Source organism: Pezoporus wallicus, unplaced genomic scaffold (assembly GCF_028554395.1).
Source record: "Pezoporus wallicus isolate ANWC-B61680 ecotype Strahan unplaced genomic scaffold, APGP_CSIRO_Pwel_v1 contig_3820, whole genome shotgun sequence".
NCBI classification, from domain to species: Eukaryota; Metazoa; Chordata; class Aves; order Psittaciformes; family Psittacidae; genus Pezoporus; species Pezoporus wallicus.
Window position 1 is genome coordinate 292,357 of NW_026643060.1, and position 138,009 is coordinate 430,365.

The 138,009-nt window shown below is 40.4% G+C and overlaps 5 protein-coding genes across 8 annotated transcripts; 1 reads left to right on the plus strand and 4 right to left on the minus strand.

Annotated features, from left to right (window-relative positions):
• Positions 1-11,677: 11,677 nt before the first annotated feature.
• Positions 11,678-26,964, minus strand: CMTM3 (CKLF like MARVEL transmembrane domain containing 3). The gene is made up of 6 exons (XM_057396612.1): positions 26,844-26,964; positions 26,561-26,739; positions 17,268-17,423; positions 15,340-15,435; positions 13,950-14,067; positions 11,678-12,286 (listed from the first exon to the last, which is right to left on the minus strand). The coding sequence occupies exons 2-6, from the start codon at positions 26,663-26,665 to the stop codon at positions 12,258-12,260; spliced, it is 504 nt and encodes a 167-aa protein (XP_057252595.1). The 5' UTR covers positions 26,666-26,739; positions 26,844-26,964; the 3' UTR covers positions 11,678-12,257.
• Positions 26,965-27,283: 319 nt separating this feature from the next.
• On the minus strand, positions 27,284-30,291 carry LOC130592348 (chemokine-like factor). Its single transcript, XM_057396598.1, has 4 exons — positions 30,201-30,291; positions 29,868-30,026; positions 28,830-28,925; positions 27,284-27,422 (listed from the first exon to the last, which is right to left on the minus strand). Exons 1-4 carry the CDS (start codon positions 30,267-30,269, stop codon positions 27,321-27,323), a joined length of 426 nt encoding a protein of 141 aa, XP_057252581.1. The 5' UTR covers positions 30,270-30,291; the 3' UTR covers positions 27,284-27,320.
• A 136-nt stretch (positions 30,292-30,427) lies between these two features.
• On the plus strand, positions 30,428-40,690 carry TK2 (thymidine kinase 2). Of its 2 annotated transcripts, XM_057396595.1 has the most exons (10): positions 30,428-30,593; positions 31,453-31,490; positions 31,945-32,019; positions 33,357-33,410; positions 34,944-35,033; positions 36,455-36,528; positions 38,296-38,384; positions 38,687-38,766; positions 40,016-40,096; positions 40,487-40,690. In XM_057396595.1, exons 1-10 carry the CDS (start codon positions 30,428-30,430, stop codon positions 40,583-40,585), a joined length of 846 nt encoding a protein of 281 aa, XP_057252578.1. In that variant the 3' UTR covers positions 40,586-40,690. The 2 variants fall into 2 exon arrangements, with proteins under 2 accessions (XP_057252578.1, XP_057252579.1); XM_057396596.1 differs by lacking the exon at positions 34,944-35,033.
• A 5,687-nt stretch (positions 40,691-46,377) lies between these two features.
• On the minus strand, positions 46,378-50,857 carry LOC130592352 (uncharacterized). The gene is made up of 2 exons (XM_057396608.1): positions 50,522-50,857; positions 46,378-48,292 (listed from the first exon to the last, which is right to left on the minus strand). Exons 1-2 carry the CDS (start codon positions 50,834-50,836, stop codon positions 46,787-46,789), a joined length of 1,821 nt encoding a protein of 606 aa, XP_057252591.1. The 5' UTR covers positions 50,837-50,857; the 3' UTR covers positions 46,378-46,786.
• A 6,497-nt stretch (positions 50,858-57,354) lies between these two features.
• On the minus strand, positions 57,355-110,834 carry BEAN1 (brain expressed associated with NEDD4 1). Of its 3 annotated transcripts, XM_057396607.1 has the most exons (7): positions 110,737-110,831; positions 109,706-109,779; positions 99,250-99,387; positions 86,456-86,548; positions 73,971-74,177; positions 71,305-71,449; positions 57,355-58,176 (listed from the first exon to the last, which is right to left on the minus strand). In XM_057396607.1, exons 3-7 carry the CDS (start codon positions 99,272-99,274, stop codon positions 57,837-57,839), a joined length of 810 nt encoding a protein of 269 aa, XP_057252590.1. In that variant the 5' UTR covers positions 99,275-99,387; positions 109,706-109,779; positions 110,737-110,831; the 3' UTR covers positions 57,355-57,836. The 3 variants fall into 3 exon arrangements, with proteins under 3 accessions (XP_057252590.1, XP_057252587.1, XP_057252588.1); XM_057396604.1 differs by lacking the exon at positions 109,706-109,779 and having other exon boundaries at positions 110,737-110,834; XM_057396605.1 differs by lacking the exons at positions 86,456-86,548; positions 109,706-109,779 and having other exon boundaries at positions 110,737-110,834.
• Between the last annotated feature and the right edge of the window lie 27,175 nt (positions 110,835-138,009).

Sequence of the window (138,009 nt, forward strand, 5' to 3'; positions counted from 1 at the left end):
TTGGGTATTTCTCCAATTCTTTTTCCTAATATTTCTTTGGAAAATGAGTTAATTGACGGATAATACAGTTGTATTGGCTTGTTCAGAAATAGTTTTACTTAACTGTAAGTTTCTTGTTAGTTGTACTTCCAGTGAAGAGAATGATATTTTGTCTACTCAGAACTGAAGTTGTGCAGGAGTTGGTCAGACAAAATCATGACTTTATTAGGAAGATGTCCCTTGATATTTTTCTGGGCTTTATTTGATTGGTGTTTTTTATCGATGTAATGCATTATTTGGCATATGCATGCAGGCGTGTTACAGGAGGAATATATGTGGTAGAGAAGATCGCTATAGAGCTGAATTCCTTCCTGGTATAAGCTGCTGAAATCTCTCAAAATTAGCAGAACTGTGTCCCCTGTCTGCCTGAATCCATCTCATGTTTGGCCTGGACACTTTTTGCATTGTATTCTTGTGTAGACGTTTTCTTAAGTGATTGAATAGACAAGAGCAAACAGCAGTACATGGCAAATAGGTCACTTACAAATGTGAAAACCAGGTTATACTTAACAGTAGGTCAGTAGAAGTTTCTGGGCTTTTTTAATACCAGAGGGAATGGAGAGTAACAGCTATGAACTTAATGCTGCAATGTTTGAATCAAGCAACAGAGAATTTGATGTGTGAAAAACCGGTGACAAAACCGATGTCTTCTTGTTTTCATTTTACTAATGTCTGCAGTGCATTTCACCTTAGTGGCTAAGGTAGGGATCAGACTTCAGAAATAATTAGTAATGAGGTAAAAGAAACTTTGCATTTTCTTAAGGACTAACGGTTCACCAGTTACTACAGACACATTTTATTGTGCTTCTTGAAAGTTAATGCCAAAGGGAACACCAGTGTAAAAAGAAAAAAAGATGGAATGGTAAAAGCCAACCTCTGGTGTTGAGTTTAGAATAGAGACATTTTACTGAGATGTCTTACCAGGATTACTGTGTGTTTCAGAGAAGTAAATGACAGCTGCATGTTCAGTGTGGTATGAAATAACAAAGTTTGTTATTGCCAGTGCAGATGTTACAGCCCTGCTGTTTATCAGCACTCTGACTAATATTGGCAAAGGTTGCAATGAGAGTTCATGGGCAGTGTCAGTGACTTACGAGAACCTTTCAGAACATTGTCCTCCAACAGATCCACGCTTTTAGCGTGGAATCCTCATCTGAAATCAAGAAACATAAGTGATGCATAGCAAAGGCTTTTCATTAGGAGCATATCCTGTTGATGGTTAACAAGGACTGAAATGGTGTGTACATAAGAAGCCACCCTGTTCCCTTCCTGTACTCCCTGTGCTGATTCTGGCTTTTTCCAGAGGTGTAGGAAGTCTCATGCATCTATAAGCTTATGTATGTGGTCTCTTCCAAATCCTTGCACCTATCCTTGGCAACATCACCCAGCTTTTTCTGATCATGAGATCTTGAAAAGCTTTGGTTACCTTTTAGCTGGAATGACAAATGCAGAGTGATACAGTGATACACTTCTAATACAGTGTAGTGTGGTGCATCTGAATGACCTTGAGTGCTTTTGCATGTGAAATGTTTCCTTGAGCTGAGAACAGAAGGCTGTTATTTATCACTTACATATTACTTACTTGAGCTTAGCACAGCTTTTGGGTAGAATTCAGAGAGAATATTAATTTTAAAAATGCTATCTGATACACTTTGTAAAACAAAAACAAATGTAAATTTGTAATTTCCGTATTTTTGGGACCAAAGATGGTTTTAGTGTTGTACAGTATATACTTTCTAAAAATCTTAAACATTTATTACTCTATGGAGACATTGTTTACTATTTGGATTATAGAGAAGGGAAAATTAAATAGTTGTGAAAGACAGCTGAATTTGAAACATTAAGATCATTTATATATATATTCAGTTGATTTTGATTTCCCCAGACCTGATTTTACATGGTGTATTGAAGAGGTAATATTTTAAAACTGCAGTCATCATAAAAAAAAAACTCTGAAGGAAGAAAACAGTGTAGATATTTTTTTTAATTTGAAGCTTGCTTAGAAAAGTGACATTAAATTGCTTCTCACAGCCAGTTAGTCTGGTAGTTCCTGAGCACATAGAGATAATTCCTTTCGGTCCTTAAGAGTGCTGTTTAGTTCCATAAAGGGACTCAAAACCCACTGTTAATAAAAATCAAACAGTTGAGACTTGTAGGAACAGGATGCTCAAAACTGTAATGGTTCTGATTTGTCCTCTTTTTTCAAACTAAGCTCTCAGATATGCAATCTCCATGTATTTGTGTGTGCAGAAGAAACTATAAATTGTGCAACCAATGCACAGACATCAAAGGACTAAACGGTAAGATATGATCGGAGCAACAGCATAATAGTTACTGTATAGAGTTGTTAATAAGATGTTTTCCTCTTTATGCTGTGTGGGATCAGTTTTGTCAGCCTTGGTTCAAATCCGTCATAGGATCATGTAATGAAGTGGAAAGTGCCTACAATAGGATTTTCTAAACCCTGTAATTAAGAACTGATTTGAGTGTTTAATTGCTTCTTTGTAAAGTTGATTCCTTCTTTCTCTCTCTACTTTTTCCTTGCATTTTGTTTATTTATGCCTCATCTATCTTATGTTTTAATTTTTTTAAGCCTTCTTCATTGATCTGTGTTGTGTCTGCTTCAACAGAGGGAAGATAAGAATACTGTGTCCTTTTTTTTATAGTACTGTTTTATGATAGCTTATGATGTTTGGGATGGATGTGTTGGGGGAAATGTTATTCTTTCCCCTGGGACTTTGGAAGCTAGCTGGCATATGGCATGTGCTTCTGTGTGAGCTTTTCTGTAGGAGCCTCATGTTTAGAGGATGAGAGATCATCTACCTCTGCCTTCTCTGAAAGACAAGGTACAGACTCCAGAGATTTGATGCCTATGTTTCACTCTGTGCTTTTCATCATAGTTTTTGTGTTCAGAAGCACAGCATGAGCAATGAGCTGTGCCTTGGAAGCAATTTCTCATCTTTTGCTTACGTCTCTTACATGTGCACTTAAATCAGTAACGTGGGGTGCTTCTTCATAGGCTTCAGCATATCTGCATCTCATGATCTAGAATTGTTTCATTGTTGATTCTAGAAAGAAGAGGGGAAAACTGGGGACATTTTTTCAGTCTTCCTCAGAGAAACCTTATTTTAACTTGCCTTCCCTGTGAATTATTTTGTACAATATGATGATCACCTTCTTCTGATGCATCAGACTTACTGCTTCTTAAGGTGCTGTGGAACACAGCAGGAGATTTGACCTGCTACACGCTGCATGTGGACTGTTACGAGTGAATTAACCACTAGTTTTCCATTAACTTCAAGGTCCCTAAACAAATCTACTAATTGTCACCTTTTTTACATTTTGGGGATGTGCAGGTACAGCAAATGCTTACCTAATATGTGATTTTATTAATATGATTCTTCCCCCCGCCCCCTCACTTCTTCTTAGTCGTTGTTCTGTGTCATTTTCTTCTCTCATGACAACTTTGTAAACATTCCTACTTGTTCTTTTTGTTATGGGGGGAGGGAACCAAACTGACATAAGTAGGAATAATGGTTTTGGGGCATAATAATAAAAATAAAGAAAAAAGAAACCAAAACAAAACAAACAACCCCAAAACAAAACAAAAAACCCAAACAAAAAACCCACAACAATTCAAGTAGTGTAGAAAATAACATATGCTCTCCTACTCAGATGGGATACTACACAGCATGTAAATTGAAACATGTACATGTAAATCAGAGCACAAAGAACAGGGTTTATGCTGAAAGCTCTGGATTCAAGCATCTGCAGGTATTTCAGATAACTAGAAAGTCAGGCACAATCTCATAAATTTTGAGATGTGATAAAAAGGTGAGGAGAGAAACGCAAGCTTTATTGTTAGTAAGTGCTTTCATAATTATATGTGAACATAAATAATCCCCAACTGCAGAAGGAGAGATTGCTTCTGCACTTTGTAGAGACACTCAATCAGTAGTAAAAGTACTTAAGTCTGGCTGTGTAATACAGTTGGAGAGATTCTACACCAGTGTTGCTAATGGTGGATCTTAAAGCTGAGGTATATTGACAAATCAGCGTGATTATCAAATAACTTCTGCTAAGCTGAAGTGTGGTAGTTGGTTCACAGAGATGTGCAGGACATAGGTACTGCACCAGACAGGCTCTCTGTGTCTAGAAGAAAGGATAGTTTCAGATTATTTTCTGCTCAGTCCCACTGAAGTGAGTAGAGCCATCAGACAGCATTTTCTGAAAACTGGGTACGTAGTTCTTGCTGTTTAGGGCATAAAATAATGGGTGGTTTGGAGGGCCAGCAAAGCTCAGATTGCCTGTGCGGGTGGAGATCTTGTGTGTATGAATGTTAAATGCAACAAAAGTAAGAATTTAAAAACAAAACTGAAATAGGTACAACAAAATGCTTGAAAATGCTTTGTTCAAATTAACGCCATATTCCTCTTTCTGTTTTAACAGTGGGAGTTGATTAAAGATGAATTTATACAAATATTCAGGAACTCTCTGAATGACATTTAGAGTCTTTCGTGGCATGTTTTCCCTGTTAGCCACTTGGCCACCTGGATAGATCTGTTTGGCAGAGTGTGGTGTTGTCCAGCCTCAAAGTGTTCCTTTGTTGTTTTGGTCTTATTTTTGCATAGTCTTTTAAAATCTGTCTGTAACTTAAACATTCTAAAAATAATCTTTAAAAAAAATCTGCTTACACTGTGATTTATGATAGCCTTTAATTTAGATTATACAACACAATCTTCATTTTCTTTTGGGATATGTAGCTTTCAAAAGTGTTCTTATATATGCCCAGAAAGGAAAGTTGTCTATTTATCATGAGAATGTGATTAGATGAAGTTACCTATCCAGAATCCCGGTGCAGCTCTTTCAGATGTCCTGGATGGATGAGTTAGTGAAATTGCCTTTTAATCTCTATGGGTTAGTAAATATTTTTTTATAACTAGCCACAGATATTCCTTTTTAAATTATACTTGGCAAACAGAAAATATTTAATTTTATATACAATATACATAGTTACCTTGATTGACATATTTATAACATAGAGCTTTGTGTTTACTATGAAGGTTTTATCTGTATACCATGGACTTCATGGGTAAAATTTTAAGAAGCCAGTTAGCATATATGGAAGGGTATGGAAACTATCTTCATGAATTCAGAATGAGGACTTAGAAGCATTTAAAAAAGCAATAGCCAGGTTGCATTAACAGTGTATCTGGTTTTTTTCTTACTTTTTTGATTGGGGCTGGTCCCTACAGTTATTTTAATAACATCTGGATGTGAGTAACAGAATGAAGTATGACCATCTGCCTCTTCTGACTGTCACAGACTGTTGTCTAGAATAGGTGAGATTTCAGGGTATTGTATTTGTTTTGCTTTGGACAAATGTCTCGATTGACAATTAATTAAAACCTTCATATGTTTGAAAGAAAATACCCTCTCTTAACTAGGCTGATTTATCACTTCTGGTGACCGTTTAATCCCCAAAGTACTATTGTCTAAATACTTGTGGTAATGTTACATTTATCCTGATGTCTACAGGTTAAAGTGAATCTGGCTAGCACCCTTTTATTACAGTTGCTACCTTCATTTTTCTACTGTTTATACTTTAATCTTGAATGTTTACCAGTTTCTACTTGTTGGGTATTGTGGAGGGAGAGTGTATCTTAGCACTACAGTTCATCCAGCTTTAACTCATGCATCATGGTTCTGGAGTAATAAAATATTCTGATTTATATATTGTGGCCAATTTATTGCATTTTAAAATGATTTCTATACTTAAGACACAACATTTATGACATCCTATAACGAATGACTTAGCTAATCATTATAATATCTGTCTAGACTTACTCTCTAATGTGTTAGTGTCATTTTGAAACTATTTGTATATGTTGAAGTTTGTGAGGGTTCAGGAACCCACAATAAAATAGTAAAGTATGTATTTATTTCTCATAATAATGCTTAATTTTGATTTGAAAATTGACACTTTGGATGTCTTTTCACAGAATTGTAAACAAATACCGAGAAAACTGCTTCACCTAGGGTGCCTTCATGTGTGGTACAAACACTTGTCATTCACAAAAAGAGAGATGTAAATTTATTAAACCAGTAAACGCTATTTTTGTAATGTGAGTCACTAATGCATCTCTGGCTTTGTTGTGCTTTGTTTATGGCTACTGTAGTCATTGACTTCCCTTTGTGCACTAAATAGTAAATCTAATCTCATGGCCAATCAAAAGGTTGTATCGCTTTTACTCTGCTCTTCCTTCAGCTGCTACTGAAAGATGGAGACAAAGCACACCACTGATGTGAGCTAGAAGTTACCCAACATTTCTTTCCTTGAGACTTGAGTAAAGAGATGCTTAGTGTGGGGTATCTGTATCCTCAGTGCTGATTCTGGGTCCTCCAGAAAAAAATGTAGCAGATGTAACCTAAACATTCTGATACTAGCTCATCATTTATGATGCCTGGGGAAGGAGTATCCAGACCTGACTGAAAGACCTGATCCCTTGGGATATAGGTCCAACATGGTCAGATTGTAACTGAACAGCTCAGAAGTAGTGGGTTAGAGTTCCACCTCAGGCTGAGCAAAGGGGATGTAATTTTTCTCATATCATTTGAGCACAAGTCTGCTGTGTAATACCCTTGGTATTTTGCTTCTGAAGTAAGAAAAATTGTAATGTCTTGCCAAGGAAAATCTTACAAGCATTCTCTGTGTGTGCAGAACCTGACTCTGTTGTCCTCACTCAGGCAAAATTCCCCATTGACTTAGGGGACTGCAGATCAGGTACCCATTTATCACCAAATCCTGATCAGGGATTTAAAGACTATCATGAGTTAGCAAATACTGATATAGAGACCATTTACAGCCTTGAAGCAATTTCACATTATTTTGGTAAGTGTTCTTGAGGTTCTCAAACTGCATACAAGGCCAGCTGATAAAATAGATGCTTTTCTGTAGTGGTACCTGCCAGCTGTGATCACTGTCATCTGGGGGTTGACAGCTGGAACTTACATGTGTGTGTAGCATCTTCCAGCTCTGTATGTGCAAGTTGTGCCATTAATGCTTGACCAATTCCATGGGCAAGGTAACTCTACAAGAAAGTGTAACCCCAACCTGGTTTCGCACCAGTAACAATTTGTTAGTGTGCGTGTGCTTCTTCTCTATTGGTGTTTATGCTAAACAAAAGCCACGAGCTGAAGAATCGTCATGTCTGGCAATACAGAAAGCATTTTCTGCTTTTAAAATCCATACTGTTACAGCATAATTTAAGTGGTGTATTTATCAGTTTTAAATGTCATTTTGCTTTTCCAGTCTTTTGTATATGGGCACAATACTTTTTGTAAATTTTTTTATTTTGTCTTCCTCTTTTTTTTTTGTTTCTGAGCTCTCAAATTTTCATGATACTTTCTGATCATGTCTTCATAGTGGTAAAAGTCTGTATTTTTGTATGTAGGGAAATTGGTAGTTTTCTAACACTTACCTTGATCAATATAGTATGGAATCATTTGTGAAGGACTTCCTGTTTAATAAATGGACATAATAAAGTACTAAAACATTGTCTTCATCTGTAAAGGCAACATATAAACTTGAGTATACCAGAGGTGGTGGTGGGGTGGTCAGTTAGTTGATAATCCAGCAAGTGCGATTGCTAAATGCACTTCCTATGCAAGACAACAGCGCTTCGGGGTTAGACATCAAACCAGCCAACCCTGAGTTGTGACTGGCAAGCCAAACTTTGTAGATACAGGAGTTAATGAAAAACCATGTGTAAGCAGTCCTTGAGAGGTTATATGTAACACAAAGCACATGGTACTGCTTTATTGCTGAAGGGGATTGCTCTTGTGTAAGCTTCCCCCTCTGGTATGCTGTTAACAGGCTGAAATGCTGTGTCATGTGGTTCGCAGCATCACATTCTGGACTGAAAAGGAATTCTGGGGTTGAAATGCCAGAATGAGCGGGTAGTACTCTTCCCCTCGTGGGCGGTGGGATCCAAATCCTACCTTGATTCAGTTGGGATTTTTGGTATCCAGGTGCTTTAGGTGGAAGGTGAAAGCACTGAGTAAGGGTAAGAGCTGCAGGAACTCGTGGATGGTTGAGTGAGTGTGTGTTGTGGAAAGATTTGGGAATATGGATGATGCTCTTGAAACACTCCTTAGGGATAATGTGCGGGAGGTGGGGAGGTGGATAAAGGTGGTGGTGCAGTTGAGCTTCTAGAAGGATTAACAAAGGAACTCATGTGCTCATACAGCTTTTCTACTACAAGATGGGCCCAGTCATTCTGCCTGTGTGGGGCTGTTGGCAATGTTGGCTGTTGTCATCTGTTGTGGTATTGCATCTGTTGGACCAACTTAAAGATCAGACCTTAATGCAGTTGATGCTAACTCTCTGGGTAGCCTTCTGACCTACAAGTTTTACAGAAAACAGTGTACTGTGAATTCTTCCAGTAAAGGAGGAATCTGTGTGGCGGGGGTGGGGTGGGGTGGGGGGGTGTTTGGTGCAGTCCTGTTTACTTAGAAATAAAATGAAAGAGATGGTGTCTCCATCCTGTTTTTCTTGAACCAATACTCCCTGCTATAAAAGGTGTCTCAAGCATTTATAACAAGAAAATCTAAATTTTTTCTGCTTCTTTGATGTGTTCTCTCTCGTTCTCTCTCCATGCTAAAAAACAGATTAAAGGAGGGCTAGGTGGAGCTGCTGCTTGTATTTTTACATATGCATGGTAATATGTATCTTGCTCTTTGGGGGCAGTTTGTATCCTGGGCTTTGGAATGAATCTCTATTACTTTCAGTCTCTGGTGAGGTTGGTTGCAAGCTGCCTGCTATGAGGTTTATCTCAGCCTAGCAGCAATGTGTGTTTCCTCATTATTTCTGCACTTTAGCAGTGCGGGTGTTAGCAACACACACTGTCAGTGTTTGGTTACAAGTACATGCTCGCTTAATGGTACAGGCTGCTGGCCTCCTAGCAGGGGAAGGTGCAGCTATAAAATTCAAGCTTAGAAATTTGCACAACGAATGCTTACCAGAAGCATAATGAATAAAAAACATCTGCTTGCTATGCAAAGCATTAAATTGCCTTCTGCCTCCCAGCACACCAGGCTGGTGGAAACATTCTTCACATCACAGGCTGAGATACACGGTGCTTCACTTGTAATTCCTTTGTCAGTTGGAAATGTAAGACTTACAGAACTTCAAACAGTGTCAGGTGAAAAGCAAAATTAAGTGGAGTAATGGACAGAGGCAAGGGCAGCTGAGCCTCTTATTTCAGTCAGAATCTAAAAAGGCTGCTTGGAAAGGTCTTGAGAATTCCTTCACATCACCTGACCACAATCACTGCACAAGACTGGAGCAATCTTCCATAGGGACGTATGTATGACAGCCTTTTGATAGGCGAAGGCAGGAGGGAGACCCTTGAACAGCATGAGAGCTGTGTGAAGTATTCACCTGCGATGCCAGCTGATCCATTTTCCTTCCTGTTAATGACTTTGATTCACAGTGGCTAGATTCTGAGAGTTCTTGTGTTGTTTCTACACAGATTTGTTTCACGTTGGAAACTCACCGCTTCCTAGGTTTGTCTGCTGCTGAGTGCTGTTCAGCAAGCACTGGAATTAAAAAGGAGAATGGCTGTGTGCTGCAGGCGTGCAGCTTGTGCCGCGAATCTTGAATCTCGGCTATTTTGGTCTTGTTAGTTGAGGAAAAACAACCAACAAGCTAAAAAATAAGTGGACTCTCCCTCTCCCTACACCAGACTCTGAGCTTGGTGCAGTATTGCTGGCAGGAGATGAATGAAAGACTGAGCCAATTCCCCACAAATCAGAATTGGGTTTAAAGTAGTTATTTTTAATTGAATTTTCTATTCTGAAATGATGCTCATAAAACACTGAAGTGTATTTTATTTCAGTCATGGGAACAGATCTTTTTAAATAAAATGCTGGAATCTTACACAAGGGCTTGACCCTGGGAGGCAGACTGCTTAGAAATAAATAGAATCATCAAATACTTGAATGCTGGTAACAAAATTCTCTGGACAGGCAATTAATTGCCTGCCTGCCAGAGTAGTCCTGAGGCAGCTGATGAGCAATTTTGTTTGCCTCTTCTGTGGATTTTAGGTAGAGCACTAGAGACTGAAAAGTCCTTGATGGGGCTAAGCATTACTTAGCAACAACTAAAAACATCAGTGTATTATCAGCATTGTCCTAAGACTAAAGCCAAAATGCAGCCCTGCACCAGCTACTAAGGAGAAAAATGACTGCTACACCTGAACCCAGGACAAAAGCCTTAGCAGGTTCTGGGTTCTAACATGTCTGTGACAGGTGCACCCCAAGGGGATTGCTGGTTACAGTGGTGTCAGCTGCCAAGTAGGAGCACGGTATCTCCAATGTCTACTGAATACGCTAAAACTGATTCTTGGTTAAGTTCTGTCATGTTATGTGCTAAAGATGAAGTTTCTTCTTGCCAGCTGGGTGAACGTTGAGTCTTCAGTGCTGGCTCTGGGCTACTGGCCACCTCCCCAGCACACGGAATCCGCATTATGGAGTTCCTTGAAACACCATTAATCCCACTGGGCAGAGGCAAGGCATTAAAACCAGGTCTTAAATTTAAGTAAAGACAGCCAATGCTTCTATTACAAGAGGTTTTAATCCAGCGCAGTTTCTAAATATTAACCATGTACTAGTATCCAGCTGTAACATGCAGTACAATTTTTTTAATTAAAAAAGAGAAATACAAAATAATGGACTATAAAAAATGAGCCCAGGTCCCCTGACGTCACAGTACATGCCAGTAAAATAATGACAAAAAAGAAAAGAACTATGGGATCTCATGCAGGAAGAGGTCCAAAGAGCTTTCTCATAATAGCAAAGATGATTTGTTACAGTTAGAAGCAACCCTTTGCTTTTGCTTCTGTTCCCTTAGTGGTCTGGAGATGAGATGTGGAGCTGCCCAATGGACAGCTCTTGTGTCTGACAGCACCTTCCCAGGCCCCTGCTTGCTGTTGGGTACCGAATTCTACTCGTCAGCAGCCAGCTGCTAACAGGGAATTGGAACCTGAGTGGTGATCTTGTTCTAAAGGAAATCTGCTTTTACTGGTTTATCCCCATTTTCCATTTACTCTGTCAGTACCATCTGTTCTCATTTTAATTACTTCTTCTGAAGGCCACCTGTTCTGGTACTGTATGAATTATTAAAAATTTACACAGGTTCTTTGAAACAGACCCGTCTGATGCTGTATGTAGGAAGCACACCGTGCTTTTTCCAGGCAGTGTGTGGTAGACACCAAGTACGCCAAGATCAGTTGTTTTGGCCTTTCACAGTGGGGAGGATGCACTGCCCTCCTGGGGCGCAGGGATCCTGAGTAATACAGAGAGAGCTGTCTGTTTTGCACACCCAGCAGACCAAGTCCAGCACTGCTCCTCCTGGGAGGATGGACGTTTGCAACACAGGGCATGAGGTCAGACAGTGGTTGAGATCCTGCACAGATATTTACAGGCTTCAACAGGCAGCTGTTGGATGGTACTTGACAACCCTTCCTTACCTGCATGTGCAAACACATACAAGGGCTTCCACACAAGTGGCAGAGAGGAGGTTGGTAAGATGATACCTCATCTGTTCTACCTTGTATCTGTGGTGACATTGTCCAGTTGTCACTTTTTCTTGTCGCAGATAGGCAGTAAATATAAATGTGTTGAAATCAACCTGTCAGCTATAACCTATGCCTTCAGTGCTTGAGATGGTGGAATATTCAGACTTCAGATAAAGAAATAGTGTTAGTTAATCAAGAAAAAATACAAATAAAGTAGAGGCATTCCAAGCCTCTCTTCTTTGGCACAGCAAGAAGTATAAAAGGTATAAGTGTTACAGATTTGGAATTAATAAAGCATATTAAAAGCTCCACTTACATGATTAAAATATTATGATCCTGTTTACTCAGTACATCGTAGTGCTGAGGAAGGATGGGCAATGGAGAATTGAGATGTGTTGTCTGGATACAGACCTCTGGGAGAGGTTGAACTACCGTAAAACACGTAGTTCTGAAGGATTGTCTAATGGCATTGGGAATAGTCTCCTCTTCCACATCACTGCCCTGTTTGTGCTTTCATGCTTCTGTAAACAGTGAGGTGGAAAGAGAATACCAAGGCTGAAATAAGGGAGATATTTCAATCAGCAGTGCATTTGGCAAAGTGGAAAGTGCCTGATGATCTTCCCTTCACACTTCAGTTCTTCAGTCCGAGTCAGAATTGGAGTCCTCATCTGAAATGTAAGACAAGAACCAATAGTGAAAATGAAAACTGGCCACCTCTGCATCGGCTTCAGCTCCTGCTGGGAGAGGTACACTGCTCTTCAGCAGGCATGTGCTTCAAAGGATGTGGCACATTTAGGAAAAGGCTTGTAACATGACCGTTCTTTCTGATATGATGGAGCTTTAAGTGGTGTCTCAAAGGACTTGAGAAATGCTGCTCAGAAGCAGTCAGACCACTGCAATGGTCTTCAGACAGAAGAAGCTGCAGACGTATTACTGTTAGTGTGACCACCAAGAGGAAGTCTGCTGAAGACCTGCTACCTGTACTAGAACATTGCTGGGGGTCACGGTTACGCACTGCCAGTTAAACCTATCTGAAAGCTTTAAGATGTTAAGAAATCCCAATAAGTACAGAGGGGTACATCTTGCCCAAGCTTGAGACTCTGCTTGCAAGGAAGCACAGGATTTCTGACCTCAGCAGATAAGATCTCCAATGTGAACACAAGTTTGGTGCTGGAGAAGCAGTGCTGCAGGGCAAAGCTTTTCTTGCACAGTCAAATCTTCAACACAAAGCTACACAACTGTGCATTTGTAAGTTTATAAATTTGTCCCTCCATCTCCAGGGAAATCTGATCTAACCTTTAGCCTAAATTTGTACCCCAGTCATCTGATTTTCTTTTGAGGTGTGTGGGGATGAACAGTTTTTAGTCTTGTTTATTTCCTGTGATGTGTTCTTTAATTCTTCATTTGTTTCTCTTCTTGGCCTAAAGCCTGCAAAACATTTTACAGTCTACTAGAATACCTAGAAAATACTATTAGCATTACTTTAGACCTTCAGTGATTCTGTACACATCTGGGGTGTTCATTTTTGAGAGGTTTTGGGGGGTGAGATCTTTTGGTCTGTTTTTAGGTGTGGAGCAGTCTTTCTCATCTGTGTGGGTGCGATGAATAGTACTGGGGCGTGATGCCTGATTTGAACTCCTGAGTACTGCAAAATAGCTACCTGTGTCCTGGCTTGACTTGAAATGAGTTTCAACTTCCAACAGCAGGTCCCTCTTTTTATCTTTGAGTGGATCTGTCTAACCTGAGGTAAACTGCACCTCCCATACTAAAAGAAATTTGATAACAATCCTGTTAATTTTATGCCTTGTGGTCCTCGAATTTCAAGGTCATTTGCCCATAGATGGTTAAAGCTTGACCCTGAATAAGAGGTAATCATGATAAAGAGATGGTAAAAAGGAAGTAACACACAAAACTGTGGACTAATGGATGCTAAGTTATAAAAAATATTTTTCGTTATAAAAATTAAGTGAATTATTAAGTTATTAAAAAGGGTAGATGTTTGTCTTTGAAGTAAGACACTTTGGGAAGAAAAAGGCCTGTTCTGCACAATAATTTCTATAATGGGATCTGGGGCCTTTCAAAGTTACATGGTGTAAAACTCTTGAGAAACTTTATATCCATGGCTTGCTAGTTCTCTTTATAAATCACTTAAATTCCAGACGTATTTTAAGACTAAGCAGCTTCATAATTCCATATAGGTGTGGCATACAAACCCAAGGTAGCCAAGAATAGAAACTGTTCTGAGTGCTCTTGCTTCCCTGTGAAGGGTGAAATGGAGAAGAAAATCTCATGTTACATGCTCATATAACCAAAACAGGGAATTTTACCTACCCTCTGACTTGTGCCCTTCAGGGGTATCAGAACTGCCTTGCTTGAGAAAAGTAACCAGGTCATTGAAGGTTATGTAGAAATCAATGGCATACACTATCGTGGCTATAAATCCAAACACCTAAAATGGCAAAATAATAGTTTTTAAAGACAGGTCACATCCCAGACAAATGAAAATAAGCCTAACCAACACAACGATTCTTAGAGAAGACTGAGGCTTATTTTTTTTGGCCTGTGCCTTCCTAAAAAGACAGGGAAGGGAAATGCGTTGTGACCCACTGGCATCAATTAAATTACAGCTAATTTGGAAGCCTGGGTAGCAATGTCTGTCATTGCTCTGTCAGATGCATCCTTAACTGTTCCCCAAGCTATATCCCTCCCTGGCTCTGGGCACACCCTGAGCATGAGCATCAGCACTGCCCTGTGGTTGGAGCTAACAGAGATTGTAGCCTGCTCCTCCCCCCTCCCAAGGCTTCTCTTTGCCACCAAGAAATCACCTCAATTCCTCTGGAAATACTTTTTAGAGGTTTGCGAAGAGACATGTCTATTGCAGAGTGAACTAGACTGAGATGAAATGATTCCGCAGTAACCCGTTTAGCGTCAAAGAAGTGGCACCGTGGCAAGAACAGGCTGGCTTTCACTCTGAGAAGCTAGGGTAAATGCTGGGTGGGTTGCACCATGTCTAAATGGGTTGACAAAGATTGGAACAAGGTCTTTGTTTTGAAATCGTGTATTACTTGGGATGGTTTGTTAAGGGCTGATGGGTAACACTGCTGGGTATTGTTCTTCCCTATCTTTTAAAGTTATTATGCAAATTTTATTAATGTTGCATACATTATTGATGCTTAGAGTCAAGTTGCAGGTGGAGAGGCTGTATCTTATTTCTGAACACAAAATGTTGATGAAGACTCTCTCGGGGGCAGCCCATACACTGGAAAGTAAAATGACACTGCTGTTTCAACTCATCCAAGTAAAAAGAAGCACTAGAGGCAGGAGGTTGAGATTACTTAATTTAGGCTGTCCTTAGTAGTCACATGTTTATTTTTTCATTATTATTATTATTCCCTCCATTCAAGGAACTTGATGTTCTTTGCAGCAACAGAAAAGTCTTCCCTGTACAGCTGGTGAAATTAAAAAGCAGAATAGGCATCTTCCCTAAGTAGTACAGTTAACACTGAGCAGCACTGTCAGGATGAAAAAGCTATTCACTGATCCAAAACTTGTTTTTCTAAGTAACTGACAATTTCTTCCTTGCCTTAGGCAAATCTAAATCTCAGTTAGTTAATGGAAGAAATGTATAATACTTGCAATGGGGTCAAAATTGAATTGTTTCTGAAGTACATCCATACTCATTTCTCCAAAATACTCAAGTAGAAAGCTCATGTCTACTTACTCCTGCTGCTTTAGATGCTCCATCGGTATATTTTGAGACAGCAGCAATTGAAATGGCAAAGTAAATAATGGCAGCAGTGACACACCGCAAGAAATCCTGTAAAATAGGCAATGTTGCATTCTCAGATTAGTCATGAATTCCAATACAGAAGATCCTGTAAAAAAGATTTCAGAAATGGCCACTAAAACCCTCTGTTGTTGCATCAGTGGACTGGCCTGATGCTGCAGCATGACTGCAGACTGCTGTTTTGTAGCAGATGAATTGCTCATCTGGGAAATATTTTTAAATGAGAGATGACCAGAATCTTGGCATAAGCTTCTGCTCTTACAGATGCGGGTATAAATCCTACTTTTACCAGGCTTATGACAGGCAGACCTTTCTTCAGGCAAAGAAGGGCTAGATTTCTGTGAGGCTAAACCTGGAGCACAGTACTGTCTGCTGTAATGGAAGAATCATTTGAAATACCTAAAGAAATCTCATCTTTATGCAGAACTCCTGCAGTACTGGAGGCTCTGGAGGAGCAAACCAGTTCCTATGGTGAACTGGGGTGTACCTGTTTCTGTATAGAAGCAAGCCTGTCTGTAGGAACTGTAGCAGCTAGGAACGAAATACTTTTAATATTTAAAGCTATGATTTATACTTAGTATGTACACTTGTAATTCCACAGGCTAGCCTAAGTGAATGTACCTGTTGCTGTCACAGACATACGTGCTTCTGTGGCTGAGACTGCAGCTCAGCAGGGCAGGGGCCATGCGCTGTAACACAAGCAGTGGTGTGCTGGGGAAACTGTGTCTCTGAACTGTGTATTAAATAAGGAGCTGTGATTCCCAGGGCACGTGTAAATCATGTGAGCTGGAATACTGGTATCCTGACCTCTGGTCACAATTAGATCTTCTGCCTTTTCAGAAGGCAGATGGATAAGTAAGATACTGTCTCAGAACACAAATCTTACAAGAAACTCGACTCTTCTGAAGTCAGGACAAGGTCAGTTATCTACATTTGGCAGCTGGAGTATATTATGGTAATGGACATAATAAACATGTGAAAGCTTTTTTTCATCTTAGTTCTGGAATCAGAGGCGTGTAAAAAACAGGAAAATGATGGGACTGAGATTACCAGCTGGAAACCACGCACAGTCACAATCAAAGTCACTGCTATTTTCTATCCACCAGTGGACTTGCTAATGTTATTTTCATACATTGAGAGCTCTAATTCAAATTCTCACTTATGATGAACTATAGCTAAACTGTACCAAAAGAATACAGATTGATTGAATTACTGTTCTTTTTTGAAGTATTTGTACTGGTAAGCAAATGCTCTCTTTAGAACGTAGATCTGACGCAACAGAGACATCCAGTGGCCAGTGTGCAGTAACCACCTGCAACTACAAACCTGGAAACTGCCCAAGGAGTAGCCAGACAGTGTTTCCTTTGTGTGAATGGCATCTGCTGGCAAGAGTTGCAGGGCTTCCCCCTTAATGAAACAGCTGTCAGCTGGTTTGCACGTGAGTACAACTGCACCTCAACAGCACTTAGAATTTAAAAACACTAGTGAAGTATATGCATTGCTATAGAGCCTGCCCTGGCTTCCCCATTTTTAAGGGTGGCTATATTAAGGAGGCCTGAGAAGTGGTTAGACTTAGGCTGGTGCTGCCTGCTTCTGAAAATCCAGCCCTAAGCCATTTGCCTGGAATAGGGCATAAGTTCCATGCTTTAATACAACCATGCTTTGTGTCAGCACCAAGAAAGCTATAGTATGTAATACAGCATAGTTTAAAGAGTGCTCTGGGTCTTTTGAAGAGGAGGCAATGCAGACAAGTTTCTAATAAGAAGGAGAAGTTATTAACCGTCAGCCTAAATTCCCACATAGTCCCTTTTACTCATGTTACACTGTACAGTGATATCTTTGAAACTGCACATTTCACTTACCATCAAAGGCCAGTAGAGTCCTTTAAACTTCTCATTAAGTTTGGAAGCGTAGGCAAAAAAAAGAAACAGTGCCAGCAGAAACTCAAGGAGAGGTGCCATCATGAAAGAGGTAGCTTGAGACGCAATATAGCAGATAAAGATGATAAATGACAGCACCTAGAGTGAAGAGCAAACTAGTTATTCTCTTGGAATAGCAGAGCCTCAGGCAGCTGAACTGCTTTGAAGCACTGTTCTGTCAGTGCTGCTGGTGATGGCATTATCTTGCTTCTTTTTTTTCTTTTTTTCCTTAGGCCAAATGAGTTTTCTTGTTTAGCGTGGAATAAATCTAAGGTAATGGCATTTATTTCAACGTGTATGAAGTTGACTTTCTGGAGCACACGGTGGATTTGCACCTCTCAGAGTCAGTAATTTGCTCTGGATTGTGAACACTGCTGACAGTATAATTCTGAAAACAGAGCGGGGCATTGCCAAGCAAAGAGAGCTTTCAGCTTTCAGCTGTGACTGTTCTCATTTAAAACCGAAATCATTGCTCAGATAGCCCAAAGTAACTCAGCACTGATAATCTTCTTAGAGCTGAAAGAAAAAGTCTGCTGTTGATGGACAGAAAAGAGCTGAGAAGTAATTATTCTGTGATTTCTGGAAGTCTTAGGGTCTAGTTTTCCAGTGTTGACAGCTGGTTTAGAGACTAATTGGATAGGTAATTCCCATACGTTTGTTTTATCTCCACGATAATTTATAATTACAAAGTAATAAGAAATAGCATTTGTTTTCCCATTCAATTAAAAGACCTTCAGAATACAGTTTATGGCTTAAACCAGAGTTTCACAATGGAAAAATGGTTAAAGAGAATGCACTTTCACCTAAACCACAGCACTGAAGTGCTTCTGGACTTTCAGCTGCTGTATTTGTGAAAGTGGGAGGTGAGGAAACCATGGAGAAACATAACAAAATTTTCAAATGATATGCTGTGAGCTGGTCACCTCTGGGCAGAGGCTCCAGCCCTGCTGCTCTACTGCCCTGCATGGGAACTGGTTGCTGTTTTCTTCAAATTAGCTCAAAATAATACTAATAAAATGCAGCTAGCATGCTGAGTAAAACACCTCCCGCAAGTATATTATGTGCTAGTTTACACCTGAGCTGCTCTGTTCAGGCTTTCTTCTTGGAGACAAATCTCTGCCTAAGCAATGCCCAGAGATGCTTTTGGTCAACACAGGTGCTGTTTCAGTGTTAGATTACAAGGAATTTCAGAACTGAACTTTTAAATGCTAAACTGTGACACTGACATTCTCACTCATATAATATTGAAAATAGATGTTTTATTTTTCCTCAGATGGCACACACAAAGGCAGATGTGGCTTCCTGAAAAGCATAAATGTTGGCACTGTGATGACCAATGCATTTGCTTCATTCAGTTTCACATCTATGGATTTATTTGCTGCTACCACATGTTCCTGGGAACCAACTGTACCTCAACACCCCCCCCCCCCATCATTATCATATGTAAATGAAAAGGCTCATAGAATTAATTAATAAATATTCTTAAGAGCAGTCAGCCAACCTTCAAATACATATCTCAATAGAGCCCATTTAGGTTTAGGGCCAACTACAGTTCAAGCCTGTTGAAATAATTTCTTAATTAAAAAGCCTTTATTCTAAGCCTGGGTTTTGGGGAAAGCTGTCAGTTCTTTACCAGGATGATAATAGCTGAGTATATTGTTTAGATCCATTAGGACTGGGTGGTGAAGTCTGAGAGGATGTGACATTTTTAGTAAGATACTATATTTATCTTAATGTCTACGCATTGTTCTCGTTTCACTGGGTTGTATGAACTGATCTGGTGTAATACACAGAGTTCACTTTTACATCTAGGCCGTTATCCTATTTTGTTATTTATTATTATTTGCTTATTGCTTCCATAGCCTTTTTGCGGCTTTTTCCAGGGTTTTCATATAGTGTTCACTGTATCTTAACCTGAACATGGTATTATTTCTGAAAAGTAGTGAGTTCTGTTTGAAAAGAAGTGGATATAATAGAACTTGCAAAACTACTAAGAGGAAAGAGAGGACTTCCTCCTTCCTATCACAACCCCTATTCCCTTCCCACCCCTAAGGAATTAAGCCAGAAAGACTGGACTTTAACTTTGGCAATCTGCTTCACTTGCATTTGTGGAACATAATTTAGACATGGTTTCATGTTTTCTCCATTTAAAAAGAAATCATCACATAGCTAGGATTTTTTTTCTTTCATTCTGATATTTAAAAGGAAATCTCTTTCTTTTTCTGGCTAAAGGCAAGTGTGCTAGCTGAGATGTATAGACAGAGAAGTATGCAGGGACAAACAGCAGCAGGGAGGAGAGGACTTCAGGATAGGTCCCACCTACCAACCCCCTTTCAGTAGCTGAGCATTAGACCTGAACTGAACTTGTTAGATCACTTATGAAATGATTAAATGCAGTGTTAAATAATACATCATACTACAGCAGCAAGGGGAGGCAGAGAGGCAAATTTCAGATACGTAAGTTGATGACGAGGAGGGAGATCACTTTGATCTCGATTCTGTTCAATACAGTAACTCCTGTGCTCTGCCGGCCTTTATACAGAGCAAAAAGTTTTCCTGTCAAAAGCCTTAACTATTAGGTGAAACGAAGAGCCTTTTAACATCAGCTTTACAGTAGTTAGTGCAACTTAAGGTTCCTGCTGTCTTTCCTTCACCCTGATGGTCCTGGGCTGGTCTATGTGGTTTGAAATGCAGCGCAGTGCCCAAGACCCTGCTGTTAATGGGGCTCAGGATGCAACAGAAACTTGTTTTGTGATGAGCACACTGAGGGGCTCTTGCTCTGGTGTGCTGCCGGGATCCCTGGTTCGGTGCAAGGTAAGTTGCTGAAGAGACAAAAGCATCAGTCTGAGCATTTCAGCTTTCTAATTTGGCCTGATCCAGAGAACCTGGCATCTGGGGAAATACTGGTTGTCCATTTAAAAATCCAGTTAACAGGACAGTTATTTGCTCCAACAAATTCTCAGTTACTGATAGGATTGCATCAGTCTCCTGCTGCCTGTTCCTTGGCCCTGATGAACAGTACCAATACTCCTGCCATCACTACCACGAGTGGGGGAGCTTGAGTTCCAGCCCATCACAGCTCCCTGGTCCTCACCTCTACTTATCAGCACCCCACTGTTGTGCTGGTGAAGTGCACATTAAAGCCACATTAAAAATACCCAACACCCTTGATTTGCAAGAATTCCCTTGATTTCAATGGATTCCTGATGATAACTGTAAAAGGGAAAGAATCTGACATGAAGTGTGATTACTGCTCTCGTTCTGCAGGCATTCAGAGACTGAAAAGGCCTAAGGAAGATTTTGTGAAATACACACCTATAAAATAATGGACCAGATTTTCAGAATAAAGGTTAAGAGATAGTATTTTAGATGCTACAGCCTTCATTGAGGCAAGGCTGGAAGGGCAGGCAGGCATTAGAAAGAGCAAGAGAAACAAAAGGAAGGAGGTGCCTGATGGCTCTGTAGGGCTTGTTTTTTTTTTTCTTTGGTCTCCCTGGTGGCAGTGTCACAGCCCTGATGTGGATTTTGATGTCAGATCTACCAGGCAACCCGGGGACAGCCCTGTGTAATAGGAGAGCCCCAAAGCTGCTGCCTTTCGATAATGTTTCTCGTTTCTTCATTTACAGATCATTTCCTCTTCTGGTAAGTGGAGTGCAGGGACTCCCTGAGCAATAGTGGGTATTACCTATTACTGCCTTTTCTGAATTACAGAAGCGAGTAGGTATCTTATCTTGTCTGACCATTGAACTGCAGTGCCATTAACTGCAGCACCTGATGTCATCTAAAAATCTGGTAATTTAAAAAACACACCTCTCCCCCCCACCATACACTGATCTGTCTGTACCCAGAACTCATGAACACCTATTTGCTTTTCCAGACTTCAAGTCTTTGAGACAAACATCTGGCAAACCAAAAACTGCTCAAAACTGACAAACTCTAAAGCAATGCTCAGAACATAGCCTGACCCTTCTAAAGACCGTCAGATGATCAAAGCGTATCAAACTTGTTCTGCACCTTTTTACTGCAGCTACATATTTAAAAATGATTTCAGAGAAGGCCAAGCAATGGGATCTTGTAATTTTTCAACAGCTCTGTATCTAGGCTAAAAAAGAAAACAAGCCAAAACCAAAACCCAACAGCTAGAGAGGAAGTTCGGCTCAATGCATTTGCAAGTTCATTTCTAGTACTTTCAGACTCAGAAAGCACTGCTGTTTCTGGGCGAAAAAAAAGTGTAGTGTTTTATTAGTTTTGTCCATTTGCATATACAAAGGGGAGGTCTTTGTCCCTTGGGATTATATCCTCAGCACTGATAGCAGCTATTGAAAGTTTATCGTGATTGCCAGCTCCACTGTGGAATAATATGTGGATGCAGAAAGCTGTAGCTCAGTGAAGCACAGAAGAGGATCCTTTCATAGTCTGGAAGTGGTAAGACTATAAAAAATCCTGGCAAAAAAAGAAGCCCGATTTGTTCACTGAGCACCTTTTGTTTTTGGTGTGTGGGGATGGGACTGTACATAAAAGAGAAAGAACTATTAAATATTACTTTTTCTTTTTTAAAGGAACTTCTCTGGTATTGTGTTTCAAAATAGATTTTCTCCCACATAGTTCTCACTCAATACTGTTGCTGGGCTTCTTCAGCTGGCCAGGCATTATGAAGTTATACTGCATCATGTCACTAGCTTCCACTGGAAGGTATAAAAAATAATGAGTTACAATGGTTAGAGAGCACTGGGCTCCTTAAGGGTGGGAGGACTGCTGAAGTGCTGAGGTCAGGGCAGATCGAGAAGGCGTTAGCTCCGTGCAGGGAGAACAGAGCCACTGCAGCCCACTGGGGACAAAGACGCTGGGAAGCAGCTGACATCATTGCACACTACTACACACACCCCAGTGCCCTCCGCTCCACACCATCAAATGCATCAAATGCTCCTCATGTGCCCTCCTTGGAAAAGAACAAGTTTGCTTAACTTGTTGTTTGCTTAACAGTTTTAAAAGTGGCTTGTGGTGATCTCTTCTGGGCAAAAGTGCATTTGTTATTGCTTATTGATAGAGAGTGAAAGTAGGTCACAGAACGGTTTGGGTTGGAAGGGGCCTCAGAGCTTGTCCAGTTCCAAGCCCCTGCCATGGGCAGGGACACCCTCCACTAGAGCAGGTTGCTTCAAGCCTCGTCCAACCTGGCCTTGAATGCTGCCAGGGATGGGGCAACCACAGCTTGTCTGGGCAACCAGTGCCAGCGCCTCAGCACCCTCACAGGGAAGAACTTCTGCCTAATGTCTAATGTAAATCTTCTGTTAGTTTCAAGACATTGCCCCTGTCCTATCCCTGCATGCCCCTCTCCACATTTCTTGTTGTCCCCTTTAGGCACTGAAAGCTGCTCTAAGGCTGAACAAGCTCAATACTCTCAGCCTGTCTCCATAAAAGAGGTGCTCACTCAGTGGTCTCTGCTATTTTACTTCTTCATCATACTTGTCACGAAGCTCTCGGTTCCCCCAGAGTTAGCTGCAAGAGTTGCCTTCTGGCTACAGACCCAGTCAAAGGCACAGGATTGTCTTCAAAGGAGGCTTTACACAGAGCAGTTTCATTTATGAAGGTCAGTCCAGAGGAGACTGAAAAGACAGAAGAGAGACAGGAAAAGAGAAGAAAAACAGGCACAATGATTTCTACATTCTTTGTGTGACCACAAAGGTGACACAACCTTATATAGGACAACCTTATATAGTCATACCACATTTCTATTAAAAAACTCCATAATGCGACTGTGTACTGGCTTCAGGGGACTAAGGAGATGACAATTACAGTAGTCACCAGGACAAGCACAAAAGCTTGACTGAAACAGCCAGGACGAGCAGCAGGACACATAAATGTGAATCTTGCCTGGACAAGCTCTGGTGGCAGGTATGAGAATGTCTGTTAAATGGTTTCAACATGGAATAAAGGGAACTGAAAAATGCATCTCTTAAGGAGGGAAAAGAGCATGGGTGAGAAGCTGACCTTCAAGACAGCAACTTCAGTACTCAGAAAAAATAAGTAGCTTAAAAGGAGTGTTACAATATATGGAAGAAATAATGGTATGGGGAGGGGACAGAAAGGGAAAAAAATCAACTTGGGAGATTAAAAATGGTGATTAGAAAGTGGAGGTGCAAGACAGTGAAAATAAATAGGCTCAGGAGAGACAGCAAAGCTTATACATGTATTTGATGTTACTGCTTTGTGGCTGTGCAGCTATCCCAGGTGGAATAAAAAATTAATGAGGCAGGAAGATGAAAAGGAACAGACGGATGGGGGGAACTTCCTTCTCTGAATAAAATTTGAGATTCTAATTAAGCTTCTTCCTGTAATCGGCTTCATCACCAGCCTAACTTGTTCTAGAGGAAGCACCAGAATGCCCAGACCTGACAGACCCCAGAGCAGTCTGCACACCGACATGAAACTTGTACCTGAACACTATGAAGGTCCATACTCACTTCATGTGAAAATGTGTAAAAATGTATGAAAATGTTACTTTTGACAGCAAGTGGCTATAAGTTTCCTTCATCTGAACAAAGCAATCCTCGCTGGAGGGAATCTGCTGAAGCTGACTTCTGTTCCCTTTCTGCCATACCCAGAAAAGCAGAAGTGTGACCATCTACCCCAGTAAAGACAAGTCTGCAAGTCGCTGCTTTGCTTCGGTGGTAGTATATTTTTCAATATGTGGTGGTTTGTATTTTACATGTTGAAAAAGCTGACTTGGCATTTCCTGCAGTGGAACAGAAAGCCTCTGATCTACCTGCAGACATGCCAGTATTTGCATGACTTTAAACACTGAGAAATAAAGCACATCCCTTGGGACTTGCCAAGCTGCCGAATAATAATAATGTGAGAGAGGTATTTGATAATAATGAGAACCCCATTTTCTTCCTAAACAAAGGACACTATTCAAAATCTGTATCCCATGAATTATTATTTACATATGTTTATGCAGAACACAACCCCGCCCCACATCAGTGCTGTGTCAAAGAGGGACAAATCACACATTTGAGAGGAGAAATACAAAGCTAAAGATGAAACACAGATATAAACTGTGATAGATTTAACTTGGACTCATCTTCAATTATTTGGCACTGAATTTCTCTTAATTGTACACAGACTGGATTTGTTCTGGGGCCTGTGTTGCCTTCAAGGGTTTCTTCTAGTAAAGCTGAGACAACAGGAGAGAAACTACCACTGCCTCCCTCTGTCAGGAAATGACACCCTTGGCACGTGGGCTGGCCCACAGAGAGCAAGAGAAAGCTTTGCAGCAGCCTCTTTTAGTGCTGCATCCAGCCAGCCAAACCCTCGGGAAGCCCCAAGTGGTCTCACACAGGACAAGCCTCTCTTTTGTCAAAACAGAGCAGTTTTTATTACTCCAAGGAGGCATAATCAGTACTTCTCTATGACAACAAAAGGGTGAGTCTGATCCCATGACCAAAACAGTACTCCTCAAATCATCATCATTTGGAGATGTTAAAAAGCCAGCCTGTCTGAAAGTCATCATCTACCGGCTGTAGGCTTCTATAGGAAATTCCAGTATATATTATAGAACATAACAAAATTGAATGCCACAGGAGGGAAGTTAGTTGATTTGGTATCTTCTAAACATGTGTTTTTGCAAACTGCAGATGCTGTATGAGTGATGGGAATACATGGGGTTTTCACAGCACTTCTGCTGGAGCTGATGCTGCATGTGGCCTCTGCTCCCCAGCCCAAGGTCTGTGCTCCCCACTGCAGAAGTCATCCTCATCTCCTGGATGAATGGGCTTTCTTCTCAAATCCAGCTGTGCATCTCCTGTCTGTTACCAAGTTTCACAAACTCACAGGGCTGGTCTGGGAGTCTAACGGCACTGCCCCTTCTGCCCATACCTCCCCCTTCTCCTGCCTGAATTTCCCCGTTTCCTTCTCTGAGCTAGCACAGCGGACAGACAGAGACACCTTACAGATCTGAACAGTGCTCCATGTTTAGTTTAGCCCCATGACTGCTAGTTTGAGCTGTCCTAATACTTGACTACTTGCTGTCAAAAACTTACAGAGAAGTTAGTGTTTAAATCTTTTGTTATTTCTAGTATAAATGATGTTGAAGGTATAATTTCAGACAACTAAATTCCTCTTAAAATTTAACTTTTTATTTGAAATACCCACTGCCCATGGGGGTAGATTTTCTTAAAAACCACCAGTACCTTAAAGGGGGCTGCAAAAAATTTGGAGACGGACTTCTTACAAAGGCATGTAGCGTCTGTCAGAGGGGAGACTTATAGGAAGAAACCTTCCATGTGAGGGTGGTGAAGCCCTGGCACAGGGTGCCCAGAGAAGCTGTGGCTGCCCCATTCCTGGCAGTGTTCAAGGCCAGGCTGGATGAGGCTTGGAGCAACCTGCTCTAGTGGAAGGTGCCCCTGCCCATGGCAAGGGGTTGGAGCTGCAAGAGCTCTAAGGCTGCTTCCAACCCAAACCAGCCTGTGATTCTCTTTCCCTACCACGCACGTACTCTTTCATTAGTCAGGCTTTAAGCCTTTACAAGCAAAATACCAGAAAGTGTTACGCTAAAAATCACCAGCCCTGATCTCAGTACTTGGCCCTAGAGCAACAAATGTGGTGTAGTTCTGGGGGAGCAGTGTTTCCTGTTATTGCTGCCCCTGATTGTTTGGTCTTTTCACAGTAAGTGAACTGTCCCCACAGCGTGTCTCTCTCCGAGGTCAGGGCAAACACGGCTTTTGGTGCACTCAGGACCAAAGCTGGTAGATAATTATGCCCTATGTAATGCCGCACACCATCAGGGGGTGAGTAAGGACCTTCCTGATGTACTGAGGACATACCCATACCAAGGTATACCCTCCCCCATGGCACTAGGAGATAAACCAGAACCGGTCAGCTGTGGTCACTGTATCCACGCCGCGGGTAGGTTAAAACGAAATCAAAGCCGTTTTTACATGAAGAGCTCTCCTGCTAACGAGGAACACGGCGGCGGCACCGGGGGCTTAACGTGACCGCTCAGTCGGTTTCCGAAACGCGCCGGCCAGGACAGGCTCAGCGCCGCTGCACCCCGAGCTCTCCCCTCGCCGGAGCGGGTGCTCGCGGGCTGCCCTCGGCCGCGCCTGCCTCCGCCACCACCGCGCTGCGGCCGGGCCGGGCCGAGCTAACTGCCGCGTGCGCGCCCGGAGCCCCCTCCGCGGGTGGGGGCTGCGATCCGGCCCCGGCGGTTCCCCCCCTTGCCCCGCTCCCGCCCTTACCGACTCGGCGAGCAGGAGCCGCCCCTTGCGGGAGCGCAGCAGCTCCGCCGGCAGCAGCAGCGGGCGCGGCCCGGGCGGCGGCTCGGCGGCCCCCGGCTCCTCCATGGCGGTGAGCGGCGGCCGCGGGGCGCGGACGGGTGCGGGGTGTTTTTTGAAGGAGGGAAGCGGAAATCGTGACCCTGCGGAAACGTGAAAAAAAGTTTCAGCATCCCCAAATCTGGGGGGTGGCGGCCGCGCCGCGCGCACGGGACGTGCCCTGCGACACCCGTTTGACCGTACCCACCCTCCTCACGGCGCTGGGGAGACGCTGAGGGAGTTTTCGGAGCTATCCTGAACGCGAACGTTAAAGCCGAGGGATCAAAACGCCTCGGCAAGGAAGCGTTCGCACGGGCTTAAGCAGCCGTCGGGAGGGAGGCGAGGAGCGCAGCAAGGGGCGGGGGGTAAATCTGTTCCCAACACTGCTTACTGGTACATTAAATATTTCCTTTAAGTTCGCTTAATAAATAAATGTTAAATAATGCACGTAAGCCCATGTGTATGTTCTTTTTATTACAGAAAGACAAGTGTAAAATTAATCTTCATTCAGGTAAAAGTTAACCTTCATACACGTAAGAATGTAATTAAGCTTACAAAACAGGAGAATTTTCTGTGAAGTTTATACTTGTGAACAAAGGTGAACACATGAAAATACAGATTCTTTAAAAAATAACAGTAAACCAGTCATCAGTGGAGAAATCGTTCTTTTACTAAAATGTTACTATTATTTGGCAGGAGCATTCCTTTCTCTTCGTCCACCAAAGCTGATCTTCCAGAAAACAACTGCATCCACAACACAGAGAATAAGCAATATAAACCCAAACACCTATAAAAATAATAATAATGTTAGTTTCCAGATGGAATCTCTTTCACTGTAGTGACTCATCTACCATTCCTCAAAGCAGCAGTAGATATATCTTCCTAACCTGGTTCTGGTATAATTTAAATATATATGCGATTCCAGACAGCTGTAAAGTAACATCTGTATTTAAACCCCATCAGCCTTTCATACAGCAGTTCACAGCCTGGCTTTGCCCAAAGTCTATGTGAAGCCCTGGAGATTGAGTTCTCTTTGAAAACTCTGAGATGCCAGATGGTGCTTTCATCCAAAATGAAAACTTTTCTGTCTCTTCAAGGATGCCTAATTAATGGTATTGGCCTGGAGAAAATACAGCATTTGTAGAAACAAGCCTTTTGGGGAAAAAAAATAGCACTCCTCCCCTCTGAAGCTCTGAATGGGAAACATTCCGAATTGAAAATATACACATATTTTAAAAATACACAGGGAAGATGTCAGATGTTCTCCCCAAACTTTTTTTCCAAGCTACTTGCTCAGTCTCCTGCCTCCAACTTAACTTCACAACTGACAATATAAATTATACCTTAGCACTTATCAGGAAATCTCCTTTCTGCTCAGGATGGCATGGTCAGCAAGAACATCTGTCTTCCCTCTCACCAAGTCTCTTAAGCTGACTTTGAAAAACTCCTGAGGCAAGTTCTGGGTTTCTGACGGTGGCTTGTCACATTTGAGCTCTTCTTGTACTTCAGAAGACTTACGTATTTTCAAAAATGAGGGCCTCCCCCTTTTTGTTTCTTAATTATGTATGTTTTCATTTGAATTAAAAATTACAGTTGCTTATTAAACTGATTTGATCTTAAGTACACAAAAATCTTAGAGTCTGAAAAAAAAAACAAACCCCTTTTCAACTTCCAAGATTTCTCAGTTTGTGTCAGAAAAAAATAATAACACATGTCAGGAGGGAGGTACCAGCATGTCTATTAAAAAAGTTTCCACCCTTTTTTAACAGGAGTGTAGGAATTTCTTCTGAGATAGTGTAACCAAATGGGATAGTCCTAAAAGAGCTACAGGTTCTTCCACTGAGGATTGATGGAAGATTTATTCCATATTGCAAGATATGGAAGCAAGTATCAGTTACTCCAATTAGTTAGACTCTAGGAGTTTTCAGTGTTAGTACTTCTCAATAGCAACTCCCAAGTCTAGTAATATCTTTAAATTATGTCTGATTTGAAGATTATTTTTTTGGTGAGATTCAATTTAGTGAGATTTAGTGAGATTAAAATTTTTAGTAAGATTGAACATGTCTTCACTTTTGTTTTAGTATGTTCTTCCACAACCATTATTTTCATGGTCTTACCACAACAGAAGGAAACCAAGAGGTTCAAATCCTGTCCACTTTAAGAACTGAAATGCCTTAACAATGTTGCTACTTACTCCTCCTGCCAGTGTCGCCTTGTTGGTCTTGCCTACTACTGCAAACAAGCACACAACGAGGAGGAACAACGCTGCAATCATCGAGTTAAAAATATCCTGAAACAGCCAGCAGAAGCAAAATATTTATTCTGAAATACACACCTGAAGAACATGAACAGCGCCCAGTTTTTTTACAAATTATCAAAAATCGCTGAATTGCTCCAACAGTGGAATTACAGATACCCATGTAAGATCGATAGTGACACCCAGTGGTTTGATGTCAGAAGGAACGTTTGCGATGAAATTTCCTCATTTTACCTTTTTTTTTTTTTCAGTCAAATTTATGCAACTTGGCTACACTTGATGGACTAAAGTAGCAAATAAATATTTCAATTAAAGTGTATGGTTAATTTGTGGAGTGAAAGATGAAAATACAGTATCACAAAGCTAAGCGAATGATGCTAACTGCAAGAGGGACTGCTAGCAGACAGAAGTCAACTGCTGAGAAATCAATGTGAAAGACTCTCTAAGAAAAACTGGATCAACAACAATGGAACTCAGGTTTGCTCCAACTTTATGGCAATGGTGCCTGAGATAGCTGACTACAACCCTCAGAATGAGGCTGAGCGCTGGGGTTGTTCAGAAGGCTCCAGGGAGACCTTAATGTGGCTTCCAGTGCCTAAATGGGACAAGAAATGTGGAGAGGGGCTTTTGACAAGGGCATATAGGGCCAGGACAAGGTGGAATGGCTTTAAACTGACAGCAGGAAGATTCAGATTAGACATTAGGCAGAAGTTCTTCCCTGTGAGGGTGCTGAGGCGCTGACTCCGGTTGTTCAGAGCAGCTGTGGCTGCCCCATCCCTGGCAGCATTCAAGGCCAGGTTGGACACAGGGGCTTGCAGCAACCTTGTCTAGGGGACGGTGTCCCTGCTGCGGCAAGGGCGTTGGAACTAGGGAGAGTTTTAAGGCCCCTTCCAACTGAAAGCGTTCTATGATTCTGTGCACAGGCCACCACCGGGTGGGTGAGATCCCTTCATTTCGGGGCCCGCCAGTACTCACGGCCAGTGGCCAGAACAGCCAGGTCATCTTTTTATCGAGCTTCAGCAAGTACAGGAGGAAGAACAGCGTCGTGATCACCACCTCCATGCCGGCCAGCGACGTGTACATCCCGCCGGACCTGGCGCCCAAGAAGCAGAAGAACATCCCCCACGCCAACAGCTGCGGGCACACAGGAGGACTAACGTGTCTGTGTCTGTGTGCGTGTGCTACCGCTGCGCCGATAACCGCCCGCACGCCCGCGCCGTCCCCGCCCTCTCGGGAGCGCAGGACCCCGCGGATAGGCCCGCACGGCCCCTCCGCGCTCCGCTCCGCTCCGCTCCCCTCAGCGCTTACCATGCGGGCGATGTTAATGGAGCCCCGCAGGGAGCGGGGGAAGGCCCTGTCCACCTCCACCAGCGCCATGACTGCCGCGCCCCACAGCACCCGCACCCCTCCGCTGGGGACGGGGATACGGCCAGAGCCGGCTCCGCCCCGGCGCTCCCCTGGCGGCGGAAGTGAGCGCGCACCGGCCGGAAGCGGTTGTGCTGGGGCAGTGCCGGGGCCGGCAAGAGGCATGGGCGATGTGGCGTTTGGGCGCGGCCTGGGCGCGGCCCGGTGCGCTGCGCGGGGCCCGGGCCCGGGGTAGTGGCGCGGCAGGGGCTGCCTGTGGGGGCGGAGCGGCTGCGGGCTCTCCGACCGGCGGCCTGGCGTTGCGCTCCCGGCCCGGCCCGAGCGGCGCTGGCGGCTGTAAGTCCGCGTGCGGGGGGCCGGGCCCGCGGTGGGACCCTGCTAAACAGGGAGGTGCGAGAGCGGCCTGTGAGTGCGGTAGGCGACAGCCTCTCCCCGCACAACGACCCGGGCCATGGCCACCCGAACGACAGCCTGTGGTGGCGGCGGCCGCGGAGGGGATGGAGAGAGGGTTCAGAGCTCAGCTCTCTTTAAATCCGTCAGCAGCGGTGACACGGGTGTGAGGAGCCACAGCATCTCGTAAGAGGGTGGAGCAAGATCCCCCCCTCTACCTTTTTGCAGCCTGTTCAAACCTCTTTCCGGCTTCTTGCGCGTCGTGGCCCTGATAGGCTTTGTGGGCCCTCACTGGCAGTGTTGGGGAGCCAAACCCACCTTTGTAGTCTGTTAAGGTCAGCTTGTGTATGCCTTATATAGGCAGTTTTGGGATGTAAGGCATCTAAATTACATGTGTTGGAGGTGTGTTTGCATTTTCATGCTCGCCCAGTGTTGTAGCCGGGCCTCCGAAGCACTACAGCTGGTATTTCCAAAATTCATTTTTTTTCCTGCCAGTGTAAACTAACTGAGGAGCAGTAAGTGTAAGAGAACTCTGAAGGAGCATAGGCACTCTCCATTTGACTCCTTGTAGTGTTAAGGACAACAGAAAACTTAAGGTAAACCCTTGTCCGTGTATGCTTAATGTGTCAATTGCATGACCCAGTGATTACCCAAACCCTTAAAGATTGGTAATTTGGCAAAAATTTGTATTAAGCAATAGGGAACCTAAAAAGCTCATGGAGGGTCTGACATTAAGAGGCTCAGTATAGCTTTAAGTTACAAAGAGCTTATTCTTATTTGTAACTGCTGTTTATTTCCAATCTAGATAAACACCTGATAAAAGAAGATGGTAGGAAGACAGTTGTGAGTATTTGTTTTACTTGGGGTGTTCAGGTGGTGGGTCTGATGCTGGATCTTAACCTGGCACAAGGCTATGCTTGCTGTGTTCTGTGAACTGCAGTATAGTCATGAGGGATTTGTGTCAGTGCATGCTGTTGTGTAGGGACAGGTGTCGACTGAAAATAGATAATGTACCTTACACATTAAGTTGTCTGTTTAAAGGATGCTGAAATTACAGCTTCAGTTGGCACTTATTTTAAGTTGAACGAAGTTGAACGCAAAGTGTTGCAGTCTCAGAGGCGAGTTGTGGAAGACAGTGTGGGATAGCGGCAGACAGCCGATGATCCTCTGAAGCTCTTTGGGGGCTGGGAAGACCAAATGTTTTTGTATGAAGTAATTAAATTGCATTGTAGGGAAATAGTATGCTTGATGTGGGAATAATAACACATTTTTTAACAATGATACTCTTTTTCATCAGGTATGTGTTGAGGGGAACATTGCGAGTGGAAAAACAACGTGCCTGGATTATTTTGCACAAACTACTAACATTGAGGTAGTGGGTGTGCATTTCATTGTCTTTATGTACATCATTAAGCAGCTGCTTTTCTTGACAAAATTGACAGAAGTGTTTTCCTTTGGTGGGCTAATGGAGCAGTAGACTGTAAGCCAGTGTACAGACTGGTGCCTGCCCTGCAACTACAAAGAGTCAAACTGTAGAAAAGAAATTCATATCATTGTACTTTAGAGTACAAGATGCCCAGGTATCAGTAAAACCAGTGGATTAGAGGTTGTACCTCTATAAAGTAACAGCAGCCCATGTTTGTTGTTCACATTTGGGTGTGCTTGTTTGCTCTTTCATCTCACAGATATATCATGTAATAAGCAAAGAAGTAATGATGTAAAAATTTGATGTCATGTAATGGAGATCCCAGTAAATGGATGGCTTTTGAAAAATGAAAAATCTAGTTCTGGAGATTTCTTAGACTGGTATGGTATTTGATTTTTTATGCTTAGAGCAAGATTAGGGGAAGGGCAGTTTCCCTGTATTTTAGACAAAATCAAGATCAGACCTTAATGAGGTATTGCTTTTGTGGATATCAGGTAGATATTCCCTGGCATGCCTGGGAACCCACTGATAAAAAGTTATAGGCTTCCTCATAGAAATGCTGGGTTGCCCGATGTTACTTGTTAATTGAACAGGAATGATCCTTACGGGTAAGGATAAACCCAAAACGTAGCAAAGTTTAAATTGCATATAGTGCAACATTTTTTAAAAAGCCAGTGAACTCCCCAGGCTTACCAGCTTCTCTTAGGCCTGGCTCTGCAGTGTTATTGGAGTTTGAACCACATCAGTCTGTTGTGATTTTACCTATTCAAGGTAGAAGCTTTTCTGATCAATTTCATAAAAGTTTTGAGTACATTTTGTTTGTTAGATCACAAAAATAAAATGAGAAGTAGTATGATAGCATTCTCATCCTCTTTGCTGATTTTTCTCTGAGAAATTAATTTGTGAGGAAATGAACCAGGCATTGAAGTGCGTTCAGGACTCAGCTAAGTCATTCCTTCCCTTACATGGGACTGATTTTGAAAAAGTGAAATTACATCCAGGCTCATTAGGTAATTAATCCAGTGTTTTATTTTGGCTGTTTAAAAATGCTAAAAAGAAATTGTATATTGATATTTCTCTATTTTTAAACAGTGTTCATTATTACTTTTTGTATTAGGGGATTCAGTGCTGTTTTCTGAAGAGGAATAACCTTTCTAATACAAGTCCTGAATACTGTGACTTACTGAACGAATATTCATTAAAAATAGTTGTAGGTCTGTAGGGTCAAATTAAGTATTTTGAATCTAAACCATGTTTAATATGGAGTAATTATTTTCAACAAGGTTTTGACAGAACCGGTGGCAAAGTGGAGGAATGTTCGTGGTCATAATATCCTGGTAAGTCACAGGAGTTGTTTCTACAATTATAATTACTGTTCTTTTAGAAAGACATGCATGAGGACTTCTTATTGATCAGTAGAACTGTTAGGAAAGGTGTGGTCGTAAACTCATACAACAGAAGATCTGTTTCAGTGATTAAGATGTGCATCTAATAGAAATATTGCATATAAAATGTGTTTTCATCAAGGACTGGGTCTTTTATTTTGTATGAGCTGAAGAAATTCACAGAAAGGTAAGTCCTGAGTGTGACAGTTGTTTCTGAATCTCATTGTGCCTGTTCCAGAGAAGGGAAGAACGTCACTTGGAAAATGAGAGGTGAATCTGATAGGTTGATACTGTTTGACTGCTGAAGATAAGGAAGATTGAGTCCTGTGAGGTGTCGGGAGCTTCTGATGTCTTGTGGGTGGTCATTGTTTCTTGGAACTGTTCCCCACAGCTATGTCCTTGTGTCACAGCTGTGCTTGGGGACAGCTGTCAGAGCTCTGGATACATCTGCAGATCTGCTTTTGCTGGGGTGGTAGAAGTGGTTTCCAATGTCAGTCTTTGCTGCTTGTGTGGTCATCTCTGTTGCAAAAATTTTATTGCTGGCTGAGATGGGTGTCTGTGCTCAAGCTTATGTGGAATTTGCTGTCAATGCAATTGTGTAGATACACCCTGAACCACACATGCCCAAACATGTATTTGATACGTAGCATAGGTCCTCCAGAAAAGTAAGTTCTCCCTACTAGAAGCTGCTGATGTTTTACTCTCTTATTATCAGTAAAGGGATGGGGCATGCTTATCTGTGCTTATCACAGCAATCTGCACACTTCAGAATGTTCTCTCATTCTGATCTGGGGTAGGGAGAAAAGGAGGAGGTCAGGTCTATGGACTGAAGCCATGCTCCTGACTTAAAGCTGGTCACCTCAGCAAAACAGACAATGAATGATGCTTTATTTTATTTTGAGTCAGATTTTTTTTCTCTGCTTTGCAGGATAGACTGTTGCTTGTAAATGTATGTGTGTGTGGAATTGCAGTAATCAGAAAGTGGAGGATAAAAGAATTGCTTTGAGGATGATTTGGGAAGAACAGTTGTCTGTGTTAAAAGACACCTTTTCTGAGGCCCAGACCATACTGGAACCACATATACATTTCTGGATGGCCTTGGTATTCTGGGAGTCTGTCAGCGCGCAAGAACAGAGTAGCAGATATGTTTGGTTTTTTTTAATTACTGAACATATTTGAACTGTCTCAAATGAGCTCTGCCTTGGTCCTGGCCATTCCAGGTGCAGAAACTAATTCCTGTCGACTTCAGAGAGCATTCCAAACACCCCACTTAGGCATTCTAAGGACCAGGACTGAAACTCTTGCATCAGTACTGTGGAGAGCAATTGATCATTTAATTCTTGTCAAACCTGGTGTCAGGTGTTTCAGTGAACTTCTTTTAGCAATTCTGTTGTAGAGCAAAAGCTAACTAAATACTGAACTTCACTTTTTTTGCTGTTTGACCTAACAAAATTGCCTGCCTCTCGCTTCCATCTCTAACCCCAGGGCTTAATGTACCAAGATGCATCAAGATGGGGGATAACATTACAGACTTACATACAGCTTACGATGTTGGAGCAGCATACCAAACCAATGGTAAATAAACTTATTTTTATTTAAAAAAGCAATTAGGTGTGATTATGAGTAATAAATATTTTTAACCTTGTATCCAAAAGTCAACATGCTGTTTGTGTTCTTTCCTTATTCCTGCAGACAGTATGAATTTTTATAGTGCAAAGACATTGTTGATACACTCAACTTGTGCTCCAGGGGTGAAACATCTGCCTCCTGCCTGCTTAGAGCTTTTACTTGCCCAAACAAATACTGCTTTTTTAGTACCAGCCCTACGAGCTAGACTTGCACAGATGCCTTCCGTCATTACGCATCAGTGACTTGTCTGTAATTGGCATCTATGTAAATTGAGCTCAGATCTTTGGGAAACATTAGGTAATCTTAAAGATAGTGGTGGTATTCATTCTGCTGCTCTCTGCTGTCTACCACAAATTTAGTCATAGTGCCTTGTGTTTAGCCAAAACACTTCCATTAAATTTTATACTTTTTTTTTCCCCCCAAACAGTTTCCATCTTTTTTTTTTCTTGTATTTTTTTTTTTTTAGTTACTCTGTATCTATTTTCACATGCTACCTTTTTTATCAAGATCATTTCATTTCTCTTTCCTTCAAACATCTTTTGTTACATTCTGTGCTAAATCTTCCATTCCCTGATTACAAGATCTGATTTTAGGTGGCATGCTTATATCTCGGTGATTGTTCTTGCATTATTTTTCTGAGTTTATGTCAGGGCAAACTTTCAAAAGTACCACATGATAGTGATACTGCATGTATAATCATTAACTTTTTGGAAGAGGTGTTTTTCCAAGACAGATGTCATTCTGTTAGAGAAGAAGTTCATTCAGATATTCCTGAGGATTGCCCTGTGTTTCAATCTGAGCTTTGCTGTCCTTTGTCACTTGAACTTTGCTGGAGTAGTGTTGCTTCCATGATCATTAACGTGCAGAATACCTGATTGGAAGGAGCTGTGCCAGGGTTACCTTGCTCTGCAGGGGCTAGAGAGTGTCAGAGAAATCTCTCTTCTCCATATGAATCACTGTTTGAACGCATGCAAGACTGACTAAGGCCAGTGCTTTGTCAGATGCAATTACTTCCATAGAAAGTTCTGTTTCTTGGTACAGTTATCCTGATGTTAGGGCTGTGCTGTTGACACAGGAGCACTCTTGAAGGTGGCAGTGATTCAGGTAGCAGTCATTCCTGATGCTCTGCAAATTCTAAATGGATTGCTGCTTTTTTATGTACTCCTAGTTAACCTCAGCTGAAACTTACCTTTGAAACTCGCATGTGAGTAACAGATTAGTTTTGTAGGTGGTTAATAATGCAGTGACCCTAAGTAAGACTAAGAAAACCTGAATAATTTCATAATGTAAAGGACATGATGTGCAGTATAAGTCTGAAAAGAAACAAACATGCTGAAAAATGCAGATTGTCAAGTTTTATTTCCTAGATATCCCCCATAAGAATGATGGAGCGATCAATTCACAGCGCAAGATATATTTTTGTAGAAAATTTATATCGAAGGTACAGTATATAGTCTTATACTTTACTTTCTTGAATTAATTAAATATATGTATAATCGACTGATGATGTCTTTGGTAATCTAAGTGGAGTGTGAGATCTGTCAGTTCTGTGTTGGAGTGGCAGTGTGTTCTGTACAGCATGTGCTACCCACTGGTAGAATAAATGGGCCAGGCGAGAGCCTTTTTCAGAAGAGCTCCTGTGTACAGAGAACATCTTGCTATTCAGAACACCATTTCTTGAAACTATCTGTTCTCCAGCTGAACACAAAAATCTTGCTTAAATCAGAGACACATAATGAATAGGAAAAAAACATGAGAATACATAGAACAGCACTGTAGGAGGAGATAACTACACAGCGTTATCCAACCTAGCATCCAGGACTGGGATTTCTTGCAAGCAGGAACTTGAGTGACAAGCAGGAAATTGAGTCCCATGCTGTTGCTCAGAATCAGGATTCTTAGGCTCAAAATAAACTGCAAACCTCATAGGCCAGTGAGTAAAGAAAGCACAAGAATTGTTTGTCTCTAAATGTTGCCTCCTGAATTGGGTCCTTGCCTCCAGGTGTGCTTGGGCCAGAGCAGAGCAATCAGGCCTAACTGTGAGAGAAGACTGTGGCCTGAAATAGATAAAGCATTTATTACCTGTCTGATGTATAAATCGCCCATCCCATACTAACTAAAATAGTGCAGTAATCAGTAGTGCTAGCTTGTTTTTTTTTTTTGTTTTTTTTTTTTTTTTTTTTTTTTTGTTGTTTTTTTTGTTTAGAATGCTGAGCTTCTTTTGAGAAGTGCATATAACAGACTTGTTTTAATGGATTTTTCAGGGGTTTTCAGGGACAAAACCAGTTTCTTGCCCCCCAGGGAGAATGGCTGCGTGCCACAAGGTGGCATCCATGCTACATAAGCTGCTAGTGTGTTACTGGAACTGCTTTGAAAGTTCAGAGAAACACTGTGAGATGCGAGGCAAACTTTAGAGACAACATTTATCCCAGTCTTTATGCAGTGGAAGTGTACAGGAATCTCATTCTCATTTTTAATTACCGATTCTTAATACATCCTCTATAGACTCCCTTTTACCTAAGTTGGGTGTTTTATTATTCTTACCGAGATAACTCTGTGACAGTTGTCTTCAATATTGTCTATGCTATGTGAATACTGAGTTCACATTAAGCATGTTGAATATTTCACTACTCTTTCCACAAGTATTTTTTACAGTTGGAGTAAATTTTATTTACCTGATGTCATTATTTTTTACTGCTCTTTACTGTGGCTCCTGCAATGAACTGTCAGTGCTGCTCTGTAAATCAAGCCTTTCTGGTTTTGTGACACGCACTCCAGTAGCTCAGATCTGTTTGAAATGATCCTCATGTAAAGAACTCGAGCAGTAAATACCATTGACACTAATTTGTTGTTATTGTATAAATGTCAGTGTGGTTGATGTTTTTCTTCTCAGTCACCAGATAATAATTTCTTAACTGTTAATGAAAATAATGTTTGTAACTGTTAATAATAGAAACATTGTGTTAGTGAGGTTTTTTTGTTTCGTGCTTTTTGTTTGTTTTTGTTTAAGCAAGAAGATTTGGTCTTTTTATTGTATAAACTATGATTTATGAAGCTTTCAGTTTGGGCAGGCGTAATATTGCTCATGTTTTCATTTCACATATGGTGGAGTGAATTCGGAGTAATTCTAATCAGGTGAAAAAAAAAAAAAGTTTAGGTTTGATCTGTGCATGCTATTCAGTGAGTGGTGGCTTTTATGTTTTTTCAGCGGAAAAATGCCAGAGGTGGATTATGTTGTCCTAAGTGAATGGTTTGACTGGATCCAGAACAACACTGATGTTTCGGTTGATTTGATAGGTAAAATTCTGATGAGATCTGGAGGAGCATGTTTGTGGATGGGTTTCCTTCCTGGGAGAAAAAATAAATCTTGTTTTTTGGTTCATAAATAATCACATTATTCAATATAATGGTGCTTGCAGTGTGTAGCATCACGACAGCATGAATTAGTGGATGGTTCATAGATTGATTAACAGTAATGCCAAAGGGGAGATTCAGTGGTGGTACCCAAGTCAGGATTCTTCCCTTCTGTATTTTGTGAAGTAAGTCTCTTTCTTTTAAAGCTGATGACGTGAACATAACTATATTTTTTGTCATGACAGTTTATTTGCAGACTTCTCCTGAAGTTTGTTATGAGAGGTTAAAGAGAAGATGCAGAGAAGAGGAAAAGCTCATTCCTCTGGTAAGGAGTTCCTTCAATATATGTGGTTACAATGAGCATTAGAACCATAATTATTCCAATCTAAATACTAAAATCATATCCTGAGTGTATTGCCAAAATGTGGTGCAGCTGTTTCCACTGCAAACTAAAACTTCGGTATTTATTAAAAAAAGAAATCATGCAAACTGACTTTCCCAGGTTTTATGTTTTAGTAATGTGTACCATAGCTGACTGTTTAGGTGCAGTATTAATCAACTGTTAATCTTCTCTAAGATGTAAAAAAGCAGTTGCTTTAGTATCATTAAATGGCATAAAAGCACCCAGCTGAAGCACAGATACCTGTGCATGGAGATACTGAAGATCTGTGTGGGCAGTTTCTGTTGTCTGCTGTTACCAGGATGTTTATGGATGAAAAGAGTCTCTGCTTGTGTCTTTAAAGAAGAAATTTCTTGAAAATTGTTAGTGTGGGAATCTTCTTTAAAATAAACTGGTAACTGAATGATCACTTTTGGTGTCACAGTTTACAGAATGTCCCTTCATTAAACAAGAAGCCTAACCAGAAATAAATGTAGTTATCTTTGCAGTCCACAGTATGTCTTCTGTATCTCCAGTGTCAGGTAGTTCAGTAGAAGCAATTGTCAGCTGAAGATACATGCAAAGAGCTAAATTTTGGGCCATGTGAAATTTTGCATTGGAGGATAATCCTTGCTGTAATGGATTTGAAGAGACATTGTGTTACTTTGCAGCTCTACTGAGGAGTGTGGGGGAAAAATTACTAATAAAAATGTTAATTGGTCTCCTTTAAAAAAACCCAGACTAATAGTTGATGAAAGGCAGAAGTGGTTTTAGAGGAAATTAGAGTCAGTTAGGAAGAAGTGATTGGGGATTTTAAGGAAATAACATTGATACAGAAAGTGCCTTCAGTACACATTCTTTGCAGTCTTGCCCTTTTTGTCCTTCTCTTTGTTGTACATTTCTCTGTAAAATCTTGACCCACACTATACCTCTTGGAGAGAAATGTTTCTTGATCTTAAAAGGAGTTGAGAGCTCTGTACTCCTGTAAGCTGTCTCTTTGAGGTTCTTCATGGTGTGAAACCTTACACTGGAAGTTAATTTTTCTCAGAAACCTTATGATGCTTTTTATTTTCGCTAGTGGAAATATCTGATACAGGCTTTTATATATTGTTCTTAACTACTTACCAAATGCATAAAAATTGCAATGTGTGTTTCTTCCCTGGGCTTATGTGTTATTTGAATGCCTCCTTTTTAGGAGTATTTCGAAGCTATTCATCAGCTCTATGAAGAGTGGCTCATTAAACATACACTATTTGAAGTTTCCTGCCCAGTGCTTGTGAGTATTATTTAAGTTATAAACAGTTATGCATATGGAAGATTGTACTCTTCAAATATCAAGTGTTACTTAGTGGCAAAAGTAACTAAATCTGCTTTACTAATAACCTTTGGAGAATGAAAACCTCAGAAAAAATGTTTATAGCTATCAATAATGTATAGCATGGAAGTCTGGTCTTCAATCTCTTTGGAATTTAAGGGTCTGTTCACTGTGATTATTTGCAGGATCAGTGTAGCTTTTTAATGAATGCCCAATTCTGAGCAGAATGCTAACCAGACAGATTTCTAGGAGTATATCTCTTTGGCATCAGTTGTAGTCCTGTTCTGTTTTGCTCAAAACTAATCATGTTTTATGGTGTCAAATATTTCTAATGCTTATGTTCTTTTCAAGGTTATTGGAGCTGATCATGACATGCAGAAAATGATAGAGAAGTATGAAGAAAACAGGGACCAGATACTAAACCCATCTAATATGCAACACCATTTATAGAAGTCTGCAGTTGCTGTATTTTATAAAACATGTTTATGAAGTCTGCTTTAAGGGCAATTTTGAATATTATAAATATTTCTAAATATAATGGGGCTTGCTTTTGAATTACACTTTGTGGACTGTTCAGTGGGCTTAGTGCTATGAAATGTTCAGATACAAGTCATAAACAGAATGTAAGTTAATTCCCTTTCATGTTTTTAGGTTCTCCATCAGCTTTACTGTGTCAATTTTACTCAGCTAAAATGTCAGTCTTCTCTCATTTCCCACTTCATTGCTGCTTCCTATAAGTAACCAAATTTTCTTCCTTTTTGATCCCCAAAGACAACCCTATTTTTATAATTTGAAAGAAATAGTTCCACACAGGAAGTGGGATGTCCTTTTTTATTATTAGTGGAAGCAAATGAAGTTTCAAGTTAAAGCATCAAGTTAAAGTAGCTTTGTTAAATAGGTCTTTTCAGGTTGAAATAGGGGGTCTTACTCTAATCCTACCTATGCTAGTGCAGTTCCATTGAATTCTGTAAATTTCTTCCACTTTGCATGAAATCGCAACATAGCTGTTCTGAAGATAACAATGCAGTAGTATAGTCCCACTGAATTCAGTGGCAAAAAAAGCTTAACAGTTTTCAGAAGTGATTGCAGAGTGGCTCTGAGGCTTTTTTTTTTAAAAAAGGCTAATTTCTCTCTGGTGCTCATGAAATCACTGGCCCTGCTATGGCTTAGTTAAGACTAGCTAAAATACAGGGTGCACAGAAGTGTATTTGTTGTTCTTTTCAAATGGTTATAAAAATCCTAGAGTTAATTGATCTCTTAACTATTTTGTATTCTTCAGTTCTTTTTTTTTTTTTCACAAAGAAAAATACAGATGGCTGTCTGGGTTGATATATCTTGATCAGTTTATTGTGACTTACAGGTACTTGGACAGCAGAGAAAAACAGTGGGGATTTCATTGTTAGCTGAAGTGTTGAGTTGCCCTTAATTTCTGTTTGACCTCAGTGTTGTTTTCAAGATAATCCTTTTAATGCAGTAGTTCTATTTTCATGTTACTTTTTCCGTTTGAGGGGAACGATTCCTGAAGTACAGTGTGTGTATATACAGATTTATTTTTTTTTCTGTAATAGTTTTGGTTGGTTTAATTGTAGCAAGCATGGCTAGCAGTGCTTAAAAACACTTACACAGTTGAGCATTTGTCATGCCTTTGTAGTGAATGCTTCTGAAAATGGCTAACATCCAGGACTTAAGTGATCAAAAGGCTGACTGCAGACATTTGTCTGTAACTTGTTGGAGAATACAAATTTTCAGTTATATGGCTTTTCCCTGTTCCACATGATTTTGAACAATATCTGATGGTGTCACTTTCAGAAATCACTTCACTGCTTTCACTTTAGTTTTGTGAGGGCTGTTTCTGTGGTATGCCTAAAAAGCATCGTATTGAAGTGATTGCTTTCCAAGTCAGGAAATGCAGTTCTTGTCTTGTTATTGCCACATTTCCATTTCCCCCTCTCCTCCCCCTCCCCTGCCAAATCTGTACAACTTAATGACTACTGCACTGAGAGAGCATTTCCTAGTGAAGTACTAAATTAGTATACTAAAGCTTGTGAACCAAGTGCTGCCATTCTGTTGTTCTGTTGTAAATATTAAGAATTCTAGCTTAAACATAAGATTGTGTGTTAAGCAATTATCTTATTGAAGCTTATTTGTTAGGGGATTGTAATCATTCTTTAAATGATTAAACGTTCATCATTTTTTCTTCTGTAAGTGACCAAAAGAACTATTTCTTTGGAAATAGTTTTATAAGAAGTTCAGTCACCTGCAGTTTGTTCTTGATTGTAATTTCATTATGGGTTGTATTAGCCTAGGATGTGTATTTTGCAAGCAGTTCAATTGTTTTGTACAGATTATCTTATAGTACAAAGAATGTCACTGTTTATGAGTTTTGGTTAGATCCCCCATTCCCTTTTCTATATCAAACCAATAGTGTGGATGGAGGTTACTGATATTCACAGCTATAATGGAATATAGATGGATCATTTATGTAACTTATTAAAAAAAACAGATGCGATGGCTACAGATAGCATGTTTACTTTGTTTTGCTGTCTAGTATTTTTGTGTATAGATTTTCATATTCAGGAAGGTTGGGGTTATTTAATGAAAACTGGGAACAAAAAACAAACAGGTTTCCTGTTACGTCATAAATTTAAAATGTTTGCTGTCTGCTATAGATGTATAGATAAAAATACTTCAGTAATCATAAGTAACTGTTCTAAAGCCTGGAATCTGGAATTTATTTGCTTTTCTGCCTTGAAATCTCTCGATCGATGACAAAAGGGAAAAAAGGGTTATCAGCATTAGCCTGATACGTATTTTGTTTCTTTTGTAACTAAGAAGCAGTGATGAGGTAGCATGTTGCAAAAGTACTCCTTTCTGTAGGCAGACTGACCTTCATTACCAGTGGAATGGATCACAGAATATAACAACCTGATACTGCTCTTGGCTTTTAAAATTTACTCTGTAGTTTGGATATAGCCTGTGCTTGTGAACTGAGCCACACATAGCTGCTTTTTTGGCTATTCCAGGGTATACTGTCAGAATACTTGAGTAAAAATTATGGGTTTTAATTACTTTTGTCACAGTAAGTTCCACATCTAAGTGTGAAAAGTGGTTCTCTCCTCCTGTATTGCCTTTTCTTTATTACATACTTTAGTCTGAAGAGATGCTGTTTTCTCCAGACTTTGTCCCGGTCAGGGTGTCTTAGCAGACGAGTAACATCTGGGAGCAGTATATAAGCTGATTTCAAGTAAGACAGACTGGCAGAAATAATAGTATTTAACATTTGCACTGTCTTAGCATGGCCTTTTGTGTCCTTTCTTCCAGCACAAGAAGCAGGCTCAGGAGATCTTCGTTGTTTGATTAAACTTTTCAGAACTGACTGTTCAAAACCATAGGCTGTGAGAAACCTCAAAAATTGCCTTCACCAGTGTAATTACCACACAGACCACCAACGCAAGGGAACAATCCAGCATCTCTCTTCATTGCACCTCCTCCTGCACAGTATAAGAAGTGTCGGGTATTCTGATGTCAGTTGTTTTCAAGATTCAGACCTAAGCTCTTGTTACTCTCCTGAATAATGGCTGTCCTAGCAAGTTACTGTCCCAGTCCTTCCTGTAATGTGTGGAAGTTTAAGTAAACATTGTGCATTTCTGAAGCAGTAAGAAGTTGGGTCAGAATTACGGTGGTGTTTTTTCCACCCCCAGCATTTGAGGGGGCTGAAAGTTACGTGCCTTTTTGAAAAGTTTAGTTTTAGAGCAAAACCTAGCAGTTACTACATTAGTTCCTACTAATTGAGTGGCATTACTAAAGAGAAATAGTCTTAAGTCTTTTTCCATCTTTTTTTTTCCTCTTCTGTCTTAACACTGAAATTTGGTTTTCATTCTTGGCTTAAAAAACAACAAAGTTTGTTCTAAAACCAGCTTTGCTCCTTAAGCACCCTAAGGACAAGTCCAGACAGGCGAAGGTCTATGTGTGATATGAATGTTAAGGGGAAGAAAAATGACTATTGCAAGAGATCCAGAAGGGAGAGGCTGTGAATGACTATAACCCACCTACCAGGTATGCTGCCTGAGCTCTGTATCTATGCTCATTGAAAGAGAATTATTCTAATTCAGTGCTTGGGAGATCTGAGCCATTCAGAGTAGTTATGTGTAGTGTACACATTTGGAACAGAATTGGCCTAGAGTCTCTGTGATGGAAAGACATCCAATCAGTCAGTAAATCCCCATTCAATTCAGACTATCAGGACCAGCTGCGGCACAACTGAAGTTGACAGCTCACCAGAGGATAGGTATTTTAGAAACACAAACCACCTTTCTTTAGGAAGGGCCCCAGGCAGCCCTCTTGCTGTCTAGCAGCACTGCCTAAGCAGTTGCCCTTACTTCACTTACTAGCCGAGGAGAGGTGCAGTGGTTACTACCAATAGGGGCAGGAGGGCACTGGCTAGTCAGAAATCTTATTTTACCTTACCAGAAATCTTAAGTTTACCCTTTTACCTGTCCCTCTTCTCAGGTCTGACTGTATTTACAACTAGGATTCATGTGGAAGCAGCTGCACAAAGGACTGCTGCCTATTAAATATGACTTATCTTTGTTTCAGCTGGTTTTCAAATCCCTTCACTCTTCAGCTTTAACTGTAAATCAGTTGCAAATGCAACATTAGTTTAGTACAAGACCTTAAAATTCTACCATTTGTACAAAAGAAGTTAAAGGTGTTCTAGCAGCAAGGAAGAAATTCTTTACTGTGAGGATAGTAAGGCACTGGTTGCCCCATCCCTGTGTTCAAGGTCAGGCTGGAGACGGCTTGAGTGTGTGAGGCATCCCTGCCCATGGCAGGGGCGTTGGAACTAGATGATCTTAAAGTCTGTTCCAACCCAAACCATTCTGTGATTCTGTGAATAACAAACTCACATAAAAATATCCAGAAGACTTAGCGCATAGTGGCTCTTCCTATGAAGGTAGACAATTAAAACACATAATAATCCCCACAGGAAGAAAATACAGTTTTATAAAGCCAAAATAGAAAGGATAGGTTCTTGAAAGAAGAGCTAGGAGGCTGCTTGCTCCCCCCCAGCAGCAGGGGAGACTAGGAAGAGCAAAATCAAGAGAGCGTTTTGGTTGAGACAGAGGTTTAAGAACCAAAGGAAGGGGGTGGGGGGGAACCCAAGTGATGCAATGGCAGTAACTTACCACCTCCCACAAGCAGACTAGTGCCTTGCAAGTCTCTGAGCAATGGCCACCTTGGTAGACAAAACCCCCACCTTCTTCTGCCACTCCAGTTTTATTGCCAAGCATGATGTTACATGTTATGGTATAGCCCTTTGGCCAGTTCAGCTCAGCTGGGTCCCCTTCCCAGTTACTCATCACAGGGCATAGTTAGAAGAAGAGAAGGCTGTGACACTGCAAGAACTCCTCAGCAATAGCCAAAACACTGGTGTATTGTGTATTATCAACAGTTTAGCCACAAATTCTGAATGTACCACTCCAGGAGCTGCTGTGAAGAAAGCTATCTGAATCCTAGCCAGACCCAGCACAGAAATACTAATTTGTATGTTCGTGTTAATAATACCTGTTTCTCCCAACCCCACCCAAAGCTGAAGGCAGTCCTGTCACTTGATGTTACTTTGGTCAAAATTTTATTCCTCCTCCACTGCTGGAATCAAGTGGTGAGGGGACCTCAACAATTAGTTGTTCAAAAAACAGAGCTTTACTTTTTTGCTCTTGAGGCTTTTGTAGTGTAACCCGCGTGCTCCTCTTTGAATTTCTGGGGGATGAAAGTCAATTATAAACAATTTCAGCTAATTATACATGAAACAAAACGTTGAAGTGCTACTGGAAGTTACTTCAAGCAGTATTAAACTGTCTTCCTAGGACTCCAGCTTACAGCTGATCTAACACTCCTGTCTCCTTTCCTTTTCAGCACAATGCTTTTCACACAGCACTCCCACCTAAGAATAGCCCTTTTCCCAGCACTAATACTCACTGGGACCCTTCTCTGATTTAATTTTTTTCCTGCTACGAGAATGGCAGTTTTCCCCCTTCATTTAAGCAAAATGAACTGGCTCACAGAAAAGTCCAGTTACAGAGAAATAAAATCCAGAGCTGGTGCAGAACAAAGTGGCAGGAACAGGGGTGAAGGAAGTGACAGCAATAGCTGGATCTCCCTCTTCCAGTAGCAGTGAACAACTACGATGCTCACTGCTTCTGACATTTGTGGTGGTAGCCACAAAAAATTTTGTAGAGTGGAGACGGGTATAAAGAACCTGCAAAACAGGTTACTGCCTCTAGAAAACTGGAAGGGTTCACAAGGCTGTTTCCTTTGTTAAACCTAAAGGAATGTTAAAGAACTTTATGAGCTTATTTTCAACTGAAAACAGGAATATAATCAGCTCAGAGCACAGCTTCACAGGAGTGTAATGAGTTAACAAAAGTGCACTCCAGTACAGCATTTGTAAAGCTATAAAGTGGGTCTTGCAACTTAGAAACACTTAGCTGTTCCTATTTCTATCATTGTACAGCATGCTATACTTGAAGAATACTTCAGAAATAGGTCTGTAATACTGTTTTCACAAAGCTAATTACCTCCTTGAAAACATGAAGGCCACAAGTGAGAGGAAAAAACCCAGGCAGATTACAAATAGAAGCACTGGTAGACTCAAGTGTGATGGCATAACATTCCTTGGTCAGTTTTGTCAATAATGACATAAGGCTCCTGGATTTCATTTACTTGTGAATTACAGTTCTCCAGCTTTATTTCACTGGATTTGGGAGAGTCACATTCAGGCTGCAAGAGGCTCCTTCTGCCCTCTGTGCTGGTCCTTCTTATACGCGAAGACTGAACATCAATGCTTTGTGGTGGAATGTAGGTGAGGTTAGGGGGCTCTCTAATGTGTCTGAAGCACGCAGAAGCTGTATGTGCATAAGGAGTATCCATTAATAGTCTTTTGCTATCAGAACCAGTAGTGGAGTCCTCCACATTCCCAGTAGAACAGCATAGATCTGAAGACAGCTCAGTATGTGCAGCTGCTCTGTTTTGAATCTGAGCATTAGTCAGAAATGTATGGTTTATTTTGGAGTGATTAAATTCTCCTACATGCCTGTCACTTGTACTTGCATAAGATACTGACTCAGGTTGTCCAGTTTCCTCTACTGGATACGTAAGGTCTTTCTGAGTGTCTTTGATTTGTAGTTTTGTGAAGGTTAAAGACAGCTCACAGATTTCCTCTTCCCTAGGGACACTGCAGTTTTTGACAGATGCAATGTCCTTGTATGGCAGAGACTTCAGCTCATTGGGTTCATCTGCAGGGTCCGGGTCTACGCAATTTATGGCATCGTTAATTTCTGCTTCAACTGATCCTTCAGGGACTTCTTCAGCTTGGTACTCCAAAGTGGTTCTACTGTCACAAGAGCTGTCAGCAAATATTGCAAAGGCTGGTGGACCACTTGCTCCTGGTGAGAGTGGCACAGGCCTGATCTCATTTGCAGCTGATACTGCAGTGACTGCCAAAACACATTCTTCACTTAGACTGGCTCTTGGCTTTTTTTCAAAAGGTTCTGGAGAAAGATTCTCACTGAAAATAGGTGTTTGTCTTATCACAATGTCACTATATTTGATAAAGAAGTCTTCACTGTCTGAGCATTTGCCTGGCAAATGTACAGTGTTAATGATTTGTCTTTGGTGCTTCTGAAGCCTGTTAGTGGACTGAGCAACTGCTAACTGAGGCACGTAATCTTTGATCTTCAGATCCCCAGCAGCTTCAAAGGATCTATCACTAGTAGATGAAGATTTCTGTTGAGTAGCAAGGCACAAAGATGTCTCACTGTTTTCTTTACTTTCTAGATTTTCAGTGTCTTCTCTCTGGGGTGTCTGATCTTCTTTGTCTTTATTTCGATGATGCTGGTGCATTTGTGTTCTCTTCTGTAAGGTCTCCTCCAAATTGCCACATTTTTCTTCATTTGTCATTTCGAGGATGGTTTCACACTCAATTCTTGCCAGGAATATTTCAAATGCAGTCTGCTTCGTTTCTTCATTGTTCCTCTTTTTGACAAGTGAAAACTCTGTTGCTGTTGTTGCAATGTAACCTATTTTCTCCAGTACTGTTTTTACAATGTCATCTGGGAGCACAGATTGAATATAGTAGACAAAATTACCGGTGAATGTCTGAAACAGAATGCAACATGGAAAAAACAGATGAACACTGGGGGAGTGTGGAGTGGAGAGAAGCATGAAAGATTTCCTAAAAATCAAAAGTACTTCAAAAATTACTTAAATCTTTAAAAAGGCTATGTTCCTTAAAGTCTGAATTTTGAATCAAAGTGAGCTGAGCTTTTCTAACAGCACTATTTTGTCAGATTCTCAAGCATTATAGCTTTGCTATATATAGCACATTAACTTCAGAGAAGGTACACCAGTTTAAAGCTGCTGAGATACTGGCTAAGACCATCAAGATTCAAAAAGGAATAGACTAAGAAAATCATTTTAGTCAAACCAGAGAAACTCAGAAATAAGTCTTATGCGCTCTAGGGAAGAATTAAAGATTTTTAATCAAAAAGCCATAGAATAAATCCCTGAGATCTAATCTTTTCCTAAAGAAAGACACAATGCACTCACTGTTCACTGTATTTCTCAACTGATGAGAAGACTATAACTTATTTTTTTTGCATGATTCAGACTCCTGCTCTAACTTTACTACCCTCAGATTAAGTTGCCATTTCTTTGAAAGCACTTTTTGGAAGGAAGACTATTCCAGCAGAAATACTGCCAGAACACAGTCTCTTTGCACAAACTGTCTGCAAAACATGACTTGAATAAAATGCTGCTGCTGTGTAACAATTTAAAAAAAACTGTTCAACACCTGCTTGGTTTTGGAGCTACCCCAGGCACAAGGCGTGGTTTGTAAAGTAGAAGTGGTTTTTGGTTTTGTCTGAAACACTACAACAGGAGAGACTATGCTGACCTAAGCATGACCAACTCCAGGCAGATTAGAACAGAACTGAGGAAGGCAGGCATGTCAAGACTTCCAGAATCAGGGTACCTTGTTTTCAGGCTACCCAGCTTCAGACTGACTTATCTACTTCCTAGACTAAGACCTAAGCATTGGTCTCATAGGCACAAGCTTGAGGGAGAAAAAAACTGATCCCCCCAAAGGCCATACTATAATGTAGGACTACACCTCAGTCCATTCTCAGATAGATTTGTCAACAGTGCCTTTCACACCCCAGCTCCTATTCTTTCTTGAGGGAAAGTATGGAGCAGGTACTACTCTGTGTGGGGTGTGGCATCCGAGCAGGTGAGATACTGGAAATGTGAACTAGTATCCTACATATGACCAGCAACTTTTTATCAGACCTGAATGTACAGAAGATACTGGCTATTCTCCAACTTGTGCCTTGCAGTAGAATTATTTCAGGCCTTCAGCAGGCCATCCTGCACTCTGGATTACGCCCAGTGGTCATCAAAGTTAGATTTTTCAATGAAGCCTGGGATCCTGGTGTTACGAAAGCTGAGCCCACGAGCTGTAGACCTACCTTATGCTTTGCCCTGTTTTAGGGACATGAATGAGTATAACAGCATTTTAAAGCTGTCTGAATGTGCAGATTGGACCTAATGGGCAACAAGAAGGAAAGAGGTAGCCTTTCCTTATCAACACCTGTGGCTGTAGGAAGGGAAATAAGTTTGCTTCTTGGGTCTTCAGGGATTTTGTCTAAATACAGTAGATTTTGCATGTGTTTAAGACTACTGCCTTTTCTGGGCAATGAGATGTGTTCAGTGTACTAGGGAAGCAGGATGACCTAGACCACCCTGCTGCCAAAACCAGCGGCATTTCCTCTTTCAAAGGGGGTTTTCCTATCCACTTGACCAGCTGCAGTCACCAGAGGTAGGGCAGTTGGTAAAATCTCTGGATCAAAGAGACACTGGCTCATCTGGCCTTTGGCATCAAACTATAATTTTAGTATATTAGTAACTAATACTAAAAAGCATCCTCTCCTTATAAGGAAATTAAGGTTTACGCTCAGACTGTTGAGAGTTTAAGCCCTTCATGGCATCTTTACTTCTCCACCGTGACACAATAAAATAAGGTCTATGCAAGACCCTGCACGGCCCAGCGCTTCCGGGAAGGCCCCCGAAGGCCCGGCTTTAGCGTGGACAAGACTGCAAAGAAAACGAACACCGTGCAGGTCCCTCACTGCGCTCAGGGCGCTCCTAACCCGTTCTAAATGGGCTCCTTAAAGGCTGTCCCTGGCTCCCGGAGCGCGGGCGCTGCGGCCGTGCCTTCTGCGCCACAGGCCCGGGGAGGCCTCGGAAGGCCGCGGCCGCCAGAACCCGAGTCCGGAGCAGCCGCCCGGGGGATGGCTGCGCCCATGCCCGAGTCCTACAGCGCTCCCCTACCTTCAGCGACCTGATCTCTTTCCGCCACGGGGAGAGCAGCAGGTTGACACACAGCAGCTCCAGCACCTCCAGCGCCTTCCGCAGGTCGCTGAGGACGCTGCCGGCCCGATCGCCGCGGGCCCCCCGGCACCGCTCCGCCATGCAGCGAACGTCCAGGGCGCCGCGCCGCCGCGGTCCCAGCAGCCGTCGCGCCCTCGCCTTCAGGGAGGCTTCATCGCACACCACCAGCTCCCCCTCCGCCCCTCGAGCCGTGTAGTACGCCAAATAGTCCCGCAACACTTCCCCATCCTCCTCGCTCACCGCCACCTCCCTCATGACAGTGCCAGACCGGCAGGGGCACCCCTCGGCTCGCCACTGGCAGCTGCTCCGCGGCGCCGCGCGGTCAGTGGTGCCCCGCAGTGTCAGTCAGGGCGGCGGGCGGGCGCCACAGCGACCCCAAAGCGAAAGGCGGGAGGGCAGCGCCGCGTGGGGTGGGTTTTGGCGCTGGGCGGGCGGGGGATGCCCTGGGGTAAGTTCAGTGTTTCCGGACCCCAGGGTTCCGAGGGCGCCGTGGTGAAGCGGAATCTCGGCTTACCTGGCCGCGGTCGTATTTCTTTTCCTCGTGAAAGCGGCTCTATGGTGTTGCAAGCGAACTGCTTTTCTCTCTGGCTTGCCCGGGACGAAGACTTTCCGAAAACATATGCTTTTGATCGTCATTCCAAGTGAAATGCCATTAGGAAATACTTATTTAGAATTTGTGTATGGGAAATTGCTATATAAAAATTGCTGATCTAGCCAAGAGGGAAGGGGAGTCAGATCCCCATGCTAGCACCGCATGTTCAAATGAGGCCATCTGCTGCAATGCCTTGAGTTTTCTCCCCTGCCATGTGTGCCTGCACACGCAGGCAGGGTTGGCTGTGCTCTTAGCAGGGTGCCTGCAGGCGGCTGCGCTCTCTTCTCGCCATTTCCAAAACTTTACTGACCCAAACGAGACGGGTGCATTTTATGTTTTTGCTCACACCCTCCCACAGGGGCGGGATTGGATCCTTTCAACTCTGCAGTTTTTGTTAACATACAGAATAGCTAGCTGTGTTTTGTTGCAGCCTGGTGCAGTACTGCCGAATGATGTAAGGAATCTTGCTTTGTTGCTGGTTCTTTTGTTTTGCTTCTCAGTCAAGTGTATTTACATAAACAGCAAATACTGAGTTGTCTTATCTGTCTAGCTATTTATTTATTGTTATTCTCTGAATTAGATCCCTAGTACAGCTTCCAAGGGTGGAATTTTTCTGTGTTTTGAAGGTCCTAATACTAAAAGCTTGCTTTCTGAAAGAGAAGCTTAATCAATTCCTTGGCATGCGTGTGTATGTGGTACTAATCCCCTCACTGTCAGTGAGGCAGGGTATTTGCCCATGAGCCAGGTCCCCGAAAGTCCCGTGGCAGTACCCTTGAGCTATGAGGTTTTCCATCTTCCTCCTTCCTTCTTCAGTGCTATTTTAAAAATGTTTTGCAAGAAATTTTGCTCTTTTCTGAGTGCATTAATTTTGCTTATTACTGATTTCAGTCTCCTGCAGAAATCTGGCTAGGAGCCATGACAAAATACTTTTAGTTTTTACAGTGTTCTTCCACTGCTTTATTGTTATTTGAGTTTAGTTTAAAACAAACAAAAAAGTCCTTTGTGAATCTGTTGGGTTCATTTGGCGTGTAAGAGAAGACAGAATCTATCAAAATTATCAAAATTAATTTTTTTTTTCCTAAAAGACTACAGCAAGGCAAAAGCCTGGTCATTCATCTTAGAAGAGAAGAATTCCATAGAAAGGAATGGTCACTTCCAGGTGTGTATGCAACCTGTTGCTTTTTCCCTGGGGTTCAGAAGTTCACAATGTCAATACCTGGTGAATTGCATCAGGCTGTATACCTGACTCTTATTTCATTGCAGTTGGGCAGAGGAGGGTTATTGAAACTATATTAATAGGAGATGCAGAAGAACAAATAAGGGAATCAAGGCATTGGACCCAAACCACAAACAGACCATCCTGGGTACTTCTGTGTTCCTTAAAGCTTTAATTTTATTTGTGACTCTCCTGGACATGGAAGCTGTTCTTCGTGTTACTTTTTCTTGCTTTAATGGAAGTGAGGTTATATATGCATATGGACCTGTCTGAAATCTGAGCTGTGAATTTATTACATTCTTATGAGTTCAGCAGCCAGTGTTCAAGCATTCATTACTGTGAGCTGAGTAAAAGGGAAATGAGTATGAACTTTTCTGCCTGAGAAGTTTAAATTTATGAGATGCTGTTGGGAACTCAGAAAACATGAATTTAGTTTCTGATCTATTTACAGTTCCCACTTCACATGAAGCTAGAGCTATAGGTGCTTGGACTTAATTGTGATGAATGTTTTCACTGAAAGCTTTTTTGCTGTGACAACAGTATGGTGTTAGAAATGACGTAATTCTCAGTGGGTCACTAATGTGGTCTGGGCTGAGAGAACTCTCTTTTCCCAGAGGGTATTGGCAGATCATCTAGGATTTGGAAAGCTGCTAATACACAATGACTGAAGTACAACTGCCAATTCTGAGGCTGTGAAGCAGTGTTAGACACTGACAGACAGTCCTAAAGAGAGGACATGGAAAGCTGCACTAGGACAGGACTGAAACTCGGCCTTTCCGTTCCCAGTGACATGTGGAATCTTTCTTTCTCTACAATGTATAAAATACCAATTCTCCATTTCCCGTCAGTTCTAGTATCTCATTTTTACATGACAATGGAGAATAGCTTTCTACTCGCTGTCGTGCAAAACCAAGAAAGATAAAACCTTTCTTTTTCCTTTACTCTAGGCACTCGGGTTTGCCAGCCTCCTTGACTTGTAGACCCTTGGCTTGGATTCTGTTTCCTAATGGAGCAGTAGTGAGTGGAGAGCTATTTTGAATGATTTAGGACAAATAGTGTTATTTATATGCCTAAGCTGCAGTTATTCGCGTTTCTTCATTTCTTTTCCTTGAAGTGTGACATTACTGGCTGCTGGTTAGCTGCTGTTGATCTCAGTGTAGTTCTTAGACATTCTCCTGCAGTCTAGCAGGTTGCTTCGTGTTGTGTGTTTGTGAATTTGAGCCTGCATTTCTCAAGTGCAGGAATTGTATTTATTTCACTGAACTGTACCTTGTTCTTTCCAGGCTATTTCTGTCTCTTCAGATCTCAGTCTTGCTCTCCTTCATACTCCTGCCTCTCCTATTTTAATGTGATTTGCTGATTTTAATAGGTCCTTATTCTCTTTCAAAGCTCTGAAAACCAGCAACACTCAGTATTTTCATTAGGACATAGGTGATCCCACCTGATGCATTGTTTAAAAGTAACACAGAGCATTCTGTGTGATAATTATTATTTTAATTTACAGAAGTCTGTGGTTATAATTTTATGCAGAGAGTGTTTAACCAGTTTAAGAAGGGCAATGGTTTGTCAGACTGTACTGTGACCAGTTAAATCATTTTGATGTGGTTTCCATTCAGGAAATACACTGTTACTCACTTTGCTGAGCTAACAAATTATCTGTTTGAATATTTCTGGGAATGTTTGCCTGTTATTTACTGTTTTTTTTACCCTTTTTCCTAGGTGGTATGTTGCATTTTCCAGTCTTCTGGCCATAGTAATTTTCAGAGGTACTAATGAATGTGTTTGTGAGGGTTTCTGATGCTTTCTGAAATGCCTGAGAGTACTTCAAGAGTAATAATTTTTACTGCGGCAGAATTGCAGGGTCTTCTCTTTCTGCTTTTGCTGAGCTGGGCTGATCCTGCCTGACTGGTCTCCCTGAGCAGGAGAGACCTGACTGCTCTTATTGCTGCTTATTCCTGTGATTTCTGAGAAATGTAAGATCCAAATGTAAGTTGCTGAATCACGATGTTGTGTAGTCAACAGTTGCTTAGTTGCCTAACTAACATGAAGCTAAAGGCTGTGGGTAGTACCAAAGTGATACTGACACAATAGAAAGCACAGAAGCTGTGTCAAATACACATACATTCTTTACTAAAAGCTTTGTGTAAAGATCAGTACACTAAAAATCGAAGCAAAAGAGTTTACAGAAATACAGTACTGTTACCACATAGCGAGAAACAGCATATCCAAAGTTTTCTTTCTGATACTAGTGATGTAATGCATGAAAGGCCCATGTTAAGCCTGTTTTAGCACTTGTATTAAAATTATGTGACAGTTTACAATAGAATCACAGCAGACTGGTTAGGGTTAGGGACCTTAAAGCTCATCTAGCTCCCATCCTCTGCCACGGGCAGGGACTACTTCCACTAGACCAGTTTGCTGAAAGCCATATAATCCGATGGAAAGATAAGAGTTTCTTAAAAGGGGCATCAGAAAACATTCCTGTCAACTGTGCTGAGATTTATCCAGGATCTTAATTATTTTCCAAGAAATGTTCTTTTTGCATCATTACAAGAAATCTTAACACTTTTCCAGTAGTAGCATTGGAAGCTGTTAGAGCAGCTTTAGAGGTGTGGACTTCTCTTTCTAGCATTGTCTATTTGCAAAGGTATATGGGTTGGATTTAGAAGCCTTCTTCCCTATAACTTTGTTGGCTATCACCTAGTTAAAAAGATTAACAAGAGCAGAAAAAACTAAGCTACTCTTGCAAGTGATTGTAGTAAGATACCGCTCAAGGTAGCACATTCTACTTTAAAATCACAGTTTGTTTTTTCAAGACTTTTTCATAATGAATGACATGCCATACACATTTGGTCCTAACCTGGAAAAATGTTAACAGTATGGAAGTGTTATGTTTTGGTTGGTTTCCAAATTTTGATGTACTGGTCCCTCATTGTGGATCAAACTAGAAGGCTTGACTTTACGATGTGGTATACCACAAGAGGGAGTAGATGGCTATTTGTAAGCTGTGCTGCTACATACAATGTAGATCACAATGCTAAGGATGCTTAACTTATAAAGTGAAGAAAGACTTAATTTTTCTATAATATTAATAATGCATTTCTATCATGAGGTAAAATACAAATCCCCTATTTTCATGAGGACTACTTAAAAGCAGCTTAATTTGTAAACAACAGATAGAAAGTTAGCAGAATAGCATAAGATCCCCATCAAGTTAAAAGGCAAACAGGTTGAAAGGAGTTCCCAACATGCACAGAAACTGTAAGCATATATAACAGAACAGAGGCTTGCCTGACAGAGGTGAAAAGCCCTCTGTGTTAGTCTTCAGAAGAACCTTCAGGTTTGCTATGTTACAGTAAAACACACATTTTTGGAGGGGGGAATCACATTTGCCTTCTAATACTTATTAGATTTCTCCTTCCACCTCCCCAGTAGTAACCTGAAGTAAGCAGGTCTGGTCTCAGTGCCTTAGGCTGTTCTAGGCAGGTCTCCAAGAACTGCAGAAGACACAGCTATGAAAGTATGTCCTATCCTGCATAAATAAACCCTTGTACTTGCCTTCACTTTTTATATTCCTGCCAATAAACTGACTGGTACATTTTTATGCTGGTTTTCGTTTCTCACCCCTAATAGATGGTGTAGAGTTTTGATTCTCATTGCAGGATACTTTGCATACCACAAAACTGTGTACACTAGTACTTTACACAGAGGAATAGTTCTATTAAAGATACAAATGTGAAATACAGCCTACGTTCTGGAAATCCCTGCCAGCAGTTTTGGAATGCTAAATTGTGATTTTTGTTGTTGTTGTTTTGGGTATAGTATCCTGAGAATATTGAATATCTTGCTGAAATGCAAAAGAATTCTCTTATTTTAGCAAAATACATATTCACTCTCATCTACTTAGCAAAAAATGCATCCTTACCTTATCTCATAATGTGCATATCACTCAGTAGTAGTATAATCTATACAGCAGTAAGGACCATATAATTAGTTTCCATCTAAGCATTAATTATAATTGTGTCAATCTTTGGAATGTTGAACGATGATTATAGTTGAAAATTATTTGGTATTTACAAAAAATGTAAGTGCAATTTTAATAATTTGGATGATGCTTCCTTTTAAACACAATTACATATTTACTAATTTTTACATATTCTGTAATGGGGGTAGTAAACTGAAGTCTGTTTTATCAGTGTAAAACTATTATTATTTTTTTATCAGTAAAAATACCTCCGAGAGATTAGTGGCAATGATCGTCTGATAGCTCTAGTAACTAGTACTGGCTGAAAGTGGATTTTAGTCCTCACGTGGGGGTATGATTCTTGTGTACCACGCAAGATTAAACTCTCGCATTTGCAGTTTACCTCTGCTGTTCAAGCTAGCGTGGATCTCCAATTTGTATGCAGTTATCAGATGAATGTGTGAGAAGTCTAGGTTTAAGAACAAAGGCCACAAAGATTTGCGGGTAGCAAAATTTCAGTGGAAAGGATCATGCCTAATAAAAGAGGTTTCTGCACGAAATGAGGTTGTCTGTTACTGTGCATGCCAGGTCCAGCATCTATTATTTACATCATACTAATGCAATTACTAGATGCCAAGGTACTTTGTAATGCTACAGGCTCCTTACTGAAGAAAGAGACCAGTTAGTGCCTGAAAACGCAGTCATGCATGGGAATTGACATGAAGTATCTTCTGGGATTCCAGACAATGTCCTTCCCTTGGCACTAGCAGGTTCCTGTGTAGGGCATGCAGCTTCCAGGCCTGCACACAGCTGTAGTACAGCTTCCGTACTTCTGCCAATTGGTGTTTTGGGGATCTGCTGCCACCTTGTCATCACTTGGTGCTGGTTTCTTCTGAGGAAGCCTTACAGCAGGCTGTGCAATGGTCTGTAAAGCTTGGTACTGGCCATACTTTTTTTTTTTCCCCAAAGAAAAAATGCCAAAATAACATTCTTCTTTTTCTCCTGTATGGTACTGTTAGTCATGCTTTGCAGGCAGTGCCTCTGTCTACTCAAAATACATATTTAGACAAACAATTATTTTAAAATGCCTTGTTGCCAAGACACTGAATGAAATGTACTACAAAGACAACAAAATACTATTCCTTCTGCTTGAAAACATGCAAAGTATCATAAAATCAACAAGTAGTCTTGAATGGGTAGCACGTATCTATATTAAGAGTGGCTGATTTCATTGTGTTTTGAAATGCTTCAGAAAGGTCAGATGCAGATTGTCACTGGTTCTCTTTGATGCTGTGAGATGTCACAGAACTTTGAAGCCAAAAAGGGAAATTTAGGTAAACTTTCAAAGTTTTCTGTAAAAGATAATATCTCATTGCAACCTTTTTAAAGATATAAAATAGGTAAAACTTTCAAAGGTTTTATTTTTCCATTTAAACGGGTTCTGTTGGTTCTTCAGAAGAGTTGAAGGAAAGAGCCACTTTAATTATATGACCTGATTCAAAATGGCTTGATAGGTAGGAGAAGAATTTTTCAGCACTTCGATGGGAACAAGTGATACGGGGGTATTCTGTTGACGCACCACTGTCTCATACCGGGAAGTAGCCCCCAGAGCGAGAGGCGACAAAGAGATGGAAGAAGTGGGCCGCTGCAAGTTCTGCAGCCGGACTGGACAATTTGCAGTGCATGCAGACCCACATGCTGCTTCCAGGCCAATGTTTATAGATGTTTCATTTCTTCGACAAGGGTCTGTAACAGAATATGGGGGAGGATTATCTGTGGGCATATACATTTGTCTTGCTCCTGGCCCCACGCATTCTTCATAGCTGAAAGAAAAAAAAGTATTTTTCATTAGATTCCTGTGAAAAATGCCACAGTACATTATTTTCAGCATAACTTATGCAGGTAAAGCGAGAAGAAAAGGATTGCCTGGTGTTCTGTTCTTCAGCCCACATTCTTGCTTACCCTGCCATGTGAGACACTCAAGAACATTGGCACAGCTACAGGTTAGGCAGAGAAGACATTCAGAGCAGCCCTGTGGAGAAGGACTTGGGGATTTTGGTTGATGAGAAACTTAACATGAGCCAACAGTGTCTGCTTGCAGCCCAGACAGCAACCATATCCTGGCCTGCATCAAAAGGAGCATGACCAGCAGGTGATCCTGCCCCTCTGCTCTGCCCTCGTGAGACCTCATTTGGAGCATTGTGTGCAGTTCTGGTGTCCTCAACATAAAAAGGACATGGAACTCTTGGAACAAGTCCAGAGGAGTCCACGAGGATGGTCAGGGGACTGGAGCACCTCCTGTATGAAGATAGGTTGAGAAAGCTGGGGCTGTTCAGCCTGGAGAAGAGAAGGCTGTGTGGAGACCTCATAGCAGCCTTCCAGTATCTGAAGGGGGCCTATAGGGATGCTGGGGAGGGACTCTTCATTAGGGACTGTAGTGATAGGACAAGGGGTAATGGGTTCAAACTTAAACTTGGGAAGTTTCGATTGGATATAAGGAAAAAGTTCTTTACTGTAAGCGTGGTGAGGCACTGGAATGCGTTGTCCAGGGAAGCTGTGAATGCTCCATCCCTGGTGGTGTTCAAGGCCAGGTTGGACAGAACCTTGGGTGCCATGGCTTAGTGTGAGGTGTCCCTGCCCATGACAGGGGGGTTGGAACTTGATGATCTTAAGGTCCTTTCTAACCCTAACTATTCTATGATTCTATAATACTTAAAAGCACATCTCCAAATACCTAAAGATCATTCCAGAGGTTCTGGTGAAAGTTCAGACTCCATTCTCCCACATGAAAGTAACATCTGTGGCAGCTGAGGTGCCTGGGGATAAGGCTAGTTCCTTACAGCTGGTGGTGCAGGAGCAAGACGACCAATGCTGTGGGCTCCCACAAACCTGTGCATGCTGAAGCCCCAGCACAGTGGGGGCTCATTCCTGCTCTCACATGCACATAAGTAACTGAGTTAAAAAATATGTAGGGTAGAAGGAAGTGGTGGTGATGTTCTGGTCAAAAAAAGAGCAATGGAGAGCTTTAGATGAAGTAAAGTTGTCACATTAAATGCAGTCCTCCTGACCCAAAGGTCTCTGGTGCTCAGCCAGCTACATGTGGTGGGTTGTTTGGGTTGCAGATCTATGCTGGCAGGGGCAGCAGGATTTCCTGCTGAGGTGCAGAGCTGCGATGAATAATCTTGGCAGACTTGTGCTGGTCATTCAGAAACCTGGGAGACTACCTCTCGTGTTCCTCCAGTGAAGGAGGAACGCAAGACAGACCAATTTGTGGGGTTTCTGTCAGGAGCCAGCTCAGGTCTATCCAGGCTTCATAGTTCTCACCAAGCTAGAGCCAAACTATTACCTCCTCACTCTGCTACCATGCTCAGCGCTTCCTGTTCTGCTGCAAATTCAGACAGGCACCTTAGATTGGAGCTTGGGCTGCAAAGCCTAGTGAAAAAAGAGCATACATAGACCAGCGTGTCTTTGTGTTTTCCCATGATCTATGTTGCAGGAAGAGGATCGGAGTGGATGGAGTGGGCATAAGCAGGTTCTCTGTGCATTTGTACTGTGCTGCACTGGCACTGCCCAGCCCTCTGAGCTAAAGAGCTCTGCTGGCATGGCACTGCAGCCCTAGGGAGGGCTGAACCAGAGCGGTTGCATCTGGTCTGTTATGTGGGTGGTACACTGTCTGGCTATCCTAGCCTCACCTGTTCACAAATTAAAGCTGACTCCAGTTTTGCTATCAAACCAGTCTAGGCCAGGTGGTATTGAGGAAGGTCCTTTGTTCCTGGGTCACTGGCTACAGGCAAAGTGAGGAAGAGTCATAACATCATGATCTTAAACGTTGGATCTGCTTTGTGGCTGCCTTCTTTAATTGTGGCAAAGCTCTCAGTTCTGAAGGAGGGAGTGTTTCCTGTAAATAACCACTGCCTACTCAGTTAACCTGAAAAACAGTTCTGCTGGAGCCAGACAAATTAAGAACCCATTTCCTCAACCACACTCACTGCAGAGCTATTAAGATCTAGGATATTTCCTGAAACTTTGGATATTTAGCATATGTCTTCCCAACAGACTGCAGGCAGTTATTCTGCCCCTTGTAATTGCATTTCTGCCAGGCTAAACCCAAGCTAATAAACCCTACTTGTAGATTGTAAATGGCTTGTGGCAGGGCAGATTGCATTCGTTCGTGTGAGCTCAAATCTACTGCAAGTAGAAAAATACTTGTTTCTGCTGTTCTCATTCACAATTTTCTCTGAGCAGTCCTGAGGATTTTGATGGTATTGTTCTTAGTCCAAGTGATGGAAGCGGGTTTTGGAGAAGGGAAAGGTAAGAAAATGAAATCTTAGTACTAGGTTACTAAATAAATATCCTCAGATGTGTTTATTTTTATATTCCTTTTATCTTTATATTCATGAGGACAATGGTTTTGAATTCAGACTAAAAAATTCAATTGCCCCATCAGAAAGCATACTATTCAAAACCAACTCTGTTCTAAAGATCCTGAATAGGGTTGCTAGATACTTCAGAAACAAGTCCCAGTATGTAGGAGGGTGAATGGCTTTTATCTAGCATAGATAAACGGATAAGGGAAAAGATTTGATAATTTCATAGATAATTGAAAGGATTTCAGTCCAGCCTCTACTAAACCCATTGACACTTTCAAGCATACCTGATATTCCTTTAAAACATCTTAGTCCTTAGTCAGAGATCAAGGACCTGATGTCCTTAACTCTTCAAGAACTCAGTGAAGGAAGAGACACTCTGCAGGATTACTTACTATAAGCTGCATCTTTACTTTGGTTTTGCTGACCCAAAGCCCTGTGAACTTATTTAAAATCTTTCCACAGGTTTTGACTAACTTAATCAGGCTAATGAAGAGCACCTACTGTGTCCTGTTACCACAGTAGGTGAGTTTCAGTTTCTGAAAGGCCCATAGTGAAATTTGAGGTGAAAAATGTTAAATCCTTTTGCTGAGATGTAAAAGGGAAGAAACATTTCTGTCTCCCAGTTCTGGGCTTGGGCCCAATGCATGGGAAACCTGCTACTCACTTAAAAAAAAAATGGGCACAGCATGAACCTTCTGCTTACTGTTATCTGATCATCTGCATTTCTTTGTCTTGAGCTTACTTTAACATCTTTTATAGACTGCAGCTCAGCTCTGTAGAACTAAAATGCTGAGTAGGATAAACAGTGAAATGATCTTTTGTAAAGGAGGCTTTTAAGCATCAAGGCAAGTGGGTAGCAAATTACGGTTTTTAAGACCTGTCATTTTAGTGTTTAGTTCCAAATATCAATTATATTAGTATTAGGGTACTTTTTCTTCATACATACAATGGATAAAAAAGAATTATCTCTTTTCAACAAACTTGAATGCATGTAATATTCCCCCCCTCATTCTTGGCAATTGAGATCAGATTTTAAAAATTGGATATGGCAGTAAAGAACACATACCAGATTTTCAATTCGGTAACTTTTTGGCACCTTCACAGCTGTACTTACAGATCATTGTGACCAAGGAGACAACTAAAAATAATTCAAGTAGTTGTGTTTTTTTTTTTAATAACTTCTTATATTTCATTAGCAATTTATGATCTTGATACTCAGTTTCCCATAATCTCTTCTAAGCAGGTATCTTTGCTTGTAATGCTGACATTGCAAATAACTATTGCTATGATTCTGCTAGTGGAGGCTGCAGGTAAGGTTCCTAGCATTTTCTGTTCAGGATAGAAGGGAGATGAATTAAGGTCATGCAAGCAACTTTAACTTTGTGGGCTTTTCCCCTAGCTTCCAAGTGTTTTGTGTGTGTTTTTTTTCTTTTCTCTCCTCTGTTTAACAGCCTCAGTAATTCGGTTGTGCTTTGAGTGCTAGTCTAGAGGTATTCCTGTAGTATAATTAACTATAAGCATTTATTTTATTTTGCAGTCTCTCCTTCAAAGAAACCATAATACGTAAACCTAAACAGCTTTACCAGGATTCTAAGCAAGTATTATAAGAAGTAAAGTGCAGTTCTACAGGCAGCCATTGTCCAAGTCTTTTGGTGGCTGGAAAATCATTCCTCAAAAGAGGAATTTAAAGAATTACTTATTAAAAATTATAATAAGAATCATTTCTTGCAGTTGATTACCACGTATTCAAGTGACTGATACTGGACTAAATCCTTACTGTTATCTTAAAATAAAGTTTCATGTTTAAGGAGAAGAGGCGAACGGGCTCTTGCATTTTACTGCAGTTGAGGTGTGTATCATGAACTAAGTGGTACTTGCAAAGTTGTCCTGCAGTGTGGGTCTGCACCTTCTGGCGTACCTTTTAGGTTTCTTTCCTTTGTTGCTGTTTATATATTTTTTTTATTTTTTATTTTTGCCTAGTTTCTTGTCAGAATAACTTTATTGTCATTGTAGACTGTGCTATTCAGTTTTTAAGGGGTAATTATATGAGGAAAGGCAAGGTGGGCTGATGTCTCTTATCTTACTGTTGTCTTACCACATGTAAACATGATCTGTAAAGAGAAGAATGTTGGTTAAAAAATACAGCAGCTCTTCAAGCTGACCTTGTTGACTCAGAAGGTTGAGGAAGGGGAAATAACTTCATGAATTTGTCAGGTCTCATGGCAATAAATATTAGGGTAAGCTTGTTGCTAAGGAAACCCAAAAGCTTATTTAACTATCTGTCATTCAGAAATTATGACCCACTCTGGGGAAAGATGAAGGTTCTGCTTAGAGAACTTCTTAAGATATAAACAATAGCAAGTGAAAAAAAGGCAAATCTGGGGAATTAATTCTTCTTTGTGAAATAGATATCATTTTGTTTACTCTGTTCATTTGTTATATGTTCTGACTCTACTGAAATTGCTCCTGTTGCATTGTTTCTATTTTGCTGATGATGAACTGTCTTCTTTTAATAATGGTAAACAGAATCACTAAATCTGGAAAATACATGTGCTGACAGATTTAAGCTTCGATGAAAACAACACAGAAGATATTTGTATGATGTTGTTACGTAAAAAAGGAAAGCTGAAACTAGAAAAATACACTAACTCTGTAGAAGAAGAATCAAAGGAAAAAAATAATGATGTGCTTGATGCCTAAACAAATAGTTCAGCTCATGATGCCATCTCTGGTGATGCAATCTACTGATGATGCTATCTTTGATCGTGCAATCTATTAACAGCTGGTTTTGTAAGACAGTAGCTTGGGAATCTGTCAGTGTTTGAGGTGTTTTTTAGAATACATCTATAGTGATGTTATACATCTTTGGTGATGTACAACTACCATGAGGAAATGTATCATTTTTGACAGAACTGCTCTTACAGTTACATAAGTCATGAAATGAGATATTTTTCTACATTTATTTTTGATGATGACAATTTCCATTTGAGAAACTAGGTGCATTTCAATTCTGTAACTTTTTGGCACCTTCACAGGCCTACCTACAGATCATTGTGGCCAAGGAGACAACTACAAATCACAGAATCATAGAATAGTTAGGGTTGGAAAGGACCTTAAGATCATCAAGTTCCAACGATGGCAGGGACACCTCACACTAAACCATCTCACCCAAGGCTTCGTCCAACCTGGCCTTGAACACTGCCAGGGATGGAGCATTCACAGCTTCCCTGGGCAGCCCATTCCAGTGCCTCATCACCCTAACAGGAAAGAATTTCCTCCTTATATCCGATCTAAACTTCCCCTGTTTAAGTTTCAACCCATTACCCCCTGTCCTGTCACTACAGTCCTTAATGAAGAGACCCTCCCCAGCATCTCTATAGGCCCCCTAAATCATTCAAGTAGTTGTTGAACTGCTGACTATATTTTGAGTTTTCTTTTGCATGCTTTGTCAGTGATTAAAAAGTAATTAAAGCATTAGTTTAATATTCTAATATAATAGTAATCCATTCCATATTACTGAGTGTCTCATTCATTTAGTTCCATTCTTGAACAGTGACTTAGAGTAAGGAGCCAGAACATCCTTATTAAAAAAGAAACACCCTGAACTGCTGGAGCCTAGTAATTAGGTGAATGGTAGTGCAAGAATAAGCAAATGTAGTTAAGTGGCACGTCCTTCTATGCAGTTTCAGTCTTCTTAGTTACTGTGTTAGCATGAAACCAAAATCCATTTATCTTTGGGGGTGGATAATATATGAGAATTTTCTACTATGATCCCAAAATACAGTGGGTGAGGGGCTAAGTAACAAACATGTACCACCTAGAGGAAACAGCCCCAGCATCAGCCAAGATAGGGCCCTGAGGAATGATCCAAAGCTCTGCAGTATTGTCTGGAAATGTTTGGTTGCACAAATGTGGCTATTTAATCAAGGAGGATACTCCTCTTAAAGTACTCTGAAGGAACCTCTCTGTTTTTAATAGCTGTAAAATAACACTGATCTCCTAATTTAATTGACTTTTGAGCCCCCAGAGGTGTGGGAAATGCACCTCCAAGCTGCCTACAATGGTTTCTTTTTTTTTTTTTTTCTATCTTAAAGTTTTTAAATAGTAAAAAATGTAACCCAAGGTATTGTTCAAGGAAATATCTAAGGTTTGAGTAACTTAACACTTGAAGAGACAGGAAACCTAGAATGATTTTATTCCTTGGCTTTTTTTCTATTCATAGTTGTTTCTGGAATTTCTGAATGCACATAACTACAATAAGATTATTTGTGTGTTAGTTTGTGTTAATGAGAACTAAAAGTCTGGGTCTTTATTCTGCATTATGTGTCAAGGTAAGCTTGAGGAAGTTGTGACTCTTTGATGAATAAATATTCCAGATGAAAAATGAAATTAAATGTAAACCGTGTTTTCATGAGAACATACACCAGACAGCATTTGAAACTGTATCATACAGTTTCAACATAATTGTGCAGCTTTAAACAACTAAAATACATATTTTAAATCAAACAAGTGATTCTGTGATGAAGGGTTGGAACTAGGTTATTTTAAGGTCCTTTCCGACCCTAACTTTTCTATGATTCTGCATTTTTCTGTGGTACATTTTAGCCTGGCAATAATTTTATATAGTAAGAAGCACTTGATCAAAAGCAGTGTTAGGTTTCTGGATTTGGGAACCATTATTCAGTAAATGACAGTGAAGCTATGGACCTTGTTCAGTAATAATAATTAGTTAAAATAATCTCTTGTAGCCTCCCAAACCATGGAGTTAATTCACAAACAGGGTTCTAAACAGCAATAGCATTCTTTACATGTCAGCAGGAATGCCTGGCACCTGCTGATATTTGAGGGAGTTTGCCATGTGACATGTTTTAGAATCATATTCCTAGAAAGAGCTTTGCTTTAATTATTCTAGAAATGAATTCTGAGCAGGTGAAGGAATTACTTAGCTGCAACATGCAACAGGCTTGTGTTGTTTGTTTTTTTTTTATATGTACAGCAAAAGTACATAGCAATAGTTTGCACTTCTAGAGTGAAACTGGGACAGGTGTAAAGAAAGGCTGGTCAGACAAGACAGCCTCCCAGCAGATATTTTTGATGACAGAAAGTGAAGGGAATGCTATGCCTTAGCCTCACAACGTGCTGGCTGAAGTGTGAGAAGATTTTTGACTAAACTACAAGAAGCTTCTAAAACGAAAGATGTGGGTATTTAAGATGAATGGAAACACCACAAAAAGAAACAGTCAGGAAATGGCTGTAAACAAATTTAAGCTGGAAATAAGAAGGTTGCCATAATAATTAGGAATGAGATCTGTCCCTAGGTATTCTGGAATGAGCATAATGGGGACAAAAGATCTTTACAAACTCAGCAATGGAATAGGTAAATTTCTATTAAAAATGAGTACTTGCAGCAGCAGAGGTGGGATTGGGTACCTGCATAAGATTCTTTCAAGCCTATGTTCCTCTGACTGAAATGGCTTCCTGAAGTATGATCTGTTAGTAGAAAAGAGCAAGATGGAGGCAATCTGGGGAAAACCTGTCCATAGAGTGGACAGAACTTGATGGTGCTGCCACTGGTGTGTCATCAGCTGAGAACCTTGCTAGGGCAGGGCTCTGTTTGGAGATATACCAGAGGCATCTGAAGTACCAGTCTGGATACACTTGTTGGAATCTGACCTCTCCAAAGGCTGCCTTAATCTCGGGCATTAAGACAATCTACCTGTGCTCACTATATGGGCTGTGAAATGCAGATTTTGGGTAAAAATCCCTTCACAGCAGAGAGGAACTAACTAACCAAGAAGAAATTAACTTGTTTCTATACATAATATTAATTAGGAGTAGCTACAGGATGTGAAGGGAGAAGCTTTTGGGGATCTAGCTGCTCAGAATTTGGAGTTGAAAGAATTGAGAGTTTTATCTCATGTCATGATTTTCAGTGGATTTAACTGTCATATTTCCAATAGCATTTTTTACTTTACTGACCACAAATCTCAGGATGTTGAATTGAAATCTGAACTTAACCACAAACATCCATCTTATGCTTTGCCAACTGTCATTGGAATGTGCCAAAAAATACTAACCCTGCATGCATGTAGGAAAAGTGGCCTTGGCAAAGGAATACAGCACAACATAGCAAGTTTTAAGTTACTTTCCAGAAAGCCTAGTTCTGTCATTCAGGAAAATCTGGGAAGCTGGTTCAAGCCTTCTTCCCTCTGATATGGCTAACTTGCATTCTCAGGAGTGGGGAAGGGAAAAAATGTCTTAGAAAGTACCTTAAGTAGTGTGTTTTGGTGTTTTTTTTTTGCTTTCATATTTTGAAATTGTGGCCTGTCTTTAAGACACAGCAGTTCCTTTTGCCACTTTAATTTTTAAATGGATTTGACCATTTATACAGTACAGACTGAACATGGGTATTAAAGAGTACTGGAATTTCTGAAACCTAAACCACACAATTTTCTATGGAATTGGTCCTATATAGATTGGGCAAAATGACCAGATAAGGTAGAGTGAGCACACTTAATCGTGCAGTCTCTTCCCCCCAAAGTTTTTAATATGAATACTAGGATAAGGGGTAACTAACAGGTTTTTATCATACTGTGCCCTGCAGGACACATTTCAGTGTGAAATAGAGAGGGCTTTTGTGGCTGCCATTAAAACTATTCCTGAAGCTAAATCCCTCCATCTCGCTCAGGAGTCATTCCTTAGTGATGTTCAGTATTAGACAGTCATGAGTCACAGATGAAAAACGTGATAACCTTGGTTGCCTAAAGCTCTGTACATACCATTAATATCCAATCACTAAAGAGTAAAAAAGCACTCAGTTGAGTAGGGTGAAATGCATTTCCTCTGCCCAAAAGGTGAAAAACTGATAAAATTCCTTTTGTGCCAGGAACCTCAAATCTTGGTAGTGTTAGGATTTTAGAGACTCACATCAAGAAAATGCGATAGTTTTTAATTTACTTGGTCCTTGATTGGTACTGTACTTCAAGCCATTTAAAATATGTAAGATCAAATTATTTTTAAACAGTTTTCTTATTACGTATATATGAAAAGATAATTAGGAAAGCTCACTATAAGTGTCTGTGTTACAATGAGCTCTAGGCACAGTGAACGTAAGCACGAAGCTTGTGATTTCTATCTGTAAAGGTATTATCTACACAGTGCCAACAGCATGTGTTTGGGATATATAAAATGACAACTACAGTGATCTTGATCAAACTTGACCTTGAAAATGCTTAGTTTTCATGCCCACTGTATTTTGTTTTTATATTTCCCTTTTACACCTCATATAAAATCAACCTGACAAATGCTAACACAGATCTGAGATTCATTAGGAAATCATTAGTTATCCTAAAGGGATGTTTATGGATAGATATTTTGGGCTGTCAAGACAAATTGACCAAATGGCTTCTCTGCAGCCACCTTCCAACTGTGGCAGGCTAATGTCAAACCTTAGTGCATGGTATTCCTTTAAATCCACTAAGAAAGTGTTTAGTGGAAGTGTCTATGGTGATAATCAAATTGAGCCTCAAATGAAATTTGTGATTTAGATATCAACATAGTTAAACTATTAACATCCCAAGGCATTTTTCATGAATTATTTTCCCAATTAAAGTTTTTATGTAAGTAGTATTTTGTATTGGACTTTCAACTGGAGAGTCAAGACTCTCTCAACTGGACAGACCTGAACAGTTGGTGCTCTCTCTGCCATAGAAATGGGTACTGTTAACTTTGACTCTATTTCATCAGCCTTCCGCTAAACTTCCTTTTCCACTAATTTCATGGTTTACAGCCCAGCTGTAAAATCTAATGAAAATATTCAACACTGATTATAATCACACCCTTGGCCAAATAGAGATGGTGTGCTTTCTCCTTAAATCATTTCAGAAAATATCATTTTAGCAAAAATAGTACACTCAAGAACACTTGGCTCTGCAGCACCTGGTACAGTGTTGTAATACTGTGGCCTTTTGCATTAGAGCAGGGTGGTTAAATGAAGTTAATGCCTTGGTGTCTGTTTGGGGCAGCAGGACACTAGTTTTCACTCCTGAATTCCTTCACTTTAAGTATGTTCAGTGTTATTTTGCAAGGCAGTTGCTTTCCTTGCTGCTCTTCATTCCTGTCCTGTTCATGCTACTGTTGGATTGTTAGTTTTTGGGAATGCTAGTTTAGCTTTAAATGACATCCTGCACTGCATGAATTTGAAGGAGGAATAGCTAGTGCTACATTTAAGTAAACATACTCTTCAAAACACGTGTAACAAGACTGACCCCAGTGAGTTAATATTTTAAATACAGAAGGTCAACCATGTCTTGTTTTTGCTTCAAGGCGCTGTCTGGCAGTCAGTTTTCCTGCTGTTAGCGCCCACCAATCCAAATAATCTCCATGCTCTACTAATTAGAAAAAATACACTTTAGGTTATGCCATTGTGGGGAGCGTAAAGGTAGCTATGCCAAAATTTTTCAGGCTCTTATATAATGCAGTGTATTCATACAATGCTTTTCAACAAACAATTTTCTGAACGGAAAACTACAATAGACTTTATAATGTATCATCTGTAAGTGTAAATGTGTCTCTATGTAGCTTTGCTTTCAGCCATCTGCTAAGCTCTGCTTTTCCTTAAAGTTTTCTCCAAGTTGTATTGCTAAGATATAAACCAATAAGATTTTGATGACTTGCCCAAACTACTTTTTCTAAAATATTTAACTCAGGTAGCAGTGAGAAAACAGCACATTTGACCTGTGATGCAGAACTACAATTAATGGGATAAGTGTTTCCTTGTGCATGCCGAATTGGATGTTGGGCCCCTCAAGGACTCTTGAAGAAGCAGTGGTTGGACACCTTCATGTCTCTCTGATCCTAGTACTGAGGTCCCAGAATAGTTTCTTAGAACAAGACAGGACACAAGATAGTTAACTTGTTCCAGGCTTATTGCAGAAGAAGCTGGAGAATTTATAGGGAAGCACAGATTATCTAGTGCTATCCTATAATACTCACATATCTCCTTTCAAACAGAGAACTCCACAGAGGCAGAAAATCCTTCTTTGTTTCTGTTTCAAACTGGAAATGGAAGCAACCTATAGTTTAATCTTAGGAGACCTGTCTGCTCAAGGAATTCTCAGAGGTTGTTCTCAGAAATGTGTCTGACTGCCCCCTCAAGCTGTTGCTTGGGTGGCAGCTGGCAGGCTTGTATTAGTAAAGACTTGTGGATGTGGGTCCAAAAAACAGTCTAAATTTTCAAGTAGATTTATATGAAGTTCTACAAATTTAGATGCCAGGCTCAGAATAATTTTTCACATGTGAGCTTTAACCTAAAATATTTCTAAAAGCCCATTTATTATATAGTTTGACTTTGTAATAAGGGGGTGCTTTTAGACCATGCATAGAATTGAAAACGCAAAGATCTACATATTGTATGTTAATATTACTGACTTGCTCTATATTGCACGTGTATACAAGCAGTCGGGAAAGGGTCTTATGAATATATTGGTTTAACTCAAATCAGAGTCTGCTTAAAAGAAATAAAAGAGAAAGAAACAACAAAAAAAAGGTGTGTGTGTGTGTTATGGCTGTTTAACCGTTATTTGGTGTTTGTAAGATACAGCACTACAGAAAGCCTGAAGTGATATTCTGTTTAAAACAATTTCTGTTGATTCTTTGGAGGGAGTAATTGAATTCCTTCATTTATTAAGCTGAAGGTGCAGCAGCCATACATAAGGGATAGAGGTGGCCTGAAGTACAACTCCTATCTCTCACGATGGCCATTCTTGTATTGTGTGAATACAGGCACCCAAATGTGGAAGGAGCTGCTATATAATATCTGGAATAAGTGTCTTTGGAAAGAGCCTCTTATAGTGATGTTTCCTCCCAGGCAATCAGAACTGTCTGATACTTGAAGGATGCTCTTCTCTGAAGATGCTACTACAATCCTGGCAACTATGGCTCTCCAGAGCAGGTTTGGGTTAAACAGCTAAAACTTTTTGATAGAATAGTGGAGCTAAGAAAGCTGAGAAGTCTGACTTGCTAAAAAATATAGGAAGGTTTCTTGTACTTCACCCTCTTCTGCCCCCCCCCCCCCTTTTTTTTTGTTGGTTGTGGGTTTTTTGTTTTTTTGGGGGGGTCGTTTTTTTTGTTTGTTAGTTTGTTTTGTTTGTTTTTTTTGTTTGTTTTTCCCTGATCTGAAACTGACCTGAACAGTCTCAAGGTCAGTAATAAATGTAACCTGGAAGATCCTGGAAAAAAACAGATTTTTTTTTTTCTGGAATTGAAACTTTGACTTGTAAAATAACTTCTTTCAAGGATATAGGTTAATAAGTGATTTTCCTTGTGTGTTTCATTAGTATGCCATCAGTATGATAGATTTTAATATGGATGTTACTAAATAAGAATTGGCTGTACACACATCTTTAGTAAAGATACAGTCTGCTAAGGAAAACTTGTCCTCAAACTAAACAAGGTAGGTCTGTATTCAGAGTTTGTGTGACCTCATTTTTGTAGTGGGTATAGTCCTAGCAGTTTTATTTTCTTCTTTAACCAGCTTTGTACATGCAGGACTGTAACACTCATTCTTAGAAAAGTGCTTACCGTGGAGGTGAATCGGAATATATGACATTGACCACACGTTGACGTGTATCCACACTGGCACCAAGCTCAAGATTTGGGGGATACTCCTCTATGCAGGCGGCTCTCAGCTCTCCAAAAGAGCCACCGTAAGAGAAGCCATCTGGAGCTGGAAAACAAGCAATAAATACTTGCTGCTTTTTTCCTCTATGGTTTCTCTGAGGCAATATCACTGTTCATAACACTGCCATAAATCGGAAAATAAAATCTACCAGAGGCAGAGGAATTAGTGGTGTTCTGGAACAATCAGGTTTCATAGGACATTTCTACTCTTTTAAGAGCAGATTAGCATAATCTGTAGACAAACATAGTATTTCAGCTATGGCACTAAATATTCAGTGCTGCCCTACAAGATGCAAGTGTCTAAAACTTTTCTTGTGCCTCAAAGGTTGAAAAGGAGCATTGGTTCTGCTGCATGCAGCTTCTAACAGTAGCAGCATTGCTGAAGCTCCCAGGAGCTGCATACATTGAAACCTTGCCAGTTCTGCAGGTTTTTAACAGAAAGCCTGTGTGTTTGATTATAGGTCTGTGTCTTGAGAAAAAGCTTTTCTCAATAAAAACACAAAAAGTGGAAACCATGGAAAATAGTAGAGAAAATCATCCTCCTGCCTGCTTCAGACCTTTCTTAATGCTTCCATGCAAGAGCTTCATAGCTCCACAAAAACCAAAAGTGAGTGCTATTTTCTGTTTTAGAGCATAGTTAGCTAATGCTTAACATTCCGGGGTAAATTTCCCTAAGAATGTCCCAAAGTGTGGAAATGCAGGGATCTCTGCTCCCCTGCCCTCTGCAATTGTCTTCCAAATAAAGTGATCCCTCTTTTTAGCTTGCTGCATTAAAATACTACCTGGAGAAAAGGGACAGCTTCTAAAATGCATTGAAGTAGCAGTGTCTCTCTGAACAGAGGGCAGAGGACAGGATTCACTTAAAGTGCCTGTTCCTCCTTCTGGCAATTTTCACCTCTGCCAGTGTGTTCTCAAGGAATTTATCAGGACTAATCCAGTCTGTCATGCACTGTGCTTTCCTTTGGCTTGATGAGGGAAGGAAGCCAACTTTGTAGTGACTCCCACTGCTCCCACGCTGGCCGGTGGACATGTGCTGAGATATTAGGCCAGCTTGTGCTAATGTAAAATTTACACTTAGATAGACTGGCTCAATTTATTTTCAGATAATTCTTTTGAATTTCCCTAAAAATATCACCATGGTTTTCTTTTTCCATTTCTCTAGCATTGACAATTCTAATGAGTGGTTTGAAAATTGTCCTTTATGTTTTCACCTGGCTTCTGGGTTTTTAAAGGGGCTGAAATTAGTAATGATTGAATTTTAATGCTATTTTATCATGCCAAAATATTTCTGTTTATGGGTAAAACCCAGTAATGCCAATTTGCATTTAACTATTTAATCTCAAATTTAGCTACTGAAAAGTAGGAAAAATAGATGTTACAATAATAGTAGACATTAGTTTTCTGTACATTTTTTTCCCCTTTATTACCATGGGAGTTTGCATTTCACTTCTTTTTGAGTCTAAAATTTGTTCCAAAAACAAAGATGTTACTCATTTATCTAGATGAATGCTTCTGGAAAAGCCAAAAAAAATTATCCCTGGCTCCAGGTGGACAAACTGATCCTATGAAATGTGTTTTTCTTTTAGACACAAAAATACTGGTCCAAATAATTAAATGACTGACTTCAGTGGATACTTGATTTACCTTAGTGAAATCAAGATGTGAGCCAATGCTTTTTTATGTAGCTCACTACTATTATCTATATAGACAAAAAACCGCAACAATATGCAAAGCACAAAACCTGCAGATACAGGAGCCTAACCACAGGTGACATAACTGTTGTTGCTCCACTCAATTCATTAACCCATTTATCTTTTGAATTTTTACTAGCTGAAGACTTAGAGTTATCTTTTTGTAACTGTTATTTTTTTTTTTCCCCCTTAAATATAGAAATAATCAGATCCTATCATTTCCTTGACAAAGTGGCTTTTAAGTTCTGGTCAGCAAACCCAAAATTGGCCAAAAATAGAATTCTGTAATTAACTTCTTCCTATTCCCAAATACTTTTGAGGTACCAGGGGTTTTGTTGTGGAGGGAGGAATTAGGGGGATAGCAACTGGCACTTTTTTAATAGAAAACCACTCTTTTTTAATGATGATGACAGTTGTAATGACATTCTCATGCCCTGTTGTTCTGTTTATATCTAGTTATTAACTTGTGGTCAGGGAAGTAGTAATTGCCCAGTCACTGTTGTAGGCTGTAGGAAATTAAAACATTCTTGGCTTTCCAACAAATACAAATTACATTATATGCTATACCAAGGCTATCATGGGATATGAAAATAAACTTATCAGGAGTCTAGCCATGGAGAAGAAATATTACACTGTATGAATGGAAAATAACCTGTTTAAGAAATGCTGTTTTATTGGCGTTGCATGGAACTTGTATTATGTGAATTCAGTGCCAGCACAAACACATTATTAAACTACAAAGCTGCCCGTGACCTACTTATCCTATTTTTTTAATTACATTTTTATCCCTTGCACAGCAGCCAGATTCCTTTTGTTGCCTGTATCACTAGCTTATTAATAAAGTTAACATTACCTTGCTATAACTAGTGATCTTACCATAAAAAACATCTGTTCTCGGACGCTGGCGTCTCAACCGCCTTTCCTTTCGCAGACCGCCAACAATGATTGTAATACAGGACAGAAACAGCACAATTCCGATCACTACTCCAGCCACCAGAATAGGTGAAAAAAAGAAATGGGTTTCATTTCCATGATCACCGTAGTTGGGGAATTCACTATCTGAGTCGCTTTCGTTCACGACTTCTGTACAGCAGAGAGAAAGAACATGTCAGTTGTGAAGAAAGACATTTACAGTGTGGTTATTCAGATGCCAAAACTAAGGGCTTTCAAAGCCCTAAGAGACAGCCTGAGACAGATCAGTTATATGAATTCATGCTTTTATGGACAGCCTATTTACTAGACAGCTTTCTGGAGCTGTTAGTAACTGACTCTGGGAGAGTCATTCAGCAAATGTTTCCGTGTTACTGGGGAATATCCTGCTGGAGCTGATGAATGTTACATAATTTTGATTACTTATTCCTGGAAAGATTCTTTGTATAATTATGCTGAAAGAACTGAAGTGCACAAGGAGCAATGTGAAAACCCAAAAACTTGGGCTCCACCTGGAACAGAGAAATTGTGTGTTGTTATGAAGTGTAAAAGCCTCCAAAGTTTTGCGGGCGAGAGTGAATCAGAGGGGCATGCTTTCATTTGTGGAATGAGTTAGCATCCTGAGAAACTGATCTGAAGCAGAAGGGTGAAGAAACTCATTCTTAAGTGAGGCACTGGATTTTCATAAGACATGGCTTTTTATTAAGCAGAAGCTTGGGCAGTATGACCTTAACATCTAATAAATAGTCAAAATAGAAAACCATCTTAATGAGACTTAAAATTTATTCATTAAAAACCTGAAAGTAAATAAGCTTAATTTATTGCCCATTGGGCTCCTCATGTTTAAATAGTAACCCAAGGATGGTGCCACATCTGTGCTTCATCTGTGCTAGTATTTAAACTGGCTACCTACCTTACAGAGAGGTTAGGTTTGGTGCAGTGATTCATCCTACCTCTAGTTTGGCCTAATATTGTGTAAGGAAGGAGCTCTGTGGACAGGCAGACCTTGCCTTCAGTGTTCTGGGGGAGTAGGTACGTCCTGTGCTTCACCAGGTGGCTGCAGACTGAGATGAGCTCCACCTGGCTCTGTGCCTTTGTTCTGCCAAGCAGTTCTACACAGCAACATTACTACTCTTCCACCCCATTTTGATTTTTCAGTTGAAAGGCACTCATGGTATATGTGGCAAAAACTGTAACTGCTTTCCTCTGTTAACAAAAAACAACAAACCCTCAAGAGGTATTATCTAAGTTCAATAATAAATCACTTAAGGGAGAAAACGGAAACCCCAAGGGTATCCCAAACTATGAAAAGTCAGAATACCTCCAGTAATTTATTCCCAGGTCAAATAAGCTTTTGAGACAAGCTAAAGAGAGCATCAAAAGTTAAACAGTAAGGTTCCTCTAGAGAACCAACTGGTGATAAATGATTATATATGTGAATTAATTGCCCACAGATGTGTTTATGAGGGACTGTGCTGCTGATGGAGAGGAGGTAAATGTTAGAAGTTACGGGAAAAAGCATTTGGGATTACAGCAGATAGAATCCTTGCTTAAGCAAAAGGCTCTGTCTGTTTACTTGTGGACAAAAGTTTGTCATGCAGTAAAGGTAACTACATTTAGACCTAGGTCTTGAAAACAACTTGCAAACCCCACCCATTTTCCTAGCCTTAATCCGTAGTTTATTAAAACAACTCAAACAAACCAACAAACCACAATCAGACACCTCCCCCAGATTAAAAGAAATCTCCCACTAACTGCTCAAGATCAGACTATCTACTGAGTAAATCTGGAATTTTATTGATGCAAGAAATGATTAGAGATGGTGATGTATCAAGACTAGCTTTAAATGTGGCATGGGTTTATTTTTATAACTGGCTATATGGTAGTTGAACAGGTAAATAATTTGTTTCCTACAGAAACTAAGCTAACAGTATTTTGCTCTTTTGAGTGTTTTCTAAAGTGATTATATGCTTTTGGAAGTCCAAGTGCTTTTTGTATGGATAGATGTTAGCAGATAATTTTCAGCAATGTTTTCTCCACTCTCTTGCTTTGGGATATACCACTTAGCGTCTTGCAGTCACAATAAGCTTTAAAAAAAATGATGGCTTCTGGCCAATGTATATTATTATTGGTTCATGCTTGGCATTAAAAGCACTGACTAGAAATAGAAAGTAACTGAGGAATTAGCATGTAGTAGAGCTTTTGTTAATTTTTTAGAATCACTTAACTGTTGGTTGAGAATCTTTATGAGCAATTAAGATGGCCAGGGAATGTGCTGAGCTTTTACAAAGCATGTTATGCCAACAGAGAAAACTGGACTTTCTGAAAATTCAGCTGGTTCTGAAGCATTAAATCAAAAGGGTATGAAAACCCGTCCTACTTCATACTCTTAGCACAAACAGTTTATGGGCATGGGATATGTTTGAGGGGTAGATTCTGCTGATTTTGCGGATCAGCAACAGTGCCCCGTACTGTGTACTCCCAGTGGCTTTCCTCAGCCTTGTTTATTCAGGCTTTTGTAAATTCTGTCTTTTGAAAGATGCGAATATCGCAGCAGTGCCAGTTTGTTTAAATCACAGTCGCAGGGAACTGACACCTGAACTGAAAGCACTTGCGGATGCTTTACTGGTCATTTTGGCTGACTGGCAAAGGTAAAAGGGAAGAATTAACTTTGTTGCCATCGTGGTGAGCACACGAGCCTGTTTGGTTTCTTTTTTGTGTGTGCGTTTGTATTTTTGGTTTGGTTTTGTTTTTTTTTTTAGTTGTGTATGGAATCCAACCAGTATCTTAACACATTGACTAGTTCGGAGATGCCTGTGGTGTCACCCAGGGTGTGCACTAATATTTAGTTATATTTTACTTTATGGGAATTTAACAGATTAGCAGTGACTTCAGATAGCAGGTGCTCTCTTGTACTTGAGGTGGTATTTTTTAAGTTTCAAGACAGCTCATTTATCTAGCATGTTCTCAGGGCTTCCTTAACTGTTCCAAATATTGTTTATTTTATGTCTTGTTTCTCACCATAGTGACTCTTTCTCTTTTATGGTCTTATCTAATTGAACCCAGTCTCTAGTAAACACAAGATCTATTGCAATATTGCTCTTATTAGAAAGAATGAATAACTCCCATTAGCCTAGATCCTAAAACAATATGCAGTTGATAAACTTCTCTTACAGTGTTATTTTCAATTTGACATTGAGTCTAGTCCTATGGACTTTATACTGACTTACTACTGTGTGAATTGCTCAGGTGACTAACTAGTACAGAACGAAATAGAGGTGCCATGCTTGACCTTGGGCTCACCATTCTATGATTCTATGAGATACTATGTTGATACAAATTCTGTGGATTTCACTTTTTTTGGGGGGGGAGGGGGATGTTTACATTACTTTTGGCAAAAAAATGCCTTATAAATTTTTCTCTTCTTATCCAAATACACCTTCTTTTGATAAGCTGTACATTTCTGTATATAAAAATGTGATGTGTTTTCATTCAGAAGAATCTAGAAATGTATGTGAAGCCTATAAATATAACAGCAATAGCAGAGTGCTAATTTTTTTTTTTTAAGGCATTTTTTCCATGAAACAGGGAATGGTAAACAATAACACGAGTAAATATGAATACTTTATACCTAATCCTCTAAATATGAATTACACAGGATACAGAAACCATTGTTTCTCTCCAGTTATGGGAGTTGCGTAACCAGATATGGGACAAACAGAATGTGCTGGCTGTTACAGCAGTGAATACAGTGCAAGGGGCACATATGGCTGAGTGAACAGTTAATTTATGATGAGAGTGCTAGTGGGAAATTGCCTACACTGTCTATTCAATGTTAGACAATAAGTTATCAATCTGAAAAATCCCTTAAATATCATGTTATATTATTTTGCCCAGCGCTCCTGCATCTCAACAGACCAACTTGTGAAGTAGCTTCATGTAACTGAAGGAGGTGTAGTACAACTCAATTTCCTTGGCATATATTGTGCTCTCTCCTTCTCATTAACCTGTCTTTGAAGGGGACCCTTTCTACCCTTTCGAACTTGGCAGTAAGTAATGTTGAGGTTTCAGCTGGGTCAGATCCTGTCAGAGGGAAATGTCTTGGTGTGCAGCTGTGTTATGGAAGCTTGGTACATCCAAGTTACAGCCCTTCATTAGGAGCACCTTCTCTCTTACTGAAAAGCAGTCTCGTACCTGCTTGTATCTCAGATGATACAGAAGTGAAGCACTACATATAAATGCGTATCACTTCACTTCTCTCCATACTGACATAGTCCTGGTTTTGGGTTTTTTGTTTGTTTTGTTCTTGCTGTTTGTTTTTGCTTTTTATGGTTTTTTTTTTGTCCTCTGAAGGCACATCAGAATTAGTGAAGCCTGAACAGTCTCTCTAATTGTTTTTTTTTTTTTTTTTGGGTTCCCTTTAAAAATCAGAGATAATTTTAAGGCTGTATCTTAGCAAGATAACCAAATCTCTTCCCCTGGTTTCTTTATCTTAATAAAGATGATAATTCATAATATCACTGGAGAGGATGAGACATGGAGTGGCTTTGCTTCCTGGGCTGAAATGTGCCCGAACAGCTTATGAAGAAGTGCTGATGTCTTGTAGTGGAAGGATTTTGTGTGCACAGTTGTACACCAGTACATCCCTGCCAGCCTCAGTTAAGCCTTGGCTGAGGACAGAATGAGGTTAGTGATTTCTTGCTGAACTAGAGTTGACACACACTGACAGAACAATGTTGTAGTACATGCACACCCTGTGTCAGTACAAGTTGTTTAGTTTGATGATCTAGCACCTCCTGTTGCTTTAAAATATGGTATGTTAACCAAAATGAATAGGAGGATGGTCTGTATAGGATAGTGCATTGAATGCCTTGATTTTTAAATAATCACAGCCAAGTGTCTCAAATACTAAGGCAATTTAAAGTATGTTTCTGATATCCTTATTTTATTTGATGGTGGGGAATATGTATTGGAATATGTGGTCTCTTTATCAAGGGGAAGAAATTGACAGATGGCAAGGAGTTGAGAGGTCCCAGTGAGGCACACTGGGATAGATAAGCTATATTAGTGGAATTGATTAAGATTTTGTTGATCCTGCCTTTATGAACAGTTCCTGTTCAAAGATGATTTAGTCTGCCCAAGAGTGACCAATTGGATTCTGCACTTACTGCTGTACTGTGAAATAAGCCTCTGGCTGCAGCTGCTATCAAGCTGCTATCGCACTGCTCATTTCTGTAGCTCCCAGGCACGAGTTCACAAAATGAATAAGCTAGGTGCATCACAGAAACAAGCTAAAAAAGGTTTTTGGATCATATGCCCTGCTTTTGTACAGAGCATCACTGTAGCAAGGGAGAAGGGGATATTATTCAAGTCATTGAATGTAAAGGCCCCGTACGAGCCGAATCTTTAAAAAATCCCCACAAAAACAAACAACAGAAAACCCAAACCCTCTGCTGTGTTCCCAGCTATTTCATCTGGATCCTGAGGAAGGTTGTAACCCCTCACACTAGATAAATGCCAGGATATCATCTGCTTATGGGGCTTACCTTGGTTATCCCAAGTATCCCCCAGGAGTGGCTTTAGACTGAAATCTGTCCTGTATTTGATTTACACTTACACTTTATTCAACTCTTAATTTATGCAAGCAACCTGCCAGTTTTAAATGGAATTGCAATTTAATAGGTTTTGATTTTATTTTTAACCTCTCCAATCCCTAGGTGTAGTGAAAGTATTAAAAAAAATCAGTAATTCCAGAAAAGGAAGAGCTGATGAGGAACATAAAAGGCACAGCTCAGCTTTGTCAGCCATGGTATTGAAATTTCCATGGTACTTTAAGTTTCTCTGCATCTCACACTGCCTCTTTGATATTTTTTGCTGCATGTTCTAATCATAATTAAAACTTTTCACTAATTAACAGTAAAAAATCAAAACCTTATTCAGACATGAGACTGTGTGATCCAGACATTTCAGTTTTATCTGATGCACTCAGTTTAAAGTGAATCTGGAGTATACTTACAGATACAAAGGCTGCCCATGACCTTGAGAAGCTCATCCAAGGCAGAAAGGGTGGCCTTTCCTCTGAGATATCTAACTCTACCTTTTTATCATGTCTGCTGGCTATCAGATAATGACTTTTCTCTTCTTGCATTGACATCCTTATTATAGAGCCAGAATGAGTAAGATTGGATCACCAGCAGCCTGTGAATTGAGAGTGTCAGAAGCAAAGAGAATGTGCCTGCATAGGGGCTCAGAAAATAAATCTTTTCAGAATCTGTGGCTTTAGGGTATTATGTTGATGTCACAGCAGCATGTATAGGTGCTGTTTCAAATTAACAGGAAAAATCTTCCCATTTTCAGATCCTTGGTCTATTTTATCAACATGATAAATACCACTGCAGTGAAACAAATCACTCTAAAAGTATAACAGCCCACTTTGTGATGGACAATACATTTCCTCCCCTATTTTCTCATATACAAACAACATTGAACTAATACAATTTTATAAGCGGGACCTGAACCTATTACTTCTTTCAGAAACTCTGTATTAGGACTTGGAAATAAGTATCATGAGAATCCTATTTTACCCATTAAAGTGAAGTTACCTTCATAAGCTGAGATCCACAGATCCACCTTGGTAGTGACTGACTGGGGCAAAACCAGGGTTTTTTTTGTTTTGTTTTTTTTTCTAAAAAAAAAAACCCTCTGGTATTTTGGCACATAAACTTCTCACATAGAATTTGGGGGGCAAAAATTAGCAATATAATATTTTATCTTTTTATTCTGAGGGGGGAAGGTTTGAATAAAATGTAATTGGCAAATAATTCTGCATTTTAGAATGTCTTTTCCGTAGGAGGTTGAGCTCTGTCTGCACTGTATATAATGTGACCTAAAGAGGTAGCTATAGGGCAGATGACAGCTCATGGAAGATACAGCTCTGGCAGGAAACCTAATCTCTGCTGGGGGAGGGAGCTCAGGGATGGGAGTCACAAGGGATGAAAAAAAGCTGATTTTTTTCCACAGAAAAGTTCCATTCTTTACAAACTTTACTTTACACCTCCACAGAAAAAGGGAAGGCAGAGATGAAATTCTTGCTAGTGCTAATAGTAACAACTGGTGAGCAGCTGACTTCTGTTCTCTTGCTTACTATATGTATTTAGGAATCTGTATATCAGCTATCCACTTCTGATTACTATTAAATTGGCTCAAATTTCTGATCATTTTTAAATTATAAAGTTTTGTATTTTCCTTGTGTTACATTGAACTACTTGATTGGCTCTATTAACCAGCATGTTTCAGCAATTGTTAACCTGCTCATCTTGTTTGAAAATCTGGAAAATAGCTAATAAAGATAGCTGCAATAAAATTCTGAGACTGAACTAGCAACTCAGGAATCATATCCCCCTTACAGGTACCTCAAACACTCCTTCTAGAGTGTTTGTGGCTATGTGGTGCTCCTCAGTTAGGACTTTTCTATCGAAATAATTCTATTTCTTTTTCCAACCTCATCTCCAGTCTTCAGTAGTAGTAATCTACTAAAAAAAGAATATGTAGAGTAATGATTGACACTTACTGCTTAGAAAATAATGACAACTAAAATACTGATCTAGCTAGTTATGTAAGGAACTGTGTGCCAAGACAGAAACCTGTTAAATGCTGGAATTCAAAGACCTTTCTTTAAGGGGTGAGATCATATATGGTATTTCACAGTCTGTCTTTCCAGGTGATGTAATTTAAAAAAAATAATTAAAACAGTTTTGCAGTGTTGTTATGCACTTCCATATGAATTATGGTGTTGATATTACGGGCTATACAAAGTCTATAGTATGACTTAGGTTATCATTTCTGTCTGTAAAAGCTACAGCAGTATCTGCCTGCATAAATCAAGGAGTTTTCTTATACCATTAAGAAGCGATTTCGTTCCCTCATATTTTGTCTGAATAGGACTAGGACTTCTGCTTAGACAGTTGCAGGAATGTCAATAATAGCAAACCAGATATTGATTCCTGGGATGATTTCGGTTGCCTAGTCTTTTTGTTGCTAAAGGAACCACTAGAATTCAAGGACACTGAAGGATCTGTAGAAAAAACACGGGGAAAAAATCCCTTTCTTTAAAATCCCTATTGCTTGTTATAAAAGACCTGTTTGGTAAGAGGATTGGTATACTGGAGTACAGGACTTGCCATATAGCCAAACACTATTCCATGTATCTGCTGGGCTGCTTCCTACATGCCATGTATTCTGCACTCTCCCCTATTTATCTTTGGCCAGCAGAGCTCAACTGGGTTTAAAAAAAAGTATTTAAGACATTCAGCTGCCTTCCATATACAGCTTATTTTCTAGGTTCCATGTAGTTCCTTATAAATAATTTTATGTTGGTTTGAGATGGCAGAGGAAGACCTTCAAAAATAAACCAACCACCTACCCCCCCAAGCCAAGTAGTAGTCTCTAGGAAAGTACATTTATTCACCTTTCTATATCAACTGCAGTGTGTATATGTGTGTATTTTAAATATAAAAATGTAATTTCCAATTCAAGGCTAATTTGGCAGAGGGCAAACATCAATAGCTGCTAGAGATTAGGTGCTACACCTTCCTGCCTGCTGGGAAGTTGGGAGAGGTCCTGGGTTGCTCCTCAAACAGAAGACATGCTAAGAAAGACTCTCATTTGCAGATGTCCTCAGAAACATCTGTGTGTGCTGCATCACCTTCCCAGCAATCAGGAGTCTAGGCTGTGGGTAGTCCTCCCTGTTCTTAAAACTAAGTTATTTGTTAAAATGTGGTCTTTTGCACGAAAGGGACCAGAAAATAAGTGTGCCCTGCAGGGGTGGTTCTAATAAAGCTATGTAAATGAAAGCCCTTTTAGAGATACTGCCTGGAATAACATGAAGAGGGAAATTCCATCCAGCTTTCACCTGTGTGTTCATGTCTTTTTTTTTTTTTTATCTTTAATGTTAAAGGTCACTAACTGTTGTTCTTGCAGTTTATCAGAATTGTGATTTCATCTCTGGGCCAATTTGTTATTTTGGGTGAGGCAGAATGACCTTCCTTTGACTATTAACCCACCACTGCATCAGAAATTGACCTTTGATTGTTTCCTGAGCCCTGCTGTTAACTCCTAACATGCCTGTATACAAACCATCCTACCTCCCTTACTTCCATTAATATTCCTATTGGAAATGTGTCTGTTAAATTATTCCTGTTTATCCACTGGAAGGCAAAAAAAAAAAAAAAAGGAATCTTTGAAAAATCTATGGGATTCTTGGTGGAGAAACTGTTATCTTGGCTGGTGTAAAATCGTCTTCCATCCCCTTTCCAGTGCATGGGCAAATACATGCAGAAGGATACAAACAACTTTATAACAGAAAAGGAAGTTATTTCTGTCCCTGATCATGCATGACTGCAAAGGGATTTTCATTTACATACCTACTAACAGCAAAGACTTTTACAAGTGTCAGTTAACAAAAAAGAATCACACCCCTCACTCACTCCCCCCCAAAAAGGCAATACCTCCCCCCACCCAGTCCCCAAAAGGAACCCCTTATTCAGTTTTCTCTTACCTGCTTTAATTATTCATTTTAACTATGTGCTGACACATGTCTTGTGTTCTTAGGCTTCTTCTCATTGTTAGGCCAAGAGGATTCACATCGTGTGACCAGTTTAGGTGACTCAACTCAACCTAGCTAAACGTACTTCTTCTCTACCAAAAAGGTATACATTACATTATATATGCAATATATAGGAGCTCACAATGTCCTTCAGTGTGAGGGCGATGTAAAGAGTTCACATTAGAAGAATTTATCACCATCCCAAAACAGATTGCTAAATATGTGCCAGATATGTGAACTGTATGCACCTGCTCTTATGTGGAGGAACATTTGCATAACAACTGTATACAATGCAACTTCAATTCTGGCATCTTCAATTTCTTGTGCATGAACAACCAGATTAAAAAGCAGTCAAAGATTAAGAGCAAATTTAAATATTATATTGTTTACGTTAGTAGACAATGATTTTCTTTTTAAAGAAATCGACAGCATGAAAACAGCTCCTATTTTATACAACACAGTAAAATTACAATGTGTGAGCTGGAGAAAAGTGAATGCTATTCTGAAGAAGTCTTATTCATGAAAGTGATGTAGCACTGAAAGTAATAAAAGGGGGAAAATGGTGCTCCAGGGTTACTAAAGAAATATCAAATCCTAGCAAGACACAATAGGGTGTGTGTCATCTGTACTGGACACTATCTTCATAATGACCTTGCAATTAAGGATTTGAGAGAAATCCCTGCCAACAGCAGTAGAGTCCCAGAGCTTTGAACAGCTTTAAAAACCTGGTCCTTTTTCTTGTGAACAAAAAGAACCTTGAGAGGTATCTTTTTAAGGGGCCCTAATCAAGAGTGGTGGGGTTGTTTTGATACTGTACTACAATGACAGGTCATTCATGACTTGGAGCAGGAAGAGGTAAATTGGTACAGGAAGGTGAACGAATGTGATTTGAAGTTAAGTGTTATTTTTTTGGTTTGGTGGTTTGTGAGAGTCTTTCTCTGGTTGGTTTGTGTGTGATTTTTGTTAGTGTTTTCTGTTGTTTGGGTGTTTATCATGTCTCCTCACCCCCTCAGTGAAGGTACGAATACTGTCCAAAAATAAAATCCCACCTCCTATATAGCTTCTGCATTGGAGAAATGTGCTAGAAATGTTAAGTATGGTAACCACTGTGTTTTATGGAGCTACACCTAAAGTTTTATCATACTCAGCCTGTGCATGTTGTAGTATTACAATTAGTTCTAAAGACTGTACTGAGTATCACATAGTGCAAGGACTTTCACTTTAGATCCTCTGGTCTCCCTTGTGCTAACAGCATATGATACAAGAATTATCATGCTGTTTGGATTATTAAATTGATGTGTTGCTTGTCAATAGTATCTTGTTAAATCCTTCTGGGGATGAGATCAGTTTTCTAATGAGCAGCTGCTGCATAGTTTCCTGAAATACCAGATTTTAGGGTTGGGTCAGGGAAGACAGGGTTGATGATAAAAACAGAAAACAGATGGCCTCAGCAATATACCTGAGCCTGCAAGCACTGCTTGTGAAGGTATGGGCAACATCACTGATGCAGGAAGTGCCTAGGCTCTTCAGTGAGCTTTTTGGTTGTACAGTCACTGCTCCTGTTCATCTCCTGTGTTACTTGGAGATAAACCCTCTGTGACAAAAGATTAGAGATAGCCTAAATAATGTTTATGTTTGTTCCTCATGTTGCCCTTTATCAATGTTTAGTTACCCGAAAACTGCTAAGAGAAACGTATATGTATCAACCATAGAAAATTACTGTGACTGAGATAAAAAGTGATGAACAATTTTTAATACATTAATTTACAATATTTGTCAAGATGATTATGGACTGTATGAATTATGTGCCTATTTCCTCTGATTAATTTAGCATAAGATTTTTTTTGCTCTCTCACTGACTAGGAGGTAGTATCACTGATGAAGTACAGGGTATCCTGTAATTTCTTTTGCACTGCTTCTCCTCTATCCGAACAAGTCTTCAGTTCATGAATCATTATAGGAGGAATCAATACAGTGTCCAGTCAAATTATCTTGTGCACTGGCTCAGTTATCTGCTTATCTCTCAATTGTTCCCAAACATAAAATTACAAAGAAGCAGACACTTCACCAAGGTAGAATTCCAAAGGAGCAGGATGCCCGTAAGATATGCTGGGGGAATGCTGTCTTTTCAAAGCTGCATTCATACCACTTTTACATGTGCAGTGTTCATGTACATGCATAGCGACCATGAGAGAAGATCAGATGAATTGTTCATCCATGCAAGCATCTTTAAGTCAGGAGTATGACTTACAATCTTTATTTGTAAGCTTATCAAATTAGATTTGAAATGACTTTTTTTATGGTTGTATCTTTTAATTAAATTTTTATTTTTCTCCACTGAAATTCTGGCAAATTGTTTTGATCTTGGTAATATTTTTTTTTTCTGTAAGCTCTAAAAGCAATTTTAAGCAGAGAAATACGACTTAAAGGTTTTGCCTCATCCTGAAGTAACAACTTTTAATTCTAATTAATATGTTCCTGTAAAGAAACATATTTCTTTACTTAATATATAATTTTATATATATTAAGTATATCTATTAATATATATTAGTATATATATTAATATACTTAGTTTTCATTATTAGTATTGAATTACAAGAATGAGTGTGGGAGAAAGGTTCTTGAAATTTGGAATAACATGTAGTTGATCTGTCACACTTGCTTTAGGTGTCGCTTCTTCAGTGTGACAATAGCTTCCTGAGTGGAAGGAGGAAATCATGGAGGAGATATTAAGGAAATCCTCATCTGCAGGAATGGGATCTTTATTTTCAAAGACTATTTGTACCAGTTGTTTCATTAAGCTTTGTCCAAATAAAAATACACTTACTTGTCCCAGTAGTTAACATTGAAGAGCCAGTGAAAACACTAATACCTCTTCCATCTGCTACAGTACCTCTTCTCTGCTCCTCGCACAGAACAGCTTAGTTAAAGTGGACAGGAGAAAGATGCAAGAAGGTCAGTTACCAGGCTGTTCAGTTAGGTTGAAGAGTGGGTTAAAAGGATTAGTTGTGTTATCACAAAAAGCAGGCCTGGCTGCAGTGGGCAATTTGGGGCTCAGAGGCTTGGGGAGAGAAGAGTAGGTTGTAGACATGGGTCCCATCAGCATGCATGCAATGTTTGTATGGAACCTCTTTCTATGGTAGGGATGTGGTGACATTTGTGATCGATGTCTTTGAATTAATGGAATATTTCATTAGTCTTACTCTATAGACACCGTCCTTTGGATTCTTACTCAAGATAATTTAATATGAATACATCAAACCCGTAAAACCTGTGTCTGCCTCCTACAAATGTGTATATACATATATTATCACAAATAGTTGCTGTGCTATGATCCGCAATCAAGATTAATATGAAGTTGGTTTGCCTGATGTCAGCCTTCATCTTACCTTTCACTTATCATCCTTTAATAAAAAGCTTTTCTCACCCCTGTTGGCATTGTCTGCTGATAAAATTAGGCTTTTTTCTGCAGCTTAGCAGACTGAAGCAAGGTTTTCATGTTTCCATGAAGTGGTACGAAGGATACTGACTTTAAGGCATGTTATACTTCCATTTGGTGAATGCCAGTTTGCCTGTCCTTCATAACTGCAGAAGCAGGTGTCTAACCTATCTCTTCTCTTCTCTTCTGACTTGGATGAAACAAGTGCTAAAGGGCTGAGAGCAGAACTATCACCATACAACTCTGATGCTGTAGGTGCCCCATTCTTCTAAGTAAAGTGTGGCAGGGAGTTCTGGTTCCAATATAATGGGTCACATGGCTTTTCTTAGCTTGTGGAAGGAAAATCTGTGCACTTATTTTTCATTGTGTTAGCTCCCTCTTAGCATAAAATAGTGTCCTACACAACAGGGAAATGTGGTGCTTGCTAGACTTGTCAGTGCAATGGGCAGCTATATGACCAGAAATCTACCACCATTATAACCAACATACTTTCTTCTGTCCTGCTAGAAGAGATGATGTGTCAGGAACTTGGTATCCAAAGTTCCCCTTTTCAAAGGGAAGGCATGGCATTAGTGCCAAAGAATAGTGTGTTACCCAACACCACATCATTAGGATGTTAGCATCTCTCAGGACACAAGTCCATTTCTCAAGCACCAAACAATAAACAAATTCTGCACAATTTAATACATCAAGACTGTAAACCCTACCCTCCCCCCCTTTTTTTTTTGGCTTGTTCAGTCATCCTTTGTACAAGGATGATACAGTTTTGTCAGAACAACTCTACTGTGTGCCTGTGTGTCTACTGAAAGGGCCAGCAGTGTTCAAATTGCATTGCAGTTCTCTCAGGACAGATGGTGGCACTGAGGCTGTGAACTGACATACCAATGCATTTGAGTAGAATGGGGCTTTAACTGAATGAATCACATATGTCAATAACCAAAAGGGTAACTAATACCTTAACTCTGCTCTTCCTTGATGATTTAAATTAAACCCAACCAACATTGTCTGCAGCACATCACATATGTCTTACGTTCTATGTTAAGTTACATTCTAATTTTCCTGCTCTTTCTGTGCCCTGTAGAAGATGATTTATGAGCACACTTACCTTAGGTGGAGCAATTACTTCTAATGAATAATACATAGGTTATGTGAAGACAGAAAATAGGAAAAAAAGAGTCTTTCTATGGAAATAGGTTTGGTCTGGTTTTGTTGTTTGTTTTGTGGTTTTTGTTTTTTTTTTTTTTTAGTTTTTATTTTTATGGCTGTTGGTTTTATTTCATCTTTGGTCTATGTTTTTAAAAAGTGGGAAATATAAGTAACATTCCCATACTATCTCTGTGTATTTTGGTTTTATCCTGAGGATCTTTCCTTTCTCCAGACAACAGAAATGAAGATGTTGTATTGTACCTAAATTGTTCATACATTCTTATCACCAGGTGAATTTCTTGTCCTTCTTGTTAACTCATGTTGCAGAGAATATTTCCAGAATGGGGTTTCTATAGTACTTTACAGGCAAATGCTGTCTACTATCTCCAGTGTAGTACTCAGGGCAAGAAAGTGTTTGGAGCCCCAACAAAAGCTTGTGGACTGTCCTCATTGCATCTTACTGAAGTGAATCTCTTGTATTTTTGTTAAGTGACCTTTTTGTTTCTGTACCAGCTATATACTTCTACGTGTTTCTGTTGTACTGTATAATATACTGTATTCTTAGTTACTGAGAATCAGGATTCCTGCAGCAAAGTACGTGTGAAAAACAGCTGGCTGACAAGCACAGGGATACACACTTTATTATCTTCGTATTAAACTAGTTTCAAGAAAGAGAAATGTATCTCTGCACTGTTGACACTGAGCCAACAGTTTCAGTCTGAGAGGAGGAGAAAATGCAATGATATTTGTAATTCTCTCTGAAATGCAAATAAGTTCTGTGTCTCTCTTCTGGAGATTACTTCCCTGAGTCAGTGGAGTTCATTTACATTTTGGTGACATCTGCAAGAATTTTGCCAGCACAGTTTATTACTGCAAACATTGTGTCAGTTCTGACATTGCTCTTTCCTGGGAGAATCCCCAAAACGGCTGTTTCTGTTCTTAGTGGCAGACTTGCAGCTTCACTAGCAGAGGCACACAGAAAGCAATGCCAATCCTAACCATTACTGTCCCTCATCTGGTTGAGCACCATTCCCTGGGTTAAGCCACCGCAACTTTTCATGGCCATGGTGTGAAGCACATTGTGTAAATACAACCCTACAGCCCTTTCCCACAGCAGCTTTATTATGGAAGCAGGACTGGCACACTGGCCTTGCCCCTAGAGCAGACACAGGACTGGTCCCCAGGCCTTGTTTCTAAAGCAGATGCGCAACCAACCAACCGCATTGACAGAACTCGGGAGGGCCACACTACTGCAGTGTGGCTCACCTACACACACCAGGCAGATCTAGCTCCCAGGCACGTAATTCAACTTTATCCTGCTTTCCTGGGGCCAGATAACTGAATCCATGGAAAACAAATGCTATTCCTGTAATTCCGCTGGAGGTTGTTATAAACGGATGCTTAATTCCCAGCAAAGAGTCTTTTTCTCCCCATGTAAGTGTTATGGCAAGTGCAGCAATAAAAAGGATTTACTAGTGCTTTAGGTCAGAAGCATCATCTAAGTTAGATCCTGAACTCTTTAGTCTTCATTTCACATATCATTAGTTTGCACATTTCTTTGGCTTTCCCACGCAGAAGGATTGAGGGAATTATTTCTACTTCTCTCCTCAGAGAGGGTGTCATCAGGGTTTCATTCATTTATAAACTTTATTTACTGTTTCTGTGAATTACTGTTGTTTATGAGAGTCTCCGATGATGCTTAGTAAGACAGATCAGAACAATACTTTGTTGTCTACCATTAGATATTTTTAATATTTTTTTCCTTACCCTGCCCATATATTTATATAAAATATGCATTTATTTGACACTTTTCTCTTTGGAATGAAGCCCGGCAGCTATAAACACTTCTCTTGCAATGTAATGATCTGAACAAGCCTCTTCTCTTAGCCACTCAGTTGAAATCAACAAGTTTATTTCAGTCATGACTTAAGGCACATTTGAATTTAGGATTTCGAGGAGGCTTTATGCCCCCTAGTCCTGATAACTGTTCTCTATTTACTCTGTGTTTTTCAAGTTATTCTCAATTCTACTGCATAAAGTGTTTTCCACTAACTCATGTTCTGTAAAGCTAATGTGCCAAAAAGCTGGATTCTGCTACTTATTCATAAAGAGACTGTGGACAGAGATATTAGGTCTCAATTCAGAAAAGTGCTTATGTGCACAGTTTATGCACTGTAAATGCATTCTTGATTTTACTCATACAAAATTTTCCAATTCAGCAAGCACGGAGATGCATGTTCAAAAACTGTGTTTATTTTACTGATTTACATTGTGGGAACACTATTTGCCCAACTGATGGGATCTTCTTCTTCTCTTGCTGTTCTGAAAGTTTGTATTGTAGAAGTGTTATAATAAAGATTACTGAAATTCATGGACTTCATATCATAAATGAAGGAAAAGGGTTATCAATATAACTCTTTAACTGTATTTCAAAATATAACAACAATACTGACCATTTCACCCTGTGAAACTGAACTAGTCATTCTTTATACCCTGTCAAATAGGTTAGTGTTACCTCTACCTTGAGAATAGCTGTATTTAGGAGAACTGAGCATTTTCTAAGTTCATGGGGTAGGGGTGTGTGTGTGTGTCTTGTCGTCAGAATGACTGCCCTGTTTCAGGAAGAACTAGCACTCGCATCTTTGCTTGATAATACCTGATCATATTCCTTTCTTAAGGTGACTGATTCCCATTAGCCATTACTAATGTCTCTAGCTGGGAGACAAAGGGTGCCAGGGCCATACAGGCTTGCCTTTTGTATTTACAGTATGCCAGAATTCCATGCTTAGTTATTTTCTAAACCTACTATTCTTTTAAACTATGTGCTTATGAAAAGACAAGTTGTCAAATTAAAGATGCGTAATACAGATAAAAGTTCTGCTCTACTTAACAACTACTTGATGGCTACTTCAATTATGTCTGTTGTTTGTTTCTCCTTACAAAAGTTGGTAGCATGCAAGTAGGATTTTTGTATTAGGATTAACAAACACTGACCATCAGCTGGCAGTACATTATGCATCAAATAAAACTTAATGTCAGCAAACATAAGAGAAAAATACCCTGAATAAACATAACAGCAAGTTATGTTGGAAGAAGTAGTCTTCCAAATTAATCTTTAGAAAGAATAAAGGTAGTAAAGGAAGAGGATATTGGTGTCATTACTTTTGATAATCCAGACTAAGCTCTGAACATATTTATGAACAAGTCCAGCAACAGCATTCTTGTTTGTAATAGGCTGCATATTGTAAGAGGAAAAGAGTAGGTAGTAATTTTCACAACAACTGAACTTCTCCTAATAAAATAGAAATAAATTTCATAAATACCCCAAAGAACTGAAATCTAACTGGGGGCCAAAGCTGCTTCTTGTGACTAAGCAAGCAAAGACTCTCTCTACTCAGAGAGTCTATATACCTTCCCTGAAACCGCAAGGACTAGGAGAAGCCTTGATACAAATTTGCAACAAGATTATGAAATGACAAATCCCCTTTCTTCAGTTGGAATAACTTTAAAACAACGTCTAATGAACTTAATTTTGAATGAATGGGAAAAAAAGAATGCATTCATTAGGTTAAATTTAGTATTTTCAGTGACTGTTGTCACTCTCTAATCTCAAGCACTGTTATGTTCATGTAATAGCTGTTTAAAATAACAGTACTATGCCTCCCTTGTAATCTGTTTTTCTGACAGGAAGCATCCAGTATCAGAGCCTGGATAGTATTCTAACATACTTTCCTCAACAGTCTCATGACAAGATTATGTTAACCAACCTGGCTGACTCTAGGCAGGATTCGCTAGAGAGAACTTCCATTAGGCAGGATTTGGTATTTTATATTTTTTAATGTGATTTTATATAAAGAAAGTGCATAGAGAGTGATGGAGATTATTAATTCAAATGGCCTGTGGTACTTAATAGAAAGGCAATCTGTGTAGATGCAGCTTTTGGACCAAACATAAACCTGGCTCTGGTTAATATGAGCCTTGACTACAGTCTTCGCGACAAGAGTTATTTTAAGGTTTTGTGCAGTGTTTAATTACTTTAATAATAAACAGAGAAGTATCAAGTGACATAAAAGACACCTATTTGTTTGGTACAAAAGACTCCAGTCATGTAACCCTTGAAGCAATGATTGGACAGGTTCTGACCCTCTAGCTTCAGTGGGGCAAATTCTTTGGTTCCAATTAAAATGTAGGTTTAAATATGAAGCAGAATTTTAGTCTTTAATACTAATTTCTCACGATTTCAGGAAAGTGTCTAGATAGATAATACAGCCATTAAAAAAAAAAAAAAAGCAAAAAAAGCTCATAGGTAAGTTGAGACACTGAAAGATAACTAAAATCTTTGTGTACTTGTCAGCTTCTGTGCTAGAAGACTGGAAAGAGAGGAGGTGAAGGCAAGTAGATCTGAAGTGCTACAGGCCAACACTATTTTTCTGAGTGTATGTTCTGAGAAATGATGTATGGTTAACCCTTGAGCAAAGATTATACATTTGATTTTTTCTTGCAGCAAGGGAAATACTAGCTTGTTTTCTCAACTGGAACCAATCCATGCATTGCTTCTCAGGACAGATTCCCTTGAGTACATGCAATACAATACTTTTGTTAGGACTTAGCACTGGTTCTATTTCTGATTCAAAAGGATTTAACAGCAAAAAAATCACCTTCATTCAATTTAAGAAAAGAGAGCACAAGAAAGAGAAAGGGGGAGGAAGAGCGAGAAAGACAAAAATGCATTTTTTTCACATGATGATTCTGGTTAACCAATACAATAAGGAACAGGCAAATATATGCATACTGAAAAACACTTCAAATTGTTCGTGTTCTTTCCCATTAGGCTGAATTTCATGGTAGCTGCACATTAAATGAAATACTTTTATGTCAGTGTTTTGCTTCTTAAATGCAAAAATTAAGCTAAGGAAGTAACTACTTTAAGTCTAAGTAACTATTATAAGCCAAGATAACTATGGAGGGTAAAACACTCCATCAGTAGATACTGTGGATGTTGATTTAGGGGATCCAAGATTTTCCTGATTCCCTTCACTTCCCTGAAAATTGACTTTATTGTGGCTAGCTGCAAAGTTTTTCCCATACATGCATAAAAATTACTGTAGTGTGTCTTCCCTTTAGAATCACCATTCTGTGTGTAAGCCCTCTGGAATCCTTCTCACCATCTTAAATAGGAAACATTGAATGTCTCTGCCATTTGCTCATAAGTGGACAGGTAATAATGTCAAGAGTTCCAGTGTGAGTGGAGTTCCCACAATAGTGGTGGATATCCTCAAAATATCACGGCCTCATTCTTGTCTTACAACAGTGGGCCACCAGAGATTTCAGTGAGCTACATGATTGTAAAACTGGTGTAATACTGTTGAGAAAGAGCTCTCACTTTTGGTTTCCTGCTTCCTAGGTATTTATTTCTAAATCCTTTTCTTATCAACTCTTTTTCTTTGCCCTTTCCACTTCTGAGATCCTGCTAACCTGCATAGCTGATACCAAGAAATGTCTTTATTCTAAATAAGTACTGATACCACACGGCAGTGGTTACCAGTACAGAGAGCTCCCACTGTAGACACAATTGTGTTTGATTTTATGAATGCTGGAACAAAAGGTTCTCATTTTATTCCCTCCCAATGCCTAAGTATGTGAATCTTAAATATTAGGTTACGTATTAATGACACAGGGGCAGGAGGTGATTTTTAAAGTAATTTCCCTTTTACTCTATCATTAGTCTGCTTCCGTGGTTGATGTACGGTCAGTGTTTTAAGAAGCAGATCTTGTGTATTCCACTTAGCTGCTGACAATAGTGAATGCATGGGCATAGTGAGCACGTGTAACAGACTGAGGAACTTGGCTGTTTATTTCTGTTTAAATAATAAAAGGCTTTCTCAGACCAAAAAAAAAAAAGAAAACTGTTGGACAAACTTCTAATGTGTACACCATAGAAAAGCCTTTTGTTTTTGTGCAAGAAGCACAACCTTCCTTCATGCTTTTGGATTCTATAATCTGAAGTGGTGTGTTTGTTTAAAGGCCTTTGATGCATTTTTAAGAACCCTAGTGTTGACAGGAATGATTGACCAGTTTTCAGATTGATGCAATAATTTTCTTGGGGCGATAGCAAAGACACCCCTTCCTTTTACTTTGGTGGCTATATTTTATCCTGGTGGTTCTGGGTGACTGTCCTGTTATATTAGTTGATAGCTGAGACTGAATTGCTGTTTTATTCCAGCTTTGCCAAATGAAGTTGTATGTGATCAGCTTCCTTGGGAATCCCTGTATAGCTGCAGTCCACCAAACTTTCTGCAGTCTCAAATGCTGGTAACAGACTTGCCTGTGAGTAGAAACGATTAAGTACCTAAGTCCTGAATGTGGGTACTTACTGGGGAGTGAACTTTTTTTTTGAACTGCTTTTCAGAAGTATCTGAAAAGGTTCTAACTTTCCAGTTTGATGCCTGTTGGGGTACGTTTGAAAGTAAAATTATTGTACACCTTTTTTGATGTGGCTACGAAATATATGTGTGTTCTTTATGGTCTATGTGCTGCATAAGCACTAGGTGTTGTATAGAAATAGCACTGTTACCACTCTTTCAGCTTTACTAAAAGGTATCTTGGATTTCTAGAAAGCCAGAGGTGGGGGAAAGAAGTGGAACAAAATTAAAATCGAAGGAGCTAAACAAAATAACAGTAAAGCATGTTATCAGCATTAGAAGTACTTTTTTGGACTTTGGTAAACATTCCATGTAATGAATTTAAGAAATAGACCTCTGCATACTATGTGACAGTATCACCAGCTGCTTGGTAATGTATTTAATTGATTCTGTCGTAAAAGTGCTTGGCTAATTGCATGGAAAAGTCTTGTGAGTAGACTCAGAGTTCATTTGCTGCCCTGTTGAGTACTGTGCAATATGCTGGTGTGCTTAATCCTTCCATTAGAAGCAGGGATTGTGATCTGAACAGCATTCATGGACAGTTCTTTATATAGTACGATATATAGAGAGGACCTCTATACAGACAATAGGAACTCCTGCACTCAGGAATTTCTAGGTTCAAGAAATCATCTCGAGCCTGCTTTCTTGGGGTCAAGCTTTCAATAAGCTACGCTTCAACCAGAAGAGATGTCTATGAAGATACCACCATCTTCTTTTATTGTTTTTCTCCTTTTGCTAGGGATTACTCTCCAAGTAATTCTTAAGACTCACATAAAACTTCCTAATAAGCTTCTGGCAAAATCTGAGGAGCTGATTCAACCCCCCCTAATTAAATATAAAGCTAACCTCTCCAGCTAGTGTTGTCTTTAGCACAGGTTAGGGAGTATTCATTTTAAGCAATCTACCAACTGGTTTATGAGGATGATTCTTTATAGTTAGTGGATGGAGGTGAGCAGCTGTGATGGCACAATTTTTAACAGAGCTTGCTGTGGAAGAAAGAGGTGGTCTATATACTAGTTCTACATTATGATTTATGATGCGAATGATAAGCTTCCACCCCAATGGAAACTCATTTCAAAACATCAGCTTAGCATCCACTGAGGCTTTTTTAGTCAAGGTAGACAATATTGCATGGTATCAATTTTGACTATAGCTTTTGTTTGAGTTTAAAACAGGCCCAGCCAACAGCTGTCTTTTTCTCCTCCGTTCCAGTTAATTCATCATAACTGCAGATAGTAATAAACTCTACTGCATGTTAGTAATGTGCACCCATAAATACACATACTAGTGATGACACTGCTGACTACCAAAATTTTGACTCAGAAAATATTACTTCAGCTTTTTTTCCTTGAAGAAACAGAAATTTAGAGGAAAGTAAAAATTTTCGCTGGGAATTTGTGTGAGTGTGGGGAAATCCAGATGTTGTCTCTGTACATATGCAGGGAGATGACTACTATACATTTTCTACTAGGGATAGTTTTGATAGTTGTAGCTTTATAGTATGCTACAGTCACCTATTGTTAAAAAAAAAGTGTTAAGTGACTTTAAGTGACTTAATGACACTTATCAAAAGGTTCTTAGGTTTTTGAAATAATCAATGAAAGTAAATTTCTACTATTTTCATATGTATGTAAAAAATCCTTTTCAACTGAAAAAAAGACAATCCCCATGTCTCTGAAAACATGAAAAAAAATCTATTTGTGTTTTGAATCAATTTCCTTGTAACAGCATGACAAATTGTCCAAGAACACACAAAGTAATAGATATGCTTGAGAAAGGCTTTAAAGATGTCTATTACTACTGCTTTAACAGCAAAACATGCAATAAGGAACTACATTTCCTTCTCTGTACCTGTTTTTTTTTTACTTATGGATTTCATATGAAGTAGAGGAAGTTTTTCTTGGCCAAAATAAAAAGAAAATTAGATTTCTGAATGATGATGCCGCTAAGTGTAAAGTAAATATATCAAATTTAAAATAAGAAAGGATAATGGTAACTGATATGTAAAAGTACGGTATTTTCCTTCATATTTATGGCTCAAGGGTGCAGTACTTTAAATGACTCTTGCCTTCAATGGGCATCACAAGTTCTTAGAATTTCTGCCAGGAAATTCTAAAATGTATCAGATTGAAATAGACAGAATGACTAAAAGTATTTTCTAATTTATGGGCTAAATGTTTAGTATTACAAAAGCAGAAATTTAGAAATAACAACAATAACTCAAGTGGAGTTCCTCTATCTTGTACACATACAGAAAGAAAAAGAGTAAAGATGATACATACATATTTATATATATTCACACAGATCCTTATATACTTATTACAGAATATTACCTATAGATGAGTCACAAAGTGACTTTTTTTTAATTCTACACAAGTACTTTTTAATGTGCTCATTTAGTCATGTCATGTTCAGACATGACGCGAATGCAAACTACATAGGGAAATACAACTGTCAGCTTTTAAATTCTACCTGTCCCTGCCTTGTCCGTTATTACTGCGTAGCAGTGCTAGTCTGAACAGTATGACACAGAATGAGACAGTACACCAGATCTAATTGCCTCGTCATTCTGTAGAGATTTTCTGTTGCTGATGATTTTCTAGAAGGTCTTGCTGTTATTCAGCAAACCCAACACAAGACAGAGGTGCTTTGGCACTCATCTTGTCTCAACCATTTATGTGTCTATGAAGTATATATGAAGTGACAGATGGTAGTACCTCGCTGGATGACACTCTGCTCTCAGGTTCATCTGTGAAGAGCAAATCAGACTTTCCATTGAAAAATAATGAATTCTTCCTCTAGGCAATTTCTGCTTTGTGTGCACTCTAACCAGTGCAAATGATCGTTTTGTGTATTTGGGCTCTTAACTACTCTAACATTTTCAAAGCAAACGTGTGACTACTTGACTCTGTTATAGTCAGCTGTCGTTCCAGTTTTTTTATATTAGCAATTGAATTGAGAGCTTTACATTTGGAAAAAAAATATGTTTACATATATTAAAAAGAGTTTGTTGCCACTCACTACTTACTTTACGCACACCTTTATGGAAGGGCAGAAAATAATACACAGTATGTGTAAGTTGCTGAAAGGATTTCATGTGGTCTGGGCAAGACACAATATCATCAAAACTTATGTGCTCCCATTAAATCTTCCACAACCACAATAAATATGTTTTCTCAGAAAAAAAAAATAAACCACATGCCTAGCTTTAATCTCTGCTGAATAGATTAGGAACTAAGAGCATAAAAACCTGAAGTCTTGGCTAAATTCAAGTCATGTGTGTCCTCCCATGCATGTTATCCATAGCCCTCTGAATTCTCAATTATAAACTCAGAATCTTTTGTGCTCCATGGATCTGACCTAAATCCTGCTCTACTTAATGGACTGTGATCAGTTCTGCAGAGTTCTTATGTTGTGTAAGTGTTTGAACTCCACTCAAAAGGCAAGTAGTGTGTTGTCACAAACAGGGATCAGTAAGACTGAACAGGTAAGGCAGCTTGCTGTCTACACCATGCATGTTCCAGAGAGTTTTAGTTTGAATTAGCGCTATCTTGCCTCGATGCATCTGAATGCTTATTAAGAGGATGGAGTGTACTAGGCACACTCCTGAAACTCATCTGGTTTACTTTCATCTGCTATTAGCTGTCAGTCTGCTCTCCCTGCTGTAACTTGTGGTCTTCTTGCAAGATTTCAGCTACGTTCTTCAATGTACATTGTTGTGTTAACTAAAAACCCCAGGTCTGGAAATATTTCTGGCAAATAATTAGTGACAGCAGTAGGTCATCAGTTCTGTTTGTAGTGCAGCACAGAGGTCTAAAAGTCATTAAATCATTTGTCCTCTTAGATGTTGCTAGTTACCAAATGGGTATGTTACAAGGAAGGTTTCAGATAAAACTGTAGCTTGACATCAACAATTAAACATAACAAGCAGAAAGTAAGAACAGAAAAAGCTGAGATGGTTATATCACCAAGTGTTCTAGAAAACAGCAGTTGTTGAGATTACAACCCACTTTTTGTGTATTTGCAACAAATCTGGTTCTAAAACAAATAGCCAAACTATCTGCACTGTTTATTAAAGTTACCCTGTGACTCCTTTAAATACACTCTCTGACTTGACAGTAATTCTTACTTCTCCGCTGCCCAAATATTATTTTAATCAGCTGGCAGTTTGTTGATTTACATTAATATTTCCAAATGCAGAGCTCAGCCAGCAGTCACTGCTCTGCAGAGCTGCCAGTGTCTAATTGTTTCTGGCAATGGTGACTGCCTTTTTTAGGCCCTTTATTTATTTATTTTTCTTGTCCCCCTCAACTGGCGTTTCAGAGCAGCAGCCTTCACAATGCATTAGCTTAACGCATGTTGAGCTCAACCAAATCTTCTATTCCCACTACTGCTAATATTTGTCCACTAATCTACTTGGAATCAGCATGCAGTGTAAATGATTTAGACATATGAATAAATAAACGTCTAAATATCCATATCCTTGCAACAGCAAAACCAGATAAAATGTAATGTTTAGAACAGTCCATTGCTACAAACACTGATTTGGTAAGCAAATGGATTCACATTTGTAGGCTGTTGTGTCACAATTTAGGGAAGTGAAGGGTAACTTACTTGAGCATGTCAGTTTGACAGACATGTAGTCTCTTTCACAGTCGTTCTTACAGCAACAGAGCAACCAGTTTAAGAGGCAGAGCCTGTCACCCCACTGTAGTTCTTCTTTTCTGCCACAAGGCAGAATGCTCTGTTCATCTGAAAGGAGGAGAAACAGTGACTTTGACATAAATTATGAAGATGACTTTGTGTAAAGAACTCCTTCCAGAGCAACAAAACCAGAAGTCAGCTGAAAGTTAATCTTCCTGCTTTTGAAACCCCTGGCTGGATCAAGACATCTCTGTCAGATTTAAAAGGGTCTCAGACTCAAACAAGTATTTCCTGTACTGTTGTTGCTGATAATTTAAATAGTGTTCAAGACAGGTGAGGTCTAGGTGAAGCACACCAAAGAACTCACAAGGGTACCACATTTCTCAGGCACCTAGCCTTCTGACTGATTTACATGCTTTAGAATCCAAACCAAAACAATTCATCTTTTCTCCAGCTTAACACACAAAATGGATAAATGAGAGGAAAAATAGGCAGAGCTGATATCTTGCATAAACCTGAAGGACTTAGCTGTAGGTGTAACTGTCTCACAACCACTTTCCAGTTTGTCGTCTAAGGGTGGGGGCTCAGGCTGATATAGTAGGGAGGGATTTTTTGAATAATCGTAATAAAACCTTGGGTAATTTTCTGGAGACAAACTCAGGTTTGGCTTGAAGAGACATTAAATTCTATATCGTTTAGTCTGCAGCAAGCCAGATCTTTGACTGGCTCCACAGTTGTGGCCACTTCCCAGGACTGCTGTTGATTCTAGAAGGCTGAGTAGAAAACTGAATCACTTATCTCTGCCTGGATATGGGATAAAGAAAGAGTAGTTTTATCTTGTTCTTTGGTAGCGTACAATGGTTTCTTTTCTATTTATGCATACATATAAACAGAAATTTCCTACTCTCAAAGGGAGGGATGATACCAGCCTAACCCTGTAACCCTGGCACTGGAACAGGTTGACCAAGGAAGTGGTGAATGCTCCATCACTGGCAGTGTTCAAGGCCAGCCTGGACAGAGCCTTGGATGACATGGTGCAGTGTGAGATACCCCTGCCTATGGCAGGGGGGTTGGAACTGGATGATCTTAAGATCGTTTCCAACCCCAACCATTTTATGATTCTATGATTCTGGCTTAAGAAAAGCAGAGTTTCAGCCTATGCAATAATCACTGGCAAAACATTTGCACAAGAAGTGTGAGTGTTGGTGCGAGTGTCATCACTTGTCGTTATTGTAACAGAATCACCCCTTCCTAGTTACTTTGTAATTTATTTTTTATCACATTTCACCAGCAGCCCTATTGAGAGTGATCTTGTCTTGATGGTAGGTAAAGTGTTTTCTGACAAGCACATCTGGGTGTGTAAATGTATATACACTGACATCACCTAGTTGCAGAGTTTTGTAGGGCCTTCCAAAACAACAACAAAAAAAAGAATTAAAATAGACAGAAAATAGTTCATTAATGACAGAATAAAAAGTTTTTAAGTTTGTCAAGGAAGACATTTGTGCAAGCATACTCTTTGGAAATCCATTTTAAATTTCATGAGAGTATTAGAACTGTATCCAGGTTACTTTATGTGAGTAGTCTAAAACATTCCAAATACAGGCAAATAAAAGGTCAAGCCCAATTTGAAAAACACTCACTCTTGAAAGTAAAGGCAGAGAGGGCTACTGTGCATATTGGTACCCAACAGAAGATGAACAGTTCTCCTACATCACCTTTTTGTTTGCTCTCCAGTATTTTTGATTTGGAGCCTTTTTGCCATCCTTTGTAGCTGCAGAATTGTGGAGTTTGGACTAATTGTTTGAGATTTCCAATTCTCCACACAGCTGCTCCAGTGGAAGATCTCAGTACCCTCAAATGCTTTTATAAATATGACCAAAACTGAGGGAGGTGGTATGGTGGTTGTTTTGGGGTTTTTGAAAAAATATTATAGAAGCAACAGCTAGGCTGTGGTACCAATACAGCCATTGTGTAAATAGGATCAACTTTTGTTAACTTTAGAGCAGTTACACAGTGATGACAAATACCAAAAAGGAATTCACCTTCAAGAAAATGATGCAAAGATAAAAATAATATATTAGCAAATTAATTAAAGTAACTTATGCTGGTATTCATCTCACATATTTATCTCTCCCATAAAGTCTGTTTAGTTCGTAATCTACTTTGCAGTTGCCCTAATTATTTTAAACCTCTTTGAACTTCCTCCAGTCTACACCTTTTTGTATGTTTTTTGTTCACTGTTCCTATTTTCACTAGTTCAACACCATTCTCCTCTATCACTGCTATGATTTCATCACTTCTGAGATGTAAGAAAGTTTTCTACAGTTCCTGCCACATAAAATTCCTGTTTTACTTTTCACCGCTTTGGTCACCTGTAGACAAACACTGCTTCTGTCTCATCCAGAAAGTCATACTTGCTTTCTGTTTCTGCTAGTTGCTGTTGAACTGTGTCACTTTGGGATACAGTCTTTATGAAAATGCTAGAAAACTGCTGCAATGCTTTATTATCTTCAAGGAGATCCATTAGGATTGTAAGCTATAAGAAATTATATGGGCAGATCCAATTTTGTATTTCCCAGATGTAGCAAGAGCAAATTATGTCTTTTCTGAATCCAGATGATACAAGTCTTCCATCTATTCTCAAGGGGAGCTGCCAAATAACAAAAAACTCCATGAAGACTTAAAGTGTGTCAAGGTTTTTTTTGAGGAAGAAACTGAGGCATAAGCCTATAGCTGTGCAGCAGGCAGGGACAGAGATAGGCATCATGTTTAGTGTTGTACTGACTGAACAAATAATTTTAAGCTCTGTGCCATGAAAGTTCTTTTGAAACTGATAGTTTCATTTGTGAGAAAATGGCATGACTTTCTGAGATGATGTTTCTCTATCACTAGGGGCTAGCACAAAGTATTTTGTCTTCAAAGTATGTTTTACCCTTAGGTAAAGTTGATTTGAAAGCAATTTCTACTACAGGTGACAGAGCTAACAAAACCCTTTTGGGGAAGCACTTCCCAGTACTAACCCCATCTATTCCTAGGTGAAGCGTGCCACACAATGGTGTGCTGATAGTTTTCAGGGTTTGTATTCTAGATCAGCACAACTTTGAATGAATTTCTGAAATGAAAATTAGTAATTTAAGAACATCAAAATGATCACTTCAAATTTAGGTTAAGATGCGTAAAATTAATCCACAAGTTGAAAATTAATCTGCACCATTAAATTCCATTAAATTTCACAGTTTACAGCTATTGTACAGTATCCAAATTTGTATTTTTCCTAAGTTACTATTTTTTTAATTCATATGACCATTGATGTGTCTGTTAAAGTGGGTATTCAGTTCTTGTATCAAACACAGAGTCTTGTAATGCCCTCATCAGCCACCAGCAGGAACTGTTGTCTGCAGCAGAACCCTCTGCACTTTGTAAAAATCAGTCTTCTTTGTTGCCTGCAGTCTGGCTTCCAACCCTTTTTAGCCAGCTGTGGTAAGACAGTTGTGGTGCAGAAGGATCCTGCAGTGACACATAGATGATTCAACAACTCTAGAGCATGATGAGAGGATAAGAAAATAAACAACACACGGCACATTTTAGCTGGATGCTTAATGCTCTGCTTATATGATTTAGATGAACATGGCACACAAACCTGTGCAAAACACACTATAAGGAAAGATATTCTTATCTCTCTGGTGGCTTCATGTGCCCCTCAATTCCTTAGTATTTTTGCATTGATGACAACTAAAGAAATTTACAATAACCATAAATCAGAGGAGAGACCCAGACATTATTTCTATACTATTATAGTACCTTGATACTACCTTTAGCCCTGCATTTTACCATGCTGTCCTTGTTTGTATTGGGGAATCACAGTTTTGCATATTTAAAATTCTGGGGAAAAGTTCTTATTTCTTCCTCTATAGATGCTCCAGCACTACTGAAGCATGATTTTGCGTCTCCAATTTTGGGAAAGTTCCAATTTACAACTGGCTTCATTCAATAGGAACTTTTTGTTTATAATCAGGACAGAAGTGCAGCTCTGAACATAGGTCTGTTGTTTTTTTTTTTTCCCTTTTTTTATTTTGGACTTCTGTCAGTTTTTTGACATCTTTCAGGTTGGCTAATAGGATCAAGTTGCAGAAGTACAGTTTCCAATCATGTTTCTATCGAGGATTGTGCTGTTCTATGTACATACAAAATCTTTGTTGGTTGTATTCTGATTCTGTGCTCCCCTAAACACTGGGACTGATTGGGATTTCTGACTGGGATTGATGCTAAGAAATTTACTATACAGCACATACTCTAGCATGAGCATGAATATTTTGTAAGTGCTTCTTCAATGTATTATTTAATGTCTCATATTCTTTCAAAAGGAACATCTGATTCCACAAACGTGTTTAATGAGAGGAGCGTGATTATTAGTGTAGCTTAGCGTACTCTTTGTGATCCTCTTTGCAGTGTGTGTATTCATTCTTTAGCACCAAGTTCCAGGCCAAACCAGAAGTCACTTTGGATTCACATTCCTCACCTGATGTGTCTCTGAGGCAGAGTTATAATTACAGTACTAAAGGACTAGACATTGTTGGGCTACTTGTCAGTATAGCACCTGCAATAAATCAGAAGTGTTAATTTGTCATTCAGAGCTTTTATTGTCTGTTCAAGTCTGCAGGGTTTTTACATTTGTTTGCTGAGCAGGGAATGAAGATTGCACAATAGGCTGCCTACTCACTGCACCTTTAGAGGCAAGTTTTGGGCAATACATTAAGATGACAACAAGGAAACATGTTTTACAAATTTCTAAAACCTCTAGTCTCTTCTGCATTGGGATTTCTATGACCTACTTCTTAAATAAAATCTTGTACTTGCCAGTTTGGGCCAGTGACTTATGTACTATGTAAGTTTGGAGAGTGAATGGCCACTGTGTACTTCAGAGGTCTGACTTGTAAATAACCCCAAAAGACTAAATTCTGTTAATAAGAGGAGATGGTTAAGTGTAGATTAGAAGCAAAGTTCAATACGAGCTTGTCCTAGTAAGACCTAGTCTTCCAACCAGGACTAAATAGCTCACAATCTGCTGGATGCTCTGCTGGGTACTGTATCAGTCTCCCCTTGAGAAGATCTGGGATCTCTTTCATAAAGCTCATCTCTCTAAGATCCTGAGTCCTTGGCTCTAGAAACTTCTGATTTAACCCATTCTGTAAGTAGGGGCCTGTTTTTAATGTTAAGGTAGAAGCAGCCTATTGAATGATTCATAGTGACTCAGAAAGCTCTTCTACTGTCTCAAGTGTTTAACTTTCTGATGCAAAATATCTAATTTTTCTATACCCTTCGGTTCTTCAGTGGAAGGGAGACCAACCTGCTTTTATGATCTAAGTAGAAAAACAATACAGGCCAGCTGTAGCTACTTTTCCGTCTAAGGAAGTGGGAACTGAAAGTTGAGGTTAAGTGTAACTTCAGAATAATTCTGTCAGGATTTAAACTGATGGATGACAACCCCAAGAACAAAGACAGGTACGGGATTGGACACAGATGGAAAAAAAGATGCTGCAAGAGAAAACAGCTAGTGCAGCTAGCGTGTTATTAAGAGTCAGAGCCAAGTAATGGACAGATACCAGTCCAGGAGCCAGGACAGCCTTACTTTCTCATTAAATAGCTATGCGATATGAAACAAATTTTCTGCCAACCTTTTTTTCTCCACCTACCTATTGTGTTATCTGGACACCTGCACACCTGCAATCTGGATGGACAAGGCCAATTCCCTTGTGCAGGACCTAGCGCAATAAAGCTTCTGTCTTAGTTGGGTCTTTAAAGTAGAAGTAATGCTGCAACTGTTTTGCAGCTAATTAATTTAAACTAAAGCTAGGATGCTGAAAACCCATAAAGATCAGATGCTTTCAGAATTGCTTCTCTTAAACCATGAAACTGGAAAAGATTTATTGCCAATAGGAGAAATTCAAAAGTAGAAAAAAGAAATTAAAAAATGCATGTATTTCACTATTTCTTTTTATAATGCTTATACAAAGAAAGAAAAACAGTTGCTGAAAGGAAACTCCTCATTTTAATGATAGAATTAAAAGGAATAACATACCTGACACTAAAACCAGCAATTAAAAGATAAGAAACTTAGCATAAAGAGGCCAAAGAAACAAAAGTGTCCTAGAAGCACTATTTGCCTCAAGAACAGACAGTGATCATGCAGCTTTGGCGGGAGTGTCCTCCAGTGAATTACCTTCACACACAGTACTTGAAGACTGTAGGAGTCACAATGTCATATAATGTCACTGTTTCTAAAAAACAGTTTGAGGGATTTCAGGAAGTTCTAGCTTGTATAAGGTATGTACTAAGTCTGGAAGCTAGAATCGCTGTTTGCATAAATGCTGTCAAAGCCAACTGAATTGCTTGCTTCTGCCAGCTCTGAATTTGTGGCCAAATTCTGAAAGCATCTGAGGACACAAACTCTTAAGTAGGCTTTACAAAAGCTCATCATCAATTAGATGTCTATATCTCTTTGAAAGATGGCCTGCATATACACGTGTGGTCATCTACTGCATTTTTAGGTGCTTGAATGTATAGCTCAAATAATTATAATTAAATGTCAGACTGCAAGAGTTAATACTGCTCAGCACCTCTAAAACCTATTCCCTCTAACCCCACTCTTCTGAGAGGTTTCTCAGTACAGCTGCTTCTACCAGTTTGAGATCCCCTTCAAAAACTAAAGCATCGTTTCTACATATATTTGATAGGGAGTGTGCTTGAACTGTAATCTGTATTTTTGCATATAGTTGCAAAGGAATGAATTCTAATCTATTAATCTCTCCACCAAAAGAAAAAAAAAAATATATATATATATATAAAAATCAGGAATGGGAAGTAGGAGTTGGGAGAAGCTGCTGCAACCAAAACGTTTAGTCAGTAGTTACAGTGAAAATGAGCTATTTGGAGTTGTCAGCCTACATCCTCATGAACGACAAAAAATTTTCAGGCTTGGAGAGAAACTGATACCTTCCTGGTGCAGATTCCAGTCTAATAAATGAAAAGGTGAAAAAACAATTTTTGATGTAACAGATGATTTCAAGCCATCATAAAATAAATTGATGCAGAAAGATACTGAGCAGGATATGACTTTATAGGGTAGAACAACAAAGAATTCTGACTTGGGGTTCTGGAGGCATTTGAACATCCTTCTTCTGCAGCTGGAGTCACTAAAGCCTGAAGTGAAAACTGTAGGGTGATATGGGGTATGATTTTAAGGAAAGGGAGATGGGAGCCTCTTTGGTGCCTTCAGAAAAAGTCTGCATTTTGAGGAGGGAGATGAGGAAATCGGTGAAGGAAAAAAGATCAGATTATTCTGGGCATTGAATTTTGCTGTGCACTTGAAGAAGAGGGGGCAACTAGAGTGTGTGCTTCCTTGCTGCCTGGCATCACAGGCCTACATAGTTTCTGGCATTCTCTGTTAGAGAAGAGACTGCTGATGGATGGTAGATGCTGGTGCTTTGATCACTGACACTTCTCAAGGCATCCCACAAGTGCAAAGGAATATACTGTGGTGTGCAGAAATCTTGGTGCAGATCTATCAGTCTGTCTCTTAAACTTACTGCCATAATGTACTCACTCCAGGACTCCAGCTCACAGCAGAGATGTCACGCACAGGCTTGAAGCAATATCATCTTTCTGTATTTCTCAAATCTGGTGCAGCCAACAGAACCATTGTAAGATATTTGCACAAACCCCAGAGCCTACAGTTACCTCATATGTTTGAACTGAGGCACTGGGCTCAAATATGAATGTGAGGTCAGTTCACCGAGTACTTACCTCCAGACACTGTGTTAAACCAACTGAGTTAGGAGATAATTCTGGGAAAAACACAGGATTTGCTATCAAGAACATGAGCTACAGACTCCCTAGTCTGCAGCAGCGGAGAAAGTGTTTTATTCTTGCTGTGTACAGAAAGATTTCCTTGCTTATGAGTAGAAGTCTATTCCACCTTCGCCCCATCATCCTGGGGTCTCAGAGCACAGCTAGCAGTGCTGTAGTCAGTGACAACACAGCTGTGCTGTTACTGTGTGAGCCAAATGCTGAGGGACAGCATCCAAAGCGTCTACTGAAGAGCCTTATGGACTTAGGTCAGGATTTTCTGCGTCTTTGCTTTTTAATAAGTATGTCCCTTTGCCTGGCTTAAGTGGGCTTTCATGTAGAAAGAGGAGAAGCACAGTATGAACCTTTTCATTCCTTCTTGATTTTTGTGAGACAGTGCTGTTTAGCAAGAGTAACTTTGTAAGCTCTATAAGGGTTATAACACAGGAATCTTAATTCTGGATTTTAAAAGGATGTCTGCATATTTTATAACTTGTTTTTCCCTATTCATGCATCCAAATGGATGTTTTATATATCTCTGGACATCCCTTGTGCTCTTAGATGTAACAGCAGAGACATAGTTGAATACAGTTATCATAAAGATTTACTAATACTTAGATACAGAACTAATAGTCACTTACTCTGAACTGGTTTGCTGCAACAGTTCTATTACAAAACTCCACTAATGTAAAGTTAATACAATACAGAGTTGTCTTGCCATGAAGTGGTCTCTCGGGGAGGAGCAGTGGCAGGGAAAAGTGTGAGCTTAAGGGTCAAGGAACATGAAAATGAGGAATAGATAAGAAATTGTGTTGTTCTGATAAGTATCCCCAAATTAAACATATACTGGCTATATGTGTAATGAAGTGCTATGAAATGTCATTTTGTGCATAGCGGAAAGCCAGTAGTTGTGTGGAAAAGTAACCTGAACAGTATTTTTGCACTATTAACCTGTAACAACGTATGTTACAAGTGTTCTTGCCAGGTCTACAGGCAATTCACTAATATGTGAGCAGACCACCACATGTAGCTATACCAATGCAAGCATTCACAATTTCTTGGAATTTTTGTATTGTTACTATTTATTTCTATGACTTAGGTGATGCCAGTTCATCATCTATTAGGGAGCTGGAGAGGGAACAATTTTAATCAGCAGCTCTTGATTTTGCACTTGCTCCTGAGCCCAACTTTAACATGTTTTTTCTAGGAGTTTAGGAGATTACCAGGCAACCTGAAAGACACCACTTTGCATTTCTTTGGTTTTTCACTGTCTTCAGCTTTACCAGCCCAGCTCTGCTCCTAGTTACCCGAGTTATCTTCAGGTTAAAGCTTATGTATACCTAGTATTGACAGAGTGAGTTATTTCTCCAAGTTGGTGGGTTGTGGCGTCAAATGTTAAGCTTGACAATATTTCTAGTCATGACCGATGGCAGCCGCCTGACTTTATTGTTCCTTTATGTATGTTCTGAAGTAAATAACATAACCTTTGCCTCTTCTTTCTTTAAACTTCAGGTTTAATCACACAATTTCTCTTGCCTGTAGTGGGTATCTTAGCTTGAAAGCTGTTACTGAAGTAATAATTAGATGATTAGATATAAGGAAGAAATTCTTTCCTGTGAGGGTGCTGAGGCACTCACTGGCACAGGGTGCCCAGAGAAGATGCCTGCCCCATCCCTGGCAGTGTTCAAGGCTGCGCTGGAGGGGGTTTTAAGCAACCTGCTCTAGTGGAAGGTGTCCCTGCTTGTGGCAGGGGTTTGGAGCTAGGTGAGTTTTAAGGGCCCTTCCAACCCAAACCAGTCTGGGATTCTATGATAATTTAGTTACATTTCAGCATGGCTTTTCTTGAGCTAAAGTACTTCCTCTGAGAGATATCTTGGTTGTTTTCATTGTTGTGCATATAGTTTTACCAATGTGCATTTTTCTTCCAAGAGATTGGTTATGCCGCTCTGCTCCCTGCACACATACGGTTTTCTGCCAAAACACTGACATGGGCAGAATTGGCTCTTGTAATGTTATATTTCCTTTCAAATAACTTTCATGTAATTACTACAAAAGTCAGTCATAAAAAGGAGAGTAGGAGGAAGTCAAGTGTCAGGAACCATTTTATTTCAATGACTGGAAGTAATTTTTAACTATACTTGTTTCACTAGTGAGTGCCAAAATGATACAAATTTTGACTGATGTCAGTGCACTCAATTTGTAAATGGGGTTTAGCAGAAATGTGCTAACTTTTTGTAGGAGAAAATGCTGAAAAGAAGGATTTTTTATTTTATTTTTTTTTTTTTTTTTTTTTAAAGGAACTATTGAAGTACTTGTACCTGGCGCTAAATTTTATGGTCCTCTTTCAGACAATCCTCTCACTTATTTCTGTCAGTTTTGTCTGTATATAGATCACACGGTTAAGTCAATTTCTGTTAACCCAGTTGTTTTCTTAGCCAGGAAGCTGTTTGCTTTTTAATGGATTGATGTTTATCTGCTGGAGGACTTTAAATATAATATTCCTACAGCTGTACATGGCTGCAAGGCATGCTGTTAATGCAGTTAAAGAAAAAAGAAAAAAAGAAAAAAGACTACTTACAGAGATTGGAATAATTGCTGGTTATTCCAATATGGATGGAGCTTCCAGGGATGAGGGTAGATGGAGGAAAATAACTGAGGAGGGAAAAATCAAAGGAGAAAAAAAAGTTTCTTAATAGCAGTTTAGCAGTTTGGTTTTGTTTAGCAACCAGCTGTCAGTTGAAGAAACACTGTGGTGTTAATGGGCACCCACTCTTGGGAGCAGGCGTAGACATATCAGACTCGTGAGTATATACACAGATGTGGCTCAAATGGGGGTGAAAAACCCAAACAAGTTGTTGCTCTGTATTTCCACAAATCACTCCCATTCAGGAAACAATACTTAATGCCCCTCGGATTCAAACTTCCCTCTATACACACCAGTGTGTTACATAAATATGCTAATTATTGTTAAGTTATTCCCCGGCCTCTGAAACAGGCACCTACCATTGTAAAACAAAATAACTGTTTCCTAATTTAAGTACATCTTGAATACATTAGGAGGCTGTATGTGCCAAAGTGGGTTGAGAAAAAATTTATTCTAAAATTTGATACACATACTCCCCCTATGCATTTGAGCTTTAATATTTATAACTTGTGCTTCAAAGATTTATACTTCTTTGTTGCAGGCAACAAAACAAAACACACGAGTAAAAAGGTGTCCTCAACAACAAACCTGTTAGATTTCTTGCAAGAGGGGCTCGTTTGCTTCTACAGTTGCAATCTATAACACACAAGCTCCTGGCAGTCAGTCAGCCGTAGTACAGCCCCCGTACTGTGTTTACACCCAGCGCGCACGCTGCTCCCATGCCCCGTGCCACAGCGACAGCCGCGGCTCTTGCCCCCTGTAGCCCGCATCCCGCCGCTGCCCTGCCTCGGCGAGCCTCCCGAGCCCGGTGCTCCCGCCCCGCACGGCACTCCCGGCACGGCTCGGGGCTGCTCCCCCCTTCTCTCGGAAGGGGGTTTCCCGAGTACCGGAAAGTTTCCGTGGAGCCCTGCCCGGCTGCGGCCGAGCCCGCCCCCCGCCGCTGCTCGTCGCTCAGCGAGCCTTACCCCAGGGCACAGCGCGGACCGGTGCCTCCATGCAACTCCGCCGCGGCTGGCTGGCGGGTGCGGGCGCAGCCGGGAGATGCGACCCTTCGCCTCCTCCTGCGCGCAGGGCCGGAGTGGCAGCGGCGGCTGGACGGAGTTGAAGCCCATTAGCGGAGGGCGGGGGCAAACGGCTGACCCCCGCCCCATGGGGGCCGGCCCCTGCCCTGCCCTGCCCTGCCTTCCCCCGCGGCTGGCAGGGACCGAGCCGGGGGCGGTGGAGCCCGGAGGCGGTGGGGCGGGCGTAGGCCGAGGAGTGCCTCGCGGAGTGCTCGGAGCTGCGCGCATGTGTGTCCCTGGCCCGGGCCGGGGGGGACCGCTGAGCTCAGGGGGTCTGGGGGAACCCCGGCTCCGCTCCTTCCCCTCCCCTCCGCATTCCTGGGGAAAGGGGAGTGTTGGGGAGGTTGCGGATTTGCTGCTTAGATGAGGAGCCGTAGGCGGATAACGGCGCTGGAAAGCCGAGTCCGGACCAGCATTTTTTTCTGAAGGGGCGGGTACTGCCTGGGAATAAACCCGAGGGGATGGACCGGATTAGAGGGAATAATTCGTGGTGTCTGGATGGGGGCCAGGACAAGAGTGTAGTCCAAGTGAGAGCTAAAATCATTTTACAATAGCAAGATTTACTTGTTACCAGGGGTGCTGGCAACGTATTTCACTGTGAATGACAAATGCCCTAGTGCTAGAGACAGTGAAAATGGGGTTGCGGTAGGTACTAAAGTATATGAGCTTTCATAATTGGTTGTTTGCCTCTAAGAAAATCATATCGTTAGCTGCCTAGGCAGACAGTGCAAGAAAAAAAGGTCTTTTTGGTTTTGCATGTCCTGTCAACAGCTTGAACTTTTTTAGGAACCAAGTTACATCGGCAGTTTGTTTCTCTTGTGCATCTGTTAGCCCCTGAAGGCACTTGCAGAGTGGTCCTACTGATACTGTGAGTGAGAGAAATGGAAATGAATGCTCACGAGTATGTAGGCTGCCTTCTTTCCTTCCCTGCCCCTTGGTGGCTCTGTAGCCTTGAGAGCAAGTTCTCTCATACTGAGGCAATTTTGCTGTCAGTATGTAGGCTGTTTAATTTCTCCTTGGTTCAGCAGTGATAGGTTCAAAGTTGTGATGAAGTTTGGGGTGGATGGAAAGCTTGTGGACTCTGCTTTTTCTGTAAAGTTTTTGTCACTGATGAGCTCCAGCTCCTCCATCTCCCCCCCCCCCCCCCCCCCTTTCCCTTTCTTCTTTTTAATTCCAGGCAAGCAGCAAGTGAGTTGAAATGAACGTTTCCTGGAAGTTCACAAGTGTGTTTCACTGTGGCTCAAGGTTACCTGTACCTTTTGCCAAAACTATAGTGGCTTGGTTCTTAATTAACACATGACTATCCTAGGGTCCCTCAAAATGCTGCTGCAAAAGTTATCTTGTGATTACTTACTTCAGCCCCTTAAAATACTTGATTCCTTGAAAGATGACTTCTCTATAATTTCAGTAAATGGAAACAGTATAGCTTCGTTTTAGGCTTCCTTGTTTAGTTACAGCGTGAAGGTGTGAATTTATGTATGCATCAGAAAAGCTGATTTTCTGTGTGTTGTTTTTTTTGGATCTGCATCCCCTTGGCCTCATTCTGCAGGTGAAGAGTCATATATGCATGTAACACTGTACTTAAGGTTATAAAAATATTATTTCCCGTTTAAATTTCAGGATTTCCAATGATTAGCTCTTCATCAAGGTTTGGTAATGATGTCTTTCCCAAAGAGCACCTTACATTTAGCCAGAGTGTCAGTAAATCAACTTTAACCCTGACAGACTAGGAGACTTACATTTGACTGCAAAATCTATGCTTAGACAATTACATAATCTGGCCAAGTTTGGGAAATGCAGAGACTTTAATGACTTCCTTGGAATACAGGGGGATTGCTCAGTGTTTGGCAGTTGTGAAAAACATTCCTGCCTCTGCCTGGCTTTAGACCTCTTTCTGTGACAGTCTTGTCCCATGCCTCCAGAAGCAGTTGCAAATACTTCTGGAGTGGTGGACAGCTATTTCTGTACAACACGTGGTCCACCAAAACCTACAGAAACATCACTATAGTGAACAGTCACTTCCCTGGTACTTCCCGGTGCTCAGCAGGGTCATCTTGAATCTACTGAAATGCTGGAGGTCTTGCTCACCCTCCCCATTTCCAAATGTGCATCACATGTGGGTGGAGATGGGGCTGGGATTTACTCCTTTATCCTGTGTGGTTTTCAGCTTTTAGGGATTCCTGGTTTCTCATTCAGTTGTGCACTTCAATGCAACCTGGATGCATTGTGGAATTCAGAAACAGACTCATTTGCACATTTAATGCAGTATCCCAGCAACTATGTATTGTATCAAGGTGGTATTATGGGTAGTTTACATTGTTACTTGGTTCTTTTTGTTGCATCTACTTTTCTAGAAAAGTAGGTCTGTATTACAGAAATTTCCCTCAGATAAATGATTTGATACATAGGGGTTTGTTTATGGACTGTATTTGAGAGAGCCAGAACAAAGATAAGCAATACTCAGAATTTCTGCTGCTCACAACTATTTACATTGGTTAGCTTGTCTTTTCTTGTGCCATCATGAAACCAGGAGGGCCAAAGTAGAGTCAATCTCCAGTGGTTATGGATGGAACTGTACAAAGTCACTGACCTTGGTGGGTATTTCCAAATTTATAGATGAGGGAAAATCAGTGAAAAACCCTTGCTGAAGACAGTTTTATTCTTGGATGATTTTATATTTTCTTCAATCTAGGGACTTCATTATAAAACTACCACTAGTGCAGGCTGCTCCAGAGACAGCCCTCAGCTCAGCTCACTGTCTCCTGTGGTTTGACTGAGATTCTTGGAACTCAGTGGTGATGCTGAGGTGTGGTAGCTGCTGTGCTGCCTACATGGACTTCTTGTGACAATTTTTGTAAGGCAAAATAACTTTTATTGCTATAATGAGATCTCTTTTTGACTGAGTTGTTTGGTTTTTTTTGTATTAGCAAGCAGACATTTGGGGGATGCTCTTTATCTTTTTTAATTTTTTTAGGGAAGAGGTGCTGGTGAAATAACTGTCAGTTTCATTAAACAATTACTTTTAGATAAAATGCCCCAGGATAAGTAAAATTGATTAACTGTTGTTTATAGGAACAGGAAAGTATTTTCTGTGTAGAAATTTGATAGGAGGCATCTCCTGTTTTCACAGCTCACCAGGTTCTGAAATGTAATAAAAAGAATCCTTTGAAGAAAAATTTTTTGAATTATTGCCTTTTGGAAAAAAAGAAATGTTCATTCTGCTTTCTAAGAAATGTACTTAAAATAAGAAGGTAATTTCTGCATGGAGAGTCTTCATGCCTAACTTTTATTTTCAACTTAATTTTTGTGAAAAGCTTCAAATTTTTTGAAAGTATTTTTCAGATATTTTTAACATCCCTTTCCATTAAGGAATGGAGCAGCAGTAAAAATGTGCCATTTGTAGGCATAAATTTGTGCACTAATTATTTTTTCCCTTCTTCGTTTCCATCATTCGATAAAGACCTTTTCCACTGATCTCAGGGAGCTGTGGAACAGCGTAGGTTGTATGGGTCTTCTGGAGTTCACCTTGTTCATCCTCTGACTAGATGCAGATCCAGTTAGAGGAGATTGCCAGAGCCTTGTCCAGCTGAATTTTTTTAATGGAAAGGATGCAATTTCAAAAATACAAAGTTACAGTGTTATGTTTTTCAGCTAGAATTTATAAAACAGGTAAATTTATTGTGAAAAATATTTTCTAGAGGTTTAAATCACGTGATTCAGTTCTTTAGCACAAAATCTTTCAAGAGGCAAAATAATTTAAAATTCTTAGTAGAGATGCAATATATCAATAACAAAGATTTTACAAGCAGCACCAATGCCCAAAGGAAGAATTCATATTCCTTTACATGCCATGTAAAGAAATGAGATCTAGAATGAAGAGCCTCTTCATTCTGCTTCTATAGTTGCTATGTCAAGAAAGTGTTCTGTAGGAATTTTATGTCATGCCCAAATTCTCAGGGTCTATTTTACTGATTTTTAAAGCTACCAACTGTCTTTTTCTTTGGAACAAAAGATGCTCTTAGGCTTTGGGATGGGACCAGATATAATGTCTCATTTATTCACCTGCTTGCAGACTTTTGAGGAAGATGGTGAATATGTATGTACATGCTAGGAAATTGTTGGGTCCAAGGTTGTTATTGAAAGCCAATAATATTTCCCCTACCTGTCAGTCTGTGATTTCAATCTTCCTGGTGCCTACTGAGTTACTGTTTAAGGATGTCAAATGGAAAATTTGATCTCAGTGTTCTTTTCCCTCTCACTCTGTGACTCCATAATTGAATTTATAGTTAATTATGCAATTTATTTTGTGTTGACCTTTCAAGGACCTTAGAGCATCTGACAGTGAATGCAGAGTCTCCGTGTTGATTTCCAGGAGTACTTGTATCAACTTATCAAAAATTCTAATGGTACTTTTGGAATTAAAGATGGCCAGTGTATTACCAAGAAATAATAACATTTGTATTCCTGGAGATACATAATTATAAATGTACACAAATACATAAAAATAAATACTGAATTATGTCATACACAGTATTTCAAATAGGGTAACACCACTACCACCAGCAATAATAGTAATTCTGCATGTCAGAATATTACAAAACATTTTAGATGCTGTAGGTCCACTCTTTGATATAGGTGTTGCACTCGGTTCTTAAAGTCCTGTGTTTGGATGATTGGATCCACTTGTTGTCCCATAAAACTGATACCTGCTCCTAAGGTGAGGGTTGTCCATGGTCTTAGGTGGAGCCAAGCCTGAAAGCTGTGTCCTTGATGCAGAGGCCACACCCTGTACAGGCAGAACTTAGTGAAAGTGCAGAGTTGGGCTTGTGTGTGTCATGTCATGGGGAAGGAGAAAAGGGAAATCAAAGGAAACTTCATGCTACAGACTAGTTTCTTGACTATTTAAAAGATTGTTCATGAATGTAATGCCAGTGGAGGTTAGGAGGTTTGTGATTTATTTTTTAAAGAAGGACACTAAAGTATTTGTCATTTATTATCAGTAATCTTTTAAAATGAGGCTTTTGATAGACAGCTGTCAGGTGAAAAAGGCATAGCCTACAGTATTGTTAGTGTAGGCAAGTGTATGAATCTAGCAATGAATTTGTTAATCTAAAACAGAAGTATGAATGTATGTACCCTCAGGCTCATGAAACTTTTGTGTAACTTACACTTGTTTTCATTGGCATTGTGCATGAAAAAGTGAGGGTAAAATAAGACCCTGGAAGTAATGCTCAGTTTTAGGTAATGGTGAGGCTCCTACCTGAGAGGAGTTGCTGTGAGAAGAACTTGTACAGAGGTTGATTCTGATGCAGCTGGATTTTAGATGAAACTGATTAAAAAAAAAAACATCAGCAACCTTCAAGTTGTGTTTCTCCCTCTATCCTGACTGACTGGCACTACCTATGAAGTGAGACATACTGTTTTATAAACTATTAACGGTTAAAGTAAGGATGTAACATACTCTCTTGTTTAATTGTTCTGATCTATGGAAAATAATGCATGGTAAGAGAATCAAACTGGGAATTAATTTAAAACCTCAAGAGCAGAGAAGTTCACTTGCTAGGAAAGAGAAGCACTGTGGTACGTGATTTGGAGAGGTAGGAAACCAGGCAGTTAAGTGGCTTATGCAATTTTTTGCGGAGAAATGTAAGGTAGATCTGGGGACAAGAGGAACAGAGCAAAGGAAAACAAAAGGAATGGACCCTGAAGGGTTTACAGTATTGGAGTGTTTTTGTATTGGAGTTTATTGTACAACTTTTGTCTCTGACAGGTTGGGCAGGGTGTTTAATGCAGTGGAAAGAGCAAACAGCAGTGTGGCACAGATTGTTACTGCTAAAAAGATCTCAAAAAGAAGTCAGAACTGAAAGCACTTGAAAGGTTGGTGGGCGAGGTGGTGTTTAAGAGATCAGCTGCATCAGTTTCCAGTCAGCCTTTGTGTATTTTGACAAAACAAGATATTCCCAGAATTGTGGATAAAATTATAAAGGAGCAGTTGTGAATGACCACTCTAGGGTATAGGGGGACAAAAGGCAGTGGAACTGGCTTCTCTCTGAAGAGGGCTTTATGATTAAGTACCAGTGGAGAAAGCAGAAAGGAATGAGGGGCAAAGAAGCCATTGACTGCCTGAGTTGGTGACTTGTAATTACAGAGGACACTTGTGTGTTCTTAGTACCTGAAAAGGATAATTGACTTTTATGAAAAGCCCAGTAGAAAAAAATGAAATGGTACAAACACACACACACCTGAACTGTGTCTCTGCCACTCTTAGTCTTGTTATTTTACATTACAAACTGGACAGGTGAGATTATGGGTGTTATTAACCTGAATTTGCTCCAAGCTTACCTGAAAATGACTGACTGTGAAGCAGAGGCCAAAGAAAGTATGATTAGGCTTTATTGTTGGGATTTTCTTTCTTGTTTTTCTTGTTTTTTATTGTTAGCTTGAAAATTGACTTCTCTTACAAAAAAAAAAAAAAAAGAAAAAAGAAAAGAAAAAAAAAAGGAAAAAAAAAAAGAGAAAGAATCCAGTATATGCATCATACCTTATTATTCGTAATGGCTTGGTATTTTAGAGACTCCATTATTCAGACTATTGAAAATTCTTATCAATGACTAGTTGTCATTAAAGGTTAAATTATACACTTGAACATGGTGTGCAGATTCTGACCTTACTGTCAAGTAGCTCTGATCTTTTGTTTTTTCAGGTTTTAACTGAAATATAGGTACCAAGGTAGAACAGGTAAACCAAGTGTGCCTAGATGAGCATGTTAAGTACTGTAAACCATTCCATTTACCCTGGTAGGCTGCAGAATTGTGATTCATTAAAAGTTTAATTTCTGCGATATTTGGCTACGTAAATCTCTTTCCTGCATGGCTCAGTGTGTAGCATTTTTTCAGATCTGCTACACAACAGTGTAACCAACACTAAGGAAAAAAACCCCCAAAGCTGTTGTCCCAGATGCCTGTAGTTTTCCTTTCACATCATCCAGTATCAGAAACAAGAATGTGATCCAGTGTTGACAGGACTAAGCATGTAAGGCACAGTAATACGGCATTTAGGTCGTGCATTTCTGTTCTGTAGCACAAATTTGATTCCAATGTCTTTTCTGGATGTCTTCCCAACAGATATAGCTTTGCTGTGAGGAAAAGTGATGAAGGCAAATCCTGTATCATAGAATCAGAGACTTGTTTGGGTTGGAAGGGACCTTAAAGGTCATTCAGTTCCAACCCCCTGCCATGGGCAGGGACACCTTCCACTAGACCATGTTGCTCCCAGGCCTGTCCAACCCGGCCTTGAACACTGCCAGGGATAGGGTGGACATAACTTCTTGGGGAAACTTGTTCCAGTGCCTCACCACCTTCACAGGAAAGGATTTTTGTGCACGAATGTTTGCATATCCAAGACTGATGAGCATTACCTGTGCCCCTGGATATTCTTCATGCCACATTTAGAGCTCGATTAAGTGAGACCAGGTGGGGGGGGCGTGGATGGGGGATGGGATGGCACAAAATTACAAAACCTTTAGAACCAGTTTTAAGTAATGTTAAGTTTGATGGCTTTGTAACAGTAGCAATGGAAAATTACTGAGATGCATGATTACATACATACATGGCTTGACTTCGTGAACGAAGATTTGGGAAGGGCTTTACCCACGCTTACTACAAGCACACTGATGACTAAAAAGGCCAATGTGAGATAGGCAAATCTGGTTGCAAAAAGCACAGTGAAAGGACTCCTTGGGTGGTATAGGCAGGGCATGATTCTTTCTACGTTGTTTTTTCTCCTTGAGACTAGTTCTGTGTGAGTTCTCAAAGGAGTCAACGGCATTATGTATGGTGTGTCTCCAAGTTTCCCTATTGGAGGCCAAGGTGGACCACTGATGGTAGTCAGTATGGCCAAGGCTAAGGTATTGTTTCAGAGAGTCCTTATATCTCTTCTTTGGGGCACTTCTCTTGCGGCTACTGGTGGCAAGTTCACTGTAAAACATGATCTTGGGGAGGCAGTGATCCTTCATCCTAGAGACGTGCCCTGCCCAGCGCAGCTGCAATTTCAGCAATATGGCCTCGATACTGGTGACCACTGCCTGTTCAAGGACAGTAACATTTGACACATAGAATTGTACGGAGGCAGCGGTGATGAAAGTGTTCGAGAAGTCGCAGGTGATGACGGTAGATGACCCATGATTCAGACCCATATAAAAGAGTAGACAGCGCAATGGCTCTACAGACACTGATCTTTGTACTTTTCTTCAGGTGTTTATTGCACCAGACTCTTTTATGGAGTTTTCCGAAGGCTCTTTGCTATTCTGTTGTCTATCTCTTTGTTGATCGTGGTATCCGAGGAAATAATGCTTCCCAGATAGCTGAACTTGCTGAACTGACTTAAGCTCTGACTCGCCAATGGTGATGTGGCGATGATGATAATCTTCTTGTGGTGCAGGTTGGTAGAGAACTACTGTCTTCTTCAAGCTGACTTCCAGCCCAGAAAGCTCATCCGCCTCCACAAAACAAGATGTTAAACGCTGCAGAGCTGCTTCTGTGTAGGCAACAAGGGCGGCATCATCAGCAAAAAGCAGTGCACGGACAAGATGATTTAGAGTCTTAGTGTGGGCCTTCAGTCACCTTAGGTTGAATAGGCTACCATCAGTACAATATCGAATATAATGCCGTTTTGTTCGTCGAGGTCTACTGTAGCCCTTTGGAGCATCATGCTGAAGAAGACTGTGAATAAAGTTGGTGCGAGAACACAACCTTGTTTCACACCATTGGTTACTGGGAAGGGCTCAGAGAGCGCATCGCCATATCTGACTTGGCCTTGCTGATCCTCATGTAACAGAATAATCATTTTGAGGAACTTGGGGGGACAACCTAATTATTCTAAGATCAGCCACAGGCCTTTTCTGCTCGCAGTGTCAAAAGCTTTGGTGAGATGAACAAAAATTACGTAGAGCTCCATATTCTGTTCTCTACACTTTTCTTGCAGTTGTCTGAGAACAAATACCATGTCTGTGGTACTTCTATTAGCTCTGAAACCACACTGACTTTCAGGTAGAAGTTCTTCTGCGATAGTAGGTACTAATCTGTTCAATAGTATTCTTGCAAGAATTTTTCCAGCAATGGAGAGCAGTTATACCTCAGTAGCTTGAGCAGTCTGACTTTACACCTTTTTTCTTGTACAGAGTGATGATGATTGCATCACAAAAATCTGATGGTAATTTACCTTGTTCCCAACAGCGCACAACTAGTTCATGGAATTTAGCATGAAGTGCTTGGCCTCCGTGCTTCCAGATTTCAGGTGGGACTCCGTCAACCCCAGCTGCCTTGCCAGTTTTCACCTGTTGTATAGCCTTAAGAGTCTTTTCCATGGTAGGGGCTAAATCCAATTCATTTTTCAGCGAATGGTGTAAAATGTGCTGGATTCCTGTGCCTTGGACTACACGGTTAGCACTAAAGAGTGTTTGAAAATGTTCAGACCAACGATTCAGGATGGAGATTTTATCTGTAAGAAGCGTTTGGCCATCTGCACTAAGTAAGGGGCTTTGAACCTGAAATGTGGGTCCATACACTGCCTTCAGAGCCTCACAGAATCCTCTGTGGTCACCCAGATCTGCACATAATTGAGTCTTTTAGGTCTCTTAGGTTGAGCCATCACTTCTTCTGGATGTCTCAAAGTTTCTGTTGGAGTTTGCTACATGTAAGACGAAAGGCTGCTTTTCTTACATGGCAAAGTGGCTGAGAGAGGTGTGCTTGATGAGCAGATCTCTTCTTTGTCAGCAATTCCTGGACCTCCTGGTTGCTATTGTCAAACCAGTCTTTGTTTTTCTTTAAGGAGAATCCAATGGATTCTACGGAGGACTGCAGGATGCTATTTTTAATATGTTGCCAAAGCACTTCAGGAGGAGGATCTGTAAGATGGTCTTCAAGCCTAGTTTGAAGGTTAGCCTGAAAGCTGTCCCTCACTGCAGCTACTTGGAGATTATTAACATTGAGCCTCCTCCTCAGAATGCCGCCCCTCTTAGGTTTGGGCTTGAAGCGGAAGTTCAAGTTTGCAATGCACAAGGAGGTGGTCTGTTTGACATTCTGCACTAGGCATCACTCGGGTGTGACAGACATCACAAATATTTCTCTGGCGCACTAAGACATAATCAATAAGGTGCCAATGTTTAGATCGAGGATGCATCCAGGTTGTCTTCCGGCTGTCTTTCTGCTGGAAAATAGTGTTGGTGATGGTAAGCTGTTGCTCTGCACAGAACTCTAGTAAGAGGCGACCGTTATCATTGCAGCTGCCAGCACCATGCTTGCCTAGTACTCCTTTCAAGGCATCAAAGTTCTTACCTACTCGGGCGTTGAAGTCACCAAGAATTATGATCTTATCTTCTATAGGAACCTTTTGAGTGAGGTGACGTAGGCCAGAGTAGAATTTGTCTTTTTCTGCAGGGTCAGCTTGCAGAGTTGGAGCATATATGCTGAAAAGAACAGCATGTTGCTTATTGTATAGTGGAAGACGTAAGGAGATAATACGATCGGAATGACCTATTGGCAAATTTTCAAGTTTAGAGATGATGGAGTTTTTAATCATGAAGCCAACTCCAGAAAGATGGCTTTCACTTTTGGATTTGCCTGTCCAGTAGAGTGTATAGCCGGCACCATGAACTTTAAGGCTACCTTCCTCATGAAGGTGAACTTCACTGAGAGCAGCAATATCAATGTTAAGTTGTGACAATTCATGGGCAATTAGTGCAGAATGGCGCTCAAGACGCTCACTGTTTGCTGTATCAAGCATGGTTCTGATGTTCCAACATGCAAGTGGCAATCTGGACACACCTTTGGAGGCAGGTGTATGCCTTTGCCTCTTTGTTTTCAATTGACCACAACAGAAGATGCCGGTTGGCTGCGGATAGCCAGCCAGGTGGAGGGGGAGATGAGCTTTGGTTAGGCCACCTTTTCTAGGCCTCTCTCCATATGGAGCAAGCAGTGCTCTCCTGGAAAAAAAGGGCTGCTTGGTCATTCAGGATGTTGCCGAACAAGACTGTCGTCTCCTGGGTCAGTCTCGAGCGACCAATGTCCTGAACCGCCTGCATGCAGGATTGGGTCTGCAACTTCCAGTGCACCTTATCACCTGCCGTTTCGTCCCTCGCCTGTCGCTACAGGGCTTTGCAAGTGTGGGTAAATCCTTCAGGCCTGCTCAGTGGATTTTTGAGGCACAGCATGTGCAGAACTGGTCCCACCCTGTACACCTGAGGTTTATCTGCCAGGGCCTAGCGAGCTTGGACGGTGACAGCAAAGTCCTCAGGACGTAGGTTTGATTAGAGTGTCCTTCTCTTAGATGGACGGCCTTACAGGGCTATACGAGCTCCATCTGCCCGGGCTTGAAGTTAGAGTTGTCCTTCTCCTAGGATGGTTGCCCAAAGGCTAGTGAGCTTATCCTGCCCATGGACACACTTTGTCTGACCCTTCAGTTGAGAACTGTCTGGCATGGGAGACCCTATCGGAGGCGTGTGCCACCACCAGCATAGCTCCCAACCTCACAAAGGCACGCAAGGGGGTGTCCGTGAAACAGTGGGATGCATGATACACACAGAAAAAAAAGTAGAGTACAGCTAGAGAACATACTGAGAATTCTTGTACAAGATAAACCGTTAGTTAACGTAGTTTTAGGCCCTATTACCTTAGTACAAAACAAATGGAGGAAAAACAGGCTAGAAGAACAGGATGCAAGGAAAAGGAGTATCTGAGAATGGCAGGTATCCAGGATGGGCTGCAGTTAAACTAAATGATAAGTAGAAGGACAGGAGGATTGTTATGTCTGTGGTGTTAACGAACCAATTAAGCTGGTATAAGCATCTGCTGCGGGAGCTTTGATGGCTGCCAGAAGTGATGAAGATTGTTGGAAGAAGTAAACGACCCTCTGAGACCACCACCACAATTCTGTACGCATGGGGGGAACTTTCTGGAAAATAATCCATACGTATCCTCATGAATATGTATGTATGCTCAGGGACTATATAAGGATGGCCTGTGTAGCAATCTGGGGACACACGTTAGGAGGAGCTATCTCCCAGTGTCTCCCAGCTCCGCAATAAAGAATACCTGCTTGTCAACTTGAAACTTTGTTGGCGAGTTTGTTCCTGGAGATTTCTCCAAATCATAAGAACCTGCAAAACCGTGCTAAACCCTTAATTTTTAAAAGTTTAGTAGCAGGGAAAATGAGATGAAAATATGATAAAGACAACCTAGAAACAGTTGTACCCCAGTAGATCTAACATGAAGGCTAATATCCAGCTTTTGGCAGCAGTCAGGGTTCAACACCTAGAGAACTGCATCAGCCAGTGTAGCCGGCAGTGACACTATGCCAGCTCAAGCCTCAGGGCTTTCTAATTAACAGTTCTTAGTGGAGTGACTTCTGTGAATTTGTCCAGACATATTCCCTCTCTTTCATTTCATTTTTTTTGCTGCCACTAATTATATTTTAGCGGTTGTATATCTGAAATGCCTTTGGTCGTGGGACCATGAGGATGGTTTTCTCTGTGGCACAAAAACTTGAGGATGTGAGGAACATGGACAGAAATTGTGCCCCTTATTTTTTCTCTCCTAGTTGTTTCCCCAGGCACTTTGTGTCCTGGTAGTGGCAGCAGCTGCACAGCTGAGTACAGGCTCGTGAGTGATGCCTTCAGTCAGCATCCCCAGTCAGCACCATTGTCTTTTCCACTAATGCTTACCCATGTTTAAGAATATGAGCATACAGGGAGAACAAAACTAAATAAGATCATAATACGAACTGCTGACTTCCAAGCTAATCTAAAACTGCCTCACAGTGTTCCCTACCTGTGCCAAAAAAACACTCAAAAGCCCATTTTAGTATTTCTGAGAGTAAGTTACCTTTGCTTAGGCCATCATTACAGAAGAGAAGGACTCAACCTGTGCTGCCTTTGGCTTCTCCATACTGGTTGAGACACTGTAAATGAGTTTTAAATCCCAACACAATTATTCAGGCTTTGGAATATATCAAGATGGTTGAATCCTGCTTATTCTGGGACACTTGATACCGTCTAAATAACTGTAAAGATTTTTACAGGATACACCAAGAACTACTGCCTTTTACTAAATCAGGTTCCAAAAGTTAAGCTTGTGTGTTCATCTACATATTGTCTGTTGGCTATTTCTTTGAATTCATGCTCACTGTGAATAATGTAAAACTCCGGGTTCAACTCCTGTTGGAAGCTGTGCTTGCAGCACTCTGTGCCGGTAGTTAGGGGAAACGGGCAACAGTGATGTCGTTTAGACTGATTTCGGTGCCATCTGCTGTATTTCGGCTGCAACTGCCACTGTCTGGTGAAAGAGCAAAAATTTAAGTTCAGCTGGTGCACAAGGAAGTGTAAATCCTGTTGTGTTTGGAAGAAGTTATTTACACAATAGTAGATTTTGGTGTTTTCTATGTAATAGATTAATTGCCTGTCAATCTTCTTAAGAATATCCATGGCCAAAATGAAGATATTTATTATTACATTTATTTTAGTACTAAAGTAAAAGTAAAGACCAAAACGAAATAGCTTAAATCTATTCATTGAAAAAAAATATGTATATATATATATATATATATATATATATATATATATATATATATATATATATATATAATGGTTCTGTATGATATCTACTAGCAGATTTTGAATAGTAGCTGTGGAGGAATTGTAGCAGATTGTACCACCACCACCAGAAAGATTGGTTGTGAACTCTCAAGGTTTAAGTAGGAGAGAGAACATGTGGATTTTGAAGTTCCAGATGCATTTGCTGTCCTGACAAGGAACATACATTTCTTCTCTTGTAAATACAACAAACATAAATGAGTAAGAATAAATACAGAGAATGCAATGTGACTTTATCTAGCCAGTTTCTACTTGTGACATTTTAAAATGGAAGAACATGTCCCTAGTGTGCTCTGAAATGTCATGAAATGTCATGTTAAATTGACAAAGATATTCCCATGAAAGCTGTCCAGAAAATATCTGGGATCAACACTCTTACCTGCTGCCTTTTGTTGTTTTACTCTTATTTTGGCAACATGACAACTAACATCAGCTGACACACATGTGCGTCTGGCATGGAAAATAGCAATAAAAAATTTAGCAATGGAGCTTGATTCAAGTCAAAATGAAAAAAAAATATCTGTGAGTATATAGGCTGTTGGTGAGAAGGAAGAAAGGTAGGAAGAGAGTTGGTGCATATTATAAGAAGATAGGATGCCCTTGTTTATAGAGTCAGAATCACAGACTGGTTTGTGTTGGAGGGCACCCTAAAGCTCATCCAGTTCCAAACCCTGCCATTGGCAGGAACACCTTCCACTAGACAAGGTTGCTCCAAACCCTGTCCCACTTGGCCTTAAACGCTGCCAGGGATGGGGCAGCCACAGCTTCTCTGGGCACCCTGTGCCAGCGCCTCAGCACCCTAATTTTTTCCCAATGTCTAATATATATATCTCTAGTCTAAAATTTATGTTATCTATATGTTAAGATAACGTTCCTTGCAGTGACAATAGTAGCAGAATCTCCAGAGTTGTTGCTTGCTCCCTCTTCTTGTGTACCCAGCAGAGAATTAAGCACGTGGACTACAATAAAGTTGTTGCCCACAGGCCGGTGGGGAAACTTGAAATTGTGGAGTTGGTGAGTGTCGTGGCTTAAGCCCAGTCAGCAACCCAGAAAAACCACGTAGCTGTTGGCTCACTCCCCCTCCTTACTCCCCTTGCTCCCGGAGGGATGGGGAGGAGAATCAAAAGAATGTGACTCCCACGGGTTGAGATAAGAACAGCCCAGTAACTAAGGTATAACACAAATCACTGCTGCTACCACCAATAATAATAATGATAAGGGAAATAACAAGGGAGGAGAATACAACCGCTCACCACCAGCCGACTGATACCCAGCCCAGCCCTGGCAGTGATCTAACCCTTCCAGGAAACTTCCCCCCAGTTTATACAGTGAACATGACGAGCTGTGGTATGGAATACCTCTTTGGTCAGTTTGGGTCTCTGCTTCCTCCCAGCTTCCCCTCCTCCCTGGCAGAGCATGAGACTCAGAAAGTCCTTGGTCAGAGTAAACATTACTCAGCAGCAACTGAAAACATTGGTGTGTTATCAGCATTGTTACCAGGCCAAAAGTCAAAACCACAGCACTGCACCGGCTACTAAGAAGGAGAAAAAATGACTGCTGCTGCTGAACCCAGGACAGTGAGACTGTGATGGAGCATCAAAGCCCGTGTTTCCCTGAATACTGCTGGTTCTTTGTGGTTTAGCTTGTTCCAGGTGAAGCAGGGAGAGTGCATCTGACACACAGTAAAATTTGTGTCTATCAGTGATCACTTCTCAGAGCAGATACTTCCTGTGTCACTGAAATCTTGAAAAAGTGTTTGCACATCAGTGTGAAGCTACTAGACTGTATTATCAAAACAATAAATTTAATGTATGAAATGATAAAAGCACTAGGGAAATGCATTATTTAACATGCTGCCTCATGATGGCATTTAGTCTGGAGCTAAATACAGCTTCAGTTGTAATTATATATGTGTTTTACCAGTGGGACTCCCATGCATGTGTTTCAAAGCCGTGCTGAGGAGAGTGTTATTACACAGATTTTCTATTACTTTCAAAATCATTTTGTTTCTGACAATGTGAACTGACAACAAAATGAAAATGTGTCCCACCTACTTAGGGTTTTTGGTACATGCTGTTTCTTTCTTTTTACCTTTAGTTACCCCATATGAGGGATTTGATGTAGATCTTATGCTTAATAGAAACCAATATCCACGTGCATTTAGATTACTGCAGATATAAGCCTGTGGGGCAGAAGCTCCAAGGTAAAGGAGAGTAAAGAAAAGCACTCCTTTTATTGCTGGAAAAGGATTAGTATTGCTGTGAAGTGATTTATTTACAGAGTCCATCTATCCTGAAGTCGCTCTTTAGGCAGGCTGTGCATGAACTTGGATTTGGGAACTGCATAGTGCTTCCCTATAAGGTCTTGTAATCTGCATGGGTGAAATGGTCACGAGAGATCGGGAAACCCAGGGAAACTGGGGACATCGCTGCCATTAGTTTGTTGGCTTGCATTTGACTTTAGAAGCTTACAAAAGTAAAAATTTACTTTTATGTTGGACATTTAGCGTTTCAAGTTTTATTATGTAAAACCAGTTAATTCACACACACACAAAAAAAGGACAAGACCAGGTTGGATGGAGTCTTGGGTGACATGGTTTAGTGCAAGGTGTCCCTTCCCATGGCAGGGGGGTTGGAACTTGATAATCTTAAGGTCCTTCCCAACCCTAACTATTCTATGATTCTATGATTCTAGGAACAAGACAAAAAACAATAAAAAATTATCATATGAATAACGTATTTTTACTAAGTTAAGAAAAATTCAAGTGATCTGACCTTATCTATTCCTTAGAGAAATCTAAGCCTACAATCATTACCTATGTTTTAGAATACTTTATTTAAAACCACACAATTATTTGAGCAAATAATCTACCACTTTTTGACAGATCATTAGGCTGTTCCATAAAAAACAGGATGAGTCATAATAAAAATCAGAATCCTTGGGAAGCTAGAGATGGGATTAAACAAAATGTCTTAATATTTAAACATGGTTTTAAAGGCTGAGGATAAATGGCAGACAATTGTTAATAACTTTTGTACAGCAGCTGGCTTAGATCATGTCTTGCCATTGAAGATGAGTCAATCTGAAACTTAAAGCTGATCAACACTGAGTAGATCTGCTCTTTTCAGATCCAATATGTGCTATGATGCTGTTGTCTTTTACAGCAGGTGAGTAGATATAGATGCAGGTTAGTAACCGGCATTTGTGAATTGCATGTAGACAAAGTGGGCTTAGGCTGCATCAAAAGGAGCGTGACCAGCAGGTCGAAGGTGCTGATCCTGCCCCTCTACTCTGCTCTCATGAGACCTCACTTGGAGCATTGTGTGCAGTTCTGGTGTCCTCAGCATAAAAAGGACATGGAACTGTTGGAACAAGTCCAGAGGAGGCCACGAGGATGATCAGGGGACTGGAGCACCTCCTGTATGAAGACAGGCTGAGGAAGTTGGGGCTGTTCAGCCTGGAGAAGAGAAGGCTGCGTGGAGACCTCATAGCAGCCTTCCAGTATCTGAAGGGGGCTTATAGGGATGCTGGGGAGGGACTCTTCATCAGGGACTGTAGCGACAGGACAAGGGGTGATGGGTTAAAACTTAAACATGGGAAGTTCAGGTTAGATATAAGGAAGAAGTTCTTTGCTGTGGGGGTGGTGAGGCACTGGAACGGGTTGCCCAAAGAAGTGAAAATGCTTCATCTCTGGCAGTGTTCAAGGCCAGGTTGGACAGAGCTTTGGGAGACATGGTCTTAGTGTGAGATGTCCTTGCCCATGGCAGGGGGGTTGGAACAAGATGATTTTAAGGTCCTTTCCAACACAAAACCGTTCTATGATTCTATGATCTTCAGCTGCAAGGCAGATAGGAGTTTATGAATTTAGATAGGGACCTCATGGTGTTATTTTTAAAGATGCGGAGAAGTGTGGGTGAGAAAATAGTTTGGGTGGGTAAAGGTGTGACAAGAAGGTGGGTTTGGGATCCTTTCTGGAAAATGTGGGGTTGTAAGGGAGAAGAGATATGTGTGGGAGCATGGATGAAGGAAACAGTTCCGAGTCTGGGAAAGTAGAATGAAGGGAAAACAAACCTGAAGCTGAAGAAGTCCAAAATGTGTTCTAAGAGGAGCTACCTCTTGCTCTTTTTGAGGCATCCCACCATCTGATGTCAGGGCTTGGAAAACTGCTTCTCTATGTGACCCCCATTCTTAGTGTCTTATTTCATTATCTGGCTATTTCTGTAGAAATATCTAGTGTGTATTGAATTTCTCAGGCTTCTCAGGTGGGTAAGTGTTTCAGCTCTTCATTGCCTAGCAGAGAAGTTAGATGGGTGCAGTGCAATCACATGCTCAGCATGCAAATAATTCAAAACTTTTGTATCTTCAAATAAATAAGATATATGAAAAAGATGTGCATATTTTAGATTGAGTGAAGCTCCTCTAAGCTGAATCTGAAAACCATAACTAATTGGAAATGGCAGAAAAAGGCAATTGTGCTCTCTAGAGATAAGGGCAACTGATAGGTGGAGCAGCAGAAAAAAAGCTATTAAAATGAGTGCATTGGAAAGTATAAGCTCAACTGCTATAATGTGTTCTGTGTTGCAAATCTGATATTGCAGCTTGAACCATTCCCATTACAGCAAAACATTATTGAAAGGACCTAAATAGCTTGCCTAGCAGAGCAGCGTATAGTAGTATCACTGTAATTAACCTTCCAACAGCATTTCCATGATAAACATATCTTAAGGGTCCTATAATCCAGCTTTCAAATCTTTGTTTGGTGCTTGCAATATTCCATACTGTGATCTAACATTTGTCCAAAGATTATAATGTGAGATTGTGCTCTCATAGTGGTGGAACCTTGTTCAGATCAGAGGTGCTTAGAGAAATGTGTACGTTCCAGGGTCCTATGGACAATGTTGACTTTTTGCAGACTGTCCTGCCTGTAGGGAAATGCATAGCCGAACATGTGAAATCATAGCTTTTGTGTTCAACAAGAGCCTTGTGCCTGGTGCTTCAGTAGTTGTGCAGTGCTTAGAAGAGGACAGGAAAATCACAGTGAAAGTCACAGCTTGATTCCTGTTTCGTCTCCTCTGCTTGGGGTGGAATGTAATCAGCGCCAGTCCCTTTCTCTCCATGTGCAGTCTTGGAAAGTCTCAGGATTAAGAATTCCTAACAGCCAGTGCACATGTGTTTGCACATGTGAGTGGGCAGAAGTTTGGATCTGCATTGAAAACACCTCACCTGATAACAGAGCTAGGGAAGATTGCTAGTTCACTGCAGAGAGGACAAGAAAGAGCCTCAGTAAACTTCAATTTCTGCACACTCTAGGTGCTTAACAATGACTCAGGCAGGCATCGTCTTTATGAATGTCCTCTTTTTTTTTTTTTTTCTGAAAGCAAGAAAGCCTCAGGAAGACTTCAGCTTCTAAATGTAGCACTTAACAATACTTTTCTATCCAGTGTGTGAATGCAAGGATGTTTTCCTGGGCCATTGAAGGTTCTTAACATTTTGTGCTGTTTCTGAGAATCAGCAGATATGCACTTAAGTTTTCCTTTAGGAACTCGGTGCTAATACCTCAGCTACCCACTTCAGTCTCTCCCATCTCCTTTGGGCTTAGTATAAGTATTTCAGAGTCCTAACAATAAATAAAAAAGTACAATGTTCATTCAGGGTTTTTGCTAGTCATAAATCCAGAGACTTTAGTTTAAGTCTGTAGTGGTTCTGGACTAAAATTTACTCATCATTGAGCTCATAAAAATGAAGGTCTCTGCTTTCCTAGCAGAAAGGAAAAGTTTTGAGACATTGAACTTTCAATACTGCCTGCTGTAAGCAAGTCTCTGAGACAACTACCCTGTAACAGTGTTGTCTTACTGTGCATTAAGGGTATGTTAAAGTGATTCTGTGCTGTAGCTTATGCAGCCACAGTTCCTGCTGCTTCAGTGATGACTAGAAGGAGGTCCTGTTTATAGTGATGCAATTCTAGACACCTTTGACAAGCATCAAAATAAAATGCAGTGCATAAACGTATACAGCGTAGCACCTTGATTGTGCATGTTACTCTTTGTTCTCTACTTAACTGAAGTCCAGTTTAACCGCATTTCACAGAATCATAAAATCAGTTGGGTTGGAAGTGATCTTAAAGCTCATCCACTTCCACCCTCCTGCCGTGGGCAGGGACACCTTCTGCTAGACCAGGTTGCTCTGAGCCCTGTCCAACCTGGCCTTGAAGTGTGTTAGCTCTGAAGTTTCAATTCTACATGCGAATGTTTCCAAGACTGACCCCTTGAGCATTAGCCCAAGCAGCTGATCTCAGGGAAAGGAAAGCTTGTACAACTCTTCAGCTGCTCTTTGAGGTCTTCAGAACTGTCCTGGGATAAGCTTTCCATGATCAAAGGAAATATTAACTAGAGGTGAGTGTATTTCATGAGTCCTTTCCTGTGCTGTAAAGGATTTAATCCAGATGGCTTCTGAACCTGGTGGCTAAAATTGCTACAGGTGGGTAGAAGTTAAAAAAGTTAATTTTAGAGCTATGCAGGAGAAACAACTGAGTGTTGATTATTAGTGGTCGTCTAAACCAGGATAACTTGAGCAGCTGCAATAAAAGTCTGATGTAAGTAGTATGAATGGCTAAAATAAACATGTTTCTTAGAGGCTGAACTGAAGTAATGAAAAGGCACTGAAACCTGAGTCCCTTGACTAACTGTGAGTCTTTTTCCATCCCATGTGGAGCCACAGGAGGTATGTTGGTCATACATTTAGCATCTCTTAAAAATAAAATCTGTGCTCTATTTCTCACCAGTGTTTTCTGCATGCAGGAAATATACTCTCTGTGGCTATGCCATGGAATTTAAATGCCTAGCACAAGTGATTTTGACTTGCAGATACGTACATGAGTACCTTGCTCTAACTCTCCCTCATTAACTGAGCTACCCATCATGTTTGCTCACAGTGACTTATGAAATGCAGGTTCTGCTCATGCAATGCTACAGGCTCTCTGTTAATTGCAGTGGTAGTATGTACATCATGCAGAGCTGCAAATATGTGCAGGGGAGTGTATTTTAATTAGAAGTTTCTGTAGATTTTTGGCACAAATCTCTTGTGCCATGAAGTTTGCGTAAAATAATGAATAGTACTAAAGCTTTCATCCTTGAAATAAGTAAGCATTAGAGAATGTTACTTATTTAGAATGCCTTTTTGCATATTAACTAACTCTTGCAATGACGTGGGGAAGCGTGTATATATGGTTGCTGTGGTGCATGAAGGGGAAGACAGTGGCTAGATCGCCTTTCAGAAGGGAGTCCCATTTTGCACACAATGTGTAAAAGCAAATATCTGGGTGTACATGGTGTACCTCAGATGAAAACGGAGCTCTGTGTCACAGCTAGGATACAAGCCCAGAGTTCTGCTCTTGCAAGCAGGCTTTTTTTAATGCATATTGTTTGTAAGTCTCAGATTCCCTCCTGAAATATGTCTCCATAGAACACAGGCAACTCTGCATAGGTCTGGTCACCATTTGGTGTTCTGCCAGCTACCTTTCTCTTGGAGGGCTGAATGGTGCTTCCAGTTCACTCAGAAGTGATGTATGTGACAACAGATTAATTATACACAGCTATGACCACAGAATGCCTTGTCTGCTTGCCAAGCACTTGGACCAACATCTAGAACAATCCAGATGTTGTGACAAAATCCAGGAAACCCAGTTCTGATTAGGGTTGATGCTTCAGCATCCATTTATAGAAGGAATTAATTGCGGAGATTTTTTTCCCAGAATTGAAGAGAGTCACTTATTTTTTCTAGGTAAACCAGAGCTCTTTTAGTAAAGGAGGACAAGAAGGATGGTTATATTCTAACAGTTTTAAATGGCTCTCCAGTAAGGGTATAATGCTTTTCCCTTACACAAAGCTATCAGCCTGCCTGGCTTGATGACAAGTTTTGTCAGATCCATGCAGGTACTGAAAGGCAGATCTGAGTCTGTTTAAGATGTGATTGCTCAGTCAGGTGACAAGTGGTCACTGCCAAATAAACAGAATGAGATAATTTTTTTTTTTGTCAGCACGAGACATAGCTCTGCTGCCTGGTTCTTCTGACTGCCCTGTGTCTAGCCCTTTGCTAGCTTTCTAGGTGTATTCCTTGACGCCAGCTCTTTCACACGGTTGACTTCCTAGGTGAATCCCTGTTAGTCTTACCTTCAGCTTCTGCTGTTGGTTGCTGCTGAGTGCTAGAAGGCAGTATAACTGGGCATGGCTATCGTGTGTTTCTGACCCTCGTGCAGTCTACATAGTTGTAGTTTTGCTGCTCTGGATCCTTACCTGGCTGCAGTTGCAGAGCTCATGTCATTCTCAAGCTGTTAGGAGGGCAGTGCCCTGCTTGTGTCTGCTTGCCACCCATGTGTGCAATGGCAAAAATACTCCAGGTTTGCAAATGGTCATATACCCAAAGCCAGAGTAGTTAGCAATGACATTTGCAAGTTTCAGTATCCATGGCTTTTACCCAAGCGAGTGATACAGAGGATAGCTTTGTACTCTCCCCAGCTATGTTACATACTCGTATAACCTCTATCCAAACTGTAATGTCTCAATACTGTTCAAACAGTAATCCCTCAAGCAGGAAGCCACCTACTCTACTGTACTCCCAGGCACGGTACAACTTCACAGCCATTCCTGCTGGCGGTCTGGGAAGGGCACAGAATTCCCCTTGCTGCCCTCTGTGGAGGCCGAGGCTGCCTGTGGATGCTGCAGAACCCTCTGACCTGGGCTGGGGCTCCTGGTTGCCACTTCTGCTTGCCAATCTGCTAGGACTGCAGCTTTAGGAAGAAACCTTGGCTGTTGTCAGCTGCACGTGTTGGTGAAATGGGCCTGGTTCTCTGAAGGAGGAGGCCTGTCAAGGGGGGACCTGTGGTCAGTGTGGGACTTGCTCTCAGTGCCCTGGTTGCTGGCTGTGTCACCCTGCGTGTCTGTGGGAACGAAGAGGAGCAGATGGCAGCAGGATGGGACTCACGTGTGTCAGGGGAGCAGATGTGGGAGCTAGCAGGCCAAGGTGGCTCAGCTGCAAATCGGGAATAAGGAACCCAAGTTCCTCAGGCTAGTCTCTGCTTAGAGAGACTCTGCTGCAATCTGGTACTTGCGTATAACATAACTTTATGGATCAGAGGGAGAAATAACTTATTTTTCCCCCGCCCGGAGGGAAAAAAGTCAGAGAGTTGGGGTTGTTCAGCCTGGAGAAGAGAAGGCTCTGGGAGACCTTATTGCAGCCTTTCAGTTCTTAATATAAGCCTATAGGAAAGATCAGGAGAGATTCTTTAGCAGGACCTGTAGCAATAGGACGAGGGGTGGTGGTTTTAAGCTAAAAGAGGAGAGATTCAGGCTGGACATGAGGAAAGAATTCTTTACAGTGATCCTGGCACAGTCACCCAGAGAGGTGGATGAACCATCCCTGGAGACATTCAAGGCCAGGGTGGATGTGGTACTGGACAACCTGAGCCAGTTGAAGATGTCTCTGCTCATACAAGGGGGTTGGAACTGGATGACTTGAAGGTCCCTTCTGACCCAAAGTGTTCTGTGATTCTGTGATTAATCTGTAATTGTGTGACAGGTGATTTCTGTGAATATTCTCAACTTTGAGATGGTCAGTGTGAAGTTCCTTGTACTTCTTTTTTCACTGGTTTGTTTGTGTGGCTACTTGTGAAAGTTTTGCTGCATGGTTATAACATGAAAATAATGATAATAATGACTATTGGATAATGCGTGCCCTCATACACACTCATTGAAAGCAAACCCCAACAGTTTCACAAGAGTCACTAAAAATGAAAATTATTTGGTATTGCTTGGGAAAATCCTGATTTGCGGTTGAAGGTTTGTTTGGCAGGGAATTATTCAAAAGAAATAGGGTTGGAAAACACCATTTCCATAAAAAACAGATTTCAGTGTTGCCACCAAAAGTCAGGGTAATTAAATTCCTTAATTCCAATGTAGCATTAAGAAGCAGGCATTATTTATTACGGCACCAGGTGCGCAGGGGATAGCTCTGCCTAACTTGCATGCTGATTCTTACAGGTTTCTTGCCTATAAGCGTTTATCTCATACGTGTACATTGTAATTCCCAGAAACCTTATACATGTTGTAATTTCTTCCCAGAGATAACTAACACAGGTCACCACCCTCTAGAGTATGCACAGTGGCCAGGTACCTGGTGCTCTTTTCTTTGTTTGCCTTCAGCTGAACTTCTGTTGTTGTCTTCCTTTTATGGTCTTAGGTTGGCTTTTCTTCTGCCTTTGTGAGGAATGATTCCCAGTTCAATGAGCTGGAGAGGCACCTTGTGAACAATGGTTCCTAGTTCAGTGGCCTGGATAGGCAAAGAATGTTCTTTACCTTTTGTCTTGTTCCTTCTTGACATATGTATGGTTTTCTTTAGTTAAAGTTCAACTTGGTGGTTTGCTTTAGCTAACAATCAGTAAAATGAGTCCTCTCCTAAAAGTGTCTTCTGAGAAACTTAGCATTTGACTTCTAGCAAACAGGGAAACGTGCCCCAACTAGCATGACCTGGACTGACGTTTGAACAAAGGAGACATCTGGAGCTTGCATCCTTTCCCCACAGCAATTTCCATGCCCTTCACGCCCTTCAAAACTCCCGCCTGAACAGCATCACTATATATATACACATATATATATATAAATAAATTGAGCCTTTGTAGCCTTCCTGGTTTATGGAAATTTCGTGAGGTTGGCGTTAAAGCACGCAGCAGATCGAATTAGGTTTCTGGAGGTGCTACTTTCACCGGACACGAGCAAGGTGCTCGTGGGAGCTGACACCACAGCCAGGGGAGCTGGAGCGCTGGGCTCGGGTGCCCCCCGGCGGCCGCTACCGCCGCAGCGCCTCTGCCTCTGCCTGCGCCTCTCCTGTCTCAGCGCAGGGTCTGAGATGACACCCTGGCGACAGCAGGAACCCGCGGTAAATTCACTTGTGATTTCCGCTGTTGCACTATTGCGGGTGACATGCTGCTGAAACAAAATCTGGCGCTTCAGCTTTTTGTCATTTTTTTTAAGCTCTTCAGATTTAATTTTCTCAATGGGGAGAGGGAAGCACAGACATTTGTTCAGAAAAGACATTTTAAAATGATGGAATTTGGACTCATATTTTAGTATGTTTTCTCTGTACTGCCCCAGTTGTGTAAAAGTCGTTTGTAGCAGCCAGACGTTGTCCAGGAAATATCGGCGGTGTAGGAGGTTTTCTGCAGGTCAGAGCAACAGGCAGCTACAAGATGCCTCTTTCTGAACCTTTCCAGTTGAGAATGTGCTGGATTGTAAAGGGCACTGCAGGTCAGGCCTTGCGCTCCAGTGAGGCTGCCAGAAGAGCTTGAACCATTTGCAGTCCAGCTGTTATCGACCCTCTGAAAAACCTTATTTTGGCTTATTTTTGAGATGTGTTTGCCTGGTGGACTCTGTATTGCTTTGTTCTGCTTGGTTTGCTAACTTCATTCAGAGTACCAGCTTTCAAGTACAGGTCCCTTTTTAATAAAGAGTGAAAGAACTGCAGAGATTTATGGTTACTGTGGCATTGATGAAGGGGTTAACTAGAATGAATTTAGAGAGTCTTGTGGGAAAGCAGGTGGGACAGCCCCGCACTGGGGGTAAGTGGAAGGAAATGCTGGTTTCCCCTTTGCTTTCAGGTCAGGCAGGAACAAAGTCAGGAAGCTGAGAGTTCAGCAAGATCTGTGGAGTTTTATTGCTCATAAAAGAGTTTTGCTGGTGTTATTTTCCTTTTTCTGATGCAGACTAAAAAGATATCTTTGCTGTTTTGTTTTCTGTCATGCTTTTTCTAGGCTAAATCATCCACTTTGATCTGATTAGTCCCTTACTCAGTTCCTGGTGAGACTTGATGACTTGTGCTACAGTAAAATTGTGATAGCTTCTTAAATGGAGGAGATATTACCTTGGTGATTTCTTTCATTCCAGGAAGCATGTGTAAAACCACAAGAGTTTTATTTCTTCTCCCTCAAACTTGAAACATTTATTAAAAAGTAGGATGGGAAAATAAGTCAGCAAAGATGGTGATTATTCTCTTTTTTCTGTCCTAGTCCCACCTGAAATATAATGGAAATAAGTATCACTATTATAGTCAAATAGGTTAGTGTATCTGCCAACTACTTTAAGCAATTTAAACTATTTTAAACTAATTTACTACCACCATGAATATTTTCCCTGCTTGTGACATACGCATGGGAGTGAAAACATGTAAAATAAATGTATATAGGTGGATGCATATTCTGAGCGCCAAGCTCTGAACTTTAAAAACCAGTGCGGCTTTACATTATGTGCTTGCTTCTGTTAACCCTGGCTGTGCTTGAACAGGTCTAGTGGCTGGGCTGGCTGATCCCTTCTGGTGCTATTCAAAGCCCTTGTAGCTGAAAGGAGAAAAGGAAAGGACCCAGTAACCGAAGAACAAGAACTCAGAACAGGTTATATTTTTTTCCTTCTGTATCTAGTCCTTTTGTTTTCACTGGATTTGCTGTTATGTTCTTCAGACAGTGTATCAGTACTACTGGACTGCAGTCAGGTAATTCTCTGAACAGTGGAAACTGGTTCTGATGATGGGACCTTGGCTCACCTGACCTGTCTGGGACATACAGCAGTGGGCCTGGTAGTAATATTCAAACAGCTTTTCATTGCTGCTTTCATACATATAAAGCATTCTGCTCACAGTCATTATTTCATAATCATTTCTAACGGGGTGGGAGGAAAAAAACCTTTATTAAATGGTGTGAACTTCTGCCTCTGAATGTAATAAAATAATAATTTATATGTTTTTAGGGATAAGAGATTAAAATGCATATTAATTAAATGAATAATGAAAACCTTCATGAGACTATGTGCTACAAGTTGCGAGGAGCTGTTTAATCAAATTCTTTCTATGGAAAAATGCATTTCATTATAGCATAATTAGCACAGCTATTGTGTTTTTAATACAACTTGTGCCAAAGTGTATTTGATCTGGAGTTTGCTTATGGCAATTAGCAGTGAAGGAATTGAACTTTCTTCTTTATTCCAGGCTTTGTAAATTATACAGGCCATATCTGGAGAAAATGGATGTGGTTTTTTCAAAGTGCTAGAGTAGTCTTGGCAATATACCGGCATAGTGATTATAGGCAGCTGAAAGAAATAGTAAGAAACTGTGCTATCTAAAGCTGCAAATTTAAGGGTCATTTTTTTCCTGCCACAGGTATGTACTGTTGTTTCATGTCCTGTCTAAATCCTGGACTGTGAGAAAGCTGGAGCTTTTTGTGTACTACAGAGTAATCCTGCTTGTGTATGTCTGTAGGAGCAGAGGAGAGAAGATGATAGCAGGCCAGGGGCTGCGGTGTCCTCCTCTTTTTCCCATTGAAGTAGATGCACCACTCAAGTGGTGGGCATAAGTGTAGTTTCCCTGCAGGTGATTGCATGTACTGACGCAGGGTGTTTGTACATCTGTTCTGCAGCATGTTCTTTACCATTTGAGGAGTACTTTTACAGTCAGAAAAAAAGATGGGATCTCACTAAACATGGTGGCTCCAAATC

Bases quoted from the DNA above. Each gene is read 5' to 3' on its own strand.
- BEAN1 (XM_057396604.1), bottom strand. From the start codon at position 110,767: ATGGAGGCACCGGTCCGCGCTGTGCCCTGGG. The intron at 86,549-99,249 runs GTAAGTTACCCT...ACTTTAACTAAG, and splicing joins TGTCAAACTGACATGCTCAA to CTGTTCTGTGCGAGGAGCAG. The intron at 74,178-86,455 runs GTAAGTGTATTT...TCTGCTGTACAG, and splicing joins AATGTTAACTACTGGGACAA to AAGTCGTGAACGAAAGCGAC.
- TK2 (XM_057396595.1), top strand. From the start codon at position 30,428: ATGTGGCGTTTGGGCGCGGCCTGGGCGCGGCCCGGTGCGCTGCGCGGG. The intron at 38,767-40,015 runs GTAAGGAGTTCC...CCTCCTTTTTAG, and splicing joins AGGAAAAGCTCATTCCTCTG to GAGTATTTCGAAGCTATTCA. The intron at 40,097-40,486 runs GTGAGTATTATT...GTTCTTTTCAAG, and splicing joins AAGTTTCCTGCCCAGTGCTT to GTTATTGGAGCTGATCATGA.
- CMTM3 (XM_057396612.1), bottom strand. From the start codon at position 26,665: ATGGAGGAGCCGGGGGCCGCCGAGCCGCCGCCCGGGCCGCGCCCGCTG. The intron at 17,424-26,560 runs GTAAGGGCGGGA...TCTTCACTCTAG, and splicing joins GGCTCCTGCTCGCCGAGTCG to GTGCTGTCATTTATCATCTT. The intron at 12,287-13,949 runs GTAGGTAAAATT...CTTACATTTCAG, and splicing joins TGAAGGGCACAAGTCAGAGG to ATGAGGACTCCAATTCTGAC.
- LOC130592348 (XM_057396598.1), bottom strand. From the start codon at position 30,269: ATGGCGCTGGTGGAGGTGGACAGGGCCTTCCCCCGCTCCCTGCGGGGC. The intron at 30,027-30,200 runs GTAAGCGCTGAG...GTGTGCCCGCAG, and splicing joins CCATTAACATCGCCCGCATG to CTGTTGGCGTGGGGGATGTT. The intron at 27,423-28,829 runs GTAAGTAGCAAC...TTATTTTTATAG, and splicing joins AGGCGACACTGGCAGGAGGA to GTGTTTGGGTTTATATTGCT.
- LOC130592352 (XM_057396608.1), bottom strand. From the start codon at position 50,836: ATGAGGGAGGTGGCGGTGAGCGAGGAGGATGGGGAAGTGTTGCGGGAC. The intron at 48,293-50,521 runs GTAGGGGAGCGC...ATTCTGTTTCAG, and splicing joins AAGAGATCAGGTCGCTGAAG to ACATTCACCGGTAATTTTGT.